The 130,209-nt window shown below is 39.7% G+C and overlaps 3 protein-coding genes across 7 annotated transcripts; all 3 read left to right on the forward strand.

Moving 5' to 3' along the window:
* Positions 1–31,293: 31,293 nt before the first annotated feature.
* neto1l (neuropilin (NRP) and tolloid (TLL)-like 1, like) lies at positions 31,294–99,747 on the forward strand. 5 transcript variants are annotated; one of them, XR_010094849.1, is made up of 12 exons: positions 31,294–32,052; positions 32,729–32,785; positions 32,897–33,031; positions 33,410–33,658; positions 75,744–75,785; positions 76,012–76,139; positions 83,316–83,398; positions 85,101–85,246; positions 90,454–90,567; positions 94,420–95,029; positions 97,062–98,901; positions 99,003–99,747. XR_010094849.1 is itself a non-coding variant. In XM_063483885.1 (12 exons), the coding sequence occupies exons 1-11, from the start codon at positions 32,025–32,027 to the stop codon at positions 96,040–96,042; spliced, it is 1,653 nt and encodes a 550-aa protein (XP_063339955.1). In that variant the 5' UTR covers positions 31,294–32,024; the 3' UTR covers positions 96,043–96,056; positions 97,062–99,747. The 5 variants fall into 5 exon arrangements, 4 of the variants coding, with proteins under 4 accessions (XP_063339955.1, XP_063339956.1, XP_063339954.1 ...); XM_063483885.1 differs by adding an exon at positions 95,982–96,056 and having other exon boundaries at positions 97,062–99,747; XM_063483886.1 differs by lacking the exon at positions 97,062–98,901 and adding an exon at positions 95,982–96,056.
* Positions 99,748–107,569: 7,822 nt separating this feature from the next.
* On the forward strand, positions 107,570–111,763 carry timm21 (translocase of inner mitochondrial membrane 21). The gene is made up of 6 exons (XM_063483765.1): positions 107,570–108,041; positions 108,465–108,527; positions 108,613–108,710; positions 108,836–108,909; positions 109,013–109,118; positions 110,278–111,763. Exons 1-6 carry the CDS (start codon positions 107,753–107,755, stop codon positions 110,368–110,370), a joined length of 723 nt encoding a protein of 240 aa, XP_063339835.1. The 5' UTR covers positions 107,570–107,752; the 3' UTR covers positions 110,371–111,763.
* A 756-nt stretch (positions 111,764–112,519) lies between these two features.
* si:dkey-118j18.2 (uncharacterized) lies at positions 112,520–121,304 on the forward strand. The gene is made up of 5 exons (XM_063483767.1): positions 112,520–113,153; positions 113,437–113,518; positions 113,620–113,779; positions 116,649–116,781; positions 118,856–121,304. The coding sequence occupies exons 2-5, from the start codon at positions 113,499–113,501 to the stop codon at positions 119,056–119,058; spliced, it is 516 nt and encodes a 171-aa protein (XP_063339837.1). The 5' UTR covers positions 112,520–113,153; positions 113,437–113,498; the 3' UTR covers positions 119,059–121,304.
* The last annotated feature ends 8,905 nt before the right edge of the window (positions 121,305–130,209 follow it).

The following is a 130,209-nucleotide window of genomic DNA, read 5'->3' on the forward strand; positions in this document are numbered from 1 at the left end:
TTTAGGGATGGATTTCCACCAGCTGTGTGCTGTGGATCTTGCCAAAATGCAGGAAGATTACCATCTGTAAACACGGCGTTGTATAGTGGATAATCATGATCCCAAGCAGACTGCCAGTGTAGTAAAAGCATATCAGGATAGGAAACACAATGCAACACTGTCAGTCATGGATTGGCCTCCCCAGAGACCAGACATCACATTATAGAAACAGTGTGGGTTTATCTTGACAGAGAACAGAACAAAAAGCAGCCAACATCCAAAGAAGAGCTCTGACTGTCCTTCAGAAAGCCTGCGAACTATTCCCGCAGATTCCTCACAGAAAGAAAGCTTGCCTAAAAGAGTTCAGGCTGTGCTGAAGAATAAAGGTGGCCATAGCAAATCTTGAGTTTCAAGTTCTGTATAAGCTCTTTTTTTGCCTTATATACTATATTTCCATGTATCTTTGTATATGTTTAAGTAAATCACTGCACCTATTTCCCATTTTCCTGGCAAAATATAAAGAAATGAGGGGTGACTTAAGACGTGTTGCACTGCACTGTATACTGGACTTAAAATAAATAATATATTGCTATTGAATTTAATTAAATCTCCCTCTAACTCTGGTAGTAGCTCTCTTTTTCTCTTTCTGTGCCTCTTGTTTGATGCCTCTGATTGTTCACTCTGACTTCATTATGTATGTTTATTGAAGAAATAAATTCACAGACACCATTAACTTCTCATACACACCCAAATGTAAATGCTAATTGAAATAAGGCTCAAATTACACTATCTTGGAGTGGTAATTTACCCCAAAGTATTTTCCCCTCTCAGTGTTTGTAGTGAACTATAATAGAGTTATTCACTGACTTAACAGTTGGTTGTGGAAGACAAGTGACACTGAGTACTTCTCTGGAGTCAGACTGAGAGCCTTGGGGGAGACTTTTAAGTGCGAGCCTGGAACAGCGGCTGTCTGAAAATGTTTTTGGTGAGATGTGGTCAGTATAACTGATCGTGTTGTACTTAATGGATCACAAGACGTGTGTCAAATGACATTTGTCCATAAAAAGGATTTTTTTTTAATGCAAAGCTGCAAACTGCTATGATTTACATAAGGATGAATAAGACAATAACTGCAGGTTTTTATTGCATATCAATCCACCTGCGTGACTTTCATTACATTTGACAATGGTGGCATGAAATATGGGTGCAGTCCAACAGCGTGTGTGATTGATAATTGCTGTAGTGTGGTCGCCTGCCTGCCATCTCCACTGTGGCCTGCCAATTCATCAGGCATCAGAGGCAGATTGGCCTGATGACTAATGTCTGCGTCTGTCTGTGACAAACCATGGCTGTTTGCGCGCTGCTGCAACTAGACAGCACTCACCTCGCAAATCTGCCTTATTAGTTGAGGCTCTCAAACCTGGCATCAAATAATAACACAAAAGGGTTAGAATTAGTTTGAAGTGCCTAACCCTTCTGAAACTTCAAAATTAAATGTAGTTTAAACTATAGTCTCAAGGTTTTAGCTTCTTCGTGTGCTATTAGCATTTTTAGCCCTTTTAGCAATATATAAGCAGGTCCTAACAAATGCGTTCTACACACCGCACCTCTGTAAATAAGGCAAGGATTAAAGCAACCCTCTCTGTTATTTGCTGACTGACTTCCTCTTTCAATCCATCATCCTCAGGTAGCGACTGGTATTAAACAAATTAACTGCTGCTCCAGTGAGCTTTGCTATCAGATAGCCATGACTGAAGGTTAATGACGTTGTCGTGCAATTGGGAAATTAAAATTCAGGGAGGACATCACCTAGCATGATGCCCTGTTATGAACACGTGCCCTTTGACCGGCTCTCACTTGTGTCACGCTCTGGAAGCCTGACTCTTACGGGCACGCGGTCTGTTAGAACAGGCGGCGCCAGATGCTCCATGCTAAACAGAAACAACATCATTAATCAGGGCAGGGAAAGGTGTTGTTAGTTTACTTTTCACTTGAATTGTTTATTACAGTAATGTTCACTGAGCAGCCAGGCTGGCTGTCATACAATAAATTAGCTGGCAGTCAAAGCAAGATTCAGAGGCTGACTTGAGGGTGCCTAAGGTGGCTTCAAACTGAACACCTGGCTAGACTGTAATTTGCTGCACAGTTTCACACTGTATAGTAGGTCCCAGGATTGTACTTCTCATTATTTTGTTATGTTTGGAGTAATATTTGTGTGTGAGGATACTTTGCTGCTGGCAAAATGGTAATAAACTTACAGGACTCCTGACCTCAGAGCCACTCTTCAGCATCTCAAATTAATTGCTTTCCCTGCTTGATTTACTTTTACACCCTGAATAACATTCCCTCTTGTGCTAACATGTTGCTTAACTCTACACAAGTCATGTGCATTGTTAAAGCCCTTTGCAGCAGCTCTATAATTAGGTTTTCTGTATTTCTCCGTCAAAGTGAACCAAGCACAAAAAAAAAAAAAAAAAGCAACTAAGGAGCTTCTCCTTTTGACAAATCCATAACCGCACCAAAAAAAATTTTGCCGCAGGTTAATTGCTGCATTTGAAAAGTCGACCTCCTTTGCCGGTCTTGAATGAATCCTTTCTTTGTCTCCTGTGTGCCAAACATGAAAAGAAGAAAAATAAATAGCTAGAATCCTAAGGGTTGGCAATGCCAACAGACATTGTGCTTGGCTCAGTGCCTGGTTTCAAGAGAGAACTCTTTCATTTGCAGCAGGCTTTCCTCACTCAACAGGAGGATAGAGGTGGATTTTCCTCTAAAGCTCCAGAAAATCACTCCTTTAATTTGAAATCTGGGTGATTTTGTCACTTAAGACTTTAGTGAAGAAATGTTACAACTTTTCTCACATCAGCAGCTTGGTGTACATCATATTTAATTTGGGATCTTAGTATAATAAAGCACTGCAGTGGATTCAAGTGGGTGTTCATGTATCATTAACCCTCTTTATAACTCCACTACTCCCTGTTATTTAAGGAGTTATGGAAACAACTCATATGGAACAAAAATTCTGGTTTAAAAAAATAACAACTGCAAAAAGATCTTTCATTGTGGTGATTAGTGCTTGTAATGCAATATAGTGCTTTAGACTCCATTTCTGAGTACATAAACTATGCCTTAGGCAGGCGTATGCAGAAACCTTTAAACAGAAAAAGAAGGCTCCATCCAAAACAATTCTCCCGTTCACCGATGATACGTGGATTACATAACACCTTCTGATACAAGTCTTTGATAAACTTGAATGAATTTGCATTGAAATGTAGAATAAAAACTACTGAAGGCTGTCGACTCTAAGCATCCACTGAATAGTTTGCAGGAAGCACGATCAGAGACTTTATAATAGTTGTGTATTCAATACAATATATTGAATTTGCACCATATTCACAGCAGTATCAGTTCGGGAAGATTCTGTGAAAGCCTGGAAGACAGAAAAAAGAAAAATGATTTTGCACAGGGATTTTAAACATGCGTTACCATTTCTTCAAACTGACTGTGGGAAAATAGCTCAATTTTAACCTCATCTGTCTAGTGCACTTGTTTCCAGAATAGTTCAAAGATTTTACTTTTTTACTACTTCACACTTTGATTTTTGTGATGAGTTTCCAGGTGAAATTTTCTGCTGATGACTCCTCTGTGTAGACCCTTTTGTGTATCAGTGCTGCACAATGGTGGACGCCTCCTCTTTGCCAGCTAAAACCTTCCTGCAGCTCCTTTGGACCTTTGGAGGCAAAAGCAGTTTGTTTTCTGCCCAGAAGATGTGTGCGTGTGTCTTATGTGAAAGTTCTGTGGGGATTTGCAAAAGTTGTTAAGACTCTTTACCCTGAATAGCGTTTTGTACAAAGTGATTCCAACTATACTATGCTACAAAGCAAAAATACAGTTAGGCACACAATTTTTGTACTTCTGTTTCTGTACACCACCAAAGTGAATTTTAAATGAAACAATGAATATGTGATTAAAATGCTGCCTTTGGACTTTAATCCAAAGGGTTTAACAAAAATTTTACACGAATTTTTAGGAATTGGTTTAAAATTAATTCGACAAATAGTAGTTGGTAATAGTGTTAATCATTCAGACTACATCCAGGAAACTTCAAGCTCAGTGGAGCAGGAGTTTGAAGCTGTGATTGGCACATGCAGGGACATTATCAGGTGCACTTGAATTGAATTTTCTTTGCATTCTATTGGTGAAACATTCAGTTCCAAGATCAGTTGATCATGATCATTTAAATGTGATTAAGATTAGAATTCAATGAACTGTGCAGCCCTAATTTTAAATAAGATATGAAATAAATCCATCCAGAGAAATAGCAAAAACTCTAGGAGTGGCTCGATCAACAGTCTGGTACAATGAATGCACTGCAACAGCAACCCCAAAAGGTCTGAAAGAACACAGACGGCAACTAAAGCAAATGACAACAGAGAACAAGAGTTTGTTCTGCGGTTAAGAAAAACAACTTTACAGCATCTAACTAAGTCAAGAACACTCTCAACAAAGTAGGTGTATCAGAGACACCATCATGAATGCAAATACAGAGAGTTTACAACAAGGTGCAAACAACCGGTTATACACAAAAACAAGAAAGCCAGATTAGACTTTGCCAGAAAACATGTAAAAAAAAAAAAAAAAAGGTTGGACAGGTCTGCAAACGAAATCTTTGGATCTTTGGAAACTATGATGAGCTTTTACCAGAATGATAGAAAACGAGAAGTGCGGAGAAGGAGAGACACGGCTCGTGATCTGAAGCGCACCACGCTTTGTGTCAAACATGATGGAGCCAATGTTATGGCATGGGCATGTTTGACTGCCAGCTGAACCACTGGTGTTTATTGATGATGTGACTGGTGATAGCAGTAGCAGGATGAATTATGAAGTGTACAGGGCTATACTCTTTGCTCAGTTTCAGACAAAATGCTGCAGAACTGACTGGTCAGATGGTTAATGACACAAAGCATACTGCAAAAGCAACCCATTTGAGACATGCAGTGATGTTAACCCAATAGAGCACATGCTTTTCAGTAATTCCGTACAAACCTTAAGGCAGGTCTTTGTCCATGAAATTATGGTGCTAGCTGTAACCTACGTATTTGTACGTTAGCACTACCTACAATTAGGTTTGATGAAAAAGGCTTGAAAGAGCTTCAAATACATGTTCTGCAGGATAAAAAAGGACAACTGAAAGTGTAGCTACATATACATGTGACAGTTTTCATGGTGGGATGAGCAGGTTAGTGTGTGTCTGTGGAAGGCTGGTTGATCAAAGTACTGTGGGAGCGAAACTGCTGCAATTGCAGGTGGTGCTGCTGACACTAAAGCACTGGAAAATGGCTTCAATGGCTGAGAGGCAGTTTTTTGTGCTTTAAGGGGTCAAAAGGAGCCCTCTTTTGGCTTTTGGCTTGCCTTCACACTGAACAGAGCCATCAACTAACAACCATCACCGTCAGTCAAATGACATGTTGCAGCTTTTCTTTTGCGGGGGGAGAAGGGAGATGAGGAGGAACATCTTCTGCTGGGCCTTGAAAGATCGACAATACTGTGTTCAGCGCAAGGAGACATTGACTGCCAGTCAGCGATGAACCTGCCAGTCAGTCTTCATCTCCATACTCTTGAGACTGTTGACGTCGATGGCGGTGTTTGCTTATTTTTAACGTTCGGTTGTTTTCACTCTGCAGATGATGCTTTTATCCGGCAGGCAGGGCAAAGTTTGCCAGTCACATTATTAATTATTTGAACACCGGATAATTACAACAGATTAAAAGGTATATAAAACAATTCACAGTGTGATTAAGTGCATTTCCACATGGCACAATCAATAAAGCAGCTAATAAACACAATTAGCAAAACATTGATTAACTAATCACTCAATTAATTATTCATTATTCTCGCTGTGAGCACTGAATAAATTTCACAATCTATGAAAAGTAATTAGTTTTGCAGACTAATATTGTCATTCTAATTCACCGTTGCAAAACACAGTCTGCAGTTACAACATTGGCTTTATTGGCTGGGTTAGAAATGTCCTCAAGTGTTTTTCTATGGCATCAAGACAGAAACTCTTTATTATACAGGCTGCATCTAAAACCATGTAAAACTTTCTATTGCCTTTTTCAGACTTGCATCTTTTTGTTTAATTGGAAATTCAGGGGAAAAACATAATCATTGCAGGTTGTCGGATGATGCAGCGGGTACAGAAACTATCCAGTAATGAGGGGAGGAGTACGATACTGACACATCAGGGTCACTTGGTGATCATCTAGTTTTAACCTTAAGCTCATACACAGCCTTTGTATAGCCAAAAAAGAAAACAAAAAAAACCCCAGCTCTGGTACTCACTTACCTTTTATTTCCAATTTGATTATTGATCATTGGTTTGTTGTCTTGATAGCATTAAATAGAGACAGAGTGAAGTTTCTGAGAAAGAAAAGCCAGAGAGTAATGATTATACCACAAGTTATTGCTCTTTCTTCTTTTTCTTATGGCCTTTTCCATCTGAACTGAGTTTGCCAGCACAACATCAGTGCTTTGGCCCACAATTTCAAACATTTTATCTCCCAGTGAGGAAGAGGAGCAAGCAATTAGACCCATAAATAAGAGAGGAGCCCTAAACCAAAGGATGCCAGCTAGCCTGTTTTGTCATTGCACTGAGTTCACAGCAAGGTCGATTGTTAAATATGGTCTAAAAAAGCTGGACTGTGGTGAGGATATCACGGTTGCACGATTCAGCTTCTGTAACGAACAACTGTGTCAGAACATACATGCCACACTATTAGTTTTAATGATTCATGTTATTCCTATGACAGTAGATTTCTTGCTGCTGGAGTTGGCCTATTTATCACTCCCACTGTAGGCAGTAAATGATGTCTTGCATACTGTATCCAAAGGACAATTGTCACCCGTTGTAGCCCACCATGGAGCGTTGTTCCAAATGCATAATTAATGCTCTGCAATTAAGTAGGATCAAGCAAGCTAGCTTGGCTTTTCATTATGCCTGATAGTTTGGTCTGCTCCTGCTGTGTAGAACAAATATCAACAAATGTGATGTTACTTGAAATCACCATGTTTTAACTGGTCAGTGTGGAAATTATAAAGTTGTACTCACTGCTCATACTATTTTTAATTTATTTTACAACTTTCAGTACTAATCAGCTGGTCCTTTGTAGTTAATTTTTAGGTATTCTGAATTAGTAAGTTTCAGCACATGAAACTATTATTCCCTCAGACTAGTATGACCGTTTGGATGCTTAAAAAACACCAAGGTGGACTGAAGCAAAAAGTTAAGACAGAGCACCACGTTGGGCTGGTATAGCTTTAATTTGGTCTTCTAACCCTTTCTTTATAGGTGTGTTGTATTTGTCTAACCAGCAACAGTCTGAGAGCCCATTTGGCGACCGAGTCTGATGACTCAGGATCTCCAGGCAGGGGCCAGTTTTTTTAGTCTTGTCATGCGGCCATCATACATCTACATAATGAATGATTTCTGTCCAAGATTTGCTGGTTTTGCTTGGGACTTAAGGAAGGAATGACCTTGTGAACTAAAAAAGTGAAGTAGATGAATGTTCTTGTTAATCTGTAATTAACTGACCGTGTGGAGACAGTCGAGCCATGCTAGCACTAGCATATTACCCTATAGGTTGATATAACAAACTTGCTAGCAAACATGTTGGCACTTGGTATTAGGTAAAACAGCTGCTTTGCTGTTTGTTGCAGAGCAAATAGAATATGTTTGGTTTTTAGAGCACTATTGCTGCAGCCTATAAAACTTTACTTAAGAGTTTCACTTACAGTAAGACTAAGAATGAACTCACAGTTATTCACAATTATTAATCATAAAAGTAAAATGATTACATAGTTATAAAGATATACTTATAAAGATTACTTAATATGAAAACTTTAAACACATAATTTTTTACAGCCATATGTTGCCGTGCAATCAGTACAAAGTGCACCATCATTTTAGGAAAGCACAGTTTCCCGCACATGCTGTTCCACCTGTGTCGGTCTAATCCTACCCTGCAAAAAAGATACAAACAGAAGATGCAAAATTTTTTACCTGGGACCCAGGTGGCCTCTGAAGTAAGATCCGTGCTACTTCTTAACTTTAGATTACAAGTGGATATATTTACATTAAGTCCAAAACAGCTTTAAAGTATAGTCTAGCAAAGATAATAACATGCTGGCCTCCAAACTCATAAAAGGGGTCTTTTGCTTGGAAATACACACTATATGGACAAACGTACTGAGCCACCTACACATTATACCTACAAGAGCTGCTCAACCATGGAAACCCATCCCATGAAAGTCCTGGCCCTCAGTTTTCTTGCTGATGTTAATGCCAGAGGAGGTTTCTAGCTCTGCAGTTATTAAGTGACCAGAACACTGAAGACTTTTACGCTCTATGGATTTGAGCAGTTTATGTGATCTGTCACCTTTTGTGGTTCCTAAATACAATAATCCCATTACAGTTCATCCTTGAATATTTAGGAGAAAAGTAATTTTACTGACTTGCTGCAATGGTGGCATCTTATTACTGCATCATGCTCTTTCCAGTGACCCGTTCTTTTGTGATTGTTTGCAAAGGCAGAATGTGTGGCTAGGTGCTTGATTGTATACTCTTTTATGCTCTTACAACGATTTTTTAAGATGTTTTGAGGTGATCATTAGGGTTGAAACTTTATAACAGATGTTAAACAGATGGTAGAAAATTTGTTTTTATAAGTTCGCAGCATGAAGTTTACCAGAAAATCAAATGAGATGGATACCAGTGCAGTTTTACATGGACCCAATTATACAGTGGCTAGAAGTTGCATAACTTAAAAAACAAACAAACTTTAGCAGCTTTCACAGATTTCAAGACCACTTTCTCAATCAACCTATGAGCTAGATTTTTTCTCTTCATGTTTTCTCCTCACTGGATTATTTCCAATTTGATCAGCCATAAAAGCAGAGTCAGCAGGAAAAGCTGCTAAAACCAGGAGGCACAGCAGATACAATTCAGCAGTACGTTTACACACATTTTTAGTTTTTTAAAAAAGCCTTGTCATACTATCATCTGATGGTAATTTTGCATTCATTTTGGAATCCCTGAGATATTGCCTTTGCCTGTAGTGTCATCAAACTGTAGCCGATGGGTTCCTTAATAAGGTGAATACACGAATACCTGCACGTGGCTAGCATAATAACTACCTCCTACAACCAATTATCATTTTGTTTCCTTTATCAGTTTGATAACACAATTCTTATTCTGTAATATATAGATGTAGGAATGTATTCCTCTGCATTAATTTAGAAAGTGGAAGACAAGAGGAGATGCATGTAAATAAGATAAAAGTAGAAGATAAACTGTTGAGGAAAGAAATGGTCCAATAGAAAGGAGCAGCTTAGAAAAGTGCCAAACAACAATTCTTAGGAAAATAAAACCTTGCAGGAGAAGCTGTCTGTCTGTCAGTGAACATGAGAGCAGAAAGCTAAAGTGTGACCTCCACAAGGCAAACGAGAATATTAGCTTTCTTATCCACCATCTCTCTTCTCTGGAGAAAGTTGACAGTTGAGCAGGTCACCTCTCTTCAACTGAGCGGGGCAAGAGCCTCTGCTTTTGAATACAAAGATCCCAGCGTGTGGAAGGTGGGTGACAGGAAAAAAAAAGGCAGCCAACTTGAAAATCTTCTCAGTAAAAAGGACAAGCTGATCAGTAGGGCCAGAGAACAACAGAAAACAAATAGCATGGTCATACTGAAGGAAAGATGGGCAGAGGGAGTTCCTTCAGAAAGAAGAAAATGTTCTCTGAGCTTCCAGATGAAGCTCTCTGACAAACTGCAACAGAGGTGAGCTCTTCAAACTCTCAGAAAGCTGAGGAACAAGATCCCAGCAGCTGGAGAGGAGGCAAGATGCTGCTGGTCAAACATGTTTTGGATCACACAAGGATACACAGAGAAATGTATTAAATTAGTTAGAGTTACTTATGATATTTCTCCAGCCTAAAATGTACCTTACTTTGAATTTTCAGGATTTGGTCTATTACTTTTCTACTTTTGCATTTTGTCAGCCATACTGTGCAACCACACATAATTATTTATTGAATATTTATTGTGTATTTTAAAATCAGTTGGTAGCCTTTGTTCCAGGCCCTGCACAGTTGCTCCTCATCAAGAAATGTGGTGGTTGTCTGTGAAAGGGAGTGGTTGTGATTGAGAGCAAATAAGGTCTATCAGTAAGGAGAATTAATGCAAGTGTGTAAAAATCTAGAAATAAAGGTGGTGCAAAATGACTGTAAGATGTAATCACTTACCTTTCTTTCCTGTGTCCTCTCCAGGGTGTTCGGGCAAATGTTTCCCTGGGGTCCAGACACTATTTAAAGGTGTCTTGGTTAAGGGAGTGTGGGGAATCTTTTGTGGCTGGGTTTTTGTTTGTTTGTTTGTTTTTTTACAATAATGGGTATGGTGTAAGGATAAAGTGTAAAATATTTATTAATATGAAAATGTAAAGTGTATTTATATATTTATTTATTGAAGCTGATGTGTTGTATAATGTGGTGGAAGTTTGGGATTTGAGAACTCACCTGTTAATAGAATTATGGTTTAGCCTGTGACCGCTGAAAGTATTTAAGGCTGCAAGTTGTCATTAGATGAGTGAATGGTTTTGTGAGGACAGCTATATTGTGAATAAATGCCTCATTCCACTATACTTGTCTTGGTCTGCCTCACTGTAAATCCAGCCTCAAAAGGCCACCCTGTTACATTCGGTAAAGGTACATTTAACTAGAAATCATATGAGACTGACCAATAACAAGGCATGACAAGTGTTTAATTAGCACTTAGGAGTAAATCAATAACAAAATGCTTATAAGCCTCTTTTTTCACTTTTGATAGTGAAATGTTGTAAAACTGTTGTCATTTTTTCCAGTGAATAACAAGAATTTATGTGCCTCCTCTTTATTAGTTTTAGCAACTCAAAAACAACACATGTGCCTTGGGACACGGGTTAAGTGGGAAAGAGGGGGCTGCAGAGTTTATAGTATGGTGGAGCTGTATGTTGTTGCGTGTGCTGAGTGATGAATTCTATTAGGGAGCCAATTAGAGCAACATCTGAGTGAGCAGCATAAGGATTAAGAAAGCTATTCATCATCAGACCTACAACAACTCTGTAGGTAATCATGGAAATACTCATTCATCTTCAAACTTACTGAGAAAGGGCAACTTGTGTTGCTTTTTTTTAGTCCATCGTCACCTCATATTTAACAGTGGTGTTAACAAGGACTGTAGTCAATGACAGAGTGAGCTGGCAAAAGGTATTGCTATAATGGGATGCCATACAATATGGAAGAAGGCTTTTTCTTTATTATCAGCTTAATCCTTCTCTTCTGTCCATTTCTTTGGCTCCCCAGTTTCTGCAAATATTTCTCCCATTGATTTTCCATTATACAAAAATATTACAGGGATCCTGCATTTCTTCCTCTGTCTGATGGAAGTTCAGTAAAATGTTAAAGAGAGGTAAAATAGTGACTCACCAAGAAAAGGTTTACATTTCCTCTTTGATTTAGTCACGTAACAGACCGTCTTTCTTTATGAAAGCGAGAGCGAAAGCAAGAGAGGATGTATGCTTGTGTGTGTGTGTGGAGAAAATATTTAGTGAAAGGAGGCTGCAACAAAAGTTACCACGGACATCGCGTCTCAGCTGTGAGTAAACCATCATAATGACTACAGCTTGCTGATGCTTGTTTGTGGCACTGGTAGCATATCAGATGTTATCCTAACAGAACTTGTCTCTGATCAACTACTTCATCTGGAAATAGATTTTCATATTCAACTCTTTTATCCACACTTTGCAGTGGATGTCATGCAAAACTGAACACAGCAACATGTAGCATTCTGTCTTATTTAAAGAACTACTTGCGTTGCTGATACTTGACAGTGTGTATGTATCTGTATGTAAATTATAAGTGCCTCTACACCAGGTCCTTTGACCCCAATAGATGCGATTTGATTATGTGTACATGAAAGTCTGCAGAGTTAAGAAATATTTGAAGAAAACACAGTTGGACACTTGCACACTGAGAGATGAAACCACTGACAGCTCAATTCCAGTTTTAATTTATTTCCCACACGTGGCTCTGACTAAAATGCACAATGCTACATCAATGATCTCCTACAGTCAAGTAACTTTATTAGTAACAAGCAACTTAATTTGAAAAGCATCAAGTTAAAATGAAGCGTCTTCATTTTCTGCATATTATAGGCCAGCGTATCTCTAACACAAACTAACACACAGAGCCATGAATCTGTGTGCCTTCTTTTTTTTTTTTTTTGCATAAATAAAAATGCAGTTTTTAAATGATGATTTCATTTATTAAGAGGAAAAAAAGTTATCCAAAGCTACCTGGCCCTGTGTGAAAATGTAATTACCCCCTAAACCTAATAACTGGTTGTGCAACCCGTGGCAGCAAGAACTACAAACAAGCCTTTGTTATAACTGGCAACGAGTCTTTCACATCATTGAAGAGGAAATTTGGTCCACTTTTCTTTGCAGAATTGGTTTAATTCAGCCACACTGGAGGGTTTTCGCCAAAGCATCTCAATCAGTGTCACAGGTTGGCAGTGTGGCAGGCAGGCCGTGGATCCAAATTTAACTTTAATGCTGAACTCTTTTGTAAACATAATCTTTGGAAAACATGGGACAAGGAAACACACTACCTAGAAGGAGGATGTGACAAAGGACGAGGGGAGACTCTGACAATAAATAAACAGAGGCTAGGGGAACAAGTGGGAAACACTGTGGGAACAAATCAAGGATAACAAGACAAAGGAAGTTAAACTCAATACGAGGTACACCAGACAAGAGTCTACCAAAATAAGACAGGAAACAACATGTGCTAAGACAAAAACTCAAACATAAGGACTAGACACAGAAAGACAACCATGAAGACCCGCCTGGAGAAACAGAATGAGATCACAAATAGGAAGCTAACAAACATATAACCATCCTAAACAAATATCTACAGGCACAAATAATAAAGAGACTCAAATGTACTAGAATTACACGATAAACAGAAGATTAACTAGAACTAGAACATAATCCCTTCACAAAACCCCAAAGAAATCCTGAACCCACAAACTCAAAACTCTGGGCTCAAGACCTGGAGACCATAACTATCAAATATAAATCGTTACTTTGACTAGACCACTCCAAAACCTTATATTAAAAAAAAAATTTATTTATTTTTCAATCCATTCAAAGGTGGGCCTGCTGGTATGTTTTTGATCACTGTCCTGCTGGATTACCTGAGAACACTTGAGGTTCAGGGCACAAACTGATGGCTTGACGCTCTCCTTCGGGATTTCTGGTAGAGAGCAGAATTCGTGGCTCCATCAATTACCGCATGTCGTCCAGGTCCTGAAGCAGAAACCGTCACACTAGCACGACCATGTGTAACTGTTGGTGTGATGTTCTTATTATGAAATGCTGTGTTAGTTTTACACCAGATGTAACAGGTCCGGCAGTAATCATTTCTGGGTGTGGCTAGTGAACTTTAACTGGTTAATCACTATAAATTGATGATTTAACAAAGAGGGTTGTTACTTTTTCACACAGAGTCAGGCAGGTTTTCAGATTTTTTTCTCTTAATAAGGGACTGTAAAACACTGTGCTATATATGATTGCTGTTTCAGTAGTCCAGTCTTCTTCTCTTTAAAATCCTCGCTGGTACTTGGTGGAATAAATTTTTCTTCTGCTTTGAATGTTGCTATAATTGAATCTTCTGCATCACAGATTAAGTGTGGGGAGTGGTGGGGATCCCAACAGATTTTTGGTAGCACAATGCTCTGGGGCGCTATCTGTAACCTTCCAGACAGTAACTTAATGGTGGCAAGTGACAGCTGAGCACTGTTATTCAAGGCTGTCAGAGCTGGAGATGCAGGGTGCTGTTTAATATGCATGGACTCACTAATTACAGCCCTCTTACTCTAATGATATGGCCTTGAGACCGCCATGCTGAGGAATGGGCTCAAATCTGCATTCCTTTGACACACACGAGCCACTAAAACACACAACATAACACCAGTTTGAATCGATGTGAGAAAGCCCTGGAGCAAATCAGCATGAAAGTGGAAATTTGAGAAGGTGTCGGTTGTGTAGATTGGCACAACACATATGCCACAACAGATACATTATAATAAAGCCTATAAACTAGAATTAAAAGACCAAAATGTAATAAAGGAACTGTCTAGCTACATGTGGGGATAGGAGCAGAAGACCAGAGATGACTAAAAACCACAATACATGAACATGCCCAGAGAAAATTATAATGTCAACTGGCAGATCAGTTGGGTAATTGGGGTACACGAGGTGCTCATGCCGTTTCTGATCCAAAGCTGACAGCAGGACATAAACCTGGGATGCTGCCTAGCACACTGTCACCCAGTGTCAGCGAGAAATCTGAAGTCCTCTCTTCTCCCATCCATCCCTCTGCTTTCTTCAGCTCCCAAGAAAACACTGCCACAGCTCACAAGTGCTCCCTCTCTGTACACACACAATTATCACCTCTCCCCAATATGTTTCCATTCACATGAAAGCACACATTTGCTTCTGTTGCTCTTTCTCTCTCATATGCGCACACTCTCCGGCAGTTTCCAAAGGCATTTTGGGACCTTGTTGCGGCAGAAACTTTAAACACATGGAAGCAAAATATCCTGTATGAGCCAGGGCCGACTGACACAACAATGCGTTGACACTCTTTGATAAACACCCAGCCAAAATTTAGAAAATACGCTGCACATTCAGAAGCTGCCCGGTGTCGTGGGAGGTGACTGCATTGTGTTTGTGAAATGCAAATTAATAATTCACAGAAGAGCGAAACGTATTGCAGTTCCCACGCTGTGTTTGTATAGCCACAGATTGTGTTGGATTAATTTATGAAGGGGTGAGTTTTTACATATTTTGTTTTTTATTTATTATTTTTTTTATATTAGAACTCTTGTATGAAGATGTACTGGCAATTCCATTGAGATAGTTCTGACTGAAATTGAAAGCAACGCATCCAAATTGTTCCCCAGCCCTCAGCAGGGATTCAGCTCCTGGAATTCCGCAGCTCCGTGCTGCACCGTGCTGCACCGTGCTGCACCGTGGTTAGCAGCGGGGGAGGTTACAGCATTGTGAATGCTTTCTGAAGCCATATCTTCACCCTGCTCTGCGGGTGGTTTTCACACCCACAAAATGGATCAATTATCCAATCTACAGGCACCCATCCACACCACTCTCACACAATTAACTCAGCCAGACACACGTCAAGAGGACTAGATGATTTGGGAAAGGCTTCCTCGCTCATAAAAATCGATCGAAAATGCATACCCTCTAAACCTTTTCTAAAAATAGCACAAAAAAAATTCAATTTTACTCTAGCGCTCCTTCAGATCCCATCTTTGTTCCCCTCAGCACGCGCAGTGATCCCTAAAATCTGGCAAATGTAAAAGTCCAAACAGTTTGGCCTTAGACACCACTAAAGCTCCCAGACTGCAGTTGTTTTTACAATCACAGCAATGAGCCACTCGGCAAAGTCATATCTGTGACAAAGCGATACGCTGTAAATGTGAAAGCCCCCTACTGTTCTTCTCATGCGGCTGTCATAAAACATGGTGTTGCTTTAATTGCTTTTTGTGCTGAGATGTGAGGGACATGAAGGAGGGGAGATAATTATAATAAAATTAATAGATAATTAATGATTATGCTGCATAGATAATGCCATTACTTTTGGTTAATTTCCAGCTTAGCCTAACACATGCAGGGGCAATCCTTGGACTTTGTTTTTAAATGGAGTAGCACACACCCTTTAGGTTTATGTGCAGTGGCTTCTGCTTTAATAATACAGGTTGTATTGCATGAAAAATGACACTGCACTAAAGTGGGGAGGGGCGGCTTAGGAAACTAAAAAATGTTGGCTCCATATTGTAACCTTAGATTCTAAGAGCTGTTTTGCATCTGTATGTATGACAAGTGTGTTCAGAGCACCATATTATGCAATTTTATATAGCTATTTTTACAGTGATACACTGAAGCAGACAACTATCTATTGTTTATTTATTTATTTATTGTTTTGTTTTCTCAAAAGAGAAGTCAGTCATATTAACAAATTACTTGTAAGTTTAACCTAAACCTAACTTTATTTTTTTTCTAATAAAGACCTCCCCCACAGCCATTTATACCACAACAAAGCAGAAGAGTTCATGTTTATCACTACCACATTTGTTTCCAGGTAAAAGTGACAAACTTTTTAAGTTTCCTTTTATATGTTAAAAATATGTTATTAAATAGAAACAGGCAGTTTTGCATTTTGCAGCTCTGTTTCGTGCTCATTACAAAAAAACCTACCACAGGTAATTGAGTGGTAATAACCATGTTATTGCGTTTTTGGTTCTGCCTTGTTACCCTACTATTACCACTTTATTACCGAGCTGTAAAAGAAAGTGCTACCGAAAATTTGGTTAAAAAAATGTTTGTTAAGCTCAATTATGTGTCCCTGTATATGTACCTCCATGTAAATTGAGTTTGACATCCCTGCTCTACACCAACAGAAGCCACACATTTGATATTCAAAGTGTGCTTTAACATGCAGCCAACATATATTCTTAAAAAGTATTTATAATCCTCAAGCCTGACAGAAATACACCACATGTGTTGTTCCACAGCGACAGTGGCAGTCTAGTGAATACCTGATTGCTTGCAACCTTTGTGCTTTGCTTGTATAAGTTGACATGCAATTGGTCAGGTTGTGTACGACGTGTGCTTCATTCACAGCGGAAAAACTTGGCACACACTTGACACCTGCTTTTGCTCTGTTCAGAGTTAACATATAAACCTGTGTCAGAGTAGAAATCAGAACTCCGAGTGATGACATCATCTTTATATGCTTGATTTAAACAGCTACGTGTGCATAAACCTGCATGATGGTAATCTTTACTAAAGCATGACTCGTTTCAAAGCTACTTCTTCAAAGCTGGGACATTAACTAAAATGTAAATAAAAACAGAATGCAATTATTTGCAAATCTCATAAACCCCTATTTTATTCACAACTTTATATAGAAAAGCCAAATGTTGAAATGAGAACATTTTAAGAAAAATATTGGCTCAACATATCTTAAAAAAAGTTGGAACAGCAGTTTGTAAACATCTGGGAACTAAGGAGAGCAGCTGCTGAACCTTTGGGAGAGGAATGTTGTCCCATTCTTGTTTAATATAGGGTAATATAATACCCTACATCCTAATAATGCAGCTGCTCAGCAGTCCTGGATCTTCTCTGCTGTATTTTTTGTTTCATGATGCTCTAAATGAGTTCCATTGGTGAAAGCTCTGCACTGCAGGCAGTTGGTTTATCTCCTGGACTTTTCTACTACACAATCATGCTGTTGTAATAGATGCAATATGCAGTTTAGTACTGTCTTGCTGAAATATGCAAGGCCGACCCTGATAAAGATGTCATCTAAACTGCACCATCTGTTGCTCTAACACCTGTATATACCTTTAAGCATTGACATCGCTTTTCCAGATGCTTTTCTCAATGCACGGCCCATGCAGTGATTTTGGGCCAATAATGATTTTTGCCTGCGTCCCTCACGCACAGGGATTGTCTGAATCCTAAAATTTATTTTTTGTTGAAAAATGCGTACAAAATATAGTTTGGCTGCCTATTAAAACATAGCAATAATTTTCTTTTAATACAGAAATGTAGCATGATGTTTGTAAAGGATTTAGTGGGTATGAAAACACCTTTAAATGGTCCCGATTACTTTAGAAAGGTAACATAACATGTACTCACTGCTGATTAGTGAGTATAGTTATTTCGTCTCTCCAAGCACAGATAACTATACACACAAACTCAATGGACAAATACAAAGCTGTGACAAACCACTGTACCTTTCAGCCCTGATTTTATAGGCAAAGGTGGACACTGTGCGTGAACTTGTGTGTTTGTGACTGTGTGAAGGTAATGAAAAGAACAAGAAGTACTGCAGGAGAGAGCAAGATGGGGGGTGGGTGGGTGGAGGTGGGTGGAATCCTGGGTGAAGGACAGAACTGCCTCAGCACTCTGTCACTCCAACAGCCAGGTAAGCTCATCATGCTCTGAGATGATCATCAAACTGCAAACACGGAATAACAATATCAGCTGGGCTACATTCAGTGATCCTTACAAGAATTTATAAATGACATAGTCACATTGCGGCAATTACTTTGAGACAAACTTTTCAGAACAACTCACATTTCCATTAACATATGTTCAGCCAGACATTTTATTGCCTCCCTCGATTTTTTTTTATTGCTCCAGCAGATGTTCTAGTGGCTATCATCAAAGAGATTTATGCAAGCTGATTACAGCCAAAGAGTCCCTAGAACTGAATAAACATATTCAGGCCGGAAATGGACCCAGGCTCCTTCTGTAGCTAAATAAGGTCTGGTCTCCTTTGGTCTATACAGCTTAACCCACATGTACCGAGACACTGGGAAAGGTGTGACACGCAGGACTTGAAAATATGAAAAGTTGTGCTCAAAAACTGAGTGAACTGACCTTGAAAAGTAAATCTTGTGTTCGTAAAGTCATCTCTAACACACAGGCAGTAAGTGCAGGAAAAGTGGCTGCATATTAAGACTTGCCTTTCTCTTCTTTTCTCTTCACTTTGACATTGCGGCACATTGCAGAAATTTGCTTTCTTGCCATCTCTGCTACCATCTTTTAAGCATTATTTACAAAAGCGGATGTTTTTGCTCTGCAATTACAATCGCCTGTCTTCATATTCTGCGTCACTGTCGTTAAGAAGACTCCTAATTATTCAGCTTTGCTTGGTTTTGCTTACACTGAACTAAACAAGTGTTTGGGATTTTAGGCAGCAATGAAGAGTTACGGCATGAAATGTAGCACAATGGATTTGAAGTTTAATATGATGCATAAAACAGGCACTGGAAATATCAATACCCCAACCAAAGGGGTTGCTTTCAACACTTGAATCACTCTCTCACCAGTTTGCAGAAATTTTCAACCGTAACATTTTGGTTCCTGAAGGTTAGCTACTAATTTTCAAAAAGCCCAGTAGTACTTTATATACATATTAAAATGTCTTCACACAGACGTAGATTAAACTGTGTCTGCTGCTAACTTAACCGCAGACTAAAAATGCCGTCCTCTTTCAATGTTTGAATATTCTGACCACCAATAAAAAGAACTGTAATGACATAAATGTAACTGTGACTGTGCTTACTTAGAAACTGGTAAGGCCTCAATCAGATAGGCCTAGTTACCGACTGGCGACACCATGGCAACCACTGGTCACTAGAGAAAAATATCTATTGCCTGACCGATTGATGAGTTGTTGCTGGAGGTTGCTGTATGTTGCTAAGTCAAATTGGTCGGAAATATGAATACAGTGCTGCACCAGAAATGTTCTTGTGATTGCTTTGGAAGTTTGCTGTGATTGCATACAGTTTGCATGGAAGACATCAACTTATCTGCAAATACTCGCCAACTACTTCCTGGGTGGTAGTGAAACTGTCTCCTTTCCTTTCCTGTCTCCTTTGTTTGCCTTTAACATAGAAGTTAAAAGGAAGAGCTTTTATTTTGAGCACTCGTTAGCGAGTGTCTGCAAACAAGTCAGTCTTCCATGTAAACTAGGAGCGACTGTGGCAATCTGCTATGATCCAAAACAGTTGCAAGAAGGGTTATGGTTCAGCACCATGTACCTCTTTGTGACCAGTGTCACCTAGGGACTGTCAGCAACCACTCACTAACTGGTCAGTGAATGGACATCTCTCCCTAGTGACCAATAGTTGCCAGAGAGTCGATGGCTGGTCTCTAGGCTTGTGTGACTGAGAGCTAACTTAAAAGTCTTTTTATTCTCTTTTGTCACTTAAAGCAGGCTTCTCAGGCAGACGTTTATCTACAAATGCTTCCAAATTTTAATTTTGATTTAGGACACTTATTGGGAACAGGCTTAAAATTTATAAAGCACTTAATTTAATTTAGTTTAGCACCTAAAAAAAACAGCTGTAAGTTAATTCATAGTCACCAAAACACTTCACAAAATCATTCACTTACTAAGAAGGTAATTGTAACTGGAAGCGAATTCATTTCCTACACACATTAAACCACAGAATGGTGAATTTCAAAGTTTAAAAAAAATATTAGTTCAGTTTTAACTGAGCAACAAAACTCAGAAAGGTCAAGGCTGGTTTACTGCTGTCTGCGCTTGTCTCTTTATTTCCACATGTTCTCCTGTGTCCTCATGTACCTGCTGCCAATGTTGGAGTCTTTAGTGACTGTGAACAGCTCAGGCCAAGAGTAACAGCTGACAATGTTATGTGCTTGTTCCCACTTTGTGCCTGCACCGCTGAAGGCTGCGAATTAAGCAGTAAACAGGCTGTTTGTCTACAAGTGAACATTTAATTAGAAACTTTTGACTGGATGTCTCGAAATAAACACACAGTCCCAGGTGGCCTGTGCGGGCCTGTGGCATGACCTGTCTATCAGCATTCAACTCCTGGAAGCACTCACTCTTAAATGACACAAATTCATTATATAGACAGACAGCGCTAGGGACCACCAGGTGTACTGCTGTTGTCTCCTGGGTTCTCAGTTGGAAACATAAAGCACAGAGAAACAGAAACAACACAAACCAGCTACCAACAAACAACCTTATGCATTAATTTAAGGCCATCTCTTGACTAGGATACCTGAGGTTCCATCACAGTCCAAAGGCATGTTTATTAGGTTATCTTAATGATTCTAAATTGGCAGCAGGTCCAAATGTATGTGTGTCTGTGTGTGTTTTGTTTCTATGTCTCTTTGTCTTGCCCTTGTACAGTACTAAAGACCTGTCCAGGGCGTACCCTACCTTTAATCACATCACCCATGCTATAGGCTTAGCATGTAAGCAAGCGCTCTGTCAAGAAATACTGCTTCTGCATGTTGTTCAGCTGTAGCGCTTACTTTGAAATATACCTCAGTTTTTTTCACAGAGTTTATATTTAGAAATTTTTGAAAAAGGCATTGCTTACCAGAGAAGAGTCATGCGTAATAGGATAATAGGATTTCATTTTATTTATTTTTTCATTAAAAGCTTGACTAAAAATAGTTTCCATGTAACTGCACGGATGTTCAACAACAAATGCTTTTGTTCTAACATCACAGTGTCCTCTGAGTAATTATTGTCTCCTGTTAGCAAGCAAAAATCTTATCTCTTACTGACACAACACTATCCTTACCAGTCCACAGGGAGTCAGCTGCTTTCGTGATTAGCATTCATTGAATACAGAAAGGACTGATTAAAAACACTAGAATTATGTCTCCCGCAGCACGGTTGAAATAATTGATTTTCTGGGGGGTGTTTAAAGGGGATTTTTGTCCTCAATGATTGTTTAACCAACAATGATTGATTATTTCAACTGGTCTGAACCTGTAGAGAATAATAACACTTTTTTTTGTTGTTGTTTGCAAAACCAAAAACATGTGAGGTTAAGTAAGTTTTAGTGTAAGAAATATTTAAACTACCTATGATACATCAGCACTTCCTAACTGCGGTGATTTTTTTTTGAAGACAAGGAGGATGTTGTTAGGTAATAACATTATTATGTGAGCTGGGACTTCATTGTATCGTGTCACCCTCTGGTACCAGTTCTGGATGCTTTATCAGAATTTATTATTACTCCACAAACCCGAGCCTTCAAGCAAGCTTTGCCAGTTTAAGATATCAGAAATATGAATAACACCTAGTAAATCTAGCACGCACTCATCCATGAGTTGGGTCTGAGCTGGTGTGGGTCTGTGAAGCACCTTCTGCTCCCTGTGGTCTGCTGCTTGCTAAGCCTTTGTTCATTTCACGAGCCACCTTGGCCACACCGTCATCATTTATCATCTTTTGCTCCTCCTTTCCTTTCCTCTTGTCTCCTCCACCCTTCCCCCCACATCCTCCCCTTGTATTTTTCTACCCTGCTTTATCTCCACTCTTCGGCTACCTGGTGCTCCAGTGTTTGTTAAGAGCTGCCATACGAAGATATCGACAATAACTAATGGCAAGAATTCAATAAAGTTGACAAATAATCTAGCGGATACCAACAGATAATCCTGCACTGCACTGTTATGGGCCACAGTCAACAAAAATAAACAACAAAAAAATAGATTCATACCAACTCACCAATCTAAGCCTCCAGCCCCTTCTAACTGATTAAATACAAAACACAATAACATCACATTTAATATTCAACCACCCAGTTTCTTCCAGTTATCCAGTTATTCAATTTAGTGTCATGGTGGGAGAGCTGGAGTCTATCCCAGCTGCCATAGGGTTATAGGTGGGGGACACCCTGGATAGGACACCAATCTGCCACAGGGCGGACACACAGAGAGGCAGACAGTCATAAACACTCACGTTCACACCTGAGCATCACCAGTTAGCCAGTGCATGGTTTTAGACCTGGAGAGAACCTATGCAGACATGGGGAGAACATCCAAACTCTGCAGAGAAAGACCCCAGAGTGAATTCAAGCCCTGTGAGGTGAACACAGCATCGCCGTGCCACCCATTTGCTTTTCCTATATTCCTTTTACTGGCAATGAAAGTGAATGACAAACGAGTTACACTCAATTAGCCAACAAAAAGATGGGCTCGAGTATAGAAACTAAAGAAGAATTATTGATATGAAAGAAAAGAAAAATGACTCTTTGTCAGCATCACATGAAGTCTACATGGTTTAAGATTTCAGCAATGGCAAGAGCCTCCCTCTGAGATTAATTATTAAGCTGCCATATTGCAACATTTGGGCAAGACTATGATTCACACATAGATCCATATGCTGCCATGTCTTTGTTTTTTGTTTTTTTAAGAAATCCCCTTGAAAGTACCTCTGTGGAAATATCTATTGTTGACTCGTCCTGTGGTTCACTGTTATATTACATTCTTTCTTGCCAACTGACTGCTGGGGCTTGGAAATCGCGCTAATATAATAAGGATAATACTAGCAAGAAAGTTTCATTGCAGTTTTATCCATCATTTTATCTGACCTGTGACCAGATACTGACAATACTGACTTTAAACCCCTCCATAAACAGCTTTGGGGGAAAACTAGCTTTCATTGAGCTGTTTGATTTATAGAATGTAATTTATTGATCTGTTTTTCTTTCTTTGATCAGCTTACTGCTACCCTACTGACACCACTGAGACCCACAGCCAATCACAGTTAAGCAAATATTTGGGTAGCCAAGGAAGCCAAAGTACTTTACCAGTAATAAAAACGCACAAAAAGAGAAAGTCCACAGAAAGGGAAAGCCACAGCCGGCTGCTGCAAAATCCTGTGAGTCTGAGCCTGTATGCCCCCTGAAATTTTTACATCTTTGGTAAAAGGCAAACATAGAATTTAGCGTTCAGTAGCTGATTTTTGTGCTTTCATGTCACATGTGAAGTGAAGTTTGCAAATGGCACAATTAGATACAAAGTCTATACAATTAAGCCAAATGAGATGAGGTCGTCCCAACAATCCAGCGGCACAAACAATCAGAAATGGGTCGCATGCTAACTGATGCTGTTTCAGGGCAGCTAAAGATGTAGGAACTTGAGATGATAGGTCCATACTGTAAGTTTGCTGCTGTGATGCCTTTTTGTAATGTTGCCTCTTTACACCACCACGGTGGATTTTATATCTGACAGTCCAGATGTAATTGAAGCGCAGACTTTCAGCTTAAATTCAAGGTGTTGAACAAACATTTATGAGCATATGTTATACACACTCCCACGGAGTCTAATCTGGCCTTCCCGTTCTTATGTGTAACCGGTGAATGTGTCTCTTCATTTGACAATGATATACCTTCTCAAGAGCGTTCTTGTCTAGGCTAGATATCGTGAACCAAGAAAAGCGTGATGCAATAATCCACTTTAGTTATCTTCTGTGGTCTTTGAGGCCTGTGAGCTTATCAGTGCAGTCCTTTTTAAAAAATTTATCAAATTATTGATTTGGCCACCCCTGAAGGCTTTACTAGCCTCTCTAGCCTAGTTTATGATCAGTGTGACGTCATCATCGCTTCTTCGCTGGTTTTGGTGCCTGAGGGCACGCCAGACTCGGTGCAGCCTTCGGCTAAATGATAGGTATTGCCACTCAGAAAAATAGGTCTGCATCGGTGCGGGTATAGGAGCAGAAAAAGTCAAAACAGAAAGCAAAGAAACTGTAACCTTTTTACTTATTTATTTTTGAGTTTTCTTCAGAAAGTCTCATCTTTTCACATTTTGTGATGGCATTTTTGGCTCATGCCAGCTCCACTTAGCATGATAATGACAAGCATAAACTATCTGTAGTGATGAAATCCTTCATTTGTGTTAATATTTCTTTGGACCACATACAGTAATGAGAATTCCAGTCAAAAACTAACAAATTCTGGTTCAGCACTAACTCCAGATCATTTATCTGCTTAATATTTCATAAATAGAAAGGTAACAGACTTCACATAAAAGTGTTTGAAAATGGGAAACTTTGTATAAAAATGGCTGTAATTCCTGAACAGTTACAAACAATGCAAAACTTCAGTAAACGACCCTTTGAAAAAAAGCTGAAAATCTGCTGTTCGAGCCCATATTAAATGTATGAATTTAAACCCATTGGTCTACATGTGTATGATTCTACTTAACTCTAGATAGACAGCACTTGGGAAAAGTAATCGAAATTGTGGAAGATCATAGTAGTTTTGAAAATTTGCTTCTGTGACTTTTTTCCAACCATCAGGTGTAGTTCTTGTCGTTTCTTTGCCTAATGGTGGGTTCATCCCTAACACGATTAAGTACAAGTTAAGGCTAGGGAGAAATTGTGTCATAAACTGTGAAATAAAGCACGAGATAGGACATGTTTGTTAACATTTTGCCTGTTGCAAAAACCATGTAGGACTGCAAGTTCCAGAAGAGATTGCATTTGTCTCTAATTATACTTTTGCAATAAGTTAATCAATCAGTTAGTTGGTAAGACAAAATTAAAAATTAACATTTTACAGTGATATTAAAAATCTCAGCACCTTCCACTGTATGACTTCAGATACACAACTTCAAAGCTGGCATAAAACTTTCTCTCCTCTTTCATTTAGACAAAATTATTTCTTCCATTATAGACATCAACTGGTGCACTCTGCCCCAGAAAACTGAATTTGTCACACACCAGTGGTACAACTACACATATCAATGAGTAGGTCAAGACTTTTTCACATCACACAGCTTCTAGACCAGCACTGCCTGTAAGGGAGATGAGAAAGCTCTTGTTGGAGAGTCGTGTAATGTTATGTAACAATTTTTTTCTCCCCTTTCACAGATGAAATTAAGATGTCAAAATGTATCATTCTTAAATACAGAATTTGATGATAGCTGGTGTAATTATATTTAATTTAGATTCTTTTATCTAACTGGATTTTTATTGTATTTTACCCTGATTAACTTTTTTAAAGAAAATACATGCTTCTCTGTGACATTTTCCACTGCACTGTCACTGAGTGCAGTGTAACTGCTAACTGAGTGAAATGTACCATGAGCAAACACGGTGGTTAGTCACAATGTGAAAACTGAGCAGGGACGTTTAAGGGTGAGAGGATCTTAGCAGTTATGCTTTATCTTCAAACACTGGGTCAAATATAAAAGGTCATCTCTCTCCACTCCACGGAGCCCACCTGGCGTTTCAGTGGAAATGATCTCTGTCCATGCCAGCTTACAGTGGGGCATCACTGAGCACAGGAGGAGGGCGGATAACATTTTTACACTTCCACAGTTGGTGAGGAAGTGAAAATTAAAAACCAAAATACATATTTATAACAGTTATAAATTGAATGACCTCAACATGTTATTTCAGCTGACACAACACTTCAGTTTTGCAGTTTATCATAAAATTTGCAGATTAACTACTTAAAATTTGTTATTTTTTAAGGAAAAAATGGATCTTTTATTTTACAGCATGTGATCACTGATTCTGTATCATGTGGACCTTATGATTTACAACTTCATAATTTAAAAATTAACCTCAACAAAATTACCCGACCCTCTCACTGAAACAACTGAAAACAAAGTGTTCTGCTACTGAACAGATGTATAAATGATTAGCTGAAAATGAATTGCTGTACACCCACTTTTACTTAACATATTTTACCTTAGCAAAAAAAAAGTAGCCGCAACAGATTTATATGACAAAACAAATGTCAGGTACTTACATTGGTTCTCTAATAATAACTTCACCACACAACAAGAAATCCACCCTTTTTCTCAGAACAGCTTTCTGGTTCAAGGCTGCTAGCTTGAGGCTGGCTCTGAGCACCGCACAGCTTTAGCATTAGCCACTCTATCTTTGATAGTGTCTTTAAAATGTCCATGTTCAACATGATGATAGATTTAAGGTTGTGATTTTGTTTGTTGTTACACACACATTTTACTATGGTGGTCACCCCATAGTTTACTTTGTGTCTTCACTCACAGTGAACAGCTTCCAATGCTAACGAGATGTTAGCATATGGCTATATATATATGTGTGTGTGACTATTTTCTGCACAACTGTTCACGTGTTGAACCTGCAGAAATCAAATTGGCTCGTGATCTGACATATGTCAGGCTGACCCAGTCGGTCACCGGTGAGGGCGGGAAAATGGTCCCTAGCTGGTCGATTGTTGGGTCTCTACAGTAAATACAGAAACAAATTTTAGTCCAATTATAAGTAATGTTTAAGTGTTTTATATAATCTGTTGTTTAATATCTTACTCTTTTTTTTTGCATGACGAAATGTTTTGATGTCATGTGGATATTAATATTTTTTAATCTTTTAAATATAGCATTCTTCCTTAAAAAAAGAATATTATTTAATAATGACATCTCCCTTACCTTTGAAAATACATGGTGTAAGTATTGATTCTTGCATCATCCCCCATACAGTATATCAATCTAAAATAACTCCCTTTTTAGGCAGTGGTATGACATTGGTGACTCTTACTCCTGCGTTAGTGTTATTACCCACAGAGTGCCACTCCACAGTGTCCATGGCACCCCCCCTTCAATGTGGCTAATGAGGTCAAATGACGAATTACACAGTCAGTTTAACAAAGGGGCTCGGGACTTCATCCACAGAATAGATTGCAGAGAGTATGTTAGTGCAAATGCTGTGAAACAGCAAGCCATTGCTTGCTTCATGCTTGAGTGTATGGGAAGAATGAAGGAATGAAAGCCATGTGGAGGAAACACTGAGAAAGAATTTGCTGAAAAGTGGTTAAAATAAAGGACTACACGCAGATATAATTCCTCTCAATCCTGTAACTAGAGCAGAAATCTGCAGACCAGCCGTAGCAATTCAGCAGACATTTAGGTTCATAGACAGTGCAGCTGCCCCTCTTGGGCTGAGATTAATTGCTGGATGGATAAAGCTACAGTGATTGACAGATGAGGAAAAACACTGAAGAGACTGAGAGAGATGAATGTGGAGCAGTTCGGAGGGAAATTAGTGCTGAGTGTTTAAAGTTTCTCAGATTATGGTTTGCTGGAACCAAATGTTTGAAGTTCATCATGCAAAATACAATTGAAGGTCATTAGAAGTTATCAATTAACACAATCAGTGGATGAGTTGTAGGCATTGTAGGTGTTTTTTTTTTCCTGTCCTGCTGACACTGTTAACCCCCAAATACGTATCCTGAGAGTGACGCTAGGATTCTATCTCATGCCTGTGCGGTGCACAATATTGTGTCCGGTGTCCTTACATTTTAAAATATTCACCCCAAGGGCAGGTAGCTCATGTTGCATCCATCTTTAAATCTAATAGTGTGCCGAGGTAACAAATCATGTTTGACCCCGAATGTTCTATATACAGCATCATGTATGCACTGTGAAGCAAAATAAGAACAAAGTCAGGCATCAATTGCACTCAATTTTACAGCTTTGTTGAATGGATTACAGCCTTGGCATCGACTCTTCACCTCTAAGACTGTCAGGTATTTTTATTTGGTAAAGTTTATGTTACCTTCATAAAACACATTTGGTAATTTCCAAACTTTTCTGTAATAGTTAGTGCACCAGTATGAACAAGCTCTTTGACCAAAATGATATTTCTGATGCTAACGTGTAGTTATTGTTGTTATCCATGAATTTTCAAATTTACTGTTTTACAAAAGAGCAGAAAAAAATAGCAAAACACGTCATTATTTTTTGATTAAGATGCCAAATTACAGTTATTTACTTCCATTCCTGAACAGAAAAATTTGTCTTAGTCGTTGAATGTTAGGATTGAGTAATGTCTGACTTCTCTGAGACGGCCTGTGTGGCGGATCAAATTCGGGTAAAACGATATGAAGTCAGTTTGCTGATAAACAGATAAAAAGTGTAGAAAAACAAAAACAAAAAAATTGTCTTATTTCTTTACAAATTCAGCAACATGAAAACAAAGATTCCTTGAAACCTTACCTACTGACTGTTAAAGAGAAAATGATTCATTGGTTAATCCAGAAAATCGGCATCAGATTAACAGTTAATGAAACTTATTTAAAGGATAACTTTAAATCTCCTCTATATTAGAATTTATCTTCTGCATAACTGCAAAAGTCTTTAGTGCTATTTGTTTCTCCGGCTTTGTTTGTGTTGTGTGTCAAATATAATTTCCCTTCAATCTGATTTTTCACACTGTACCTTGTTTGCATAACTCAAGATGCTCTCTTTTTTTTTTTTTTGAGGAAGAGCCCAGGACCTAAAATGACATGCTGTACTGCCAACAAACATAAAACCACGAGTAGTTTATGGGTTATCGTCTCATGGAATTATTTTCTTACTAGCTCCAGGTGCAGGGCCAGGATAAAGGCAGCCTATCACCAGAGACCCAGACAGCTAATGTAGCATAAAGAGCAGCTCAAAATTTGCCCGTGGACGGAGCGACCCTTTCTTGTAACTGGGTCTTGCTTAATGAACTACAAGGCGCCTCAAATGACAAATAAATTGTGTTTTTTTTAAAGCCAACACACTGCTCAATGCATCACTAATAAGGTTAATTTGAGTCCCAGTGGGCAAGAGGCATTAGCCTAAGTGTTTATCCGCTTTAGCACTGTCCCCTGTTAGAATGACAAAAAGAAAGTGTGCTGGCAGTGTCATTATAATGACACTAAGTAGAAGGTGAATGCCCAATTTGCACATGAGGTCTGAGCCAAATGAACAGGAAGCAATCGTGAATTACTCTCTGTTTTGCGTATGCAGCAGAGTAATATACTTGTTGTGAGTGCATTTTTGCATGTTTTAAATGAAACTCATGAGCCTTGATGGGGTTTTTTGTTTTGTTTTTGGGGGTTGAGGGCACAGACTGTAGGAGTTAAATTGCCTCTAGACAATGAGCAATCGTGAAACTTAACTGAAGATGAAACAGCAAACAGAGCAGAACATGTGTAATGAACAGCTTCGTTGAACTGGCTGTTTAGGTATGTGCGTGCTGTAAGTAAAATGTATAGTTCCAGACCTGAATGTTCCCAATTCCCCAAACTGATTACAATTACAAATGTAGGTAAAGCCGACACAGCGCAATACTTATCTTCAGCCAAATGATAGACTTCCTTAATTAAAAATGGCAGACTTTGAGACTGCTGTTGAATGAATTATTTCTCTGATATTCTCCCACTGCCTCTGTGCTACTGAGTCAGAGAGGCGGTTTATGTAGCTAAACTGGAGGCTGCTGTTAAATTCGCTAAGGCTACTCTTGCATACAGTGGGCTAGATAAGCCTCATTTGAATAATACCCATATAGCTCTGCTGCTTTATCTCTGAGTTTACCCATCAGAAATGTGTGCCGTTGTGTTTATGAAGTTATCAGATGACACAGCATCACTGCTGATCAATAACAAGCTTTGGGCACTCCATTGTATGATATTATTGACATCCCTTCAGACTTTAAGATCTATAATAAGCTTTGCCTTTGCCGAGAAATTGACATTTTAAAATCTTTTCAGCATTTTTGTGTGTTTGTGGGACTTTGGAGGGAGCAGAGCGAGCTACACTGTGCAGCGGGTTACAAGTTTCATGGGAGTTTTTTGTACAGTAGCAAGAAAGTGAGTGGCTAAGCTTTGGTTCGTGTGTGGGGGTCCAAATCCCAAGTCCATTAAATCACTCTATAACAGATTAGCGGGAGCCTATTAGTTGAAAAGAGTTGTGAGATTTTCCACTCCCACATGCATTCTCGAAGTCAGCGTGGCACCTTCAGAGTCTACATTACCTGCTATAAAACCAAACACTTTTAGAGTGAAGAGTAACAAGCCAATCTCTGGAACAGGATGTAATTAAGAGAAGGACGTTGGAGGCGATAGTGAATCTTTATCTTACAAATCTCAGGTGGGTTTGTGACCTAGAAAGACACAGAGAGGAAGAGGGAGACAGGACAGGAAACAAAGTTGTACAGGAGTATGTCATGCTGCAAAAGGTGAGACATAAACGTCCACTATCATGAACAGTTCTGTTGAAGCTGATCGCAGTTGCGGGGCAAATGCAAACCAGTAACAATAACATATGCACAGAGAAACCGAGTCCAAGTTTGCCACTGCAGTAGGAGTATCTGAAGATGGATATTGTCTGATGGGAGCCAAAAACTATTTTGGGAACCTGAGCCCCTGAGTTGTCCCTGGGCACCCTCTGATCAGCTTTGTCATCAGGTGTGAGAGTGACTACACAGTCAGTAGAAGAGTGCAGATGCATCCTGACACTCACACTACAGGAAAGTCGCTGGCACAGTTTTAGAAAAAAAGAAAGAAAAGTGGAGTTTTCTCTGTGTCCTCTTATCGCTCCAATTTCTGTAGAAACTGGAAACATGAAGTGCAGAATTTCTAAAGATGCTATCCTTGGTCACTTGTTTGTGGATGGCAGGTCTGTTGTTGTTCTATATAAACTACGTTAGCCTGCTTATGCATTTTAGGATAGCTCCCAAACACAGCAGAAACAAATGGATGGATTCTTAATCTGACAAAAGAAGGCGATGTGCATTTTTTTTCGACCATTGAAATATGACTTGAGATTTCTTTATGCTTAACAGTGCATTTTCCGTTTGTTTAACCTCGCTCCTTCGCGTTCCTCGACTGTTTATTTCATTTCCAATCCCCTTGCCTTTTCTGCTTACCTTTCCCTTTTTATGTTGCGCGGTGGATCTAGTGAAAATGAATTCTGCAGAGCGTGCTTTATTGTTCAAACACGTGCGCGTGTCGTGTGTGTGTGTGTGTGGATGTGTGTGTGTGGATGAAGTCGTGTCCTGGATAACTTTTCGATGCGTGCGTCAAAAGTACGTGAGGACTGTGGCGCATTGGACGGCCGTAGTCGGTGGTGAATGAACGGGAGGAGGAAGAAGATCTTACATTAGCTCCTGCCGGCTGCGGGGACTCAAGCAGTTGACAGAAACCCAGGCAGAGGGACTCAGTGAGAACAACACTGACAGCTTTGTGGGGAAACACGGGGCGACAAATGAAAGCCAAACAAAAAATCAATTAATTATTATTATTTTTTGTATCTGTTTGGCAACCTCTTGTTTTCCAGAAGATTTTTACGCAGCGCAAAAGAGTACAGAAAACGCCGCAGAGATGAGTGTTGCGTGGTTTTACGTGCTCTTGAAGGATCATCTCTCTTGATAAAGGGACCAAAGCGGACAAAACAAGGTTGCCCGTGATATTTTCTAAAAGAAGATTGCAAAGGTGGAGCGATTAGAGAAGGGCTGATGAAGGGACTATTAATCCTTTCAGTGCATCAAACGCGCCAAGGGGTACTAGAAACGTTTGGATGGAAATCGGGCGAGTGTTTGGAACTGTTTTTGGTTTTATATGAAACTGGTGATTAGTAGTTGTTGTGACACATCTGGAAGGATTTTTTTTCTCTCTGAGATTTTAATAAGGAGTAAAATTTCGCTTTTTTTTTAACCAACCACCGAAAGGTTTGATAACATGAGCGATATCTCTGCGTGAATACTCAGAAACTTACATCTCTATCTTTTTTCTCTCTTCAAGTATTCCTAATCTAAATGGAATTAGTTGAGCCTAAAGCCGTTTGTGAAAGGAACAGACATGCTACATGGGCACAGCTTCCATCACGGTAAGACATCCGTATTCACCAACTGAAGCACACTTGCTGAAAAGCTCTTAATGTTTGTCCTACCCAAGCGCAAAAGCGGCATGATAATCTTTTAATCAGTTTAGACGGACTGTAAATATCAGAGCAACAGATCGAAATCAACATAGGAACAAAATGGTGATTCAGTAGGGATAAACAAATATGAGATGAAAAACGGATGCACTGCATCCTGCAACCTGTAAACTCGCAGTGAAGGTCACAGTCTTAAGTTTTTTTTTTTAACCTCCAGTTTTATTTATGGCAGGAAATAGTCATATTGAGATTGTTGCAGTTTGTGATGTGGGCCTATCGTTTAAAAAATATATAATTTTGAAGCCTTTGGCTAGGGGCTTTATATAGGTGTAGTCTTTGTTGGAAGAGACTTTTAGTAGCAGCCTGTAGGTTATGTTCTTACGTGATCTATACTATTATTATTATTATTATTATTATTATTATTGGAGGTATTGTGTGTTTTTTTATTCCTTTAGGTCGGGACCAGGTTGTTACATTACGTGAATAAATACAGTATTAATACCTTTGTTCCAACCTAAATGAAAAACAAAACAAAACAAAGACAAAAACTAGTGTAAAAAAAAAAACAACCCCCCCCCCCAAAAAAAAAAAAACCCAATATGAATTCATCTTTCTGTCCTTACAGTTGTTGCAAGTCTACTCATACTTGGGTTGTGTGGGGCAACAAAGAAGGATACAGCAGGTAATAGCCATCACCAGATTGCCTTTTTGGTGTCCAAATATCCTCTGTTCAAATTTATATGTATATGCTTAACACTATCAAATACATAATGTATGTGTGTGTATATTTCAGTGAAAAACAATTCTGGAGTGAAGCCTGCAGGTCAGTGTGGAACGTGGGTAAAGGAAGCAGAAGGAGGGCTCTTCACTTCTCCCAATTACCCAAACAAATACCCCCCAGACACAGAGTGTGTTTACATCCTTGAAGGTAAATCGTCTCTTTAAACACAGCAGTGGTGAAGAAAAAAAGCCAACGTGATCTAGCTGTTTATTCTCAACTAAAGCACTACTGAGGCTATCCTCAGTGAGCGATGATACACATTGGACTGAGTGGCAAGCCTAGAAAGCCTTTTTTTAATATAAAAAGATGGTTTTTGACAAGTCAGTGCACATAGCCTCATTAATGTAGTACCAAAGTGAATGTGGAAATAACATCTCTCGTTATTTAGAGATGAATTGACTAACAGCCAGAATTTGAGTTGAGCGCTGATAATGAAAGAAGCTGAATGTTCATCGCTGAAAGCATGACTAATAATTTACCCCATTCTTTGTGCTAGGTAGTAATTATTTCCATTGTGTCTTGCAGCTCCCCCAAGGCAGTGTATCGACCTACACTTTGAGGAGAATTATTCAATCGAGTCCTCTTGGGAATGTAAATTTGACAACATTGAGGTACGAGATGGACCGTTTGGCTTCTCCCCGATTCTCGGACGGTACTGCGGTCAGCACAGCCCGCCTGACATCAGGAGTAGCGGCAGATATCTGTGGATAAAATTTGTTACGGATGGTGAACTGGAAGCAGTGGGATTTTCGGCAAGTTACAACTTCACTGCAGGTATGATTGTTTTTGTAGCTTTTTAGGCTTTTTTTAGACTTCCTTTATAAGCATATTCAGAGTTTATAGCTCTAACAGCAGGTTCCCAAGTGAATAACGAACATCACCCGGAGAGCTCGGCCTTGATATTTGTGGAAGCCTCTTAGAGTGTTATTGATTGTCTGTCTGCACACGCTCACTGTTACCATTGGCATTATGCTGTCATTGGCTGGGACACTCTTGTAACTGGTTGGCTCGCTCTTGTTTTTCTCTCTATATGTGTAGAGACATGGAACAGTTTCATCAACACTGATTCACAGGGAGAAGCTAACCTATCTGTAATGTCGAACACAAACCTTGGCGTTTTTTAATTTACCTCATCTTTGGTCGTGATAGCATTACTGAAGCAGCATGAGGATTGGTGACAAAGAATCAGGGCATAAGAATGATTTAATATTCACTCACCCACACTTGACTGGGTTTAATAACACTGTCAACTTTTTTTTTTAGTGAGTCAAAGGCTTGAAAGGCATAGTGCCAGGAAATGCATAGAGTATGCCAATTTGTCTCCAAACCTTCTGGGGCATTTTACCATCGGATATTTGAGCGTGTCATTGTTTAAATAATGAACACATGCAGTACATGAACCTTTCATCTGAAAAACACGCTATTAGCTGCAGGCAGTTGAAAAGAAAGCTATTGGGGTGAAAAGGGAGAGAACTGCAGATTTATCTCCGATTGCTTTGTGGAAATCCGAATGGTGAAGCTGTTCATAGGAAATTGCGGATTTCTACGGTATATTGACAAAGTAGCCCGGGGATAAACCCAACTTTTACCTCAGGGAAGGGTTTCAATTTCATGCTGTTCATATTGACTCCTCTTCACCTCAGCTCACACTGCAGTACGATAGCCTTGCCCATCGTGTCATTCTGTTCTGTTGGCTTTGGTTTATCTGAGTAGGAGCACACCATTAAGCTCGCTCATTAACACAAAGATTCTTTTATATTTATGTTTGATTAGCTTTGCCAATATTCTTCAATTCACTTTACAGAGGCAGATGTCAACTCTTGACCAAAATTAATAATTATATATGAGATAAGCACTGTTTCCAAAATGTTAAAGGTGATCATAAAATGTCAAAATAGTAGCATTTTCTGAGTTTTTACCCTGACTAAGTCTGCATAGCTTTATTTCCTAATGGGTGTGAATAAGAATTCACATGCGGTAATTGCAATTAACATCTGTACTGTAATTTGCAAAATTGCTCTGAAAAAGAGTTGCACATAAAGAATGTTTTTTTCATCCCTGATAGTTAAAGACCCCTCTTTTTTCCCAATGGTGTGTAATTCAAGTATTGTTTCTCCTTCCTGCTTCTCTTGGGAGTCCTATTGAAAATTTGCTTAGAGAACAGTGAAAAGCTTTGCCTCTTGACTTGATAGGAAATATCTGAGGCATATGATTTCCATAATTAATGAAGATAAAAGTCTTGAATTCACTCGACTCGATACTCTGAAATCTGGCAGTGTGAATAGTGTCTCACATCTGCAGCTGCTCTGCTAACCATGCTAATTTACACAGCCCTCCTCTCATGAATGGAAGCAAAAGAAAAAAGATGTGGCAACAAAGGTGACATGAATCATCTCCTCTCACTCTCTTTCCTCAGTCATTTTAGCAGCTGCCAGATAAAGAAAAAATTGTGCCTCTCCTTCACATTCTGCTACTGTCCTTTCAGAGCTCTTGATGACTAATTCGGTTAATACAGCAGCCAGTGAATGAATAACCAATGACTGGAATCTCCAGTATCTAGTGTCCTATCATAGATCTTGAGGTACTTGAAGTCTGAAGGTGCTATGTATTAAATTTCTATATTTATATAAGAGATTTAGCAGACAGTAAAGATCCAAGTATAATAGTCTTTGATGCACTTAACGTTCCTGTTGATGTGACTCACAATTTAGTTGTCAAACACATTACACCCAGATTCTTCATACTCAGTCTATTGTGTCACAGAACTTGTACAGCATTCTTTTTCCCCTCTTCAAACTGCGCTGTAACTTGTTTTTTTGCAAAGAAATCAAAGTTACGTTGGGATTTGACAGATATTTTGGAGGTATATGTACAATAGCTTCTGACTCAATTACTTACAGTCACTCAGACACATTTTTAATTACAAGATTGCCTGGCACTTTTGCAGGACTTATAATGGAAGCTTACCAGGCCATGGCAAGCTGCCTGTGTGACTCACAAGCGAGTCACCTGACTGAATTAGAACACCTGACACATATAGAGGTTCCTCACATGACATCACTCATACCTTGCACCAGAGTTGTCCGCCATATTGGATGTGATACAACTACCAGTTATGAGGAAAAAATGTGTATTCCACAGCTGGTTGGCGAGCTGTTACTGGATGCTCCTGGCTGTCACTAAGCACAATCAGTTGAAAAGAGAGGGCTGCACCAAAAACCTTTTTGGGATTGCTGAGACTGGGTCAAATTAGCATTAAAAACAAACACTCAAAGTACTAAAAATTGAAAAATTGTGATGCAAAGAGGAAATGGAAAGCATTTGCAAAGTCAAGTAGGTATGCAACATTTGCATATTCCATACAAACTACAGGTGACCAAAGAAACCACAAGGAGATTAATGGCAACACATTTTTCTTTCACGTTGACTGCCATCAACCTCCAGCAACCACTTGCCAACCAGTTTGGGAGCATGCGTATTTCGCTTGCAACGGGTGGTTGGTAGATGGGCCCAGTCCAGTCTCGAGGCCTGTCTGACTTGGACCTAATTTACTTGGCCTTACATTCTCATACATCCAACATGGCTGATAAGTTAACTTCACCTACTTAGCTGTCACGTAAATGCAAAACCTCATTAGGTTCCCCAGCTCCCCAATTGCAGCCATTTGAGACATGGCCTGTATAACACATAAGTCACTTAAAGTAATTTTGTTGGTAAAGGATCAGTGTGAACTCCAGTGAAACTACAGTTTTAAACATTGAGCGCATGCCACTGTACTCATTAAGAGCAGGATCTATGTGTGTTTGTGTGTGCTGCATACAGAAACCCTGACTTCCACGCAGGCTCTGTAAAAAGAAACTGTGCTTCTGAAGAGGGAATAGTGACAATGAGTTACAGACAAATTTCTTAATCTCACTTTGAATTAGAGGCAGAGTTGATGATGCATATGTCTTGCTGTTTATGCAAAAGCATGAAGTTCAGACTTGCTAGTCATGCTATTATCTACTGGCACCCACAGTGCAAGAAGTAACCATTTTGCAGCCTTCACACTAAGCTAAAAGGTTATTGGTCATACTGGCAGTAGCTTAAAGACATGTGAGTGGCTTCAGTCTTGGCAGCGAACTCTTTGCAAGAGAGCAATTTCACCAGCGTATTTGTTAAAATGTCACACTAGTTTCTCAAAAACACCAAAATGCTGTACACTAGTACACAGTCTTGACATGCAATCTTAATACCACTTTGAAACAGCACGCAAACCTAAGTGTATCTCAGAATTTATCACATTCTACTGCTCAGTAATCAAGTGAACATATAAAAAAGCCTGTTTAGCCAGAGGGGATTGAGACTAAATAGTGATCAGCAAATATTCCAAAACAAAACTATTTTAAGAAAGAAGAATAAGGCCTGAGGCCTCCTGTGTTATAACTTGTGGGGGTTTTTTGTGTTACTCTGTCTTTTTCATTACAATGCCTGCATATACATGTATTCATGGCAGAACCATAATGTAATTGTGAACTAGTGGCGAAATGTGTGATACTGAGCCATTGTGTGCAAAAGCCCGTTGTGTGGCGCTATGAAAGAAACTATAATGAGTGCAATTTAACTGTCTGTCATAAAAGCCAGCACAGTAATAAGCTTGTTATATTTTAAAAGCACACGTGAAGTTGTGGCCAACAGATTTGCATCATCCGTGGAGGTCAGCGAGAAAGCTAATGCGTTAGGTTGACGGGCAGCCTTCTAGTAATATTGTGTAATATAAAAGTACAACGTGTGCAGCAGGGGAAATTACTCAGTGGAGGAACTGTGGTATGTGTGTTTCTGTGTGTATGTGTGCATTCAAGACTGCTGGGGGATTTCAGCAGCATTCTGCTATTCAGGTTGTCCTAGGGCGCCGTGACCTTGGACCCTTGTGGACTGGTAGATTAAGTGGTGTTTCAGCACCTTAAGCGAAAGCCAGAGCAAATAAAAGCTGCAAGTTCTCCCGCCTCTTGCTCCCTGCACTCGGCTGTTTGCAGAGCCAAGACCTGGAACTGAGACAGATGCTGTGTGGTTTGTGATAAAATATGGAGACCGTGGCGCTCCATGAAAAGCGACCATACATTTATAATGTTGACTGTTTTAATGGTTTTCGTTCGATCTTTTTGAAATGTGCCGCACACAATCTAATATTCCTCATTGTTTAAATTCCACAGGAAACCTCAGATGTTAACCGAACATCTTCTTAATGTTTTCTTCTATTTAAAATTTTAACCGTGCCTGGTAATCAAGATGACACTGAGTGATCAGAGTGCTTCAGAGCCAACCGAGCTCTAACTGGGTTGAGAATTATTTTGAAATGAGTCAAATGGCATTTAGTATTATATCTGGAATAGGATGTATGGGCCTATCACAAAGGAGGCAGGGTCATGATATTGAACCTAGATTGGGCTCAAACAGGAAAATTGGAAATTCAACCACAGAGATCGACTTGTCTCTCTTGGAAGCGGCTGAGTACAGCGACACCATCGCTGGGGCTGGGTAGAAAGTTCAGTAACTTCCCAGTAACACATCTCTTTCCAAAGCCATTTGCCAGCAACTGACATTTAAATGTTTGAGTCACATTTTATTTAATTGCATCCACCAAACTCTCAGAGTGAACTTTCTAAAGACACTGACATTCAACAGACAGGCAAAGAGAGGTAAATAATCATTCATAATAGTTGTAATTTATGGTATTGTGTGTGGAAAGCGAACATAGTCACATAGGTGTTTTAGGCTGTAATAAGGACAGTTTTAAGGGAGTTTGTCCAAAGTTTGCCTGTAGAGAGAAGTACAGGTCTGGAGCTCTCTTGCAGACATATTCTACATTTGTCTGCAAAAACTCACAATATGTCATGAAAGTGTAAAAGAAAGAGAAAAGTGGGAGTCATGGAGTATCTATCAGGATCGTATTATTATGTAGCACTTCTGTGATCTTCAGTAGTTTGCAACACAGTTATTTGCCATCCATCACAATATCTGTGTAACTGGAGAGGGAAAATATAACCATCAAGTGACCTGAAGTGTATATTTATCCACTGCACCATAGCAACTGATCTACTGTTTCAACCATTCAGTTATGTGTCAATTTAGTTAACCAACACCCCATATTGTGTCCCACTGGGTAACCTTCTTATTTCTCCTACTCCAATGTTCACTTTCCACACATTTATTTGATAAGCCCCACCACAGGAAGTCATAATGCAGTGACTCTAGTAAGTCTGAATCCATTTGAGTAGCTCAATAGTTTGTGCCAATAATTAGCACGATGAAGCAATACAATGTTTTGCTGTATCGAGGTATTGAATGTAATTGTCGTCTGGACTGTTCTCTCCTGATAAGCATTTTCTTCCCCGACTGCAAACTATTGTTAGCTACTGCAATTGTTCCTCGTAGCTCTTTTCTCCCAAAAGAGAAAAAGATGATGGTTTTCACGCTACAAAATCTTTTTCAAGTACTAAACATGTATCCAGTTGTTGGCTGATAACACTTAGTTCAAACACATTTCAGTCTTGTAGTGTGTGCATGTGAGATGCGGTCCACTTGCCATCATAAATCTAATAAAAACATTGTCAAAGTGGTATAGCACCTAAGGTAGTGGGAGTTAAATTTCATTTTCCATGGCCCAGCAGTGGTAGGGTTTCAAATTCAGTGGAGCACAGAGAACAGGTAGAAATGGAGAGAGAAATCTCCCATGGTACACTTTTGGGTGTTCCCTTAAGACCTCAGTGTGTTTGCCTGAATAAGATTCTTGCATATAGTCATTACTAATAAATCACAAAGCCACCACCAACAACAAAATGATCTCCCTCCTTATGTTTTGCTCCAGTGCTTATTGCCATTAGCGCTGCCTACAGTGCAGGTCACATTCTCTGGGAGTTTCTTTTCTGATTGTTCAGGGCTGCCTGCTGTTTCTCTGATTATTATGGGTCTTTCTTTTCCTTACTGGAAACACATGTAGGTGTACTTTTTTTTTTTTTAACACACTCCCCATGTGTTATATTGTTTCACCAAAGGAACGCTATCAGGCTAAAGGCTTTAGCAAATAGAAAATATCCCGTGTTAAGAGAATAGGCTCTCCTGCGTATTTTCTTTTCTAACTTTTTGTTTTTGAGTGGTGGCTGCCAAACAAAAACCTAATTTCAAGAGGAATCTCACGCGCTCGCATCAGGTGAAATACGTCAAACGACAGGTGGTACGTTCGAGCTCAGCTAAAGACTCCCTTCTCTCTGCGCTGAGCAAAATGAGACGGATTGAGTGAGTTAGCATTGCAGGCACACCTCTTGCAGCTGTGGATGAGGTCAGCCGTGCCCTCGCTCCCCTCACTCATCTCTCTCTGTTTTCAGCTAGCACACTACCTCTTTTCTTTTCTCCTATTTTCTCTCATGCCGTGCATGGTTCACACCAAGTTTATGAAAGGGAACAGTTCCTATTCACCTCCATCAGCACACGATTCTTGCGCTTTCTGTGATGTGAAAATTGCAAATTTACATGCAATTAAAAGGTAAGTCTCAAATATTAAAACCCTGTTTCTATCATTCCGATTTATGATATTTACACCATATTGTTTAAATAACATACTAAGTTCGATTTTTCCCTTTAATTACTCCCTTTGTAGAATTACGATGGGTAACTAGCTGGTTTGTTAGTGGTTTTCTCACCAGCTAGATATATAAGCTATCTTGTAAAACTACATATGTTGGAAAAAAGTGATTGAACTTAGCTGTGCCGCTTTCTTGTGTGACTGTTCATCTGCCCCACTCAACTCCTCTCACATCCTTTGCTCTGATATTACACCTTGCTCCTTCCTGCTCAGCAGTGGAGTCTCAGCACAGTGTTCCCCAGCTTATCAGACAACAAGACTTCACTCAGGGGACAACCAGTCAGAGTTTATCGCTCTTGTGGAACTTAACTCACTATCCAGCGGGATGGCTGATATTTACGTCCTCTGGCTGTTTCAGCCACTCCTAGCCAATTACGCTGCAGATCAATCAGCAGCTCAGCCTGCCTCCTGCTTCTATCCTCTGTGGCGGTTTGTTAGCCAGGCCTGCTGTTCAGCTACAGATGCTTCGGGGGTCAGGGCATCTCTCTGTTGTAGCTGGAAGTCTGCAGTAATGTAAACCATGCTTGGTGTGGGGGTTTATTTGTGGCGTGGTGTGGGGATTGGAGTGGGGTGTGTGTGTTTGTGTGTACATGTGTTTGTCTACACCATGCAACTCTCCAATCTGTACCAAAATCTTGGCTGCCTTCCTGTTCAAACCCCTGTGTCCTTCCTGTGCTACATCCACAATAGAGTGCTCTATTGTGTATACACGCTGTGTTTGCTACATTGTGCACATGATGCATATGGTCTCCACTGCATTGGAAATTAGCTCGACTGTTGTAAGGCTTCTTTTTTTTTTGCGTTCTTCCTACCTCTGTAGGTATAACAGCTTGCCTAGGGCTCTTTGTTTCATTAGCCTATCGCTGTGGTGGATCCATGGCTGTCATGCCGAGAGCCCGACTCTCTCCATTATGCTGTATTAGGCAGGAATGAGATTGAGCTCTGTGTTTTATCTCTGTACACATTAAGGCCTCAACCCATCGAAAATGTCTAAGAGAGTTATTCCCTTAAGAGCAGATTGAAAAGGTCTTTTGATTGTTGGAAGGTGAAGGAATTTTGTTTGTTCGTCACTCCTGATTTACACCTCTGATTCCATATGGCATCACAGAGCAGACTGCTTTGCGTGCTTGATGGATTTTACTTTTATTTTCATCTTCTCATCAGTAGGACACTTCCTCAGGGATGAATGATGAACGTTCTGTTTTCATTATCTACACTTTTGCTCCCCCATTTTCTTACATCCAGTTTGGCAGCGGCTTGGACTTTAAATTCCCAGCTTATCATCTAAGAGCAAATGTCCGATTCCAAAGGGACCTAAATCACATTTGGCTTCTGGGTAATCTAATAGGTAATGGCAGGCTTTTGTTTGGCTACTGGAAGAATGTTGTCAACAATGAAGGAGGGCATCCATGATGGGATTATGAAATGTGGAATGTCAGTAATCCTCGTAATATTGCAGAATAATAAAATAGTTGCGGATTTAAGCAGATGGCCACACCAGTATATAATATTCCCTTATAGGAAAAGACAATAAAACGAGTTGATGGTACATTTCATGAACTAATAGTGCAGCTTGGGTCATCTACCAGCTACTCGGCTTCATACACTGCTGAGACCGTGATGGAGGTTTAATGTATATCATTACCATCTGTTAGGCTTACGGGCAAACCGTGACAAGTGGTTTATGGTTTACAACTGAATGAGTTTCCTCCTATTTCAGCTTATTTCATGTATTCTTCTTTTCAAGGTTCAACCAAGGAACAAATACTCAACATGATTATAATGGAACAAAATGTTTACACAAAGCAGAGCGCAAAAGATAGACTGTATTATGTTCAACAAAACTTGAGTTTGCCCGCTTAGTTCGGCTGCCTCATCCTGCCTTTTCTTATGTGTGCAGAGGGTTACTATGGCTCCCAGAGGATCCATTAACTGAGCTTGCAGGGTCCTAAACTGTTCCTATAAGAAAGGCCAGTTTAAATTTGACCGCTTGTCGTCCTAAAGGTGCATGTGACATTTGGTTTCATAGAGGTGTAAACCAGATTGCACGATGTTCCGTGTTATTTTGTCTCAGTTCACTTTTTGCTTGAGCTGCCAAGCATTTTTCTTGCTCTGCATCCTCGAGTCACACACCTTGACAAAACTGTCAAAATGACAAACACGAATCTCCTTTTACCCTCGTCAAAGCTCGAATTGCTCATTCGTCTACGATTTTTGAGGTTCACGCAAGAGAATTTTATTTTCTTCTCAGACCATTGACTGTACACCGGCGTGCTCCAGCAGCTCATTTAAAGCCATCTTCTTTCAGTGAGCGACTGAAGTCTTTCTGGCAGAATGGAAGGACGTGGAAAAGTCAGGAAGTCGATCGTGTGTGTTCGTCTGCGTTTCTTTCTCAAACTAACACTAACAGTGTGTTGACGGCATGGCCTTGCTGGCATTTTCATTTTCCAATTGGCAAGCTCGATTAATCACGGCACTCCTATACAATGCGACGCACATGGCCACCCACTGTTGCTGGCTCTCATTATTCCCCAACACGGGAAAATGTACAGCATGGAAAATGGAGGCAGAGAAAGAGCAAGACTATACAGGAAGGGTATATATGAGTGATAAAAGTAACAGGGAAAAGAGAACAAGAGACAAAGATGGAAGAAATGAAAGGAGGATTCAGTGATACAGAGAAAGATTTGGATTGCTGTGAATAGGTTGTGGCTGCGCTGTGAGGAAGACTGATAAAAGACTGGGGCTGCTCCATGTCCCCTCAAGGCTTCTGCTTCTATCTGAATATTCATTGAGCTGACACTGGCTTTTCTCGCCACCATCTATAAAAGGATGCCAATTGGCTTTTACCTTGTGGCTTCTAATAAGCCTGTGTGCCTAACATGCATACAAATGACTCTTCGTAATACACAAATGCACATGCTCGTTCCTGTAACCTTCTCACGAGCAGCCTCAAAACAACTTAAAGTACCATGACAGTTTACTCTCAGTAAGTTTCAATTGCTGTGCATTAAAGAAATTACTACATTTTTTTAAATGCCACTTGTTTGGCTCAATATCTCCGGGATTGAAATTGAGACTTGCTGACTTTATCTGCTTTCCTGCATGCAGTATGATTGCTTATTCTTTCTTAATAATGAAATATCTGATCTGCTGCAGGGGTTGGGGGGGGTAAATTGTTTTAGGAAATCCTTCAGTTTGTCAGAAAGCAGATTATTCATCCATTCAGCACATTTATATAATTTTTATTCAGATATGATCCAGGATAGTCAGGTTTGCAGTGATTTTTTGTAATCACATTGCATCACTTTGCTCGGGGTTGCAGATATCTTTGTGAGAATAAATGAGTTCGCTGGACAATCTGTACTCTGCAGGTACAAGATCTTTCCTGTGTAAACTTAATTTTTAAGGCTGGCTGTCACTGTCCACGTATATGGCCGTAGACATACAATCTTGTTCTTGTAGCGTGTGTGTTTGTGTGCAGAGGATATTTCTCATCCAAGAGTTGAGTCAATCTGGATTTTGGTTGGGCGAAACTGCTCAAATCTGTATGCTGCTCCTAATCCCTGCGCACAAACACAGACATACACTCTGGACCTCCGCTGAGCGGCTACATCTGAACCCTCAGATCTAAAAATCCTTTTCATTTTGTCCTCCAGTTTATTTGTAAGGGTGGTGTTGGTCCTGGGTTTGTGTGCTGGCAGCAAAAAAAAATCTCGATGTTTGTAAGGAGAAAAGCTGTGAAGAATAAAATGATGTGAACTAGCTGAGCAGCAGGGCTCTATCTTCAAGTGGAATACGCACACAGCACAATGCTGCACACATTTTGTCCGTTTTATACACCGGACAATCTTAAATATTCAGGCGTAATCCGTTTTGGGGCTCTGCTGGTAAAATGTAGAATTCAAGTGCGATTTGAATCATCGTCCTTTCCCTAGATAACTGGGTGCCACAAGGACATAATTTCCTTTTTCTTAAATTAGAAAAGATGAGGTTGAATCTGCAGAGCTCGGCTGAAAATTTTGTCTCCCTCTGGGCAACACTGTATTTCCTGGTATTTCAAAAGTCTGCCAACTTTTACCTTCTGACTTAGTAGATATTTCACACTCTGTCTCTGTTGTAGAAAGGGAGATTATGTGTGTAGGTTGCTGTACCTGTGGGAAATTACTTCACCTACCACTTCAGAGACATTTGACTAATGTTTTTGTTGCTTGACATGAACTGAACCACGCCACATGTAATGAAAACACCAGAGCACAGCAAGGTAAGAGGGCTGGAAACAGCATTATAGGGTCACGCGTCAGAAGGAGAAATAAAGAAGAGTGGGAGGTGGAAGATGAGATTAGATTTAAAACCTCCCTTACAAAAACGCGTTGTGTGTTTGTAGCTTATAGGAGAGATTGACTGTGATCAAGAAGAAAGTCTGAGTCATTGATTTTATCGTGCTCTGCCTCTGAAGAGCGGGGCTTTGTGGAAACTTAGATTGTAGTAGAAAAAGCTCAGTGAAAATGCCTAAATTGAGTGCTTGGAGAGGAGGGCTTTGGTGTGGCTTAAATATTCATTTGCTAGTGGCAGTAGCTCTGGAGTAAGGTTTTAGCTCCAAGCAGTGGATCTCTTGACACACTATTTGTCAAACATCAGTGATTTTTGCCCCGTGGGCTGATGCAAAGCTGATTTCAAAAGCATGGGGTTTAAATGTTGAGTTACGCGAGCATTTATTGTTCTCCTGTGGAGAAAGGTGTTTTTGTGTCTTAATAAAGAGGTTTGCTTTAGCAGTTTAGAAATGATAAGTGATTTGTTAATGGCTGGGTATGCTATTTCTGAAAATCCATCATCCTATAGCACTGCATCGTCTGTGTAATTGTTCTCTTTGATTGTTTGTTTGTTTGTTTTTTTGGATAAAGTTTATTGTTGTGTGTCAAATTGTGTACTTCCACTCTCAAAGCGTAACATTTTACACTAGGTGACAAATCGTCGGTATATTACGCTGTCGGCCACCCAACACGTCCCTATATTAGGAGTTTGGAGAAATGAGGAAACATGGGAACCGTTTGGAATGAATCTTCACATGTGTGTTTATTTTACTTAAATCGCTTTGGAAAACACTATCTAACATGATTAAGGTGGTGGTTAATGTTAGGGATAAGGTTGTGGTTAGGGCTGGAATACACGGCTGGAACGTGTATTACCGAGGTAGCATCATTCTATTCGATTTCATCTACAATCTGGCATGTAACATTGGAACGCGGAAGGTCACCTTTCGTGTTCCCATGGAACATCTCGGGACATGAGACGTTAGCCCTCAATGGATGTCGTGTCTTGGCAATGCAGAGTAAAGGGAGGGACCACCAAACATCCAGCAGGAGGACTCTATTTAGCCAATACTGATGTTGTCATTGCAAGCCAGGAAGCTAACAATAGAACAAGGTCGTTATAGTTAACTAAACTAAAACCTAAAACTAGATTATTATGGCAGAAGTAGCCTTAGTTTTGTATTTGTTAATCTGATAAAAAAAAAAAAAAGATTGTCACAAACTACCTGATATTGTTTTTATGGACATGTTTATTGAGGCTTTGTATGTCTTCTGTTTACGTTGGAATATCTGTCATATAAATGTGCTAATAATTTAAAAAACACTAAAAACTAACATTAAAACTAATAAAAAGCAAACTGAAAACCACTCTGGAAACTAACCGAAACTAAGCTGAATTAAAAATAAAAAGTAAAAATGAAATAAAATAAAAATTCATTAAAGAAAAATCCAACATGCAATAACTCTGCAGTGGAAGGCTGCAGACCTAACACAAACACTACATTACAGAATTAAGAGGCCTACAACAATAAGTAGATACATAATGACAACAGACAGAACAACAAATGAGGGATTCATGAGTTGGAACGGGCAAAGTGTAAAAGTGGATTTTGAGCTTTGATTTAAAAGCAGAGATGGAAGATGCTCTTTAAAATAAATGTAAAGATCCAAATGTATCACATGAGGAAAATATTTTCAGTCTTTGTTAGCAGGCATGTTATTTAGGGGAGACTAATTCATATTCACGACTGCAGTCTACACAACACCCAGCTTTGTTGCCGTAAGACATGTGAGTAATTAGCTAATGTATTTAGTGCGCCACATGAAAATATCCAAAGAGAAACATTATATGAAGGCATCGACTCAGAATGCATTCTGAGCTGTCAAATACTGGTTTATCTGGTTTTTTGCCCCAGTTTGGCAAGACACCAAGTAAGCATTTGGACATTAAGTAGCTGCTGGCTGTCCGTCAACTTTTCTCGATGTCAAATCATTGTTGGAAAATACTTCCAAAAGGAAAGTTCAGGAACATTATCATGACATCAGTTTGAAGTACTTCTTAAGCATCGCCTAGACTTCCCTTTTTAGGCTTTTTAGCAAGAGACGCTTTGTTTTTTATCAATTACAATAAAGTGACGTAAACATTTTTTTTAAAGTTTCTTGATAGAAAAGAAGAGAAAGAAAAAAGCACACCAACTCACAATGTCATCTGACTGAGTTAACTCACTTCACGTATGCATCATAGGATTGCTGATGTAATAAGTGTAGACATCTGTAGAAAGAGATGGAATAATTGTAATTGAGGTTGATGTGTTCATTTCACCAATGAAATTCAGATTAGGTGTAAAAAAAAAAAAAAACCATAAACAGCTTAAAAGTTTTTATTTGTCAAAAGAAAAAGTGGGAAAAAACATGGTCAGGTAAAACACGTCTGTGTATGTGGAGAAAATATTGTGTGGACTCCATATGAATTTTTCTTTAAAAAACAATATGTATTTAATTGCTTTTTTGCAATAATTAGATCCCTATTTTTCACTTTGTAAGAGCCTGTTTGAATTTACCTCAGTTCTGTGTAGGACCACCGTTGGCATCCGTCCTTTTAAGCTTCAGTTTTTGCTCATGAGGATGTTGGGACTTCAAGCATGTTTGCTGTGTAGCTCTTGTTTACAATTGTGCTGCTCTCAGTTCTGATTGGACAGATGTTTCTGTTACCATTGCCACTATACTGCTGAGCATAACAGCTTTTCTTTCTTCTTCTTTCATCTACTACCTGAAGGGGATTATCTGCCTCCATTCGTACTTCAGCATCCCGTAAAACATTGTATTACAGAATTATTCAGATCCACGTACTGTCTTTGATTAGACAGCTATGTTAATATGTTACTTGGTTACAGATATGCCTTCTTGACACAAACCTGCCCATTTATTGGAGAACACTGGCTAACACGAGTGCTACAGTTTGCTGCGGCGTGCTGGAAAGAGTGTTTTGAAGTTCCACCTTTCACAGTTTCTCGGTGTTGGCAAATGTTGAGTCTTAGATGTTCTTTGGTTCCATTCAATAAAGGAAACAATATCCTACTGGTTTCTTATCCTGCGTGCACCTCACATTGCGTTTGTTAAAACGCCAAGCTTCAGGTATCACTGCTTTGAACGGTACTCTGAGCGTCTGTTGGTAGAGAAGAGAGAATTTCTTCCCTCTGCTGCCAGCACACCACCTCATGAAGCTTTATTTGAAGATTAAATCCGCAATTTTCAACCCATAAATGGCTCCTTCCTAAATGGCTTCCTCCTAATGGAAGAAGCCATTTGTGTCATGCCATTTACGCCAATGGCATGACTTACAGCGACAAAGGCGGGTGTTGTTGGTTAGACAGTTGTGAATATAAATTAGTCTCCCCTAAAGAACATGCCTGTTAACAAGGAGTGAAGATGCTACGCTCACGTGATGAATTTTGAAGCTTTGATTTCATTTATACCAACTTAAATTTGCCCTTTTGATGCCAACCATACAACTATATTGATAGTTAATTAAACAGCCTTGCAGAGGTTAGCCCTTAAGGTTTGGCATTTCTCAAAGATTGGAAACTGTTGTAGTGTTTTTACAATTTCTTTTAGCACAGCTTGTGTTTTGTCAGTGCACTTGGAAATCTCTTTTGGGTTTTCTCAGTGCAATCCTGATCGGGACTTTTCTTTTCATTAAACGCGACAGGGATTTCATCACCTGGAGGCAACAGCTTGCCTGAGGTTTAGATGTGTGAAGCAGCCGCAACTTTAGTAATTTCCTAAACTAGCAGATGGGATTATAAGATCGGCATTATGAGTGACAAAAGAGTTTACATGAGGGCAGGATATGTAAACGAGTAAGCGCTTCCTGTGTAGGGTGGGTGGATGGGTGGGTGGGGGGTGAGTCCTTATTTAGGCATATCCGATTCCCACCTCTGTCATTGGACTTTAAGGAAAAAAAATCGCTGCGAGCAATCGCTGCTGCACCGCGGCCGGCATAATTAGCCAGCGCACCAAAGAGCAGTGTTTCATTACGCTGGAGTGAGATCTTTATTTGATCTTTCTCTTTTAGAACATTTCCCTGTTAATACCCCTTCTGATGCCTGATTAAAACTCTCACAGTAATGTGCATACAACACCCCCCCTACACACACAGAGACATGCAAACACACACACACCCTCTATCAGACACAAAAAGCCAATTTAAGAAAATTAAAAATCTTTTAAAAGGATGTAGTTATCTCGCTTTTTTTCCAGCGGACATCTTTATGTAACTCAATTGATGCATGACTGTTTCCATTAACTTCTGAACCCTAAGTTGGTATAAATATTCTTTTCAATTTAGATAGCGGTGAGTGGTGAATGGGGCGTTACGTTGGCATGCATGTAGCGCGTCGACCTCAACTACAATTCTTGACGAATCCTTCATTCTTTTTTTTGCGTTAAGCCGATGTTGCTCTCTGCTCTGTCTGCGAGCTCGGAGGACCAACTGTCTGCGGTGACACACAGATATACAACGCAGCTCTTAATTGCGGCATTGTGATATTGCATGTGCAAATCTTTCGCAACAGTGTGTCATTTATTTTTTTCCCCCACTCATTCTGAGTCATCTCGGGCAACTTGCCCTCCCCTTTCTGAAAGCATCTTCTCCTTTATCCACGTTTTATACAGCATCTGAGCAACCTTGTATTTTTGCCCTCAAACCCATTCCTCTGAGGCTTATAGCATGTAAGCGCTTGCGAGAAAGAGAGAGAGGGAGATAACGACAGTCTAATAGGGTTTATCAAAGTCAACCTGAATACTCTAACAGTCTGGGCCTGGACATCAAAGCCTACTCTCCACTCCGCTGCCAACTACTCTGGGCATCCGTCAAATAGCCAAGCAGGGGAAAGCCTAAATTGACTTAACTGGACGACGGAAATGTTTGTATTGTAGGGACAGATACTCTGATGAAGGTGTAGTCCCAGCCTGTCAGTGTGACTGTGAATAAACCTGACATTTTGAAGAATTAACTCGCAGGTGTCGCAAGAAGCTCTGTCCTATTTGAAACTGTGTGAAAGAGTCAGGAAGCAGCCGTGCTCATCAGTAGAAAATGCCAGAATGCTGCAAGGTCTGCCCCAACATACTTTACGACATGGTATCGATTCAAGAGGAGATGAAAGGAAATGCTGTGTGATTTGATTTCTCATTCATTGGTCTTAATTCCCCCTGACACACATTGAGAAACACACGGTCCTTTTGATTGCAGTGAATCTGACCAACAGGGTTATTCTCTCTAGGAGATCAGAGTGTTTCTTCCCATTTTTATGAGACTTCAAAGGTTACATGCAGAAATAAATGCAGCTCATATACAGTATGAATATATATATATATTCATCCTCTGGTAGCTGTGGATACACCATAATCCATCATGAATCTGCATATTCGTGTGAGTCATGCAGAGCAATGTTTGCATACTTTCCTGGCAATAAAAATTAAACAAAATTATGAAAACAAACACAGAGGCTTTGCATAGTAAACCCATCTAAGGGATGAAAATCCATTATGTGAACTGCACTTTGTACTCTCCACAGGTCACAGAAACAGATATTTACATACGGCTGATCCTGCTTCACTTTGAATCTGTAGTATCGTTTTATATTTTGCCACTCATAACTGGGGCTTTCTAGTCAGGATTGACTTCTAATTATAAGTGGATGTTGGTATTCTTTGATTTCTCAGTGAGATAATAGCCCGTCTCCTTGAGTGTATTTATATCTCTAATGTCTGGAAAGTCGAGGTTATTGATGACATAAGGTGACCACATTGACTGTGTGTTACAGTTTGTGGTGACGTAGTGCTGGCACAATGGGATCTGTCTTAATTGTTTTAAGTTGTTTCCATTAAGTTGTTTAAATTAACACAATTTACAGTCTGTCTGCGCTGAAGCCATTGTCCGTGTCATGCTAGCTTGTGTTTTACATGTGCTCTAAACCCATAAACACACCCAGAAGAGCGTATTTGCTCTTCAGAAATAGACACAAAGTGTACAATATTTTTTATACTACTGCTACATTTTATTCCCTGTGAAACAGGTTACTGAACTGCAAACAGAATATGTTAACTAGCAGGATTAGCAAATTAACAAAAACTACAAAGTACACTGGAGGTTGATTGGATTTCCATTATTTATTTGTTTTATTTTTTTAAATGTTTTTTGTCATAAGTATTGAACAGGTAAAAATTTGTCCGACATAATGTACGATCGACAGTTTTGTAGCGGATTTCATTAATCAAATTTCATTCCGGTTGATGAAAGTTTACAATTGAAACCACCACACTGATCCTTGCAGGATCACCAGAGTCAGAATAAATCATCACAGATCCACGAACGCCTGCACAAAATCCAGTGGCAGTTCATAGCGTAATAGTGGAGATGTTTCAGTTTGTTGGAGCCAAGTAAATATGGGGCCAATGCTGCATGTGTGGACCACAAGCACCAAAAAAATCAAAGTCAAACTGGGTCAACCCGAATACACAGGAAGTCCACCAGGTAACAGTGAAAGTCAAAATCTGAAGAATCTAAGGGATTGTTTGTTTTTAGAAGGAAGCAAAAAATGACTAACCCTGTTATAGACTGATGACTTGTGTCGTATGACAGACGGAATAAGCTCTAAACCATGAAACCCTGAAGTGCATATGCAGTTAAGAAAATGGATGGACTTTTAGCCCAAACATTGCGACTAAATTTTCTTAAACTAGTATTAATACTGCCATCAGTATCAATTCCAAAACTCGAGTGTCAGTCAGGTTATCTCCATCACGAAGATTTATCAAGTGGCAGGCAGACCAACACTGCCGTCCCCAGAGTGCGGCTGCGAGCAGATGTTAAAAATCATAAACAGTCATCTACAAATTTACATGTCATCCACGTATCATACATTTCTGTCATAGTGCAGCTACATAGATGCAGTGTAAGCACAACTACAACGGCCAGTGCAGGCGTAGCTCACACACATGCATAGAAGAGTGCGCCCACACCTTAACTGTATAGTTATTGATTGCTCCTCTCTATTTTGCTGAGACAGATGCTGTTTCTCCCAGGATGGTGCTAGACCACTTGGCTGGTGGCTGGTTTCCTGCTAGAAAGCTATCCTTCATCAACAGCCATATGCAGACTCACACACACACACACCCATACCTCGAGTCATCACATCACTACTAATGACCTGCCTCTCTCATCTGAATGTAGACAGCTCGCAATCCTTTTTTTCCCTTTTTTTCGGTCTCTCTTTGCTTCTGTCAGGCGCTGTTTTACCCACTCCCCATCACTAGCTTTTCCCATTTCTCGATACTCTTTAATAGCCTGGATTTCTCTTTTTTATCTCTTCCCTACTCTCTAGCTCACACTGTTTCCCAACACTCTGCTGTTTCCATCTCCTCTTTCTACTCCAAACCCCTCTGTGTCTCTGTTTCTCACTTTCTGTTCCTCGACAGCCAAGGCCATTTTTTTCTGCCCTTGTCAGTTTTTGTGTGTCAGTCTGTTTTTTATTTTACAGGTGGACAGGTGCTACCCTGGCTGTGTCTCTTAGTACCACATTGGGCAGCTCACTGACTATGTCACAGTAGATGATTTAGTAAGCGTCAGCGATGCTTGTCTCCCTTTAGCTACAGGACTAGAAACGCATCATTTCAGTTTAGAGCACAACTAATTGCTATATATCATCATGTAGCATCACAATTATGTTTCACTATTGATTAATATGTTATACGTTAGCAACTCATTCATTATTTTAGTATAAAAATTACAGAAAATGTAGAAAAGTAGTTCCAAGACCGAAGAGAGACAATTTCAATCATCAGCGTGATTTTTTTTCTCTCTGAAAAATCTGATGTATATAATAAGAAACATGCAGTGCTACTGTGAGCAATTAATTGCACATAAATGCAATTTTTTGGATATTTAATACATTTTATTTATTAATTTACATTTGTCAGAATGTTCAATAAACACTTAATACTTAAAACTCAATAATTTATGACAATTATTTCCTGTTTCAGACATTACAGGGTTAATGTAAAGAGCCAGCTAGCTAGCTAGCTAGCTAACCAGATAGCTAGCTGTATATAGAACTTATATAGGTGCCTGACAACAGACCCAAGTTGACCATTCATGGAGCTCTCCCCATGCAGATTGATGACTTTAACATTCCTCTGCACTGCCCTCTTAGTCTCCTTGCTAACACCTTGGCTTAAAAAGCATATTTGATCATTCTCAGGGTTTAATCCTGACCAGAAAACTTTCAGTAATATAATATCAGTCAATAAATCTGCTTATAAAGGGGGACACTGACTTGACGCAGTCCACAGTAGATCATTAGCAACTGTGATAAAAGTAATTTACGCTCCATTCGTATTTTTATTATGTTCATAATCATTTTTTGCCATTATTATTGCCTTGCTGCAGAAACTGGATTTCTGCCAGTGCTTCAAGCAAATATGAATCAGTTGTGGAAATCGAAACCCTGACACAATCAATCCCAGTGGTCAGTCTCTCTCACCTCAGATTAGTTATTTTGTAAACTGGCGTTAAGGGTGACCTAAGGAAGGCTCAAATCTATTTGGCATGTTTTGAGTGGACAATTTGACGGACAGTTTGTAATACTAAGAGTAGTAAGAGTAAGATGATTTTTGTTGAATCACAAACACTTATCGCTCTCTTCAAACCCGTTATACAGGTTTAGACTCAGAAATAAAATCAAACTCATCAAAACCATCTTTGTTTCTGATTCCACTGATCTAGAAGTCTCACATTCTGGTTTTTTCAAAATAAAACCTTCAGTAAGTTACTCTACTGAGTTAGATGTGAAAACATCAGGGAAAAAATGAGAGATCAAAGCAGGTAATCAGAAAGATGGGAAATGAAACAGCAGGTAGAGCCTGATTGTGTTTTTTTTTTCTTCAACGTTTTTTAATTGAATACTGCAAAATCTATTGAGGGCTTAGCCACTTGTGGCTTACACTAAACAAGGTAAGCTAGAAAATTACTGTCTGGAGAGCCCTGACTGCCTAATATTAAGTTCCCATTCAGGGCTAAAACACTTCTATCAATTAAAGAGGTCAAATATGTTTGGTTTAATTTCTCCCCTGTACGTACATGTTGCTGTCTCATCGTGCCTCCCGTGTGCAGATGTGCACCTGCACGGCTCTGCAGCTTTGTCACACAATTAGCAGTTTGCATCATAGCGGATGGGTAGTGCCACATTTACGATATGGAAAGTAGTGGCGCTGCGCTGCTCTACACATTCTGTGCTGTATGTCTGAGTAGTTCTTGTGAAAGATATCCCACTAGGATGTGAATCGCTGATTGCTTGGCATGCTTTTGACAAGTACAGACAGACTCGACTGTGGCTTTCGCTCGGTTCAAGGTGCTACTGAGCACCGCTGTGTCTCTGACTTCTTTTTGTGTGTTATGTTCAGCTTAACCAGCCGCACGATTCATGACAGATCTAAGGAATGTGGAGCATTTTGCAGAAAAGGGAACTGAGCTCGAGTCCAATTGATCTCATTAATTCTGAATTTTTAAAACTGATTTCTGTCGTTTGCAAATTGCAGTGAAGTACAAAAATCTTCCTAATGCAGGCCAAGTTGTCCTTTCAGTTTGCACGTGCTCCAACAAAATGTTGAAAACATCCAAATACTAAAAATCTTTGATAAATTTCACCACTGCTCAGCCCCTGAATGATGCTTTGGGCTGCCTTCTTATCCACAGAAGGCTCCCTTGTTTTCTAACAAGTGAACTGTGACTTGTTGAGTAATTTGGTTGTGGGAACCACAGTGGGAACAGCTTAACCAGCAGTAATCTCCTCATCTGGCACTATGTGCTCTGTCAAACACAAGTGGGGCTTCATTTCACTTACTCGTTGGCATCCATCAAAAATGGATAGAACTATTTTTAACTTGGCATACGCGAAATAATGCATGTGAGGAAAGGATAATGAATGATCATAGCAGGTGTCAGAAGTATTCTGGTATAAAGCCTTAGGGCTAAGGGAAAATTGGACTGATCTTGCTGCATTTATTTATTCATGCTCAAATCTGGCAGACATGTAGCAAAAGCTATGTTGCAGTACAGCTTCCCTGCTGCTTAGAACCTTACAGCTAGTGCTGAGAGCTAGTGCTTGGCTAGCTTCCTGTTGCCTTCTTATTGTGCCGGTGGCAGGCGAGAGTCCCACTGCCAAGTAGGCCTTATCCTTCCTTAAAGCTGCATTTATTATTTTTCGGAGAAAAAAGTATCACTGCTGTTGCATGAGGCTTTTTAACTGCTTCTAAATCAAACTGGAGATAAATATTAACTCCCAAAGTAGTTTTGCATGTTAAAAATACAGCAATATGTAATTTTTTCTTTCTAATGTTGTTAGGAAGTATTACGTCTGTGTATTCCTCTATTCTATGATAAAATCTAATTTAAAGTAATTCGTAGGAAATCAGCACCTCTAATGTTGTGATAGATCTGAAATGTCTACGCTGGCTGGAGGAAGGTAAGCCTAATTTTTGAATTGGTGAAAAGTTCAGGAAAAGCCTGAAAAATCAAATGAATTCAGTTGATCTGCCATGTTTCAACAGGCAGAGAGCTGCACTTTCTTATTTTGCACATCCTACACCTATAAACAAGCGCACACTACCTGTCACGGAAACTGTCAGAATCAGCACTGACAGACAGATGACATGTTTTCATTTCAGTATTGTTAAACTATTTTAAGTATTAATGTCATTCCCAATATGCACAAGCGGTTCCTCTGTGTGTCTTCAGCAAAATCAGGAAACCTTAAACTGAAATCTATTTTTTAATCTCCCGTGCGGCTGCAAAGGGCGCTGAGGATACTGTTAATGGATACTATAAATTATGTAGCACACTGCAAGTATTTACTGTACCTTTGTGTGCACAGCTACTGTGCATACATGCATATGCACTACACGCACAATCCTTAGACAAACCCACCCACACATACAACCCACATAAGTTAATCCACTTCCACTTTCAAATTCGCCCTCATAAAGCTTGTGATGCAAACTCATAAAGTGGCACTTATATGACTTATGAAGCTGCTGATTTAAAAAAAAAAAAAGTGCCAATCTGTGATAAAAGTTTTACGAAGTGGAAGAACACTCATATCTTTGTCATATCTCTGTATTCTGTTGCGCTTTATTGGTGTGCGAGAAGTTTGTGTAACAGTTATGCACCTACTGGCGCCGTAAACTACACGATCTGAACTGCTGAGCATGTGGATGTTTGACATTTCAGGTAACATAAGAAGGTACTTCAGCACATGCTGTCAGTATGGAAACTGTGATATGGAGACATGCAGAGGGCAATGGAGAAGAGCTCGAGTGGTTTTAGAGTTCATTTAGGAACCTTGTTATCAACATTATGTGCTCTGCAGCTTTGATTCAGCTTTACTGGTCATCACCATACTCATATATCTGACAGTGGGAAGTGTGTGACTTGAATTAAAATGGCTGGCTGCAAATATCTTGCAAATGAAACTCACTCTGCTGGCTGAGATTGGCAGACTGAACGGTGTAAGACAGTTAAGATGCAATTTGCTCACACGGGCAAAAAAACCTGTGAACAATCTGAGGTGCATAATTATTACATGCAAAATGCCATCATGGAAAGAAAGAAAGAATAAAATAGATGAGATGTTATTTCCAGGCTTTAGATCATTTTTCCCCATTTATTTTTATCGTGTGAGTAATTAAAATTTCTTCATTTTCAGCAAATTGCAAACAGCTTAATTATCATTGCCGGCAACTGCCACTTGTCATCATGAAACGATGCTTACTGTCTAGCAATATTAAATTAAAGCTGCCCTCTGGAGTTTTTGACCACTATTAGCACAGTGTAATTTTTTTATGAGTGAGTCCTTATTTGATTTTGGCTGTGCACGCGCACGAGGGCAAACATGCGGCTTTTCCTATCAATTACTGACTGACTATTTAGAAAATGCACCCACACGGGCAGTGCAAACAGGAAATGGGCACATCCATTTTCTTCCATGTATCCAATTCAGGGTTGCACTGGGGCTAGAGCCTGCAAACAGAAAATAATATAATGACCACCTTTGTTTTGGTTAATTAACAAGAAAATCCTACAGGAGATCTTCAAGTTACATATTTTAGTGTGTGCTGTGCAATTGATCTATAAATGAAAACTAACAATCACTGATAGATGATGAGAGCGTTTTATGTTAATTTATGTTTGTAATTGACGCTTGCATCCTTTTCTCTTGAAACTTTTGCAGGATCTGCACATTTGAGTGTAAATAAGGGAAATAGAGGCTGAAGTGCTCATAATATCATAGTGAAAGTTGGGATTCACATGGCTGCCCATCAAGTTGGGTGTCTCGACAGAGATGTCACACTGCTAACAGGCCAGCATCCCTGCTGCAAAGCGATACGAGGCATGTGTGTGTGACACGTTGAAATGATGCAAACCTCTGGGCCTCAGTCTGGTGTCTTTGTTTCTGGGCTGTCATCATTCTCATGAGTCCAAGGCTGCTGACCTTAGACCTTCACAGTGACAGCAGGACTTTGAAACAACAGACCTAGAAGCCCATACTAAAGCTGGAGATGTCAGACACATGAACTCCAGGATATGGAGCTCGGATGTCAAATAGTAACTAATACAATGCCTGCACGGGACACTCAATTTGATGGGGGGGAAATGTTGACAGTGTGACGTATAATGGTGCAAAGACTGTCGGTTTGACATTTGCAACTCAAAAATGACGGGCAAAGGCAGGAAGATGAAGGAGGGGAGGGGAGGGGAAGAGAGGCTTTCCTAACCTCTCTCTGTTCTGCACCATGGAATAGAGAGCACAAGCAGAGAGAGGTTGACGGGACAGGAAGGAGAAAGGCTGGCATGTTGACAGCTGAATTCTCTCTCTCTCTCTCACACACACACACACACACACACATTCTCACAGGTATGCATTTGATTACATAAACAGAGTAGAGCTGATTTTAATACAAAAGAGGCATTTACTGTATATATTAGGCCTCACTCCTGACTTCTGTCAGAGGTCTGGCATATGGCTCTTCCCAACATAATTTGTTGTAAAGAAAAGTAGGTGCCCTGTCAACACTATCACCTTGACGAGTGAACTATGAAGCGAGCTTTTAGAATGCAGAGTGTGCCAGCAGCTCCCCAAAGAGCACTGCTAAAATATTTCAGCAGGATATTATTAAAAGTGTACTGTAGGAGACGAGAGAAAGCAAAGCCATCAAAACAAAAAGTGCAGAGCCCATAGAAAGGACCTAGCAAAGGTAGATTGAAACAAACTAAACCTTTACTGTAACGTTTTGGATAATGAAGGAGAAACTTGTTTTGTACCATGGCCAAAGCTTGCATATAAAGCAAAGTACAGCTGAAAGGGGGAGGTTGCATTGTTCTATTATGGACCGCCTCCGCTGAGAGTGCTATGATCAAAATTCTGCAATTTCACTTTGTCTGCGAGAAATGAAAATTATTGTATCAATATCCACTGAAACCGTTTCTCTCCTTTTATCTCCCCAAGACAGAGAGATATTTCAGTATCCATGGGGTTCAGTCCAGTGGCTCAAAATAGAGATTGGAAATAGACAGGTACTAAAGAAAGGTTCATGGGGGAAAAAAAATGAAAGAGGATATGAACACGGTCCAAAAAAGAAGCAGATCCACATTCAGTAATTAGACCTTTCACCCCTATTCCCAAGCCTTCGAGTCCCCTGGGTTTCCAGGCTTGGCATCACTACATTTCATGGACACTGTAAGCACCAGGGACACATATAGATTAGCCCTCAAGGGCAGTCTCACACTGAGGCTATTGCTCCTGACTGATTACAGATTCAGCTCGAATGTTCCGCTCCCGCTTCAACAAAAGATATCAGCACCAGGGGTTAACTCCACTGGATTCATTTCTTTCTACAGTCACAGCCAAGATTATTGTAAATACTCACCAAATGCTATCACAGGTGTCTCGCAGACCTTATTTACCCCATTCGACAACTCTATTTTACGTTCATATGCGGTTCTAAACTTTTTTTTTCTCCTCGTTTGGAACCAGGAGTTTAAAATGTGCAGCTGCAGTTCGAGTTCAATAAGTTTCAGCAATTCATGCTCATCTCTCAGATTTGTACCACTGTCAGCCTCCATTTTTTTCACTTTGTCTTCACAGGGACATGAATTTCACGGGAGTATAAAAATTGAGGGATTCTACTCCAAACTCAAGTATGAGCCGCTTTGTGGCTCTAGAAGACGTGTCATCGTAGTCACGGGGAGATCAGAGCGATCTCAGAGAGATCAGAACATGCTAACAGGCTGAGAAAACTAAGTGTTTAAGAACGCTGTGAATGTTTGTGTTGCGGGTGCTGATCAGTTTGTAAGGAACACTGAAAAGAGATGGATGTGCTTGTGCATCGGCGCTTCCAGTGTGAAGTCTGGCAGTAGTCCAGTCTTAGTAAAAAGCATGTCAGTGGCCTTTGCTGACTGAATGATGAGCCCGTCACTAATGATGTGCCCATAAGGGAGCATGGGATGAGCAGTCATGAAAGCAATGACAGAACACAATACAACAAAGTGGAACATCTGGATGCTCAAAGCTGGAGACACGCGCCAATCTTGAGAGCACATGTGCAGCCATGTATTTGGATAAAGGATCCTTATATATAAAACACATTCCTACATCCTCACATTGAGAGATGGGGGAAAAAACTGCTTGAACGCTCCCTGCAGGAGCTCCCGAGTACGGTTTGATCAACCACAACATTATAACGATGTCAATGAGATCCATCAGCGCTGACAGTGATCACTCATGTGCAGGCTGTGATGAGGGTGTGTGACGCTCAACCATCTCTGCCCTGTAGCACAATGATGGTGAGAATGGTGTGTGAGGAGAAGATATGGACACAGTGCTATGTGGGTGGCTTTTAGATGATAGTTCATCAGTAGCTCTGTGTGCATGTAGATATTTGTTGCTGTGCCAACAGGGACTTAATCAAGTGTCACTACAGTAAGTGGAGCCGGAGGTATATTTATGTGTGCGAACCTATTTGTGCCTGTTTGATAAAGTGGAGGGATTAAACACCTTGTTCCGTTGTAGTGTGTAAATCTCAAGTCTTTTCCACTGTGCAGGTGTTGATTTAATGGAACAGTTCGACATTTTGGGAAATAAACTTGTTCAGTTTCTTGTCAGCACAGTAAATATGAAGCTTCAGCGAGCAGCCAGTCATCTTACGGGTAGATCTCTGTTAGCGTTGGACAGAGCAGGACAGCTTTCACTCCCTGCACTTACGCTGTTTATGATTTTCTAAGACTAACAGACTATTAGTGGTAGCTTCATGTAGATAGACACACGGTACAGTGCAAAAGTCTGAGCCAAAGGCAAGTATTCTTCAGGAGTAGTTCTCCAGGCTTCTCAAAACATATTCAAAGCTCTTCTTTGGATGTTTCTGCCTTTTGTTCTGTTTTCTGTCACGATGATCCCAAACTGCTCGAGTAATGTTGAGGTCTGGGCTCTGCAGGGGCCAATCCATGACTGTGTTCCATTGTGTGTTTTTCTATTCAGTTGTGTTTCCTGCTGTCAATGTTTTTTTTAGGACTGACAGTTTTTCTTTTGTCCTCCACTTTTTTTAAGCACACACTGCACACCATGCAGATAGATGGCAATTTTTCAGCTAATAGCTCTTTGGTATGCATAGGCAGACTTTGTGCACTGGATGTCCTTTCCTGAAGCAACCCCAGAGGGATTAATTCCCCCTCCTGGAATCAAACCAGGGATCGTTTTCTTATTAGGTGAGTGTGTAAACCTCTACACTACAGACTCAGCTAAAGAAATGGAAAGAATTTATGTGTCTTTGTGACAGGCTGCTAGTAATACAGTGTTTAAAGATACAGTTTAAAACCGGTTCTTTGCTAAGTTCTCTGTTATGTGTAGACCAACAGTTCATCACTTGAGTTAGGGGCCTTTATGTTTGAATTATTCATAAGTCAGTGTTAAGTGGTCGAATACAAAGACTGGACTAAAAATGAGGGGGAAAATAGCCAATGTCCAAAGAAAAACTTTGAAAGACCTTCAGAAAGCCAGAGAACTATTGTTCAAGACCACTTAAACATTACAAGAGAGTCTCACTCCTTAGAGGGTGACCTCTAAGGGTGACTCTTAAGGTCATCCGAGAGGTAAGCTATGAGGTAACACCATTAACGTTATATTTTTAACATGAGTAATTGACATTGTGCATGAATATTTCCAAACCTTAATCTTTTCCTAAACTCTGTGTGATACCCTGGTATTGTGTACTAAGGATATTTTTTAAGCTATACCTTTAAACCTCTTGGCAATCAGTCATTTAAATTCATGCTCTCTGTAGTTTATACATGACTAAAACAAACAAAATGTACACTCATACTTTGGTCCAGTTAATTATACTTGTCATGTGTGCATGTTGGTGTGTTCAGGCCTTAAAGCTATGCTGTTTGTTATCGATTGTTGTCTTCCACTGAGATTGCAATTAAGGTGAACAGTGCGAACCTGCGGAAGTGCTGAGCTTTTAGACCCTGACCAGTATGAGAGGAATTGACGAATAATCAAACATCCTAACCTGGTCTGCCTCACTGTGAGTCCAGCAGGAATTGCTTCTGTCAGCTTTTTTTATACAGTGTGGTAGCTGCTGTGAAAGACATCCACCTCTGTATGGATTCTTTACTTGCAGCACACCAGCAAGATTTTCCCAACAGGTCATCATTAGGATAAAATGCGAGGTTTCTGGGTTACAAAAATTAGCTCTCAGTTGACATTCAGCACATCCAGGATTTATCCCAAACAACCTGGTTGAATTTATAATGTGACAGATGCATGTCTAAACCTGCCATTATGGGCACAGGTCAGACATCCTTGGCTTCATCTTTCACACAAACCCTGATTATTAGTTCATTGTTCGACCTTTATTACTATTACTACCATTAAAAAGGGATAAAAGGCAAATAAGGTATGGGTTCAGATTGCTGAACTATGTAATAGAATGAACATCTAAAGCAAGTCGCATTTCAGTTCACATTTCAGGCACTGCAGTTTCTTCATTGTTCCCAAATTACTTGCAATATGAAGTCAAACACGTGGGTCACCCATTACTCTCTCGTCCACACTGCTGAGAGCTGTTTGAAACGCTTTCAGTGCGCACATAGAAATTTAAATTCTATTAGTATGTAACTATGGTACCATTCCACCCTCCAACAGCATTCCCCTCTCTCTCACTGTTGATTGCATTTACTTATTTGGGTGTAATGGAACTGGCTTGAAAATATGCCATGCTGCATGGAAAAGCTCTCTGCCTGGAAATTTGCCATCATTATGCTTAACCACTCTGGGTGATTACCTACCTGCCAATTTCATCTGATTTCATACTTCATGCAACATATTGGGGAAGAAGTGACATAGTCTATGATGTATAAAAAGTGAATTTTCTTTTCTTTTTTTTCCCCCCCACTAAACAGCATCCTGTGAAATGACGGTCACGATGGACGTGGAGTCGGATTTGGCAGTTCGCTGCCAGTCACTCTGCCTGAATACGCTCTCCAAGAATAAATTGCTGACTGGCATAAATATTTTTTGGCTGTTATGGCCTTAATGCGCAATCATGGTTGGATGGCGGCTAAATTTTAACAGGCTGGGGTGTGTTGGAAATAGACTGTGTGGAGAAAGTCAAGGGGGGTGAGCAAGATAAGGCCAAGTAGTTTAACTCAGAAACAGCGAGTGTGTTACATTAATTCTATTACAAACCCAGTGAGACAAAATGAATGCAATTAAAACCAATCAAACCTGCCTTTATTTTTTATGAAATAATAATTATGTAAAACAATAGGAAATTAACCTTTTTTTAATCAAATGGCCAGTGATTTAATTAGAGGGTAAAATGCCTGCATGTGACCCGAGCACTGGGTGAAGAAAGCTCAGCACTGATTATCCTGCAGGCTCAGTTGGGATAGACTCATACAGGCCTCATACAAGCAGCCCACCATATAAACTAACCACACAGATAGCAGCGTGCTAAGATATCAGAGCATTTAGCAGCTGGTGGATGGAAAACAGTGACAAAAAGAGTGAATAATGGACACTGGATATTACTCAGCTACATAAAATTACAGGTCAAAATGAGAATAAATGCAGAGCACCATCTTCTGGATGTGTAAAAAAATGTTTGCTGGTAAATTTGCCACATACACTGTTAAAAATAGAAAAAAACTTTTTCTTTTTTTTTCCTTTGGTAAACACTGGATGCTACATTTTCCAAAAAGCTACTTTATAGCTATTTTCCAGGAAAGAAGAAAAACACATTTCCATTCCAGCTTCTCAAGCTCGACAAAGCTCCTTCTGAGCCGCAGAATATATTACATAACAGTTTGCCTCCCCATGAAGCCCTTTGATGTGTACAGTCAGCGGAGAATCCCTTAAAACTTCATAAATGATGTGTGTTTTTAGACAGATTCCTCTGCTGGTCTCCATAATTGATTCAAAATATTCATCAATTTATTCACCACTGGTGTAAAATCCTAACAGTAATCCAGCGCTTAGGGCCATAAAAGTGGATTTTAGCTGCTGTTCACCAAAGTCACTTGCTAATTAAATTACCTCATTCTTTATTGTAAAAGAAATCAATCAATTTCATCAAGCTCAAAGTTTATAGCCTCAAAAACATGTCATTCTCTCTGTATTCTGACTGTAAACTGTACTCCACCCTGCCAGCCGTGTTTCCAGAAACAGATTTTAGAAGTAGCTCGGGTAAGTAGCCCATATGTTGTTGGGATTATGTTCTCAAAGGGAACATGAATGTCGGAAATGTATCAGCGTGGCTGACAGTTGTGACTGTTACCAGAGCTGTAGATTTTATAGCTTGTTCTGCCTTTGTTCTAATGACCAGATCCCTTAAGAGCTCTTGTTGTGCTACTCGGCTGCACTGGTGGTGTAATATTCTTAATGCAGCTGTCAATCCTATTATGGTCCGTCACTTTTGTGATGGAAAAGTGTAAGCAGCAGTTTGGGAGACAAAGTCTCAATCTGCGTCTTTCTCTCAGTTTCTTAATCTCTCACTCATAATCCCTCATCCACTGTTAGTCCTCTCACTCTCTCCGTAATTAAAGATTCAGCTGTCAGATTGCAGTTTTACTGTTTCCACCCTCATTCTTCTTAGGTTTCACCCTTCTAACCAACTGAGGGTTTGTTTAAGAGCTAATGCTGCACACAGTTTAACCCTGTAATCACATTATGACTAATCTTAAACCTGTTACTGAGCTAACGTGGAAAAAATAAATGCTTAGCAATCCCCCTTTCATGTGTTTGCATTGGCTACTAGTTGAAGTATGTTAGCCTGTAGTTTATCGCCCCGCTGGGTCAAATTGCAGCCTGTTGTTGGTATAGAAATGTCTGTGAGCCATCGATCGCCTCCCTCTGGAACAGATGCACAGCGGCAGTGAAAATTGAAACAGGAGTCTGCTACCACTCATAATTCCATGACAGTGAAATGAAACACATCTCAAGAAAGCAATCAGACTCTTAAATTACCTTTCTTGGGGGGGCATTGTTTGCAGATCAGCAGAACTATCCTTGCTCTGTCCCTTTATGTCACTGTATCGCTCGCTCAGTCTCTCTCCCTGCCTCTCAGACACTCTGCGTGCAGTAATGAGTGGCAGAGTGGCGATGTTGTGTTGATTTATTGCATGGTTGCCCAAATGGAACCTGGATGGAATTTGTCTGTCATTGGGGTGTCACTTAGATGGAAACACCTGTGATGCCTAGGGACAACTAACCGCTCCATCAGGAATGGGTTCCCGACTGAGCTATCAGCCTATCCTGGATGCACGCACACAAATTTACACAGGTAGCACAATCGCGTGCGCTAGGACTGAAAACAAAATGCACTCTGTACTGACCAAGCTACACAGTCTTTACTGTGAATAAAATATTGATTTATTACCATTCTATTTTTATTTTTACGTTACGCAGCAGCCCAACTTTTTCAGAATTGGGTTCACAACATGAACCAAAGTGCTTTAGCTTCCCTAATCTAACAACAACAGGCTGTATATAAGAAATAAATATGGCCTCCAGGTCTGAAACGTGAAGCCAGCTCTGCTATTTTTTCTAAAGACCAAAGGAGGGAGTGACTCGTCTGCTTGCAAAAACAGATTATACAGAAATCTGCTTACTTGATCTATATTTCTAAGCACTTTTCTATTTAGATTAGGATCGCAATTCTATAACATATAGTGAGCCACTGATATAAAAAAAAAACTGCTAAAGCATTTAGTTGTATGGAAATCTCCTTTTCACCCCATTAAAAGATCAGTTTTGTTACTTTAATAGAATATTTTGCATAGATCCAGTTATAAAAGATGATTTTATAAGTTAAGCTACCACAGAGTAAAATAGTTCAAGCTCTTCCTACCAATATACCACTCCAACACTGCAGCATGCCGTTTCTTAACAACACATGCACACATACCTAAACAGGATGGGGGACATTGTTGGCAAGATGCAGGAGTAGCGTTGTATCAGCTTTGTGTCCTTGTCATTGTTCCCCGGGGTATTCTGGAAAGAAAGAGGAGGAGAGAAGGAGGAGAGCAGTTAACAGTTTGATCAATGGGAGAGATGGAAGCACATGCACACACACGCACATGGAGCTATGGGCACACACAACCATAAACAGATTTCTCAAATCCATCAGTGTAAATAAGAAAGGAAAATAAAGTAAAAATCCATCCCAGTGACTGAATTCCCCCAGAAATCTGGATGGACACATTTATTCAATGCGGCATATACACTGTGAGTTTCTGTAACAAACTCCTTACACTAGCATTGTTAAAGGAGCATACTACACTCCAGAGGATATGGGGACAGAAAGATGGATGAATGGACCATTGAGCATATTTATTAATAAATATGATTTTTTTCTCTTCCATGCTGATATGCTTAATGGTCTGTAGCGAAGAAAGACATTTCAGCCTGTGAAACCAAAACTAATTAAGACAGTAAATGAACAAAACACATAATTAAAGACATTGCAACACTTCAGTATATTTTCATAATGCGATTCTGATTGAAGAGATTTAGAGCTGTAATCTGCCAGAGGTGCTTCTGCGATATGTCTACATTTGCTCATACATGGAAAGGTTGCAGAGTAGATTATAAAAGACACCCCTTATGGTATTTTTGGCTGTGTGATTTTCTTAGGAGCTATGTCTCACCATGCCTGGATGGGAGGGTAGTGACCAAAGTTATCAGCTGAACCAATCTAGCTTGGTTACTACAGTGCACGGGTACCTGCTAATAAGAGCTAAAATGTGAAGAAAATTATACTGGAATGTTATTAGCTGAAATAATCTGACTGCACACTTCTTAGGTTGTCTGTTATTTTAAAAATAAGTGCACAGCAAGTCATGAATTCATGAGATAATTACAGTTAAAGCACTAAAACACATTCTACTTGAGTAATTTGAACTAGCTAATGTACCCCAATGGACTATAACACCTTGTGTTGGTACAGTCTGTACCAACAGAGCTGTTACTCAAAGTAGCCACGGCCCTTTTCATGCAAACTTTAAGCCTTAATACAGTTTAAAGTGGTAATTTGTCATACAGGGGGTTGAAGTAGTATGCAAACATTGGTTTTTTGTACTGAAGTTCAACATTTTGTAGGAACTGCCTCATTTTTGGAGCTAAACTCAAGTGGCCACTCTTGGAACAGCAGTTTTTGGTTCTAGTGCAGCGGTCCCCAACCTTTTTTGTGCCACGGACCGGCCTTTAAGGTGTCACGGATAAATACAACAAAATAAAATCAGTACCGGCACCAAAAAAAAGAAGATTTATTCATAACACACGGGAAAAGACCCAGGGAAACCGAGTTAGCGATAAAAACGATTAAAAAAATAATGCTAAAAACCAATAAAAACCCTGAAAACCATAAATTTCACACCCGAGCCTCAACTCTCGCAGCCTGGTACCAAACGACTCATGGACCGCTACCAGTCCGTGGCCCGAGGGTTGGAGACCGCTCTTCTAGTGGACTGTCTTGATATGATGAATAAGTTGTTACAATTAAGTTCACATGTGTGAGTCGTCTTAACTGAACACTAACTTTTGAATACTGAAAAGATAACAGCAGCCATTTTTATATGATCCAAATGCAACATGGTGAATGGTGTCAATCAAGGGTGAGGACTATGGGACAAAAAGAAGCCTTTAGAGGTTAGAAATAAACCAGATGACCCTGAGTGTCATGTTTTCCCTGCTGAAGTGTCCTTGACCAAGACACTGTATCTCTGTCTGCCTAAAGAGCTTTTCTATAGTCGTTTTCCTTATGGAGATCAATAATGTATCGCATGAATCATAAATTCAACCACAAGGACAGAGATTCTCCACTTCTTGTAATTTATATGTCTCTGAAAACGATGTAACAGTCAGTTCTGCTGACACAGGATTTTTCTTTTTAAAAAAAGACACATTTCTGGATACTGATCACCTCCACTAGAAAATACTGAGGGTTAAGTGCTTTGCTCAAGGGCACTTGAAGTAGAGGTGGAAGTCACTAGCTGCTTTGACCTGCATGGATTTTTTTTTCAGCTACAAGCTCATCCTACTCCTTTAAAGAGTATAATTTTACATTCGCAGGTCAGTGACATCCTAGCCTATCATTTTGTGCACCATAAGCACAAGTTGAACTCTTTCCATCTGTCTTTTTTCCCCCTTTGCAGACTAGCTCAATACAGTTCTTAGCAGGCACATTGATGTGTGGCACTGGGATACACATCAGTGCTAATCACTGTTTGGGGCAAAGACCCAGCTCACTGGCCGTGTCACCAGGGTGTGGTGAATCCTATCAGTCCCCAGCAGATATTGCCCCCCCACTTTTTCTCAGCTACTCCTCTGTATAGTTGGGTTGTCATCCACAGGGTCAACAAAGCACTGTTGAGTGTGTATTAGCTATATGGCTAATCTTTACAGCTCCGTTTCATTGAAAGAGGCTTTCACAATAGCCTTTTGTTTGCTCAGGCAAACAGTCCAGTGTGTATTTTGCCTTGATAGTTGAAAGCTGGTCAAACTGCAAGAACGAAAAGTGCACTCAAAACAGGAAGCCGTGAAAGAACGACACAGGCAATCGTCTCTGCCAGAATTGTTCTTCAGATTGAACTGATTGAACGGGCCGGACTGTGGAAAATCTTTTGTTTTCAGGCCCTCACTTTCTCACTCTGCCTCTTCCTCTGCTTGTCTTTTGAACTCAATCCTCAGCTACGCCTGGTGTGATTAATGGCAGCCATTCATTAACTTGATCAACCACTTTAGCAGAGATTATTAATCAGATGCTTATTTAAATGTCACCACCGAGCAGCTGAGAGGAAATGAGGCCACTGGGAAATTGAGTTTTTGCGTGTGGGCTGCTTGTCTGTCTCTGTGTGTGTGTGTTTGCGCACTGTGCATGTTTACTTGCTGGAATATTTCCTCACACCGCTAACCTTGAACTCATTCATATGCTGTTATACATGCATTTGTGGGAGCAGCTAATACTGAAGGGATATGTAGCAATGGAGCCTAATGTTCAATTCCAAATGAGACGTATTGTGTCTCATTAATAAAACATTTTGTTGTGCCTGCATTATGAAGAGCATTACAATACTTATGGGATTGTTCAGTTATTAGAAATTCACACCTCCTGACAGTTTTGCAGGGCTCTGCTTCATTTCTATGTGTGGGCCTAAAGTATAGGCTATATGTGCTGTATATAGAAGATTTATAACATTTATCACTAAACATGCTGCCAAATAGGGATAATCAGGACCTACGTATCATTTGTTTCAGAAAGTTTTACCACAGCAAATTCGTAATGATTGTTTTCGTGTCCGGAGTTACCACTGCCAAACTGCTAGTACAAACATGTTTTGAAGAAATGTAATGAGCAAATTTGAGCTGGCATTTGCAAGCTGCTCATGTTTGCTTCTGGGGGCATTTTCACATACAGTCCAGACCGTGTGTATTTTCACAGCTACATTTTTTTTTTCCCGCTCATTCGGGGCTGTGCTTCAGCGCATTCAGTTTGAAATGAAATATTGGATATTACACTGAAGTCCCTAGTCTTTGCTAAAATTTGAGCAGGATTATGCCAATATTGAGAGAACTGTGTGGGAGGTGTTTTTACACATAAGGGCCAGATTTTTAGGGATCTAAGTGACATGAAGTCAGAAAAAAAATTTAATATTCTGTGGAGAAAAAAAAGAGCAAAAACTTCAATGACAGCCTGAAGCCTTTGACACACAAACCAGGCCCTTTTATCTTCCCTGGTGTTGCTCACACAGACCTTCAGCTATTGCTTATTGTGGGGAAGTTTTTTCCGTGCATCCTTTTTTATACAATGAACTCATCTATTTTTGGATTTTAAAGTCGTATTCCTTTACACGGTCACATTCTTACTCCTCACATTCAGAATAGGTTTTCTGTGGAAGCTGTTATCACAACCTTTAGTTACTTTTTAAAAAATAAATTACAACTAAACACCACGTGAATATTTGCAAGTAAAATGTGTGGCTCTGTGTGACCTTTAGATGTGCTTTTTTAAAAATCAGATGGTTAACAGTGTACTTTAACCCAAACGAAGATCTAACCGTAATCAAGTAGTTTCTGTGGCTGTGTGAACAAATAGTTCTAGCGCCTGAATTTCTTTTTGTGGCTGCTCCTTTTAGGGGTTGCCACATCTGCCTTTATCTCACCCTATCGTTAACATCCTAATTGTTGTATGCCTAAACGTAACTAAACCAGGAATAAAAATGAAAGCAAATAGAAAGTGTAAGCAGAAATTAAAAATACTCCCAGACTGGAGTCTCCCAAGTGAATGTCTGGTATGCTTGTGCCACCTTCAGCCTTCCTGCCTTTAATGAAGAAGCTTATGCTTGGCTGCTAGTCTATTCGTTGCCTCACTTCCTCTTTTCCACTCTGTAAAACTCAGTGCCGACATCGTTGCTGCAGTCCAATGATCTATCTGCCCGCCTTCTTTAAGCCAATCAGCCTCCACTCTGTATACTTTAACTTGCACTGCTCCTCTTTCATTCTCCCTTGCAGACTCCTTCGTCCAAACCACCTCCTCCCCATCTCCGGGGGGTCTTCCCTAATTCCCATCACCACTAGGATTTCATTCTGCCGTGATGGGCCATCAGAGTCAAATCACAGAATACCATAATTGAATTCTGTATTCTGTTAATTATGCTCTATTTCTTCTAATGATCTCTCCTCACTGCACTGACTTTGTTGGTTTTCTTAAGTAGACACTTGTATATGTATTTTCTGGGATACTTGTATGGATAATGTCAGACAGTAATACCAAGTGACTGATAAGAGACATGCAAGTGCCCCTTTTAGCTTCATACCTCTAGACTTTGGACCCTGTTTGTTGAAGCAGCTATAGCTTGTGCAGAGTTCCTCAAATATTCAAAAAGACTAAGTCTCAAACTGAAGTTGAGACTTGGCACTTTGTTGTAGTACTTTTTTAAGTAGCCTACTTAGCATGCAGATTATAGCTTCTGTGAATTCTGCTCTGTCTCTGGGAATTGCAGTGCTTGTGCTACCTTCTCTTTTTTAACCATACCTGTTGTACATATAATAATATACAAAAAAGCTGTTAGTGTGGTTAAGATTAAACTGTACGCTGGAGGTGTTTTTCTCTTTAAGTTGCTTGTGAATGAAGAGCACATATAGGACTTAAAGTCTGCATCCCAGGCTTTAAAGTGAGCAGTTCTGTGCTGCAAAGGGTAAACGCAATAAGTCCCAGATTACACTTAGGCGAGCTTTATGAAGGGAGGAGAGGGTGTGGCCAAGTGTGGATGTGCTCAGAATCCAGCTTGCTTCAAAACCATTTATACGATAAAGCAGGGCCTTTAAAGACACTGCAGCAAATACGTCTGCAGACAACGCACAGATCCCACATGTCAGCTTTCTGAGCTGAAATCTCTATTTTATGATATTTACCTTCAGTGTAGCAACACACAGAAAGAGCCTTCTGAAATTTCCCATTTACAGTGTAATCAGTATTAATAGTGCTGGTGAGCTGATGCATCCAATTTAACAGGGTTAAATCAGCTGCTGTGGAAGGAGTACACTTCTTCTTTATATGGTTCATGAATCATTTCATCAATCCATGTAATTGATTAAATTGATTAATCAGCGAGGGCAGAGAAGGAGAGGAGGTGATGGATGGCGAGAGGGATGGGACCCATCAGAATGAAATTCAAGAGCTGAAGTTTAAAAAGGTCAAAGGTCACACAAGTGACATTTATAGGCATAGCACCCTCTTCGTTCTTGATGTTAAGAATAACCTTTATCAAAGGTTCATGAATGTGTGTCTGTGTGTTTGCCCGTATGTGTGCGTGCATCGCCATAGATACATGTATTCCACTTAGGTTCCTTGCCCCTGTGATCGTGTTTGGGTAAGTGATGCCAAAGCCCAATAATAAATCTGTGCCGCAACTATCATCGATGACCTGAAGGTTACCGTTTCATTAAGTGTCTTCCACTTTGATTTTCTCATCCCTCATGCCCTTCTGCTCTCCTGCCTGCCTAACTCCCCACTACACCTAGTAAAGATGCTCTGAGAGGCAACGTAGACACGGGCAATGAGAAGGGGGGCTTTCATAAGTGGTGCAGTCAGCAGGCTTTGAGGAATGCATTGACATGTAAGGAAATATACTGATTACCTTTCTGATCAGCCTAGTTTGTTATTGATCCTTGCCTTGTACACGTCTGCGTGTTTGCAGACGCAGCGCCCAGATGAGATAACAGTTTAACTCTGTTAATGCCTCTTATTACTTGATAAATGTTGATATCTATCATAACATAGTTTTATATTTCAGAGTCTATAATTACTCCATCTTTAAGGTGATCACGAGTTAAATATACTTGCCGTACTAATTAACATCAGACCTTTGCAAGTTGGCTGATATCCAAACCAAGGCTGCATCAAAGTCAGTCCACAAGAACAGAGACGACAAAGAAGATATACAGAAGAATCAATGCATCATATTTTGTTTATTTCAAACTCCCGTGTATGAATAAACAATACCTGCTTGTGTGTGTGTGGATAGAGAGCGAGATCCTCCTTTTACTTTCTTGTTTTTCATTATTTATAGTATATGTAAAGATAAAATGAGCTTAAATGATCAATGGAATAAAGATGCTAAATGGGCTCCAAATGTGCGGTTTTTAACCGTATACAAAAACTAGGCCACACCGCTCTCATTCACAAATTTGACAAATGTTATATTACATTACAGTAAATTCCCATGTTTTTCTTGTAAAAGGAAAAAAAAATCACTCATAATATTGAAGCATACGGCATCTTTCACCACTTCTCCAGATGGAAAGACGACAAGTGAATGGATTTGTTTGAAATGTACAAGCAAAGCATTGCTTTCCCCAAAAGACAAAAAACATGTTTACTACCACTTAGCTGTCCAAGGCCAGAGGAGCCACTTTTAAAATTGCGTGGTATTCCCCATTCAGCTTTTTAGAGATTGAATCATTGAGCCTAAGTTGAAAGCAACAATTAATCAGGAGGGAAGTGTAGTAAAAGCCTCAGGAGAAACTCTTGAGTACACTCTAAGCACGTCTCCTGACTGCTTTTGTGCTCACATGAATGTTTTACTGTCCCAGACAGTGTTAAAGTGCCAAAGAGAGAAGGGGTTTCGGCAGTCTTGCTACATTTGTCACAGGTATTCAACAGGCTCGTCTTCTCACCATTTGGGGAGGTTCCCATCTTCTATGAGAACAAAGCAGAAATTGAGCCAAGAGTGTCTATCTGAATCCTATCTGTTCCATCATTTGACTCCCTTTTTTTTTTTTATCACCGAGGCACAGGCGTCGCTGCAATGTTTTTCCGAGTCCGAAGTGCTCACACTCAAGTACCAACTCATGTCTAGACAGAAAAATTAGGGCATACAGACAGACAAAAAAAACTTTGACATTTAGACAAGGTGTTCACGCTGTGCAATCAGACCTCATTTTCCACACAGAACTCAGTCAATGGTAGCCATGTCTCGATTTGGCAAGGAACAATCAGATTTAATGTGAAGCCTTTTTTTGTGTTTCTTGTTTCTGCAGGCTCTGTCCTCAAAAGAATGCAGCCCGAAGATCACAGCTAACGGCATATCTTTGAAAGCCCAACCGCTCTGTTACTAGGCTGGAATAAAATGGGGTCTCTGGGAATGTATTGTAATTCTGTGGAGGTTTTACATCAAAGAGAATGCTGTATTTCAGGGCAGGTGACATGCAGTGGTGTAATAGTGGAATGCTGTATCAGAAAAGTAGCCTAATAACTTCATTGCTCTTTCCTTTTATTGAGAAACGATCATAAATAATCACACATCGCATGAATTTTAGACGCGTTTAAGCTTCACCGGTTTGTGCTTATGAAATTCTGATAGACTGAAAAAACACACACAAACCTCCAAGACAAGATACACACACTGAAATGATGATGTGAAAGACTAGTGAGAGTGTTCAAGAGTCAATTTCTGTCTTCTGTGAAGTCATCTGAAGAGTGATATTGAGTCTTTGGGGATAAGGGATGAGACTGTGATGTTGCGCTAGCAGGAGGAGGGAGCACAGCTCAGAAAGGCTGGCCTTGTTGATGTAATTTATTGCAACATTATTCAGGAAAAACTGCTAAAAAGCTCTCACTTGAAGCTGACTTTTTAAACTTTGCGTGACACGTTTCTTATCACGTACAGCTGGGAAGTTGAGTTTGATTTTTGTTCTGAATATGTAAAAGTTTGGTGGAGGATTACCGTCACAGCCTCACAGTCTGCTAAAATTTTAAAACCTTTCTTTAGGACATATTTAATGTTTCTTCTCTTCCGTTTAGGTCTGTTAAGCCTCAGTTATACTTTGTTCTGGCACTGCTAAATGGAACAAAAATGAGACTTAAGCAGTGAGCTCAGGGGAGCTGAGCCCAAGAAATGTTATCTTTGCTGTATACTTTCCAGAGGCTTACAGCGTCATCTGCACAGGAAGCAGGGTCAGATTAGATCATCTGAATGTCATGAATTACTGGATACACCAATTCATCCACTGATTTGCAAAAAATGTAATCTAACCCGAATTGCTTTGAAATATAGCTAAAATAAGTGATATTGTGTGTTAGCTAATGAGCTAAGCTAGTGCTACCATTATCCATGCAAGCTATCTGATGGTTAAAACAAAATTCCAACCCTAATGAACATTTTTTTTAAACACTGGCTATCTAACTGAGAAAGATTCTTCAGCTCTGACATGTTTGTGCATTTAGCTATTTGTGTTCCAGTAGTAAAATTAGAAAAGTGAGGATTTGTTATGCTTCCTAGCAAGGTGGAGTCATTCATTTACCACTAGCAATACAGCGCAGTACCAGTTTTCAGAATCAGAATCAGAATACTTTATTGATCCCTAGGGGAAATTATTAAAAAAAAAATGCTTTATGCTTTTAAAAACACTTCTGCAACCCGTCGTGGGTAGAGACTGGTCAGGGCGCTTATTTAGCAGGTCACAGATCACAGCAGATTACAGGTTTCGCAGTTTTGCTAACATTTGCATGCACTGCTGCCATCATGGATTGTAAAGTCAGGACTCTCATAAGTCAGAATTACTAAACATGGACCTTGAAATGCACCACCAAGCAGGACATTTTTTAAGAAATGGAAATATTAGGCATCTTCATCATAAGTTATTAAACACAATTGGTCACCAATTTAAAAACTATTTTTGCCTTTTAAGGGTGTACTTACGATGTGATTAATAATCGTTGATGATCTATAATCGAACAGATTTTTTTTTTATCACGGTTAATTTTGGTTTTTGTTTCTTTAAAGAATAATATTACATGATGCTGGTTGCATGTGATCTGTCGCTACCCGACCCTGATTGTGAGTAAACACTGACTTGACGGTGACCTCATGTTGGCATCAATAAGTTGGCTGCTACACTTCACAAAATCATCACCTGTCTTGGTTTAAAGCCAAATTACTGTAAAACACAGCTGCAATGTCCTGATAACAATATTGAACTAAAGCACAAGTGTGCATTTGCCTCAATCCTCCAAATCGTTTGATTTTATTCAGAGCAATATCTGACAAACATATTAAGAGGTTGTTTTATTGTACTGCAGGACTTTGCATGTGGGTGGAGTAGATTTCTTTTTGTAATTTTATCAAACTACTCAAAGGAAACAAAAAAGCGTTTTTTCAAATACTCCATAGATTAAAAAAAAAAAAAAGAATTGCCGCTCAGTTTGGTTTCTTCATGTGCTGCTTTATCAGTTTCTAAAACGTTGGTACTTTGGTTCAGTGATTTCAGCTAGACTCGTTATCATGCATGCCCTGCAACGGTTTGTGAGCTCACACTTAGTTACATTTCCAATGTTGTAGATGTGAGCGTGCTAAAATGAGAAACTAAACAACTGTATAGTAATTAAAATGCTAGCATGGTGATGTTAGCATATAGCTTAGTGCGGGTTCAGATAGACAAATAGATATTGGAGCACTTCCCAGTTTAAAACGTTAATGGCACAGCTGCCTTAACAGTGTTGGTACCTGTAGTTAAAAAATATTTTTTTTATGTTGCTTTAAAGCTTAATCCACCAGTGCAAAGTGCAAAGGTCATACATAACCAGATGTTATATGGAGAATACCTGGAGAACTTCCTGTAGGTGACTAAAGCAGCAAAGCATTCAGAGACGCTGAAATAATTTATATGTGAGGACAGCAGTTTGTTGTCTTTGCAGGAAGTTCCTCAGTACATAGATAAACCTTGTTGTGTTTTCCTCTGTAACGATTTTGATGTTGTAATCATATATTAAAAAATAATTTCCCCCTTCCTCTATTCTGTTCTCTCCTCAGATCCAGACTTTGCAGACTTGGGAATACCCCCACCTCTGCCCTGTAGGTACACTCCCTCTCTCTCCCGCTTTCTGCTTTCTTTCTCTCTCTACATCCACTCTTCTTCTCTTGTCTCTCTAAAGTGTATTTATGCTGTTTTACTATCACTTATATACATACTGTGTGTTGGTGCATGTGTTATACATCTTAATCGGTGTTTGTCTGCATGAACCAAGCATGTGTGCATGCATTTGTTTTGGGTGTGTTTATACATATGTGTGTGTTTCAGCCTGTCAGTATGACATGGTTGGCCCAGAAGGTATCGTCGAGTCTCATCAGATCACCAGAGACGGAAAGGCCGGTGCCACCGAGGCCGTCGACTGTAAATGGTACATCCGTGCCCCGCCGCGCTCCAAGGTCAGTGACGTAAACTACGCTCCCATCAAACTGTGAATTTGATTTGAAGCCAAATTTTGAAATGTCACATGAAATAAAATGGAAATGAAATTGTGTCCCCATTAGCTGGGCTGATGACAGCACAACATAGTTACATCAGAAAGACTAATGTTCAGCTGACAAATCCTGGATGTATTCCTTGTGAAATTTCCGGCTTCTGTTGAGATATTGAGGATATTTTTTCTTAATAATTATCTGTTTCCTTTCTATATTTCGCCACACAGGCAGTAAGATCAGGGGTTGCATCAGGAAGCTTTGATATTACATGTCAGTTTGTCTGCAGCTGTCAGCAGTATCCCGACGTGAGTGTTTGTGGCTGGGGGGAGGACTTGTTTCCCCGCTAGGGTCAGACAGATAGGCAGAAGGGTTTATTTGGGGTCAGGCCCATTTTTTTAATCAGTGAGCTGTTGCCAAGAGGAATAGAGGGAGGGAAGAAAAAAAAGAGAGAGCTGCAGAAGGAGAGAGGACTGAACAAACAAAGAGAGGCAGGAAGCGTTACCATTGATAAAATAGCGTTGCGTTGCAGTTTGACCCTGAGGCCTGCAACAGCCTGCATTTGTTTTCCTCGCCTGTGTTTTGCACACAACCTTCCGTGCATATAGAAATACAGGACATGCATATACATGCACACCTTTGCTCCAACCCCTAATACACACTAGACATGCTTCCTTATCTACTAGAGGTACCTGTGCTGCATTAATGCATGGGATTAAGTGTTTCCTAAGGGCAGAGCAGCAGTGCAGGAAAAGGCTATATTTTACAAATGCTACCACCTCTCATATGAGTCTATATGGTTTGATCCTGTACATCCATGACTGCAGTAAATCTGCTGCTCAAATAGTGTTGGCCCTCTTCTGAGTGCATTTGAGGGGTTTGATTTAATAGCATAAGGCCACAATTTTACTTTGACTTTCATGGTTAGAACAATTCTTTCAAGGGCAGGAAGGAATTATGGTGTCTGCATAGTTAAAATGTTAAAATATTTGATCTCCCTCGTAATACTAAAACTATAAATCGTGACATTAAATAAACCCATGTTTTATATTACAGTGTCTTTTGGATCTGCGCGTGTCTGGTTTGTACGTATGTGAGAATGTATTTATAACTTTGGTCATGATGGGCTTCTTTAACTATGACTCACTTATGGCACAGACATGTGGCTTATTTATTTTTATCATTCTTATTATCTTCATTATGCCACTGTAGAGAGTCAGATGACCAAAAGAACTGGTTGTATGTAAACACTTAAAAACAAAATGTATATACATTTAATAAATATATATACATTTATTTGTCTTCTTTGCAAGCTACATAGAAATCTGCTCAATTTTAAAGACAAACAAAACCTAACCTGTAAGCTTTGGGTTTGATGTTTACCTGGAATACAGTAATGTTAGGTGTGGCTGGTGATGATCACCAAAAACCATACGCATTTAAATTGTTATTTAAAAAGAGACATTTAAGGCATTTAAGGGACATAGTACATGTTTGATTTCTTTGGTCAATAATTTAAGATCCCAGTTGCAATGCACATTTGTAACCTACTGGATTCACATCTTGGCTTTTAATCTAAATTTACCCGGAGGCTCATCAATTAGATGGAGCCACTCTCCTAGCTTGGGAGTCACGGCACCAAGTGCTCTGATTACCACTGCACCACTGTTATCTTCACCCTCCACATCTTCTCGAGCTCTTCTCTGAGCCCTTGGTGCTTCTCGTGTTCCTTCTTCCTGATGTTGCTGTCATTCGGTATCGCTAGATTGATCACTACAGCCGTCTTTTTTCGCTTGTCTACCACCGCTATATCCGGTTGGTTAGCCAGCACCATTTTGTTCATCTGTGTCTCGAAGTCCCACAGGATCTTAGCTCGGTCATTCTCCACCAAACTAGGTGGAGAATGACTTTGGGACTTCCAGGCCATACTCAGCACAGATGTTTCTGTATACTATGCCGGCCACTTTGTTATGGCATTCCATGCGTATGCCCTGCCTGCTAGCATCAGGGCCATCTTTAAACAGCTTGCACCTGGGGTCTTGCCTGGTGTGGTAGACCCCAGCCTCTATGGATCTTGTGCCTAGAGCTTACTCCTGTGCTGCCATGATTAGTGCCTCTGTGCTGCCTTTCAGTCCAGCTTTGTCCAGCCATTGGTAGGATTTCTTGATGTCAGCCACTTCCTCTATCTGCCGGTCGTACATACCATGCAGGGGCCTGTCCTTCCATGATGGTTCCTCCTCTTCCTCCTCTTTCTTAGGTTTCTGCTGCCATCGTCTCTCAGTTGGCAAGAGATGATATGCCATGATCATTATAATAAGATACTACAGCAGCATATGAAATAGTGACTTGCTCTGACTTAATGTTAATAGGAATCCATTTTTCCGAGTACGTGCATTGTTCAGTTATTCCAGGGGGTGAGGTAAGGTAGCTGTATTGTCAGCTTTACTGTGTCACTATTAGTTTCACTAATTCAGTGCTTATTAGTGATGCCATGCTATTATGGTTACTGTAGAGATCTTTTAAGATTTATAGAGTACACATTAGAGAAGCTATTAAGGCATAGTTTATATCAGATGGAGGCTGTGATTAGGTTCACAGTATTTTTTTCTACACAGGTTTTTCATACTGAACTGCAGGCTCTCTGTAATGTACACACACACACACACTGGCTTATGATATGACTGGCTGATAATGGTTCGACTGTTATTCATGGGCACAGTATTTGTTCTTATCTGGCATATTCCTCGGGTCGCATATTTCCTGCTAATGCTCTGGTTTCCCTTCAGAAATGACCTTCGGATTCAGCTGTTTTGAAAACTCAAGGCCACGGGAGTTATACAACTGCATCATCAATCAGGAGACTTACTCTCAGTCATCACATGGAAGCATACAATAAGTGTTAAATTGAAACAGTTATTAGCAGGGAGTCTTGCCAGGGTTAAAGGTTATGCTTGATTTTTTTTTTCTTTTTTTAAAAGATTGCGAAAAAATCAATTGATGCATTGCCAGTGAGCCATCAAAACAGACAAGTCAAGTTTGTGTGCATCACATGCATCCTCCGTTTGTGTGTGAATACGTTAGTTATGTGCATGAAAGAGTAACAAAGCAAGCAAGCCTGGCAGTATGATGTATTAGTTTGAATAAGTGTCACATTTCGTACTGCAGAAATGCCTCCGAGGCCAAGTCATGGGCCAGAGGCTGACAGTCATTGGCACTGATGGACAAGGCAGCAAATCAAATTTTTAATACAACTCTATCTTCTGTAAATCACAGTCCTGAAGCTCCCACCTGCACTGCAACTATTCGCACTCAGTTACACATAAAATATAAAAAACCTACAGTTTCTCTCTTTGTCTGCTTTGGTTCCTTACTACCTCTGTCAGGCAGACACATGCATGCTCACATGCTGCTGCAGAGAGGGGGACTACATTACTGTATGTATGCATGCATGGAGGTCGCACAGTGTGTAAGGCAAGGTGTTCATTTCCCTATGCTTATACACTACTGCACTACACCCAGTGTGCCAGAAACAGCAGAGATAATGACATCCTATACCGGAGGCTCTAATTAGACTGCACCGGAGCACTCCAGAGAGAAGCCGGGAGAAGGGGGTAGGAGAGGAGGTGGAAGCATGAGAAAGGAGGGGATAAGGGAAAGCAGTGCTTAATAATGCGTTTTATTGAAGATCTTAAATATATAGGGATGGAGTTTTGGGGGTGAGATGGCACATGGCAGATGGCAGAGAGAGGGATGGAGTAAAAAGGAAAGAAAGGTGGAGACTGACTGAAAAACATACCTGCAAGTAAGCAGTAATGACCATGTGTTGTTGCCAGAAGTCACAGCAATGCACCAAATTTAATACCATCACGTTACTTTACACCACCATTCATCCTCCACTTCAGAATAGATTACCCTTCACTAGGATTCACAGTGATATACATGCCTAATAAGAGTGATTTACAACAGCTTTGAACTGAAACTGCATTATATTTAAATTTATAAACTCTTCCCATCACCACTGCTCTGTTTTTTTAGGTTCTTTGGGCTATTTTCAGCGAAAACTTATTAGCTGTACTGAGGGATACATTCAGTTACCTCATCAGTTTCTCTGTTTTCCACAGAGCATCTCTGTCCCGTCTGTTTTACACAGTCTGGATTTTTCTTGCCCGCGCTGTCTGACACCTTCTACATCCTTTCAAGATAATGGTCAAAATATGGACATTCATTCTGACTGTAATGAACAGCACGCGCTGTTACAGACACCCTTTAGCAACAGAGAGAGCATATTCTTCCCCGGTCAATGATGGATTCGGCGTCATTATTGGGCGCTGCAATCAATGAAGAAGCAGCCTATTTCCCTGCTGGAGCCAATCTCTCACCGTACAAATTGGTGATTGTATCTATCTTATCCGTTGCTGTCATTCTGTGTTGTGATGCCATCTGCACTCAGATTTTTTCTTCATCATCGGCCTGTTAGGGTTTAGGAGCCGCAGAAAAACAACATCAGAAGCTTTTATTTGTGAATTTGTTAGTAACTGTTATATATTTGTCACATAATGAGGCCTTCCTGTTCACCTTCCAGTCAGTGCACACAGTAACTACATCGGTCAGATAATGAGTTTGTGTATGCAACGCCTGATCAAAGACAATACTAAAAGGATTTTTTTTTCACAGACATGCACATCCTTATGGCCTGCCATACAAAAGTACTCGAGTTAAGCATGTTAGCATGCTACAATATTAGAAACTCTCACCCTAGAAAGCCATCGGCCAGTCTGAGGGCCAGTTTTTCATTTAACTGGTTAGTGTGCAGGTCACTGGTTAGGCTTTCATAATGGTTATATATTTAAAATTAAAAGCTACATTTTCACACGATAACTGACAATTTTGAGATATCAGCAAAGGAACCGATTGATTAAAAGAAACTGAACCAAAAACCAGTATCAAAGGTTTTGAACCTTGCCACAGGTTCTGTGTATCCATATGATTATATGAAATATGAAATAGAGCTGACCTTATTCTCATTACTTGCGCATAAACCAGCTTTAGAGCCAAGACTCTGTACACAATTTTATGACAGTGCATCCGTTCAGATATTCTAACGTGATCAGTGTGGAGAAGCAGTCGATGCCCCCTTCCTCAACACCACCACTGTCATGCTTCCATCCAGAAACAGTCATGATGGTCAAGACTGGGGATTATGCTCTTTAATGGCTGTAGTTTTATTGCTTTAATTAGCCATTAGCACCAATTGAAGTCTATGCCAAAATCCTAATTTGTTCATTATATCAACATTGTTTTGCATTAGCAATTAGTCTCCGCTTGCTGAAAAAGTACTTTTATCGGTTACAGATGGCTGAATTTAGTGCATTTTTTGTGCTGTAGGTGGAAAACTTCGTGTCTAATTCTCCCACCATTCGCTGACGATGAAACGACGGGGCCAAGTGTCCTAATTAACATGCTCATTGGTGCTTTTACCAATTATTTGCCTCTTCAACTCTAGAACAGACAGAGAAAAAATTGGCAGAGAGTCCCTAACTGTAACCTTAACCTTCACTATAACCTTAAAATTTTTGCATTAAATCTGTCGTCTTTGGTAATCTGCCATATGGAAAGGGGCCATCATCCACGTATTATAAATTCTTTGTTCTTAGTCAAAGTCATTTCTGGCAGTTTTCCCTTAATCCAAAGTTTTCCTTGTTCTTAAAAACTTAGAACTTCTAAACTTAGAAACCTTTTTATATTGTACTACAATGTCAAGTGACATTCATCTCAGATCACTAACTTAATCACGGCATTATCCCAACTGCTGAGAAACCAAATTTTAGGCACTTACTGCATGTATCTCCAGTCTAAAGCTTTCAGTCATATTTCATGCTCTGTACTGGAAATCATTGTAATATTGACAAGAACACAACAGCACTCAAAGTGGCGTCAGCTTAAGTGTGTTTTCAGAGTCTCTCCCCCTCTCCCAGTGTAGAGCCATTAATATGAATGTAATCTATACACTCCCTGGGACAAATCACTTTTAGTCACATGCTTCCTATGTGATTGAGTTTATAACTGGATACATCTTTGCATCAGAAAGCCTGCAATGAATTTGACAGTATTTAATTCCACAATTGCAGTATAGGAGAGAAAACGCTGCCCCCATCCTTGTGACAGTATAGCTGAATATGATTATTTTTTATTAGACTGATTATTGACATCAGTGTGATACCTCAGGAGAATTAGCTAGCTTGTTTTCCCCCCTCTAGTCCATTTCGCTTGTCATGTTGTTGAAGCCAAGTTGACATTGCAGGGTCCATTATCCTGCTCCATCTGCAGCTTTTGTCTTTGGGTATTTAAAGCGTCAAATTTCCCTGTCACAGTCCAGGAGCCGTCCGCTCATTAACCGTAATGATGGCAAGTGCTGTGCGCGGCCGACCAGAACCATAGCTGTGATTGGGGGATCTCAGCCTGATGAATGAGTGACAGAAAATGGTGCGGAGACAGTTAGGAAGTGCAGAATAGCTACTATGAAGAGTCAAGGTGGATAGCAAGGTGGATATTTCACTCAACGAGGGATTGTTAGGATGTTAAAACAGAGCATGTGTTGTATCTGTCTTAGTTGCTTCATGAATAGTTAGACATAAGGTAAGTCTGTTATATACCAAATATGTCCTTTGGTGTATAAGTTCTTTGCATTTTAATTTTAAATGATGACATTTTTTTTGCTTAAATATCCAAAGCTGGTGGCAAAATGTCCAACATCTCCTTAAAGTTTAACAAGGTTGTAGGCTTTATGTAATTCTTTATCTCAACAGATATGGATAATGAGTGCAAAGCTAATAGACTCCGTCTGTCTTTGAGTCTTCATTTGAAATGCGTATGTAATGACTTTGTGCTAGCTGCTGTCTGTCAGTCTTATTTCATTACAGGGCTGCTATATCAGGCACTTGGATAATGACTGAGATGCCCGGGCAGTAATAGGAAAGAGCTGAAATCTTTTCTCTCACTTGTCTCTCCTCTCCGCTGTTTGCTTCACATCTTTCTTCTGTCACTTCCAAATCTTACTGTGTCCTTCAATTTTCCTCCCCTGATCGCTTCTTTTTCTTTCTCTTCTCTTTGTTGTTTTTCCCTCCTGTCTGCCTCCTCGGACAGATCTACCTGCGTTTTCTCGACTATGAGATGGCAAATTCCAATGAATGCAAGCGCAACTTTGTGGCAGTGTATGATGGCGGCAGGTGTGATTTTTTTTTTTTTTTGACATCTTTAATGTGACATGCTCTTGTTGCACAAGAGGGCTTCGTTTTAAATCTTCAGTTGTATAAATGTTACTTAACCTCACTTTACTTTATCCTCATATAACAACTTTATGCTGTTCAGTTAATGATAGGTTAGTCTTACATGAGCTTCTGGTCTGAAAACATGAAATTGAAGTCACCTAAAAAAAATCCAATTTTAATTTAAGAGGAATTGATTTCTGTCAACTGGAAACCGTTTAAGTATTTTAGCTGAGTTAAAGGGTAATCACATATTGGCTTTGTTGATGAAAGCTAGATAAAAAGAATGATGCTACTCATGTCTATATGGGAAATACAGATGAACTGAGCTGAATGACTGGAAAGGGTCAAATCACAGCATATGTAACATCACAACTTCATAATTTCCATTTATGCAGTCAAAAATGGGAGTCTTCCCCCTCAACAAACATGAAGCAATAATTTTGAGTAATATGCAATGGAAATATATAATATCAAAAGGTTAATTTATTCAAATAATTCTTTACTAAGGGAATTGTGCTTGCTATAAACTGAATGTATACCAATCGAGTAAATCAAATTTGATTAAATGTAAAATTTTACAATTGTAAAAAAAAAAAATTACATGGAAAATTTACATGCAATTAAATTATTTAAATTCAGGAATTTGGGCAGGATTTCTTTTCAAGTTTACTTACGTAAAATTTTAGGCAGCAGAAAAAAGCAGGGATGTCAAACTCGTTTTATGTCGAGGGCCACATACAGCCCACTCTGATCACGAGTGGGCCGGACTTTAACTACAGGTTTAATAGAGATATTTCATTATAAGAGAAAGAAGTGCAGTTCCAACAGTACATCTCAGTCTTTCTACATGATATATAAATGCTGCTGTAGCAAATGAAAGAAATGTGTCAGCATGACTGTTTGGGCTTTAGCTGTAAGAAATAAATGTGTACAGTTCAAAAACTGTCCTGTAATTATAACACTGAGCTTACAGAAAATGTCAAAATGTCTAAAACTTATTAAAATACACTTAATTGTCCAAAAATGTAAGGCCTCTTTCACATTTTCTAAAGCTATCCATTGGGCCGGACTGGAGTCCTTGCCAGGGCGATTCTGGCCCCTTGGCTTTATGTTCGACACCCCTGCTTTAGAGGATCTGGATGCTGGATTTTATTAGCTGTGGGTAGAACCAGGTCAGGCTATCCATTCCAGTCCTCATGATAAGCTACACTAACCAACTGCTGACTGTAGATTTGCAGTTTAAGGACAGATATGAGAGCGGTATTGATCTTCTTATCTAACTCACAGCATGCAAGCTGCACACTTGCTTCTCGCGCACTTCTCACAAACAAGTCTATTAATATAAAGTAACCTGTTTTTAATCTCCAAATAATGAGATTTTGAAATCCAGATTAAAGAAAACAATATTTGATACACTGAGATAAGGATATAATTGAATCACTATCTACTACACACTTGAGCTCAGCGGCAGTTTATTATCTTGAGAGATTCAGAATATTTAGCAGTGATCAGACGATAACAGCCCAGAAAAAAAAACAAAAAAACATTAAAGCAACCAGGACTGCTCTTTCCAACACTGTGGATTATTAAGATGCACAGTGACTGCCTATGTTACTGGATAATAAAATATGCATGCTTATCTCATCCCGTCATGTCTCAGTTCAGTGGAAGACCTGAAGAGCAAGTTCTGCTCCACGGTGGCCAACGACATCATGCTGGTTTCCACGCTGGGAGTCATCAGGATGTGGGCAGACGAGGCCAGCCGCAAAAGTCGCTTCCGCATCCTTTTCACAACCTACCAAGAACGTAAGCTGATGTTTACTGCAGTATGATCTACCTGCTTAGGCAGCTTTCTTCATCTGGTCTTTGCTTAATTGCAGTCGCCAAAATAAAAGCACCTACAAACTGTGAGATTGCTGCACTCTTATAAGTTTATGTAAACCTAAGAAACTTGTGTACAATATCATGTTTGGTCTGTGCAGACAGTGCAATGCAAATACCTGCTGAAACACACACACACATGACACATTATTACTTCCTCTGATATTTGTTTTTCATGCTAAACCCCCCGCGGTGCAGTCATAATAACAGCTGGTCGACACATCGTGCAAACAAGGCTTTTGCCTCAACTAGATTTTCTTCTTAATTGAGTGTCGATCAGTGTGTAATTTCATGCTGCATTCCTGTTGGTTGCCTAGTAATCGCAGGTTATAGAGGCATTTACATTTTCCCACGCTATGTTCAGTTGCAGAATTATTCCAATAACGAGTTTTAAAACACAATCAGAGATATCACTGTGATTCTTCCACATTGGTCATATTTCATCTGGAATCTTTCGTCATAGGAAATGGTCTATAATGAGTTTCCATTAAGATTCATAATAATGTAAACAGCAGCAAGCAGGAAACCACGGAACACCATTTCCATCACAGGGAATCTTGCCTGTGGGTAAATGTGAAGATGACAGCACAGGTGGATTTGAGTTCAGCTCTGCTGCATTAACACAGGTGGAGCATCTGCACCAGCTAATTCCTTTGTTTAAAATAGGTAGAGACTGTGACTGCGCCAAACCTACAATATGTTCACATCTACCTGTTTTGTTTCAGCCAAAAAAATCTGAGCAAGACTGAAATTCACACAAACACACTCAAAGTCTGTCTATTTCTCATTCAGCGGATTTTCATTGATAGAGATAGTCGTGTGGAGAGGCCGTTCTTTGTACTAGCGACATGAATGAAGAGGGTCTGGGGCCCATTAGTCTACACCGTGTCAGCGTCAGTCGGTGCCTTTTAATGACAAGGACACGAGGAAATAGGTGCACGCAGCTGCACACTATTGAGCGTTTTCAGAAACTGAATGGGGCTTCTTTCTGAATGTAGATCTAAATCTTAGAATATTATTTTCAAACTGTTTAAATGAACGACTTACTGCATTTTAAAGTTATTTTAATGCTTTTTGCTGCCATTTCAAAAGGACTGGAACCACTGACATTATCATTTGTGAGAAGAACCATTAACTCATAAAAAGAGAGGTTTAATAAAAGACTGAACTGCAATCTGTTTATCACTTTACACACCTGCACCTTGTCTTCATTGGCTGTTTATTGTGTGCTTGTGCTTAGCTTAATCAGTAAGCAACTGCAATAGCGACAGAGTTGTTTACGTTGTGAAGTCAGTGTCCCCTTTGTGAGGCCCTTTCACCAAGCAGAGCCAGGATGTGCTGTTGCCGGGGCAACGCCTCTGCCTAAGTCACTCAGGCGATCCCCAGCCAGACCTCAGCCTTTAGAGCAGCATCCACCACAGCTCAGCAGCACTGCAGCAACCCTGTCAACAGTGAATGCACTAATATACCAGAGCTGCGAAAAACGCAAACAATTCAGACTTTGCTTGTTTTACGCTCCTTATCTGTTCTCAGGACAGATCTATTTGCTTCTATTTGATATGTATAAAGTGGTGTTCTGTTTTTGAAAACGTACTATATTGTTTTTTTATTAAGATGCCAAAACACAGTTAATAACATGTATTCCTGAAGAGAAGAGTTTGTTTTAGCAGTTAATTGTTCCCCTTGACAATAACATTTTTGGTTTTAGCAGATTTCTAAAAAGTTTGCGTTTTTTTTTATGACAGGTGGTCTGATAAATTTGAAAAGCACTGTATTTGATATTGTTAGACACATTTACTGAACAGGTGCCCTCGGGTCTATTGTTTCAGTTACATGAACAAAACATTGATTTTTCTGCTGTTTGTTTTTAATGAACACATCATATATTCCGACTATTTAAATGAGTCATTGAACATTTATGTGAGATAAAAGATCCCCCGTTAAACAGCCAAATGTAAGCTTAGAAAAAGCAATGTCAAAATATAGTTTAGATTTAGTTTTAACAAATAAAATGACTTTTTATTGCACAGAAATGTAACAAAAAGAAAAATGAAAGCTCAGAACAGCAAAAACCAGCTGATATGAAAAAAACTAATGGCGTAAATCTGAATAGCTTTCATGCCCTATGTGATCACTGCAGATGAGTGACTCTGCTGTGCGCGCATGCAGCTGCTTATAGCCCAATTGTTACCATAAGTGCTCCCCAGCCATGGAGATCCTAAACCATTGGATGTTTGTTCCCAGCCGTTGGTTCCCAGTGGAACCAGCGGCTCTTGGAGTACCGTTCAGACCTGCTGACACCCGGCAAACTGCTCATGTGGGAAACGCAATGTTCTCAAACACAAACATGCAGCTTTACCATCTGTGAAGAGTTTACACCTGCTGACACTAGCACTGAACTTTACTGCTGCCATCCTCTCTCTCACATACACACACACATGCACGCACACACAGAAGCGCATAAACAGCCCTGCTATGAAGGTAGTATACAGTTACAAATGTGAAGCACAAGTGATACCTACCTCTACCCAAGAACCAATTATGTCTTAGGTGATAAATGTACGCTTGCGACATCTCAGCTGTCAGCATTGTTACGGCTCATCTGCAACACGTCTCCGGGGTTGCAGATGGAAATTTGCTCTGGCTTCACTACACATGTCACTTTTTGCTTATAGGAAAGCTTCTTTACTGTGTGCATGAAAGAGTTTGAGACCAACACAATATGCTAATGCCTGTCAGCGTGCTTGGTCTTAGATTAGATTATATCATCTGTAAGCACTCTGGTTGCTTTGCAGGTAGAAAGCTTTGGAAGGATTATGGAGAGACTGTAGTGCTGGGCATTGTAAAAAATCAGTACCAGATGCACTCTGCTGGGTAGTGTTACTGTATTTATTATCAGCAGTATTGAAATCTAGATAATCATAGCAGAAAATAAAAAAGAAGCATCAAAAAGTCCGTGGAGTAACAGAAAATAACTCTATGTGTAAAAAAAAACAAGACTCAGGTAGGTGCTGACTATCCCAAATCATAACACGTGAGAGCTTGCATTATTGCATGTGTACCAAACAAAAAAGATCTTTATTAAAAAATCACTCATGACAAAAAACAAAGACTCATCAAACGCATCTCATAGAAATATTATAACTGCACTTTAAATCAAAACCCCATGAAGCAGAGATCTACAGTAGATTGAATTTAAAGATTCATGATAACCAGGTGTTGCTTATAGCACTTCACTGCAGACTCCTCTTTGCTCTTAGACCCTGCTCTGCAGAGACACCCAGACTATTTTCATCAGCCACTCATTTACGACTTAATTTATGCTTCCAGCAGCGACTGTGGACATTTCTGTGTGGGCAAAAGGGCACTTTTATTACAGAATGTCTTGAAATTAATTTTGCAGGAGATTAGTGTAGATCACGCTCTTTATAACATCTGGTCTCACCCTGCCTTGAGTGGAAAACGAGAAGGCGTGGGCTCCCTCTGGTGGCTGTTAGCAAAAACAAACTGTCACAGCTTTGGTGTGGAGAGTACTACATGACATAAAGGATTAGAAAAACAGACTGAGGCTGGGGGGAGAAAATGAGAAGAGGAGTATTAGAACACACACAGAGAGCCAATATGACTCAGGAAATGCTGGCAAAGGCCCAGACAGGATGGGTTACAGAGAGAGATACAGATAAGTCACTCTAATTTGGTGTGTTATTATTCACTTGGGATGAGAACTGGGATGAAAACAGCCATACATCACAGCGGTAACACTGTCAAATAGTCCCCAGTTCTGCCATACCACTGGCAAGCTGCTTTAGCACCAGTGCCAGTGTTGTGTGTGAGTGGGGAGAAGGTGAGAGATAAAGAGAGACAGTAAGAGACATGCAAGAGACCAGGGAAGGACAGCTCCTCTGCAACAAAACAGCCAGCAGCTAAACAGAGCCATCCATTCTCTTCACATGTCACTCACTTTTAAAACACAGAGAAACTGAAAGCGATCCTGCATTACTTCTGCTTTCTGCATCCTTTTCACATAAAGCCATGTGCATGGAGCAGACATATTCAGCTTCGTATGCTTTAGGGATACTTTTGCAACAGGAGGGTCAGGTGATAAAAGACATCTATCATCTATCTATCAGTCTGATTTGGTGTTGAGGATGTACATAACTTTGCAAATCTAAGCCGCGTTTCCAGGTTCTTTTTAGAGAAAAGAGACTTTCTCCTAGCAACCCAAACTTGCCATACTTTCTTGAACTTTAACATTTGACATACTAATTGAGCCCTGGCAAGCCTGAGATGTAGATCTTGGGAGGGGGGCAGCATTGTCCTAACACTCAACTGAATGTTGCACATCCGAATATTGCCAAAACCTCTGCTTTTATAGAGGTGCTCAAATTTGCTCGTGATCATTTAATCAAATGTGTCTGATTAGCAGCACCTGGCTGCTACTTACCCTCTTAAATCATAGGGAAGCAAGAAGGGTGTACTCAGATTTTCACCTAACTACATACGGTAATCCGAAAACTTTCTTTTTCACGTGAACGTGAAAATACCGTGTATAATAGCCTGCGACATCAGCACATTGATTTGAAGGCCATGTCTTTCTGATGAATGGCTCCTCTTCCTCACACTGAGACAAAACACGTGAATGTTGTGTCTCCGTCAGGTCAGACCATGGGGGCAGGTGTCACGGTGAACAAATAAACAACATGCAGTATAAATAGAAAGGATTTGTTTTGGGTGTGTGTGCGCAAAGGATTGTAAAATGTCATGACTTTTTCTCCAGACACCCCGCACACTCACACACATACAGCTCGCACACATAACAAGAAATTCATTCATATCCACAAGTTGTCTCTCCAAATGTTTGAAGAGGAGGGTGAGAATGAAAATTCATGAAGAACAGATGGGTTCAGGGGAAGCAGGTTTGAACTGAGTCTGAAAATATGCCACGCTGGACTTCTGCTCTACTTCTTATAATGATCAGTACAGTAGCGCATGTAATTGTCCTTCGTGCTTGCTGTTTTTAGAGATGGTAAATATACTAAAAATTGCATTGAACTTGTCCTGTGAACTGAATGTGCAAATATAAATAAACTTCTTTATGTCTTAATTGCTCATTGTGCTCTCTCCCCTTCCAGCTCCATGCGATGCAGATGCCTTCTTCTGTCACAGTAACATGTGCATAAATAACACACTCGTGTGTAATGGCATGCAGAACTGTGTCTACCCCTGGGATGAGAACCAGTGTAAAGGTGAGATGTTACATGTAGTTATCTGACCCCTCATGTCACAGCTTTAGCAGATTTCCAACAGCTAGTCACAGCAACACACAAAGATAGGAGTGGATGTTTAAATGTTTCAGCACCATGGAGAGTGACACACAGAGAAACCTGCCACTTCTTGCTATATGCCACCCCCTTCTTCCTTCTCCCTCTCCTCCCTCACCCAAATTTGAACCCATCGTCAAACTGATCCAAGCTGATGCCACTCCACTGTCCTTTGTAGTCCCCTATTTTGAGCTAATGCCCATTTTTTTCATTTCCTCTGTTGCTCAGTCCTTCTCTCCTCTCAGAATAGTAATGCCACCAAATCCATACATTGATCCCAAACATCTTGTTACTGAATGTTCATAATTTATAATGAGGAGGTTTGCTGATTGTAGTCTCTTAGATCTTATTCAGTAATTTAAGAAAGTGGAGTAAGATTGACTAGTTGTTTTTTTTTCTTTTTATAATGCAGCATCCTTCTTATTCAATACATGTATTTTTTAGACTATTAAAGTGTTTTGCCTGGTTTGCAAGTAAGATGTGTTCTTGCTATATTATTTTGTATATATTTTCTCCCTCAGATCGAAAAGTTGCACAGAAAAGATGCTTGCGTATTCTGAATGTGCACTCTAACCCTCTGAAGCTTTAAGCAGAACCGCTGAAAAATTTTATCAATTAGGTAAATCCTGCGTGACCTATTACTCACTCAGACTACCAGATACCTTTCCAGCCTACAGTCTGAGTTTGAAATTGTGCAGAAATCAGCAAGAAGAGGGCTTGTCTCTCAGACTCCTACTCTGCTCTGGTAGTGTGTTGGCCCCACATTTGTCCTCATTAGCAGTAAAATGTCAAGTTTCATTTCTTTCTCCTTTACATGTCTGAATGTAACCATTTGCTGTCATTGAAGCTCAGTCCACTGCACTACAAGTTCATCAAGCATTTAAATGTCACAGACCGTCACCCTGATTGGCTCTCTGTACTGTGTGTGCGTGTCTTTATAGTAACCCGTGTAATAAATAGATTAAAGCTGTGATCCTGTAATAAAATATAAGTTCATCTGTTTGATAATTCATGGAAGTCTGCATTTAATCTTAAGCTTAAGCTCTTTTAAAGGACATACCAGACCATTTGCTCATCCCATCACTAATTCCCATTTAGAAATTCTTCTAATGTTATGTATAATTGGTCCTTAAATTCAGACAAAAGCATGCTTCCAATTTCAGTGTAAGTGGCAGCTTTCATGTTGCTATCTAGCTAGGCAATTAAGACAATAACCACTAAAAAGTTTCATTTATTGGTTGACGATGCAAATCTCTATCTGATGTTATAATGTTGTAAGATAGCTTAAGTTAAAATAAAAACTCAAGTCTAAAGTAAAGCATGGCAAAATCTCTTCATCAGACATTTTTGTTTTGTGGTTTAGAGATTTTTTTTTCTGTTAGCGTCTACAAATTTGTACTGACCTGGTTAATGGTTCAGTTTGGTTGGACTTGGATAGTTAGAAGTGGATACTGTAAGCAGAAAATCCTATAGAGCAGGACTGAGCTGTGTTAGTTCACACTGTTCCCCCACAAAATAACCAGTATGAAATCCTCAGAGTGATGCAAAATGTGCTGGTTATCAAGGCTTGTGCTGTACTACAGTAAACAAGGCATGCTAACTAACTTGTATTATGCTTCATTCCCTTTCTCTTATAAAGGCTTAAAAAGCATTTAGTTGTGTTTGTCTTAAAATATATTTGCACTTGGTTTTAAAATGTTACCACAACCTCTGTATCCAGTGTCAATCACATGTCCCCAAAGTGTCAAGCTGACTTTTGAAGATTTCTACTCTGTCTGCGTGACTTCTCCTACTAAGTCGTTTAACCATTTTTTTCATCCACCTGTTAACAGTCAAGTGCAGCATTTGTTAGGATTGACTTGCAAAGAAATGAAGTGTTTCAAGAATCAATATGGCTGTACGGGCTGTTCTAGTGGTTGAGCTGGCAGGACAAAAGTCATTTGTAAAAGGGCATGTGATGAAATAAAAAGGAAACAACAGACAATGTTTTATTTTCATTTTTTTTCCCTTAAAGACCAAACAGATACAGTGGTGTGAAAACGTGTTTGCCCCCTTCCTGATTTCCTATTTTTGTATGTTTGTCGCACTTAAATGTTTCAGATTATCAAACAAAGTTAAATATTAGACAAAGATCGCACAAGTAAACACAAAATGCTGTTTCTAAATTAAGGTGTTTATTTTTAAAATCCCCAAAAGATAGACCAAAAAGTAGGCCAGACATCATGCCACGGTCCAAGAAGTTCAGGAAAAAGTGAGAAACAAAGTAATTGCGATCTCTCAGTCTGGAGAAGGTTATAAAGCCATTTCTAAAGCTGTGGGACTCCAGTGAAGACACAAGCCATTATCCACAAATGCCAAAAACATGGACCAGTAATGAACCTTCCCAGGAGTGGCTGGCTGACCAAAATTACTTCTAGAGCACAGAAATGACTCATCCAGGAGGTAACAAAAGACCTCACAACAACATCCAAAGAACTGAGGGCCTTACTTGCCTCAGTTAAGGTCAGTGTTCATGACTCTACTGTAACAAAGAGACTCGGCAAAAATGGCCTGCATGGCAGAGTTCCAAGACGAAAACCACCGCTGAGCAAAAGAAACTTAAAGGCTCACCTCAGTTTTGCCAGAAAATATCTTGACGATCCCCAAGACTTATGGGAAAATACTTTGTGGACTGACAAGGCAAAAGTTGAACTTTCTGGAAGGTGTGTGTTCCATTACATCTGGTGTAAAAGTAACACAGCATTTCAGGAAAGCGACATCATACCTACAGTAAAATATGGTGGTGGTAGTGTGATGGCATGGGGCTGTTTTGCTGCGTGGAAGACTTCTGCTGTCTCCTAAAACATCCTGAAGGAGAATGTCTGGCCATCTGTTTGTGAACTCAAGCTGAAGCGCACTTGGGTTTGCAGCAGAGCAATTATCCAAAACACACCAGCAAGTCCACCTCTAAATGGCTTAAGAAAAACAAAATGAAGAATTTGGAGTGGCCTATTCAAAGTCCTGACCTGTCCAGTCCTGTCCGATTGAGATGCTGTGGCATGACCATAAAATAGCGGTTCATTCTCGAAAACCCTCCAATGTGGCTGAATAATAACAATTCTGCAAAGATGAGTGGGCAAGAATTCCTCCACAGCGTTGTAAAAGACTCATTGCCAGTTATCGCAAACACTTGACTGCAGTTGTTACTGCTATGGGTGACACAACCAGTTATTAGGTTTTCTCTTTTTCACACAGGGCTATGTAGGTTTGTACTTTTTTTCCCCCCATTATATTAAACACCTTCATTTAGAAACTGCATTTGTGTTTACTTTTGTTGTCTTTTCTAAAAATTTTTGATGATCTGAAACATTTAAGTGTGACAAACATACAAAAAACAGGAAATCAGGAAGGGGGAAAGACACCTTTTTACAGCACTGTATGTATGTAAACATGTGGCCTACAAAAGACGTGGTCAAATGTGTGAAGTGGTTAAATCACAGCAGGTCTTGGCGGTTGTTTTAACTTATAATCATTGCTGACCACTTCTGGTCTAATTGCCTGAAATACATTTTAAAAGTAAGTTAAATCAGGCTCTTAGTGTTAACACTGTACAATTACTGTTTCCTGGAGGGGTTTATCTTAGTAAATTAACTGTGAACACGCTTAGTAATCTCATTTCTGCTTTCTTATTGTGATGATGATCTTAAGAAGCCTTACAAGACATCCCTCAGGATTATATTGCATTCACATAAAAAAACTTTACCTTTTTTGTTTTGCTGTTTTTCTCCCACACTACAGAAAAGAGGAAAGCCAACATCCTGGACAACCTGAACAACACTAATGGGACCATAATTGGCGTCACCTGTTGCATTGTCTTCATTCTCCTCATCATCTCTGTTATTGTCCAGATCAAGCAGCCACGCAAAAAGTATATCTTGCGACGTGAGGACTTTGACCCCACCATGTTCCAGGAGGTCTTTGAGCCACCTCACTATGAGCTGTGTACGTTACGGAGTGCCACCACACCCACAGCGGCCTCAGCAGACTTAGTCGACCTGGCGGAAGACTTTGAGAACTACCACGCCCTTCGCCGTGCCTCTTCCCGCTGCGTTCACGATCACCACTGTGGCTCCTCCTCCAACCCCCAGCTGTCACTCAGTGGACGAGGGAGCCGGGGCAACTTGAGCGCCCGTGACGCTGCGGCTGCCACTCTGCTCACAGACCTTCCGCAGCCTTCCATGGCAGTGCGGCCGTTGTTGCCAGCCACGGGAAACCGCAGGAGCATCTTGGTCATGAAGCACAGCTACTCACAAGAGGCAGCAGACAATGGATGTGACCTGGAAGACGACCTGGAAGAAGTTCCCACCACCAGCCACCGGCTTTCACGCCACGAAAAGGCAGTACAGCGGTCAGTATCCATAGATTTCTGATCAGGGAAGAGCAACAACCCCAGAGTTAACTATGGGGATGTTTTGAGATATATGTGGGATATTTACATTTATTTTTGCATTCCTCTCATTTTAGCTTCCTATTTTCTTTTATTATTTTGATATTACAATAACCTTTATTTTTGCATTGATCCTTGTTATTTCCCCTTTTTCCTACATTAAAACATTTTTTCAAAGGGCTGCAATACAAAGGACAAATATGTCTTTGTCCCGTCTTGCATGTTAATCCTTGAAAATGTAAAAAAAACAAACAAAAAAACCCTCTTCCAGCTAGCTTTTTATGAATGTTGATTCATAGCTTTCCTACTCTAAACTCTACTGTGCTTTGAGGTTTGTCAGAGATCTTTAAGAAAACACAGACCTCAATTTAGCAGATGATAACTCTGTAATCGTCTGGTTTGACAGTTTTCCACAAGGGCTTGAATCGGTGCCTCACAGAGATATTTAATTCACTGACATCAAATGAATGCAGTTTGCTATAAAATACACAATTGTATTTCTAACTGTGATAACTGAAAAAAAACATAACTTGTAATCTCTATCCAGTAGCACATTATTTTGGCATGAGCAAGATTTTCTATAGAAAAAAGATTTTACTCTGTACTTGTACCGTGACTGCTTGAAAAGCAACTGTATATGTTTACAAAATCACTATGTGAATCAGAGTACATTTGTTTTTGGTTTTTTTGGAGGAAAAACTTTAAAAATGCAAGGTTTTCCTGCATGCACTTTCTATGTGCTCTGTCCAGAGTGTTTCCAACTGAATTAATTTTCTACCAAGTCTGCATGCAAGGCTCTCGGACGCCATCAAAGCACTAATGACGTTTATTGCTGTTATGTAGCACATTATGCATTTTGATCTCTCTATGCAAAAGGAGTTTGATATTAAATGAAAGAGCCATGATATTTCAGGTTCTGCCTCATTGGCTCTTTGAGCAAACATGAATCAGAGTACAACACCACTAGGGTCTAAGAGACAATCTCAAGGTAAGCACCCTTATCCAACAATCAACATCTTTATATGTTGTTGTGTATCCATCGTTTGCCCAGTTAATATATACTTTTATGTATTTTATTTTTCTGTGATCTTTTTTTGTTTGTTTGTTTGTTTTGCGCAGGTTTATATTTTATTTTTTTATGTTTATGTTTTAATTGTTCATTTTCACCAAGATGGTTTTCTTGCTTGCAGCCATCTTGGCCATGTTGAGTTTGTTTGAAGTCTTTGTGATGCTCAAGTTTACTGTATGTCCTCTTCCCCTTGAAGGCATACATTATGTCACTCAGTGGATATTCATTAGCATGGACTTCTCCAATTTCATCTCTAGTTGGTGCTGGTATCAGTTAATATGTCTAACCCCTTCCCAGCTCTCCTTAGTTAGCCTACAGAAAATCATACTTCACTGAAGTTCACATAAAGGCCCAAAAGGGAAAAGCACACACTCAAATGTTTTTATTACAACATCACATTACATGCTTTAAAGGAGGCACATTGAGATGATGTAAATATCCTGTTAGTCTTTACTTATCACACACTCATAAAGAAGTCCTCTGTAGATTTGCATGATCTGTGCCAGTGGTAGTGTTTGATTTTATGTTTGGTTAATTGCAAAGCGTAGTGTTTATAGCTGTGTGTAACATTTGATGTGCGTATGCTCCTTAAATGTGCTTTCATGAAGTTGCAAAAAGCAGCATATGAAATAACTATAGCAATGCATACATTTGAAATGTATGTAACTTTTCTGATTCATATTTGAATTTAATTGACAATTAAAGTTTCATTTGGTTTAAATGTGATTCAGCGATATATATAAGATCACGCTTGCAGCTTCATGCCTGCATAAGGTGGAGTAGCCACATAAAATGCTACCCACTGTTTTGTCTTCTACTGTGAAAAAAATGTGCTGTCCTGATATACATATATATGTGTGTGTGTGTGTGTGTGTGTGTGTCTGCTTATGTTCTGCATTATGTTGCATTGTCTCCATCATGTAGACTTCTTGAGAATAGTGCAATCCTGGATCAGTACGAACGGGCGTCACTGACATATGAAAAAACGGAGCGGAGATTTACACCAGCATGATGCTGCTGCTGCTGCTGATGATGATGATGAAGGGACAATTTGATGAAACAAACTAAATGTGCAAAGATGAACATGAAGACTAGATGAAACTGCTCCAGATGCAAAGTTTTGAAAATCGTCTCTTTGCTCTACGTTCGGTAGCCAGTGCAGATGTCTCACTGCAGAAGCATTGGACCTTTACAGCAAACATCATTCCTGAACTTTAGATTTGGGACATTTAGAAACATATTTGTCATCATAGATTCTCAAGTGATCAGGAAATTTCAAGTTTATTTTAAGCATGTATTTTTTTGTAGCATACATGAGTTTGATAGCCAATTATAGGTGCTTGCGGTTTGTCAAATCTAGAAAGATTTACATTAGTCAAAATTGGAATTAAACTAATTACTAACCTAATTGAATTTAATTCTATTGGACAACTGTTTATTTGGGTAACAGCTCAAAGTCCAGTTTTATCACTCCTGCATGCTTCTTCTATACCCATTAAAGCATTAACATACTAACAATTGAGTATGAAAATAACGCATCTACTAACAATACTTAAGTCATACAGGAATAAGATGTGGGTTAAAAGGTGTTTTCAAAATAGATTAATTACACTGCATGTTATTGTGTGGCTGAATCATTACAAAGCAGAGCTCCAATCAATTTCCAACATAATAAGTTCAACTCAAGCTACTTTTTAAATGTGCTAACTTTCCAATAAGCATTTTTCTTTAATTAATTTTTATTTATTTTTGGCAAATTTGATTCCTTCAAATCTGTTTAACTCCTAATTCTCTTACTTACTGTAGAAGCTTCATATCTTTGTATTAAAACAGGATTTTATACTAAGGCAAATTGAAAAAGTGGATGTTTTTACAGTTACTCGAGTGATCTTTCAGGGCTGATTTTACTGATGCTTTATAAAATAAATAACACTGAAGCTTCACCTTTCCTTTCCCTTTGTTTTATTGGCCTTTGGTCAGTAGTTCCTCTGTCCATTAAGCGTGTGCTCAATCTGTCAGCACACCTCGTTCTCCTCTCACAACCAATTAAATGTTGCTCCTTTTTTTTCTGCCTGACTTGCTTCTGAGGAAGCACAGACTCAAACCGGAAGGACTTATTTCACCAAGCAGTACACTTCTTTTCAATCTCTGAGAGTTTAAATAATTCCGGGTAATCAAGGTATCTGACAGGCGAGTTAATTGACTTTTTGTGATGCGTTTATCCAACTCGATCAGAAGTGAAGGATTAGCCTTGCACTCGGATAACACTTGCTACTGGCAGGCTGGTTAATATAAGACGACGTGCACTATGTGGAGAGTAAAATAAGTGGATTTGAGCACAGTGACACATGCAATGCATTTCTTACTCACTGTCATTGTGTCCTTACCTGTATTTGTGGGAATTTGAATTTACCATCTATGTGTTCATTATTTTTCTGTGTTTAGTGTCATTACTTACATTCATACTCTCCACTACTTTTTTTCCTTCCGCATACACACAGCCATGCACATAAATATTCCTGCAAATACCGAATAAAATGCTTTTCTTTTCTGTACACACATTTGCACTGCCTGGTCTGTGTGTTGTCTCTCTGCTTCACACGTCTGTCAACAGACATGTTCAGCACGGGTACCATATCCATGCTCTCTCTGTTTTTTGTCTTCTTTACTCTTTCTTTCTCTGAAAATGGACACACACACAAACACACACAGTCTCAAACTCATCCGCCGGTTTATAGATGGAGGCGGACACGCCGCTAATTAAGTAAGTCTGAATCAATTCGATCAAGCAGCAGCAGGAAGCAAATGAGAAAAGTGAAGGGCCCAGAGCGGACTTAAAGTAATAGTTTTTTCATTTCTCTGCAGATACATCAGACAGATGCATCATTCCTCTGCATCTTGCCAGGTTTGACAGCATTTGGAGCTAAGGTTTCTCTCCCATGTGCATCTTGAGTGAACTGTTGTTAAAGAGCAACTTTACCAATGTAGAGTGATGTTATGAGAAAATTCCTTAAATCAAAAAAAAGAAAAAAAGAAAAAGGTTTGTGATGTATGAATCAAGTTTTTTTCTTCTTTGCTTTGGACTAGAGGTGCATTTGCTCCCCGCCGGGCTTGGATTGAGCCGCCACGGAGCGCTGATAACTTCAGATACGAGACTGAAAGGTTTTTTTTGTTTGTTTGTTTTTTAAATTTAGAGTACCTTTAATGTAAAGTGGTTCATGGAGGCAAAGAAAAAATGCAGAATCAGGTTTTTACATCATTTTAATGTAACCATGAAAATATAAAATTGCATATTTCAGCTGCTGATTTCACATATTTTCCTATTTTGGTGCCGTGTCTTTACAGTAGATAATCAGGTTGTTTGGTGGGGGGTTTATATCAAGAAGAGGATGTGGTGAAGTGAAGAAGTGACTAATGTTAAACTGCATATATGGGTGCATACATGATTGTCCCTGCCTTTCATCTAACATCCATTTCTTCTCATTTTTACTGATACTTTTACCGATTTGTTTTTCAGTCTACTTGTCAAAATTCATAGCATTGTGGTATTTTGTTTTGTTTTGTTTTTTTAAATCATGTGCATTTTTAACTGAAAACACATTAAGAAAATGCTGGACTGAATGTTTTCAATAAACTAATGTTTACTGATTTTTTTTGTGATGACTTATTTAATAAATGAGTACAAACTGAATTAAGTATTGTGTTTAGCATCATGTCATTATATATTTTTGATACATTATGATATTGATATTGGTATCCCATCTGATGTAAGGATGTTGTTTTTGTGTCTCCAGATGGTTGTTTATTGCACTGGATTTATGCTTGGGGTTGTTGTCAGGCATATTGTTTGACCGATCACACACCTATATGATGATATTGCACAGTGTGGCAACCTGAGCCTTTAAAGTGCCCAATTAGACAACATGCAGAAACTGCAACGAAGTTCAACTACATCTTCAAACATTTTGAAGGACACACGCTAGAATTTTATTTGTTGACACATTTGGACATTGCACTTTTTTTTGGACATTTTAAGAACAGGTATAGGTTAGAAGATGAAATAAGCACATACAATACTCAATGAATAGTGTAATGGTATAACTGTCTGGGAGCAGCAGATGCACCTCGGCCAGTAAGAACCGTTACGAATTTCAGTACTAAACTTTGGGACAAAAGTTTAAACCCTCAAAGATTGGCAGTGTCATTTGTACCATCGCCTATCAATCTTCTTAATTTGTATGAATGAAATTTAAGTTTTATTTAGTTGGTTTTTGTATTTATTGTTTGTTTAATGTTTTTTTTGTGTTTCGTTTTTAATCAAACAAGCTGCTGCACCACAAGTTTTCTCACTTTGGACAATAAGGGGAAAATCTATGACTACAAAGCTTCAATCAGTGATCTGTTCGTAGTATAAGTAATAATTGTTAGTAGTTAGCAAGTGGTGTTTAAATGGGAGGCTTTAGCTCAGGAGGTAGAGGGCGCTGTCTGCAATACACACCCATGGTTCAGTGTGAACCTCCCCCTCATCCTATGTCCTATGGCACTTGTGGTATGCTCTAGCCTTTAAATATAAGCTGCATAGTATATATGCATATATACATACAGTGAAACATTGTTTGGGTCCTTACTCAAAAAAAGTAATGTATTACACATTATTTGTCACTTTTCATAAAAGTAATGGAGTACATTAATTAAATACTTGCCAGAGACAGTAATTTGTTACACTACTTATTACATTACTTTCTCAGTACTCTGTAAAATGACCTGAAAAGCATGGTCACATAATTACCAGTTAACAATATAAATGTGATGCGACAGTCCCACACACCAACACCAATCCCTATCCTAATGGGGACACACGCGCTATCTTTCTTTTAGTTTTTAGGTGTAAACAAAGCCGAAAATACAAAGAAAAGATGAAAACCAGCACAGACAGACTTCAAAGGGATCTTCACTGCAATTGTACTGTAAAACATGAACAGGAAGAAACTGAGGCTACTAGGCAGAATGCACATCAATACTTTGTTACCTGTAGAAGTTCAGGGTCTGGGTGCTGGGCCGGGTTTAGCAAACACTCAGTTTCAAAATCCTTCTGGGTTCTTGGGTTCTGGTCTTTGCGTTACCATGTTGTCTGTTCAGATGCTTCTAAAGAGCCAAAGTTGTATTAGCAGTATATTGCTCTTGTTTCTATCTTGGATGCAGTTTGCACTTTACCATCACACACTTGTCCTTTTGAAAATGAAAGTAATGTCCACATCTCCACTCCTCAAAATCTGTATTGCTATATTGCTCCACAACTTTCTCCTCCCACATGAACTGAAATCGCCTGATTGTAGCCAGAGTGTGGCGAAAGATAAAAGCATGTTTGATTGATGTTAATTTTTTCTTTCTATCTGCCCGATGTGAACTGAAGAACCTTTTTTAACATAAGTAACGACACAATTAGTGCTGATTAAGCATTGACAGTATTGAGATGCTATTTTTATTCTGTACGTTTTTCGCTGATTGTCTCCTTCAACAGCGCTCAACTTAGAAAAACACCATTAGATTCTTCTTCTTTTAGACATGTGTGGTTCTATTTCTGTCATTTCTAACTTTTAGATTTTTTTAAAGATTCAACTTTATTCAACAAAAATGTATAATATAATATATTTCAATTCGCAGACTCTTCAAATTCTCATTCAATGTACTCCTCTTTCAACTCCAACTGCTTCCCTATATGTGCACCTACAGACACCATTCAAACTTTATAACGAAGCCAAGGCATTGAACTATTCAGGTTTTATTCATCTTTTAATATCTTTTATAGTTTTTCTTCAATTCCAGTTTAAGTTTCAAGCTTTCTTCACCAGTTTCAGATTTTATAATGGGTGTCTTTTTTTCAGTGAGTAGACCAACTGCCACAGCAGAAACCTATCCGGTCTTTAAGTGATGACGTGACGAATCCTGCTTCCAAGCCCAAACTACCCTGCGTTTAACAAGGCTTTTTTGTTTTTAACATGTTTAATGCTTTGTATCTTGTTCTATTTAATCTCAAAAAGCCCCTAAAACAGTCAGTGATCACTGTCGACCTCTCTCGGTTTTTATTACCGCTATTCATTCTAAAGCTCAGTTTGTAAAACCTTACGATGTAACTACAGCCCAGCCCATTCAGCAGTATATGAATGACTAACCTCGTATTGTGGATGGATTATCTCAGGTGTTCTCCTGACTGAAGTTTGGTCTGTTTACAGCATCCTGCCATACGATTGCATTTGTCCCTGACCATCGAGAATCCTCACGTTAACTTTTATCAAGTGGAAAAAAGTTAGCGTGTTTATATTATACTAACATAGCTGTGTCGCTAGCGATCACGTAGCACATCATTATATACCAGCTAGCCAAATTTCAGTAACCCTACAAATGTCACTGCTGTTTAGTTTTCTGTATTCATTTATGTTGGAAGTGATAGCAGAGCTGTACGTTTTAATTTGTTTCTGAAATCCCTCAGTCAGGACATGCTATATTGTATTTAGATAGAAGCTAGCGACCTAACTCCCTGCTAACTTCTAACTCTGTTAAATGTCATAAATTCCATTTTCATGGATGCTTGGATGTTAAACTTAATTGTTACACCTGGTAGAGAAGCCACACTGACCATTTTATTACAGATGAAAGAATTTAGACAGTTTTTCAACTCTCAGTGATGCCACAGTGATTGTTTGACTTATTGACCTGCAGCAGAGTTTGGGCCTAGACAAGGCTAATGACGTCAGACTTAAAGACCGGATGGTGTTATTTTTGTGCCTCTATTCTGAGCACATGTTGTGAGCACGAACGACACACTGAGAGCAGGTCCGCAGATGTCTGTCACTCCACATACATGAAAACCATTCCAGAAGCTGAGTTGGAGGAAAAAAGGAAGAAACCGAGTCCAACGTTGCCAATCAAGATCATTCTCCAGCCCAAGCCGAGACACTCCAGGAGAATCAGCAAGAAAAAGAGGGGGCCAGTTCTACCAAACAAGAAAATCCAGAGGCCCGAGGTTACAACATGCAAGAAGAAAAACCAAAAAAGAAAAAGAAGTGCAACTGGTTTTTGAGACCATTCACTTGATTGACTTCAACTCCATCTCCTATAAAATCACAGTAATATATAACAAAATATTAACAGTTACTTAAAGTGCCTAAACATGCATTTTAAAGCATATTTGCTTTAATATTTTGCTGTGTACAAAGTATTCATCGGCTCCACCACCCCCCAACCGGTCACGGCAGATGGCCGCCCCTCCCTGAACCTTTTTAAAGGTAGTTTTTCCTCCCCACTGCTTGCTCATAGGGGATTGTTGGGGTTTTTTCTTTAATTCAGTTCAGTTCAATTCATTTGTATGTAAATACCGTTGAACTGAATTGAACTGAATTAAGGAAGATTTTTAGGAGATGGAGTCACTGAGTGAACCAGGTTATTATAACATCTTACCCATAAAAAATTATGATTGACCAATTAAATAAAAAATTGGATTTACCAAAACATCTGAAGTGTTAACATTTAATTTTGTCTCATTTAAAACATATTAAAACGTCAAATTACAACAATCATAATAATAACAACATCATAATAACAGCAGAAATAAAAATGTTTACATCCTGCTTGAAAGCATTGTTCTGTGAATGATATCCACTGTATCTATGCTGTTGATGCATTCTACAGCCTTATACTAGTAAATGCTTGTGCTACATGGAGAAGACAGGTATAGTCAGCTGAGTATCCAGCCATTATTATGAAAGATTTCTCCCCACAGATGCAACAGCTCATAACAAAACAGTGCAAACACAGGTGAATCCACGTAAATATACTTTTATATCTGAAAGTCCTGAAGAGAACAGTGTTATGTAAACAAGTAGGAAATTAGTTGTTGGTTGATAATTTCTTTGTTGTAACAATGATTTACACCATTGGGAAACCTGTTTATTTCCCTTTCAATAGTGACAGCAAGTAAAACGTTTTTATGGATTTGAAAGACAGACTTTGAAAAGGAGGTTCTTCAACTGGTGGAACATCAGGCATTGACAGGCTTTCAGAAGGAGGTTCTTCACTGGGAGGAACATCAGACACTGGTGGAAGCTCAGAAGGGGGCTTGAAGATCTTGCATATGTGGTTCTTTGCTACTTCAGCAATTGTAGTGAGCAGCTCTGATGCAAAGTTTGCAATGTTGGTGAGCAGAATTTCTGGAGGATATTTCTGTCTGATCTCCCTCAGAATGCTCTGGAGCTGGACTATGTTATCTCTGACGGAGCGGGACAGGTGGCCTGCTATCCATCGCTGTAAGAGTTTTGGTGACACGATCCAAAGTGGCCTTTGTGACACTGGTGGAGAGTATGCGCAAACTCTAGGAGGCCATGTTCAAGAGGGGGCAAGGAGGAAGCTCCCAAAAGCCCTGCAAGATGCGGGGAACTACCTCTATCAGTTTTCTAGTCTCACCAGTTTCAGAAGAGGTTTGGCTTCTTTGTCTCCAAAATCCCCCAATTCAAACTCCCAAAGCCTTCAAAAGAAAATAAACAGAGGCTTTCTCTCAGCATTTACACTTCATCACAAACAGACTGTCAGGTTTGAGGTGGATGGTCAGTATCACAATAACTCACTGCTCTCTGAGTGTCTGTTTGCTCTTCTCCACCAAAAAATCTCTTAGGTCTTCAGCAGTGATGTGTGATGGGATTTTGCTTTCCTGCTGAAGTCTGAGGAACTCCATCATCATTGCAATCTAAAAATAAAAGGAGACATTTAAACATCACCACTCTCAGGTCCTGAGAAATCACCTGATATTTTACATGAGTTTTGGTTTGGATGGATCTCAGTCTTACCTGAGCCCTGTAGCCCGGAAGATGCCAGCAGATCTTCACAGCCATGTCGTAAATGTCTGTTTGACAGGTGTTGTTCGACATGAACAGCACCTGTCAAAGAAATAAGAAGTTACTGATTGTTACTTAAGTTGATTCTCAGTCTGTCAGCTTTTAAAACTACGTCAAATTCTTTAAACTGCTAAAATGCAGAAGAAGAAAACAAACCTGTCACATACCCTGATGGGTTTGTAGATTCCTCTACTTGCTTCAATTGAAATGTAGTTCTTGTATCACAGTCGGGAACAAAAACTGTCAAATACCGTCCAAATTGCGCAAATTGTGTAATGTGAAATGCAGAAATGAAAAAACTCTGAACTCGATGGTTTCTCTTGTACAGATGAGCTGTTTTTTAAAGTCTGATTAAATTAAATTAAATTAAAGTCTGATTTATTTTTATTTTACTTAATTAATTTATTATTTATTTAATGCAGAATTCTAGAACAGTCACCATGGAAATACTTGATGCAAGTTTCATGTTATTAAATTAAAAGAAAACACTTTATCTACATTACACTAAACTTTATTTATCATATAAGTAGATAAGCGAAGGCTACTGGCGTCCTTAAGTCACTCCTGTGAAAAGATGCATACAAGCTGGTGAATCAGAAAAGACAGAAAGTCACTCTGCAGCATAGTGTCCTTTTATATTATTTGCCTGCTTATCTCCATTTTCTTTCTGTAGATTTGAACATGAGCTGTAAAACAATGGTGGAGGGGACTAATGCATAAATTTGAAGGCTGACAGCATGTAAACTGGCCCTTTAAACAGTCCAGAGGGAGAGACCTCTGTGTAATCTGTAGAGTCTAAAGCACAATAATAATAATAAATAATAATACCCTAAATAATGAGGTCATTAATTACTAGGATGCCTACTGCCATGTTTTCTTAGTAATGTATCTCTCATGTTTTTTTAGTAATGTATCTCACATTACTGATGTTTAGAGAGGCCACCCTTATTATGTTCACAGGAGTTCAGGAGTGAGTGATGAAAGTGATGCTACACCATCAGTCTGTCTCTGGACTGGTGGGTTGCTGCTCTATGAGCTCAGCAGGAGGAGTTGAACCCACAGCGGTTCCCTGGTCTGTAGGAGGATCATACTTCAGGTTCAATATTATAGTTACGTTCTTGATGGTCTGAACCTCAGACAGGAACTGGTCAGGACAACTGACTCAGTTTTTTCAAGTTCTGCTACAGAAAGAGAACTAACAGCAACACCTACACCTCTACCTGACCACACAATGTTAATGATTTGTCTTCTCAGTGTTGCCATAATATTTTCGGTTGCTAAATACAGCTAAAAGCAGAAAATTCATTGTTGAAAAATCAATACTAAAGTTCTACATTTTGACAAGTTACCCCAAACAGTCTACAAAGGTGTTTTTTTTCTGTCCACCAAAGTAAATATGATTCAAGAGATTTTTGTAACTTCACTTCTCCAAAATCAAATAAAGAGATTAAACAAAGATATCCTGAACGACAGTCAGCATTACCAGAGTTAGCAGAGCTACTGTAGCTTGGTTTATAGACTTGAATTAGGAGGGATAAGAAAAGTGAATTCACTTGACTGGAATCTGCAATCTACTGACATCTAATGGTGAGATTTTACAAGCTCTAACTTTAATGATACTTCAACATAGGCCAGGCGCGGCATTGCTTTTGCCTGAGCCTGTTCAGCCAGCACACACATCTGTGTAATATGTGAATAAAATCAAAACCTGTTCCAGGCAAATTTCCCAGTAGAGGTTTTGACCTTTTTTATTGTACAGGAGTAAATTGCAGTAGATTTTGTCAGTGTCTGTGGCAAATAAATTCAACTTACATCCAAAACTGACAAATACATTCATAATTAACACACTTCCCATTGTGTGAAGACTGCAGCAAGACATCTGCAGATCAAAAAAAAAAACTATTAAAAACTAATTTACCTGCTCATTTGATGTCCCTATTACACAGTATCACTCACTTGCTGAAACTCACACATAGACACACAGCAGATGTTTTGCAAATATTTTTTTTAATTTGAGATTCTTGTGTTTAGATCTTTAAAAAACATAATTCCACTCTTAAAGTGATTTAAAGAATATGAGATTTTAATATTCATTTAGATTTTTTCTGACTCTAAATTGTCTTTGGTCATTACTCAGTTTTTTTTCTAATGTCCATTTTGAAGATATTCAGTTACTTTCCAACTTTGAAACTTCATCTTCTGTGTGAACTTCAGCTTTCAACAGTTCTGCACTTTGGCTTATAGGTGAAACATTTGGTGTATGTCAGTTAAATTTAACAAGCTTCCCAAATATTTCCGCACTTTCAGGATTTCACCTTAAAAAAACAAACAAATATTCACGTATCAGCATTCGCACTGCATTTTCTTCAGGAAATGCATTCTCTGGTTGTAACTGTAATTCTTTTTCTTAAAGATTTTTTTGGAACTTTTTATTTTATTTTGTTGAAGACTTTTTCGCGTAGACGACGATGAAGAGCGAGTGACGTTTCATTGCTGCTCTGTCGCTTTAACGGTGAGTGACGGCAATATTGTGCGCCGGTGAAGCACAAATCCGGCGACTGACTTTAACCAGTCCTGTTGCCCAAGTGTTTTGGGTTAGTTTAGTGCTGTGAGCTGTGAATTCTTGTATACTAAGTCCGTTTTGTTTACTTAAACCACACATTAGGCTGGTTAGTGTAGTTTTGCGATATTGGGAAGCTGCTAGCAGTGGCTTGCTCAAATCAAATCATGGCTTATATTCAGTTTTTGAAGGTCCTGCACCGAAATCTGCAGCACAGAGCACCACAGGTCAGCGTGCTTATCCATACGCACAGGAGAGTGTCAACATTATCAAGACTGGCCTTTCACAGTGGACTAGAGGCTAATTCGCCTGTGCTAAGCTGCTTAATACAAACACACAGACGGCGGGGTATTTGTCTCGACTTTACAGCCAGAAATAAAAGCAGCCCCGAGGACCGAGACAGGTCAGTGTCCAAGTACCAGAGTGGGAGTCCAAAGCCTTCAGCTGCACAAAAAGGTATGCAAGGCGAGGAAATAAAAAGGATTTAAGTCGTAATATATGTACTCAGATATTAGCAGCGTAGTTTCATGATAGCCTGCTATTTTCAAAGCAAACCATTAGGGTTTGTCCGTAGGCACTGTGGAGAAAATGTACTATATTTAACCAAGCAATGATTTATTCCACTGCAGCAGCAGTTTTGGGACTAAAATATACACGATTATTGTATTTATAATCATATATATATATATATATGATTATAAATCAATCGCTCTGGTTATCACCAGCAGCAGAGGAAATATCTTAAAATGGCCCAGGAGTTTATTTACTGAATAACTGAACAAACACTTGCCTTTATTTGTGAGACTCTAACTTTGCTAATTTAAATGAAAACTATGCACAGCTGTTGCATAATAACCCTGCACACTGAATGCCTTCCAGTGAAAGAAGCTGGCAGGGACTTCACCTACCTGATCGTGGTACTCATCGGGCTTGGAGTGACAGGTGAATACAGCGGAATTAAAAAGCTGCAGTCGTAACCCAGGCAATTCATCATCCTGTTTGAAATGATGTCTGTGTGTGTTGTCAGGTGGGCTGCTGTATGTGGTGTTCCAAGAGCTGTTTTCATCCGCCAGTCCAAATAAAGTGTATGGGAGAGCCTTCGATAAAGTCAAGTCACACCCAGAGGTATGAACGATATTAGTAACTGTCAAACATGAGGCCAGGCTAACAATGTTACAGTTCAGTATTTAAGGTCCTCTTGATGATCTTATGAGGTCATATAAAAAGTTTCTTGTTTATTGAAAATGTAGGTAATTGGTGCATTTGGTGAGCCAATCAAATGTTACGGGGAGACCACCCGTCGAGGAAGGAGGCAGCAAGTCAGGTTGGTGTTTTGTTAATTTGTCAAACAAGTTCAGCAACAAAGCCCGCTTTTAGTTAAGGTAGCCTTAACATGTACAATGGCAGTCTTTGTCTCTTCTCCTCAGTCATATCGAGTACCTGAAGGATGGAATGAAGCATATGAGACTTAAGTTTTACATTGAGGGCTCAGAGCCGGGAGTGAAGGGGACAGTGCATACAGAGTCTAAAGAGGTTGGTATTCTGCCATTCAAAACCCAGCTTATGAAATACATACATGCACAAGCACTGATTGACACTTCTGCCGTGAATGTTTTGTGTCTTTTCACTAGCACCTACTCAACTCGACTCTGCTCTATTCAGTTTCGGTCATTTTCAATCATATTTGAGTACCACCTCGATGTAGGTGGGGTCGTTGTAGCAAGGCAACCTGGAAGTCCCCTGGCGTTATTTGTATGTGACACAAACACAATGCAAAAATGGAGGTGTGAACCAGCACTGCACTCCTCACTCCAGGTCCTGGCGTCACTAAATAGGGAGAGCATAATTAGCCAGCCACCCTGCCATTGCCTCCGAGCCTGCTGCACCACCCCTCCACACACCTCCGTCACAGGAGGGCATCAAGCCAGTTGTTTACCTGCTACCAAACTGATTCTAAGACTCTGCGTCTCATCATTGGACCACGCTGTTGGTTTGTGTTCTTATGAAGGAGTTGCTCTCATGACTCACCCAGTGATGTCACCCTCTGCTCAATCAGTGGCTTGCGGTCTATTGATGTCATATTTTCAGCTTGACTCAGCTCGCTTGGAAATCCAGACTAATAGGTACTCAAAAAGTACCTAGTAACAAGTACTACCATCTAATAGAAAATTGAGTAATTTTCAAATTGAGATAAGCTGAGTAGGTGCTAGTGGAAAAGATGCTTTTGTGGCGCCTACAATGTAACCTACCTATCGTAGGCTCGTTGTTGCCAGCATTTATGCTTGTGCGGGTGTATTACGGGTAAGCTTATGTTGATGTTGTAATTATTATTCCCCATATTGAGGCAGTGATTGTTGTTCTCTCACAGTTAAATTGAAAAACCGTGGCAAAAAAGTATTCCCAAAAATGCACAGAAGAAATCGGCTGTACTGGACAGACCAATCACAGTGGTTGCGGGCTGTGACGTGTAGTTAGATTCAGGTGCATGTCAGGTTACGTCATAGAGTTTCAGAAGATTTTGCAGTTACAAAACGGCTTCAATGGGTAGATTTCACAATGAAGCGTAAATCCCCAGTAAGTGGCACTGTGTGTATTCCTAAAGCTTTACCTAGTTTCATATGTGATGGCCGTCACATCGCTGATGTTTTTATATGTGTTTAATCAACCAGTTTTCTTGTTGTTGATTTTACAGAATCCTGAAACTGGAAAATATGAGTTTCGTTATATATTTGTGGACATGGACGTCTACCCAAGACGGACTATAATTGTGGAAGATAACAGATAAGGACCGTAGATGTGTGATTCAGCGTTATGGAAGCATGAGGAGCATGTGTTAGATGTGTTGCTGGACAGAAAAGCTGGAGAATTCACTTTCACATACTGTCAGAGGCTGTTAAACAATTACAGCTTTGGTGTAGCATTTGGTGTAGAGCCTTACAAAGCAGAGATCAAAGGATCACATGGCCCCATGCTACTAATTTATAAATGTTTGTTTTTTTACTAGATTGTGATCTTGATTTTGAAATAATATCTTAAATTTGAATACAATAAAACACTTGGGAACAAACATACAACTGAAGCGGTGTGTGTGTGTGTGTGTGTGTGTGTGTTTTGGACCCTCCCAGGGAAGGAAGTATGTAATAAGTTCTGTTTGTCGTTAGCAGTCAGTTTTCAAGATATCATTTTCAAATCTTGTTCGATGGTAGATACCAATAGCAGCTTAAGCTGTTTTCATTTTAGTTCACATCAAATGTGAAATTCAGTAAAAACTTTATATTACCCACTATACTTTGGCTTCAAACTTCTCAACAATAGATTAGACCTTCATTGGGGGACCTTCATTGTAAGCCCTCCAAGGTCAAAGTTAATCTTTGGGCGGGGGCGGGGGGGGAATTCAAGGAACTATACTGAGTAATACTTCATATGAAAGCGCATGGACAGAGCTCTACAACACACTTATTAACTTTTTCAGTACAATGCCCTACAGCGTTACAATGACCCCATAAATTTTTACAAACTCACACACTGCATAACTATATCTTAAAATCTCAGGTTTCTATAGCTTGTACAGCCAAAGATTTCAGCCAGTTTTGCTCCAATCATATGGATAAAGATAATAAAAATACACCATTTTAGTATGTAATGCTTCAAGGTCAAAGGTCACACATCAGGGTGCTGTAATAAAACCAGGTTGAGGTCAGTGTGTATTAAAAGCCGGCTAAAGTTAGCAAGTTTAATAAAACCAGGCTGATGTGAGCTTGTTGTAATAAAACATCATAAAACAACCATGTTTTAGCGTAGCCTTTGTCCTTCTAGGGGAGTTGCACTCTCTCTCGAGTGCTCTTGTTTATTGTAGAGATAATTTTCATTGGAGCTACAATTCTTCCTTCATCTGTAAGTTGTTTTTGGGGTGTAAGGTCCAATGACAATTTAACACATCTTTTATATACATAAAATACAGGTCTAGAAAATATTATGGATGCTTTCCTGTCACGTTTAGTTTATTTGTTGTGTACAGAATTACATTTTTAGAAATGAAGTATGAAACAGTTACCACTAGATGGAGGTAACGCATTGAGCTATGTACTGCATGGCATGCCCTTTTTTATATTTTTGCAGGTATTTTCCATATAGAATGTGGAAACCGTAACCAATAAACCAATATTAAAACTTGTCTCAACTTAATGTCTCATTTTAAGCAATGGCTAGCAAGATTGCTTTGAATTTTGTCTGTTTTCCCTCTATTATTTTTAACTTCAAAACAGTGCTAATGTCACAGGCCTGGATTCAACAGGATAAAAAAATAAAAATAAAAGCAAAAGCAGGGAATAATTAGAGACAAACCAGACCACTAAATGTTCGCTTAGGCTTTCAGAGGTGGTCATTTATCCATAAAGCTTTTTATCACCCTTTAATTTGGAGCTGAGCCTATCTATTGAGCAAAAACAGAAAATATTGATATATCACCGAGTTACAGCAAGAGGCGTTTCGTAAATCCAGTTTATCCAGAGTAATATGCATTTTTCTACCAAGGGAACAAAGTTTGATTAACAGCTTCGATCTTCTTACGTCCGAGATACTGTTGCTGGGGGTCAGCACCAATAAAAACCTCTATAAATATCGCGTTTAAGGGGTTTATGCTTCCAAATATTTGCACTGATCTCATTCTTGTGTAATACTGTATCCCATGTGTACCCAATCGTCCCTGGGACTCGTGCTACGTTCCATGACCCTCGGAAATAGTGGAATGTGTGATGGACCCCCAGTAAATCGTTGTAGCAGTTATCTTGGAAATGTCGGTTTTTAGTACTGTTTCTGCGTCAGTGCTGCTGCTGCTGAGATATGAGTCTCGTAGCTTTATATTACACGTCTGTAAATCAGCTAAAAACAGACAGATTTAGGTGTTTCTTTTTTATGAAGGGGTTAAAAGTTGTTGGGTTTTTAATAATTAAAAAATTATAAACCATGAACGTACCCAAGATAACGCTTCTGGTTCGCATACCGAACACGAATTAGCTTGATGCTACTTGACTCTAAATAAGTGCTGTTTTAAACAGACAACACTTGAACGGGGGAATTTACGCGATTAATTATAATAACTGCGTCCAATAATTTGTTCCCAAGAGGGGGCAGTTTACGGGAAGCATGAAGACAGGAACCCTGTGAACATTTGAACACCGCCCACTGTGAAAGCGAAGGCATCGCTGAACACAGGGGCGTGCTCAGTCAGTCAGAGCTAGCTAAAACTCTGTAGGACTAGTTTAGTTGTTTCTCCAGGGTTAAGCCAGCGTGTAGCTGTTGTAGTAACTAGCTTATGAACTTGAATGTAAGAGCAGGAAGGTATGCTTATCAAGCAGCCCATTTTCCGTCGTTGTTTTGCTTGCGGTGTGGGTAAATAGTGTACGGCTGCTGCTGTTCCTGTTGTTGTTGTTGTTGTGGCCTGCTAGCTCTAAACTAGCCGTAGCCTCATCTGACTCACGGAGCTCCACTCTTATCACATCCCCGAAGACGCTTGGGGGAATGGCACACCTCGTCAGCTAATCAAGAAGACCGACTTGTCGCTACAGAGTAAGTTTCGTTCTTGTGTCTGCTTTTGCTAGACCAGGAAGCTATACTAACTGAGAAACCGCCGTGTTGAACTCACCATCTTTTTTAAAGTTGCATAAAAGTGCTTAACCCGAGCTCTGTGTGGATAGCGGCTTGAGGGTTACACATTCCATGTGAAATTGTCAATGATTAGTTAAGACAGTGCGATGGATTTTTTTTTTTTTTTCTTTTTGGTTGAATAGCCTTGGTGAAAAATGAGTTAAAAATTGCTTTAAGTGGAAGTTTTTCCCTTTTCTTTGGGCAGGAATCTGCAATCTTCTTCCTCAGCTATGAGACTCTCTGCTTAATAATTAACATCTCACAATAATGGAGCTATACTGGTACATGTGAGTATATTGTATGTATTTTTCGTTAATTAAATACGGAGCTTAAAACTGATCCTTGAATCTAATCAACCCTCCCTCTCATTCTTTTGTGTCCTTTACAGAGTTGTCATTATATTCATCGTCATAAAGATATTTTTCTATGTGTGCTGGTACCGGTCGAGACAGAGGCAACTGGCAGCATACCTGAGCAACCCACGCAATGCTCAGATAGTCATTGTTGGAGGAAGGGCCTACCTCCATCAGATGTGTGAGAGACAGAGTGTAAGTGCAGAACCCCCAACACACATGAACTTGCACCTCACAGCGCAAAAATCCGGCTGTGAACTGCTGAAGTGGTTTCACACCTTAGAGGAAGTGACTTTATACACAAAAGTTCAAGGGTGTTCACAGTGAAGAGGACCTCCTAACGCTGGCTGAGAGACTGGAGCTGAGTGAGAAAGAGACAGTCAAATAAGGTCGCGGTTGTGTTACTTTCTTTTTTTTTTTCTTTTTTTTTTTGCAGGGGAGTTATTTGCTTTCTCGAGAAGGCATGCGGTTTCCAGTCGAGTCACTTTTACTTCGATAGGCAGCATTTCACTTTTAGTGTCATACTGAGCAAGTTTGTGGTCGTCCATTAATAGGAACACATTCTGGTTTGAATGTATGTGGGGGTTTTCGTTGGTCTGGAGCTTTTTCCCCCCACCGTCTCTGTGTGAACTGTTGTGCAAAACCCATTAAAGCGAAACGCAAACACAGGGAGTAATTGTCTTGAAAAACTTTTTTAAGATCCTACCATTTACAAACTATTCATGAGATATATTGGGAGGAGGTAGTCTCAAATGTTTAATTTGCTTGAGATTGTGATTAGTTTACATGGTTTATTCAGGCTGTTTATCCAGCCAGCAGAATGGCTTTCATCGTTTGCTTTGAAACCTCTCATGTCTTGCCGAAACACGTGCTTTTCATGCTCATTTTAAAATTAGCTATTAAAGGCAGCCTTCTGTTTTATGATCCCCTTGAAATGCTTGTTGGATTTGCCTGTGTTTCTGTTGATGTTCTCAGGGATACGTCTAGAATAATAATGCCTTTTCTCAACTTCGGCATGTAGTGACTGTTTTCTGTGGGCTACGCCACAGGCTTAGGCATCGTGTTTGTACCTTCCCCAGGGCCGTTCAGCTTTACTGCCTCTTTAAAACACCTGGAAGCAATCTCCATGATTCAGAGCTTCCCTAAAATGTTCAGAGAATTATTAACAACGGTTTCTAACTCCAGACCGCTACATTCACTCCTTGTTAGGTGTTGTAAATGCTGCATGAACGGGAAAGTTAGAAACAGGCTTTGTAATGGATTATTAATTTAAATGGAAATGTACATACAGAAATTCATCTTCACCAGATTTTGAATTATTTTTCGGTGTTGTCCGTCCATGTAGCAAGCACACAGAGGGATATTTTTAGTATTGTTTGAAGGATTTGTGCAACAGGAAGTGACCCATTTATAAAATAAATAATTTAGTAAATGATGCAGGGGAGACTGAGCAATGCCGGGGCTTTTGACCTTGGGTTTCCCAAGACCAATTATGGTATTATGTGTGCTATCTGAACTGAAGGAACATGCAGTCCAACACAAGATTGCCGGCTGGCTATACCTCCTTGAACTCAGCATTCTCATTTTGCTTATTCACTCCTCTCTAATCTTCCATTTGTTTCACAGTTTCTGCATTCCCCCGTTCCCTCTCCCACATTTTCCCTTTTTCTCCCCTTCCTTTTTCCCCCTGTTCCTCTCTTTCTTCCTTTCTCTCTTCTTTGTTCCCTCTGCTGTCTCGGATATATAATGTTCCCTGTTTAGATTTTAATGGAATGTGCAGCAGGGAGACCCCTGTGGTCATCTATAACCCGGTACCCTGAAAGTTTTCTGAAGAAATGCCAAGACGACTCAGCTTCATGATGCAGCACTACTTGCTAAACCTCTTGGACAGCTGTACTCACTCAGAGACTAATATGGCAAAAAAGGACAAAAAACCCAGCCTTTTGATAGATAAAGGCCATGGAGAGAAATCCAAATGATTTGATAAGCTATGAACTGGCTTCAGTCCTCTTTTTTTTTTTTTTTTAGGCCTACATAAACAGTTGCTATTATGTAAGTGGTACCCAATATCTGGGCCATGGACTGGTACTGGATGAAAGCATTTAATTAGATTTGGAAAATACAGATCACAATAATTGTGCAAGTTTAGTTTAATGTAGCTTATTAGTGTGGTAATTATCTTGAACTATTCTGTCGGTGCTTCACTTTCATCATCATTTCCTATCACGCCCACAACAACAGGATGATTAAACTAATAAGCTCATTAGTCTGTCATCACCGACTTATAGCGTGCATGCTGCTCCGACAGCGTGTACACCTGGATCACCAACATGGGCAACAGGTTCAAGAGAGCTTGAAAGCATCATTCAAAGGTGCTGATCTGTCACTTAGTAAAACAGACTTCTTTGTCATATGTGGGCTGTATCACAAATCTGCAAAAAGCATTTTAAAATAGAGACATTTTTTTAACATCTCAACTATTTTCCCGTCTTCTCTCATTTCTCCTTTCTTTCAAGGAAATGATTGTATGTGTATTAAAAGCGTTCCAGCCTAGTGTAATGTAAGCAACAACTGCTGTTATGTTTATACAATGAACTGGCAGATGTCCTCGCTTCTTCTTTTGTGTAAATACAGGCTTAAAAAACGGTTTATCGGGTTTGGGGGGAAAACGTTCCATGGTGGTGATCTGTGTTTGAAGTCAAACATTAATGATTTGATTCTTTGAAAATGCTGCCCGGCTGTTTGTGTTCTGCCCTTTGTTCATTGGTGGTTTTTGACTTGTGAGCTGTGGACTGTGGCAAAAAGAAAAAAAAAGTTTAAAAGAGCTGATGCATGAGTGTAATATTATGATAACCAGCAGCAGCGTCATCTCCGGAGATGTGTACAGTAAAGTTAATGCGGCTCGTTTCCTAATAGTGTTAGCGGTGTTATGATGTTGGCTTTAGCTAATAGATTTCTGTCTCTAACGGCTAAGTGTGTATGTGTGTGCACTTTTGTATTTTATTGTGCTTCTGCTTTTTGTGTGTGCATGTGTGTAATTAACTCTGTTTCCTTCCTCCTGTAGCAAACATCAGTCTGGCCTAGTTGGTATGGTGTCCAGGATGACCTTTCACTAGAGGAGCCCTCCACAGCCCTGCCACCAGCAGCATCCTTCTCCCAGCTCGACATGCCACCACCATACGAGGCAGTATCTGGAGGTAACGAAGCTGAATAAGTCACACACATCTTTTGCCTCCTTGTCCTGTTGTTAGCCTGCAAGCGAGCCCCATTCAAAATGTTTCCCCCTTCTCGTACTTCAACATCCTGTGGGGTAGAGCGCTCAACCGTTATCCGCTAACAAGTTGGTTCACAGCACCCAGTAAAGAAAAACAAGATATTTGATTGGCACGAGGGCTTAACTTGAGTCCCCTATTCCACCTGCGGTGCTGCTTTGAGGAGTTTAGTGTCAGATTACACAGCTTGATGGTTTCACTACAACATAAGGGTGGTTGTGTCATATGTACTTGAGATGAATTGTGCGTTAATTACATTCCCTGACCCCCCTCAGTAACTGCATTTACATCGATTTCATTCACAGAAACGGTGGGAAAGTCCACCACGTTTCCTGACTGAATACTCTGTGTGGTCGCTGTGATTACGTAGTTTCATTTACTACGATGCAGAGCGCTTGTTGCTGACAGTTTTATAGTGGAAGTGGCTTTTTTCAGATATAAGTAACTGAAAAAGAGAAGACAACTGCCTGATGATGTTTTTCGCTCTGAGCAGCATTTGCCAGCTTTAGAAAGTCTCGGGACACACATCAGCTTTGGCATTGCTTCAGAGCCTGTGCACATAACGGCTGTAGTTTCATCCAGTTCCCTTTAGTGCTCCATAGTACTTATATCTCTAAAAAGAGCTGTCCTAATTCAAATGAGTTCACGTGCTGGTTTGCAGTCGGAGGTTTGTTTATCAGAGTAACTCCATCAAAATGAAACCATCTGTTTCAGTTGTATCCAAGTGCATTGCTTCTGTGTGTGAGTTAACTCGTTTTGATGACTGTTTTTAACTGCGCCAGAAAAAGCAACACTAAAGAGGTGAGAAGAAAGACCCTAGTTCCCTTTTCCTAACAGAGGCTCAAATACTGGACATGTGACTGGCACTTTGAGAGCTGATGACCCTTTCCCAATTCGTTAGATTTTTAATTCCATTACCCCACTTTTGTTTTTCAATTTTAAATAATATTGCTACTCTTAATCACTCTTCTCTCAACTAGAAAAGGGATTTTCTCCCTTTTCTAGTTGGGTTTAAATGTACTCTAAACAGTCATGTCAGTGCTTTCAGTTTTTCCTGTTTTGCATAATTAGCTGCAAATATATGTTTTCGTAGGAGGGCACAAGCTAGCCACTCCAGCTTTTAAATCTTTGTATCAAGTTTCAGAGCGTCCTCTTTCGCAAATGGCATCTCATTTGATCTGAAGTGGTAGTTGAGTCTGACAAGCAGGATGTGGTTACAAAGGCTGGAAATGGTGACATTTCAGCAGCAGTGTAATTACACAATGTGACTGGTTCCATTTCGCCCTCATATCAGATCTTTTTTTCCTATCGGAGACACTGGGGAGGGGACGTTTGGGTTGCTGTAATACAACAGTTTTAATAGTGCCACTGCATGAAGGTATAATAAGCACTGAATTCGGCGTTACAGCCACACAGCACTGTGTAACTCCTGTTTCCTGCATCTGCTGCGGCACAATTTAACATTCGCTGTTATTGAATATATGAAAGTTTTGTGACCGTATGAAGCATGAGTAAAAATTCATCATCTCAAAAAGCTCAACCGAGAAGCTATGAGAAGTACCGAAACCTTTTTTTTTTCCCTCTCCCATAAAGGGAGTGGCAGGAAGGATTAAGATTATGATCTTTTTTATGATTTTTTTAAACAGCCGACTAAAGTCAAAGTCCTGCCCACAAAAAAAAAAAAAAAAAAACCCACACCTTGCAGCTTCCTAACATTACAGCTCATTCTGTGATGAGCGTGAGCCCCATGTTTAGAGGTGATTTATGTTTTCTTCTGTCTGATGTTATGGTTGAACAGTTTGTTTGTAGTTTATTTTGGTGCATAGTTCTATTATATTTAAGGTAAGGGAAACATTTATCCGGAGGATATCCCTAAACTGAGCAGCTCAGTCCGAAAACATCCTGGAAACAGTTTAATGGATAAACAGCACCGCAGGTCAGCCGGGACAAGTGTGTATGATTTCCTGTTTCTTTAAGCTGTCTTCTCTGTTCCTTTCAGAGGACGATCTGAAGCCCCCTCCCTACAGCGAGTGTGCCCAAGGCGACGTGCCCGACGCCCCGCAGCCCTCCCATAACACTCTTCTTATTTCTGAGGGAGGAGACTCCACTAGCGTAAATGAAGCCCCGCCCCCCTACACAGCATCTCCCCCTACACAAGTCAGCCAACAGGACGGCGCTGTAAGTCACAGCGGGTCCACTTAATCAATCCCTGATGCCAGTTTGCCTTTTCCATGCACTGCCTTCCTACGTTCAACCTCAGTGATTGTTGCCAGCCTAACTCTCACAGGAGAGCAAATGTTTATTTGGATGTTTGTGCGTGTATATGAGTGTGTGTGTGCGTATGTTTGTTGTTTTGTTTTTGTTTTTTTACTTTGTGTTGTTTAAAAAAAAAAGTGGTCATCTGATGAGTTTGGCAATAACAGATGACTTCAGTGAGCCTGTGTGCCTCAGTCAGGACTGCCTTCCAGCTAGGATGAAAATAATCCCCTTGACCTCTAAGTTTCAAGGGTATCAGTGGAGCCACAGATAAATGAGAGAGACTTTTAAAGTGTGCTCTGTTTTATAAAGCGTTTCTCTGAGGCCACCTTCTTTCACAGAACTAAAATAGCTGATCAGTCTCAAAATCAAGCAGATGCTTTAGTTTTTGTTCCAGATGCTGTGAAGCATAATATGTGGGGCACGGCTTCATATTTGTGTCTGTCTGTAGACGCTGTTCTGAAACACAGTAAGCAAGTAACAGCCTTCCATACAAATTCACAGTGTAGACAATCTAATTATATTTCAGAGGAACTTTGCTATGTATAGCACATGTGCATAATAAATACTTTCAACTCCAAACTGTGTTTACTCAGTGCTTCATTATGACTGCACTTGAGTGCTATTTGATAACAAATGCACCAATTGTCTTAGATAATTACCCCATTATCCCATGTTTAATATATTGTGGTGATTATACCGGGACGTTAGACAGTTCAAGTGACTATTAGACCTGAGAATGGGATTGAGCGAGGGCGAACAGAATAGGGGAACAAGTGGATGAAATAAATGAACGCTGGCAGTAGACGAGAGACGGAGCGAGTGGTCGTAATCGGTGTAGCTGCTGGGTTCTTTCTGCTGCTCATCATTATTATCTCCTATACACCAGATTGCAAATAGTGTAAACATGAATTTTTCTTCTGTTAAAAGTTGGAAAATTGGACAATCGGTTTTGTTCAATGGGTTGGAAAGAAAATGCAAATGTGTCTTATGTAGATGTAAATCCAGCTGGAGGATGATCAAAATTGTTGTAATGAATTGTAATTCTCATTTAAATATGTCTTCAAATGAAAACGTGTAACAACCCTAGAAAAACACTCACAGGGCTACGAGCAAAGGCTCAAAACATTTTTGGATGTGAAGGCTGCTTTTTATGTGGTTTCTTAGAAGTCACCAAAACTGAGCTGTCACTTTTTTCTTTTCGAAAAGAAAACTAACCAAAAAAAAGTTGGTTTTTTTTGGGTTTTTTTAACAGTTCTGTTTCTGATAATCTTTACCTCTGCCACAGGGTGGTAGAGTTCAGCTGTTTTACATATATATGTTTTCTTCTGTTGTAATTTTTCAAATACTATTTCTTTGGAAATTTTGTTTTTGTTCTTTTGTCTTTTTTTCTGTCATTGCATTTCAGTTAATCCAGAAATAACACTGTACTCCCAAATAATCCATTTTACGTGTTTGTTTAATCAGTCTGTGTGTAGTTTCTGAACATTAAGGGGGAGGGGCATGAGATATCTAGAAAAACTGAATGAATTTTAAATGTTTTCTGGACTTTTGGGTGAACGGGGTCTGTTCGGAGAATCACATGTGATGTACTTTAATGGTAATTCTTTGTATTGTGATGACAAATCGTCCAACGCTGATGCATTTTTACCAAATTTACCTGTGTTGGTTTTACAATCTGGAGGATGTAACGGAGAAGCTCCAAGGTGCAAATCTGAATGTGGGCTTGAAATGGCATCTTTTGTATGGCGGCAGCATGATGACGATTGACGACCTGAGTGTTTCGAGGCTTCTGTCCGTACTGTTTCCTGTTTGTTCACTTCACGTTCATTCCCATTGTGGGCAACATATCAGATGTCCCCACTTAGTAGCTTTGCAAGTCGAGGGGAATTAATTATTTTTTTCTGCTTTGGGAGAAATGCATCTTCTGTATTAAATTGTTATACAAAATATTGTCAGTTTCATTTTCTCGTGTTTGAGGTCAACCCTGGGCTGCACAGCAGAGGAGCAACACTCACTGGTTCGAAAATACAACACAATCACTTTCTATTGCACACTTTGGTCTCTGAAGTCTCCACTGTCTTTAAAATCTGCACCTGCACTTTGTAATGCAGATTTTTCCAAACCTGGGAGCTATCACGTTATTGTCCTTTTCTTTCTTTCTTCCAAACATTGAAAAGCTCTATCTGTAGCCGGAGAATTAAATGTATTTATTAAGCTGCCAGTAGCTTCTTTGTATTTGCTACGACAATGAAATCATTCTTTTGCTCCCTTTAGGGTCGCCACAGAGGATCATCTGCCTCCACCTCACCCTATCATCCTCCTCTGTCACACCAACCCCTCTGTATATCCTCCCTTATGACATGCATGAATGACCTCTGTGGTTTTCCTCTTTTACTCCTGCCTGGCAGCTCCATCATTAATATCATTTGTCTAATATATGAACAATCCCTCATCTGCACCTACAAATGCTCAACCTGAGCAGCCCCTCTGATGTGCTCTGTTTCTTGTCCATCCTTCTCACTCCCAGTGAAAATCTTAACATCTTCATACAGAATTCACATTTCCTCATGTTACAAACTTATTCCAAAATGGATTATTTAATCATTTTTTATCTCAGAATTCCACACACAATACCCTGTAATGGTAAAGTGAAAGTTTGCTTGAAATTCTTGCAAATGTATTCAAAGCGACAAACATATAACATGTACACAAGTATTCACAGCCGATCTCTGATGCGATCCCACCCCCACCTCGAGCCCATACATCACTCCAACCACGCACCTCATACATAATGCACCTTACTTTTAAACCGACTCTGATAGAACTCATGCGAACATACAGTAGAGAATGACAACTAAATACACATCGGCATGGTACTAGTGCTTCACCCAGTGTGAACTCCTCTCATTTGTAAGGCAGTGAAAGGTTAGCCGCGGGTTCTTCCTCGCAGACTGCTGTTTTCCTCACCACATTGGAAGTTCTGAAAAATGAACTAGGTACTGAGGAATGCGTGCAACCAAGTGTAAAAAGGCACTCTTTAAAGAGTTTTTTTTCTTCTGTCACAGACTTGCTTCTTGTGCTCATTATGTGAAAGTAATTCCAGCATAAAAGAAAAAAATATCAAGAGGAAAGCAGTCTGTACTCTGCATTCTTAGCTTCATCTGTGGCTAGTATGAGGCGTCAGTGCTCTGAGTTAGTCATGTCTTTGATTCTGTGGTCCTTTAAGTGTGAGTGTACCCTCATTAACCTCAGTTGAGCAGGTAAATACTTGAACCTTGTTATCAACCGATCCCTCAATGAAGTATGAACAGTGGAGGGATTATTAAATAGAATAAAACCATATGTGACCATATGTGAGTACATTTAGGAGCAGAACAAGCTGTGACCCCGTAAAGTGCCACTAGAGAGCAGTCTCGCACCAGTGATAATGTCAGCCACATGCTTTCGAGCAGCCTGCACCTGTTGCTGAGCCCGGCGGTCTTTGGGTGCCTACAGGCTCATGCTGGCATCCCCTCAGTACAGGATGATGTCTTTTATCACACGTTTAAACGGCAAAGCTCCATTGACTTTTGTTCCAAAGCTTTTGATTTCTGATGGAAAAAATAATTGGGCTCAGTCAGGATCAATTGTAGAGCCCTCTTGTGGAATGAATGCTCAAGGACATTCATTTTTGCTGCACTGCAAAGCTGCATACAAATAAGCTCAGCCTAAGCCTAAGTACGCTTCATAAACTTTTCTTTAATGAGGAAAATGTAATAAAGCACATTAAATGTGGTCAGTCAAAAAAGATGAGAAAAATGTATTTAAGGAAACGGCTCCCGCGACTTTAAAGAAGACTATAACCTTCGTTCACTGATTCCTGTGTTCATGCGTGACAGACCGTGTTGTGTCAGCTGTGAATAAGTTATCTAGATAAGATGTGTGGCACTGATTTTGCTGTGCGTAATTTATGGTTTTGAGGGGAAATATTTGCATTTGGGGAAACAGGCAATAATCCATCATGTATATCGCTTTACTGGTTATTACATCCTGGTATAAACAGCTGCATAATGGAGACTGCTCTCAAGGATATTCACCGAACTGCCTTTGGAGATTACCAATGTCTCGAAGGCCATTCGAGGAACACAATAGATGGCTCAATTACCCACTGTTGTCTGTTAAAGATATATTGCTCTCCCAAGACGTGCAAGTGGATCCGGCACCTGTGAAGTGACGAGGATTTTGAGAGTAAGGTGTACGCACTGAACACGGAGAAAGCGGTGCCTTTCGAAGTCTCCAGGAGAGCACATTCCGGGCATGGGTGAGGACGGATAAGATGTCAAAAATACTTCTGTTTTTGATTTTCCACCACAGAGTTGTTTCAGATCAGGACACCTTTCCAAAACCGTGCTTTTTTTCACTGTTTGAATTCTTCAGTTGCTTCAAATTCACATTACATTCCTGTGCAATGACAGTGATCGTCTCAACTCTGAGGGAGCGTTAATGAGTTTCGCAGGTCATTTAACTGCTAACAGATTCCATCCTGTCTTATGCTGAATACCTTCATCACTTTTTGTTATCCTTTTTTTTTTACTTGTTCATTACAGTTTGTATTATGCATTAGAAAATATGGAGTTGCACTTATTTACGGGATAACTGCCTGCGTAACTTAAGTCCTTCAGCAACTGCCAAGTGACCATCCCTTGCAGGACATGCATATCCTCTGTAACTTGTTGGAAATGAAAGTGATTTCCTGTTCCAAAGCACCCTGCACGTGTGTTTTGACATTGCTTGAAACATGTGTTCAACTTTCAGTCTTGTGCAGCAGCAGTTTAACTTAGTGTGGACCTAAATTGTTCCTCTGGTACTTTAGTGGCTCGCAGAACCAAATTTACCATTAATGTCTGTTTGCTTCCCATGTGAGAAATAAGTGGGTGAAAAACTGCGGTGCTTTCTGTTCCGTTCTACTTTATACTCCTACTGCAGTACAAATCAGTGCTGCTTCTTACTACATTTGTTTGACAGATCTAGTTACTGGCCCACGGGGATTCACTAAGGTAAAGTTCAAACGTGTGTTATTGCATTTAACAGAGTTCTATCAATTTTTCTCTTATATGGGATCATTTAATAAACAAAAATGTCTGTCATGCAAGAGTTAATGAAACCCCTATTAAATCACACGGCTCTTGCTCAATCTTCATTTAGGGTGAGAGGAACACGGGAGTAGGGAGCTTATCTCCAGGAAAAACCCTGATCTTTTCATTAAACCTGGGATTTGCTTCTGCCCTTTTGGACACAGAGATTATGAGAACTGATGTTGCTTGTTCAGATAGAAAATACCCCAGAAGGATATTTAGACCCCGTGATTATCCAGCAGTTTATCATTATATTGTCATGATTTAGCGGAGGAAAACAAGACACCCTGAATAAGTTTATTTTTCAAAGCACTGCTGCCCGTAACAGCTTTCATCTCCATCAGGTGGGAAAAGCATGATAAGCAGGTTGATTGTGTCTCCTTGGCCCCGCAAATATAGATATGATCTAGAGGGCAGAGACATGCCTGCTCCTGTCTGTGATGACAGGATAAGTGAGGATGTCTGAATGTCAGGCAGGAAGGATGAGAACTCGGTGCAGACATGCATGTGTCTCGGTGTAATGATATAGCAGTCAACAAGGTAGGGTTTTTTATGTTAAGGATTTATTGTACCTCCTGGATATAATCATCATTCTTTCTTCAGGACCTCTTCTTGATGGCTGCACAGTGCTTAACAGTACTTACAAAATGTGCAAGCAGTGCAGCCTTCCCCAGAGGTAATTTGTTAGTAACCAGAGCCGGTATATTTTGCATTTTTAATCCCAGAAATTTTATCCGAAAGGAAAGTTGTCATCCAGGCAAGTGAGTTTGTGACATATAGGCTACCCACCACCGGTTTCATCAGAACAAGGAAAGGTGAAAATGAGAGATTCTCTCTTCTTGGAGGACCTGCAGCTCTCCCCGGCACTGGCTTGTGAAGGAAACCATTCATCTAGCCCACTGCCGTTCCTTCAGCACTGTCAAATTTCAGCTGAGAGCGGGTGCAGAAACTGTTTGGAAACATCTCCCTGACTTGCAGTAATGCAGTAATTCTTATCGGGATTCGCTGTTCCAAAGTGTTGGGTTTGCCCTTGAGCATATTGGATTTGACGTGACGTGCATTGCTGACTTGCTTTGAAACTACGATGAATTGAAGACGTGTGTCAGCTCCTTGCAAACAATGCTTCTCCACTTGTGCAGTTTATGGAAAAACTTAAAAAGGAGCAGGTGCAGACCAGATTGAATGCTTTTTTTTTTTCTTTTTTTTTTAGCTGTCAATGGAGCAGGCATAGATCTGCAATACACAGAAGCAGTGAGAGAAAGAGCAGAGACACTGAGAAGTCTAGAAGTCTGTAAATCCTACTCAGTGCTCTGAGTTCTTCCAACCTTTGACCTTATGTTAATTTCACCTACAGCCTGCTGGGCCTCAGTGATTACCTGCTGTCCCAAACAACAAAATCCAAGTTCCTCTGTAGAAAATGACGCCTTCTGTCTGGTGCCAAAGGAACTGTTGTTCCCCGTTTATCAGCTTAGTGAAAATTTACATTTTAATTGAATCCTGATGTTTGAGCCAAACTATACTTACTGAGTAACTGGAGCCCCTTCAGAGAAACGACTTACAGGCTTGAAGTGCGAGTGCAGCGAAGATGACGGGCAGTCAGAGCCGCTCACATCAACTATGCAGAATTTAACTTCATGTGCCAAGATAGCTCATTCTGCCGTCACCAGGAATATCTTTGGCTTTAGTGTGTGTGGGAAAAATCACAAAACTCCAGCTGGACTTTGTGCGTGTGCATATTTACCCATCAGCTTGTATGTGTTTTAATGAGTTTGAATGTGCCAGGATTTTCATGCTTGCCAGGGGTGTCCATGGAACGTGTGTAAAAACAGAGGGGAATCAGAGGTGGGCTTAGGATTGTGTAAGTATGTGCATGCGTGTGTGTGTGAGGGTGTTGTCTGTGTTCTCAGATCACTCACAGATCAGCGCTCTAACATACTAATTAGGATGGACGCGTCCACTCCTACTCTGTCTTTGATGTGGTTGTGTTGCCCAACTGTGCTGATGTGCGATACTCAGTCTAATAAGACATGAGATAAAAAGATATGATTCATCAGCACCTGTCTGTGTTTGCTCGACCTTTTGCATCCATTTAGAATATTATATTAGACAGCGGTGGGGAAGTGAGCTGTGCGCCTGTAGCTGACAGAACAAAACCCATAGGTCTCATAATGTGGGACATGACAAAGAAAACAGAAATAATGTAGAAGCTGAAACCAGCAGCAGCACAGTATTCACGCTTGACCAAACCAAGACTGAGCAGAGACTGGTGAGACTGTGATACTGTACTTATCAAGTTATTATTACTTTTGGTATAATGATAATAATAGCTTAATACCTTTGTATAGCACTTGTCAAAATACAGAGTTTCAAAGCGCTTCACAGTTTGAATAAAATCCACACACAAAAAAACTAAACTGAAATGAGTAAACCCACTCTGGGAACTAACAGAAATCAAACTGAACTAAAAACAAACAAAATTAAAATAAAAGAAAAAAAACTAGAATGGAAATCTAAAACAATAATAACTCTGGTTGAGAACTCAAGCACGGTACTGTAACAGGATGCCTCCTCTGTCATTAACATCAGCATAAAAACTGTGTACAGGAAGCTTCACGACATGCGTTTGCATGGATGAGCAGCTCCTAGCAGGGGCGCCTCCAGAGTTTTTGCATAGAGGTGGCCATGTGGGGACCACTAAGAATATTGGGGTTGCACACAAAAAACATAATGTTCAATTTTGCTATGCTGATGTCAAATATAGGTTTCTTGACAAATATGGCAAAAAAGAGAGAAAGAAAATAATTATGCCTAGTTAATTTCCTGTTATTAAAGTTGATATCACTGAAAATAGGTACATATGAAAACCAAATAAGATTTTGAAATTGATAATAATCTGTTTGAATTGATTGATTGATTGATTGATTGATTGATTGATTGACTGGAAGTCCCAGCCATCACTTTAATGATTCTCAGCAGAGCTGATCAGAAGCAGCTTATGATTCACTCTCACCAATGGACTAAAACCAAATGGCGAGCTGCAGTATGGGAGTTGTTTGTTTTATCTTTTCGTCTTTTATCCACGGTGTAGTTTTTTGTAAATGGTTTGCATGTACAGGTACTACAAAGCACTTTACAATGGTTTTTTTCCCCTTCACCTATTCACATACTGATGGCAGTGCAGTGCAACTCAACCTGCTGTTGAGTGCCTTGCCCATGGACACTTCAGCATATGGAAGGGTTTAGGAATTAAGCCTGGGTCATTGATGATGAGCCCCTCATCATCAATGACCCATGGCCTCAGTGAAGATGATCATCAAGACATCCCAAAGAAGCGTCAATCTGCTGCCTGAGCTAAAGCCGCCCCTACTACTGACCAGTTTCAGTCTTGAAGTAAATGGTTGGGGTAAACCTTTCTGAATCAAGAAGATTGCTTCTGTTTGAAAACACTTTTTCTTCCCAACACCAGTCTTTAGATTAGTTTAGTATATTACTAAAGTGTTTCATTACACAAAGAACCCAATAAAGGACTATACATACTCTCATATGGATGGAAGCGCATCCCATTAAAAAGCAATTAAAATGCTGATTTCATTTGTTATTATTATATGAATGCCCGAATGAGGCACCTGCAGGCTTCTTCCAATAGCTATGCATTGTAACCAGATAGTGATTAACTTATGCATTATCCTGCTGATAAAGACAAACTGAAAAGTCAAGAGCATAAATAGAGAGACAGTTTTGCAAAAGAAGTCATTAAGATTCTGACTAATTACATCTAGTCTGACCTTCCAGTCACATTACTTCAGCTGGAACAAATAGACATTCTCGTCTATTGCCCTTACCTCATGCTTTCGGGGGCAAGGGGAAAATTTGTGGCAATAGATGGGAGCTGCGACATTGTAACTTAAGGAGATTATGCTTTGGCGTGACACTAGAAAATGTTATCATTTTAACAGAAAGCAGATAAGAGTTAATTAACTGATAATGGCTCTCTATTCACGGAGATAAAAGCCAGTGCATTGAAATGAAAGGGTGAGAGTCAAAGAGAAAAATGGACGTTCTGTAAATCTCAAAGAAAACGCAGCTAATTTTATTCCTCCTGATTAAGTTTCACATTGGGATGGCATGAATGCTGAGTAATCTTTTTCACAGCTGCCACAACAATGACCTAAACCGAGGAGTATGAATTTAATCAGGTCTATTTCTATACAAATTGCATTACGAGCTTCATGGAGAAAACACTACACCTGTCATATCAGAGCCTTTGATCGCACGATGATGACCTCTTTTTTTCTTCTGCATCTCTGCTTTCTGGAACGCAGCATAATACAACAAAGCAAATCAATAACAGCATCACCATGAAATTTAAAAAAAAAGAAAATGCTTGGGAAAAAGTCCGCTTAACAAGAAGGCGAAAAAACCCCTACAAATCTTCCTCCCTGTATGCAATGTCTTTGATCAACTTTCCAGCTGGGCAAGTTAGGGCTTTTATCAGCTGTATCCTCAGCTCCCACAGATGAGAAACAATGTGCTTTATTCCATTACACTGTAAATCCAATCTCATGCTTCACGCTCTGTAGAAGAGTAGCAGGAAGAGCGAATGAATGAGATGACATGGGGAAATGTTGACACCAATCCCCACAATCCCTAAGGCGACACCAGTCGGTCATTGGGATACCTTTGAGGGATTCTCAGCAATTAACCAATCAATTAAGGGTTTGATGGGGCTCCATGTAGCCATTATGCTAATGCACATGTTGCTGGAGTGAGAAGCGCACGCCTCGCTCGACAAAGTGCCAAAGTCTGGCTGTTTATTCCTTTGTTGCCTTTTCCAGCCGAGAGGTCACACTTGGGAAATCAGTGGCCTTCCTGAGGGAAAGATTTCAAGTACACAATTAAGAAATAATTAGCTTTTGCCGCTTGAAATGTAGACTTGTGCACATAAATTCTGATATGTTATCACCACTGAGGGCAATGTAACACACTCTGATCTTATAAGAGCAAATGAAAATTTCTGAAAATGACTGGACTGAGAATGTCTCTAAAAGCGCCGCATTGCTGCAGCTGACTCTCCCAGACATCTGATGAGTGCCAAATTATTAATGAATGGGGAGAATGTGATATTTAGTTCTTTAAACAGCTCCAAACAGCCTGTAATATTCACTGATCGATCGCTTGCATGATTCAAATGAAGATATAATGCCTTTAAAAAGCTTTTTATATGTAGTGGAACCTATATGTTTGCGCTTGCTTGTTCATCCCCTGGCACCAGTTAGCTAAATGTCTCACATATGGAACTGTCACCGTTAGGTGTTGAACACTGTTGGGTGCTGAGGAAGCTGATGCATGACTAATTGCTGTTGAAGCTGTTCTCGCTACAATGTATCACTTTAAAAGATGTCATTTTGAATATTGCAAGACGAAATCTGGTTTAATCCCTGCAAACTGTAAGTATTATCTAATTTAAAGTCAATAAATAAAAACAGACATCTTTGCTGAACTGGCTCTTATAGAAGCGAATCTCATGAATGTCAAAGACAGAGGTGCGAAACATAAGGCCTGAGGGCCAAAATTGGCCCAGCAAAGACTCCAATCCGACAAACTAGACAACTTTGAAAAATGTGATGTTGGCATAAATTTTTAGACTTTTAAATGTATTTTGGTAACTTTTACTGCTTTTCCCATTGATAACGACCTCTCCCATGGCCTTTCATACTACATCAAAGTAATGAAGTAATAGATAAAGAATTAAATGTGGAAAAAATACTGGGCAGTGAGCTTCTGTAATTTTACACATTACACAGGGATATGCAGACAAAACTGAGAGATATTTTTGAAATGACACGTGTTGCTTATTATCAGATATCTTAAGGAATAAGTGTGTACTTAAACTTCTTCTTTCACCAACAGGAAAGTTTCACTGGTCCGGTTTGCTTAAGATTAAACTGGGTTGTATGTGGCCCTTGATGTGAAATGAGTT

The sequence above is a fragment of the Pelmatolapia mariae genome, linkage group LG9, assembly GCF_036321145.2.
Source record: "Pelmatolapia mariae isolate MD_Pm_ZW linkage group LG9, Pm_UMD_F_2, whole genome shotgun sequence".
Classification (NCBI taxonomy): Eukaryota; Metazoa; Chordata; class Actinopteri; order Cichliformes; family Cichlidae; genus Pelmatolapia; species Pelmatolapia mariae.

What these genes read in the sequence shown, in the direction of transcription:
- neto1l (XM_063483883.1), top strand. Translation starts at nt 32,025, where the DNA reads ATGCTACATGGGCACAGCTTCCATCACG. An exon ending in GTGTGTTTACATCCTTGAAG is followed by an intron (nt 33,032 to 33,409) that starts GTAAATCGTCTC and finishes TGTGTCTTGCAG; the next exon opens with CTCCCCCAAGGCAGTGTATC. An exon ending in AAGTTACAACTTCACTGCAG is followed by an intron (nt 33,659 to 75,743) that starts GTATGATTGTTT and finishes TTCTCTCCTCAG; the next exon opens with ATCCAGACTTTGCAGACTTG.
- timm21 (XM_063483765.1), top strand. Translation starts at nt 107,753, where the DNA reads ATGGCTTATATTCAGTTTTTGAAGGTCCTGCACCGAAATCTGCAGCAC. An exon ending in CATCGGGCTTGGAGTGACAG is followed by an intron (nt 108,528 to 108,612) that starts GTGAATACAGCG and finishes GTGTGTTGTCAG; the next exon opens with GTGGGCTGCTGTATGTGGTG. An exon ending in TGCATACAGAGTCTAAAGAG is followed by an intron (nt 109,119 to 110,277) that starts GTTGGTATTCTG and finishes TTGATTTTACAG; the next exon opens with AATCCTGAAACTGGAAAATA.
- si:dkey-118j18.2 (XM_063483767.1), top strand. Translation starts at nt 113,499, where the DNA reads ATGGAGCTATACTGGTACAT. An exon ending in ATGGAGCTATACTGGTACAT is followed by an intron (nt 113,519 to 113,619) that starts GTGAGTATATTG and finishes TGTCCTTTACAG; the next exon opens with AGTTGTCATTATATTCATCG. An exon ending in ATACGAGGCAGTATCTGGAG is followed by an intron (nt 116,782 to 118,855) that starts GTAACGAAGCTG and finishes TGTTCCTTTCAG; the next exon opens with AGGACGATCTGAAGCCCCCT.